The following is a 144,179-nucleotide window of genomic DNA, read 5'->3' on the forward strand; positions in this document are numbered from 1 at the left end:
GTGTGTGGGGTGTGTGTCGTGTGTGTGTCGTGTGGTGTGTGTCGCGTGTGTGTCGTGTGTGGTGTGTGTCTGTCGTGTGTGTGGGGTGTGTGTCGTGTGTGGCGTGTGTGTGTGGTGTGTGTGTCGCGTGTGTGTCGTGTGTGGTGTGTGTGTCGCGTGTGTGGTGTGTGTGTGGCTTGTGTGTGCGTGGCGTGTGTTGCGCGTGTGTGGATGCACGGGACGAGCAGGTGAAAAGAACATTGAAAGAGTGGCAGGGATGTAGGCAGGAGGAGATGGAGTGAGACACCGAGAGAGAGAGAGGGTTTGGCTGGAAGAGGCATCGATCAAGTGGAACTCGGCAGTGCGTGCGTGTGCATCGCGGTGGGGTAATGCCGCGAGACGAGCAGGAGGCGGTGACGAGAGGCAGGGAGGGAGGGAGGCACAGAGAGAAAGAGAGAGAGAGGGGGAGGCAGGGCAAGGCGAGGGGGGGAGAGGGTGGGGGGTGTTGGTTGATCGGAGGGCGCAGTTGGCAAAGACTCTCAGTGCGCGCGGCGAGAGCGAGAAAGCCAAAAAAACAATCGGCAGATCACCTCCCCAGCGCCGGCCGCATTGGCCGTGTTGTTGTTGTTGTTGCTGCTGCACGACCTGTAGGTACAGCCTCCATCATGAGCGAGGCGAGCCGGAGGGAGTGAAGGCACGGGGAGGGAGAGACGAGGGAGTCTGTCCTGGCGTGGCGATGAAGTCGTAACGAGAGCGAGAGAGGCGGCGGCGCAGCCGGGCCACCTTGTGGATTGCGCCGACGCGAACCCGCTCCTGAGAGGGTGAGACTTTACTGCCGGTCACCACCACCACGTGCACCACCATGTCCACCACCTCCACCTCCTTCTCCACCACCACTACCACCACGTGCACCACCACGTGCACCACCACGTCCACCACCACGTGCACCACCACGTCCACCACCACGTCCACCACCTTCTCCACCACCACCACCACCACCACAACCACGTGCACCACCATGTCTACCACCATGTCCACCACCACCACGTGCACCACCATGTCCACCACCATGTCCACCACCATTTTCACCACCATGTCCACCACCACCACGTGCACCACCATGTCCACCACCTCCTCCACCATCACGTCCACCAAAGACAAAGATTTCCCCCGTGTAGCCTGAACAGACTGTAGGTGCAAGTGCTGTTAGCGAGGATCTATGAAGGCCGGCACTGTGGCACACGAGGGGGTGGGTGGCCAGCACCACGTCCGGCCACCTTTGTCTCCCCAGTGGCGATGTTTACACACCGCACCAGGTACTCATTTGAGGCTGAGTCGACCCAGGGGAGGCCCATGACCGGTTCCAATAATCGTAACCGGTGTTGGCCTTGAGCGGGAATCGAACTCGAGTCGCCGGGTTCGTAGCGCAGCGCTCTAACCGCTAAACTACCGCTCCCCTGTCATCATCATCATCACGTCCACCACCAGCACCACTCCATCTCCCCACCATCACGTCCACTACCACCATTACCACCAACAACACCACCACCACCTCTTCCTCCTCCACCATCACGTCCACCACTACCATTACCACCACCACCTCCTCCTCCACCATCACATCCACCACCACCAACAACACCACCACTACCTCCTCCGCCATCACGTCCACCACCACCAGCACCACCACCACGTCCACCACCAACAACACCACCACCACCACCTCCTCCTCCACTATCACGTCCACCAACACCACCACCACGTCTACCACCAACAACACCACCACCTCCTCCACTATCACGTCCACCACCACCACCACCTCCTCCACTATCACGTCCACCACCACCACGCGTCACCCGCGCGTCGCGTGCCGGGCGGGTTCCCCGTGCCCGTCTCGTGGACCGGGTCGTCCTCCGCCCAGCGGCGGCGGTGTGGCGCGAGGCATCGCGAACCGAGAACAAACTTCAGCTTAGCTCCCCGCCGCCTCCTCCTACATAAAGCGATGAGCATCGGATTAATAGAACATGTATAGGGGATTGATCCGAATATATTCTCAAGCAAAACAAACTAATGATTATCGCGAATAGCCAGTTAGAATCTCTCATCTCACTCCATCTCGGTCTCTCGTACACCTACAGTACGGTATCTCTGATCGCAACTCGTAACATATCTTACCTCTCGTCGACGTATCTCCTCTCATCTCTAGAGCTCTATCTCGTGTCCGCATCTCTTCTGCCATCTCACTGGGAGTTTATAAACTGAAAGGGGGGGGGCGGTGGGGGGCATGCCCCCCCCCCCAGTGGGCCAACATCGCCACCAGATTCACCACTGCCGTCTCATCCAGGGGTTGGTGGACCACGTAGAGATTTTCCAGGCTGCGAGGTGGCCGCGAGATTGCAGCACGGCAAGTGGGTCCGTGAGCGCCGTGGGGGTGTTCACGGTCAAAGCGCCATGCCGGCAGGACCCTCCTGAACAGGGAGTCTTGAGACTCAGTGGCGCGTGCTCGTGGCTAATTTATTACTTTGAGTATTATCCGAGTCATGGCACTGGCGTGTCAGAGGTGTAAAGTTCACAATAAACTTCGCGTACAGTCGTTTATCCACGTTTTGGTGTCGTTGGAATCGCCTGACATTCATTCGGATGTGAATGACAACGTCGCATCTCGCGACTTGCTGGGGGTGGGGGGGACACGCGGCTGCGTGGACATCGTGAGCGCATCCACACAGCGACGCCTGGCGTAGTACATGTAGCTGTGTGACGTAGTAGCTGTGTCACGTGGTACATGTAGCTGTGTGACGTAGTAGCTGTGTCACGTAGTACATGTAGCTGTGTGACGTAGTAGCTGTGTGACGTGGTACATGTAACACGTGCTCCATGTAGTTGGAGGTATTGCGAGTGAGTCCGTCACGTGGTCGTGATGCACCGGGTGGCTCAGTGACTCTCACAGTAACCAGCAGCGCCCTGCTAAGTAAATAACTTGGGGCGACATCGACACTCGCGCGCGCACACGTGCTCAGTCGAGGCTGAGTCGACCTAGGGGATGGCCCAGGATCGGTTCAGATCATCGTCGCTGTTTGTTGGCTGTGAACGGGATTCGAACTGTGCTCACCCGGGGTTCGTAGTGCACCACCTGTTGGAGGAACGGTGGTCGCCCATCCTGGCACGATCCAGGCTCAACCCCTGCTTAGCTCAGGTGGTACTTTCTACCCACCTAATGTCGCTCGCCAGGTGTAACAGGTAAACGCCGTGCCAGGTGTCACGAGGACATTGCGTGACCCGGGGGAGGGGCTCTTCGTTGCAAGGCCCTCAGGCCACTGGTGGAGGCCGGCGGCCTTTAGGGCGGCCCCTGAAATGCGGCCCCCCCGACCACACACAAGTGGTGAAAACGCAACCCCGTCGTCGTCATCGTCGTCATCGTCGTCGTCATCGTCGTCGTCGTCATCGTGCTGCCGTCACAAACCCCCAATAGTTTCAGACGGTGCGGCAGCCCTCACCACACCGATGACGTCTTATCGGGGAAAGTGGCCCCCCACCCCCCCGCCCCCCTGAAAATGAGTGATTAACTCTGGCGTGAGTCGTCATAGCTGTACCTGACAATGAGCAGCAACATGCCGATGATGATAATGTGGTGGCGCTGGTGGTGTTAAAGACCGTGCTGCTGCATCGGCGCTTTCCGCGGGCTACAGCGCGACACGCCGGCTATACCGCGACACGCCGGCTACAGCGCGACACGCCGGCTATACCGCGACACGCCGGCTACAGCGCGACACGCCGGCTATACCGCGACACGCCGGCTACAGCGCGACACGCCGGCTATACCGCGACACGCCGGCTACAGCGCGACACGCCGGCTATACCGCGACACGCCGGCTACAGCGCGACACGCCGGCTATACTGCGACACGCCGGCTACAGCGCGACACGCCGGCTATACCGCGACACGCCGGCTATACCGCGACACGCCGGCTATACCGCGACACGCCGGCTACAGCGCGACACGCCGGCTATACCGCGACACGCCGGCTATACCGCGACACGCCGGCTATACCGCGACACGCCGGCTACAGCGCGACACGCCGGCTACAGCGCGACACGCCGGCTACAGCGCGACACGCCGGCTACAACTCGTGCAAGCGCAAGCGTGGGCCAGGGTGGAACGGCAGCGGGACAGCGCGTGTGCAAAGAAGCACGGAGAGGCGAGAGACAAGAGCGAGGAGCACGCGGATTGTAGAGCGCACGCAAGTTAGAGACGACGTCCTCCTCCACGTTGATCTTCATCATCCAGCAGCGGATAGGCCACGGTGATGAGTGCGTCACGCAGGTCCGTTGGGGCTAACGACTGCACGGGGCAGCGCGTCGGTAATGAAACGCACGTGCATATTACGGAGTGATGAACAGCGTTGTCAAGAGCGGGGGGGGGGGCTGTGTGTGCTGCGTGATTCCCGAGGCAAGCGGGGGGCGCTCACGGAGCAGATGTTGAGTGTTTGTGCGAGCGGATTCCACGCGGCGGGCGGAGTCTGTTCAGCATTACAGATCGCCATCGTCTGGAATGAGATCGCGTTCTTAGGCGGCCCACGCTCATTCCTGAAGACGAGCCGCTCTGTCGTAACCACCCCCCACCAATCAATCTCCTTGCCTCTCTCTCCTCTTCCCCTCTCTTAGCTCATTTACACACGTAACGAAGACAAAGCCCCCCCGTGTAGCCTCTAACAGGCCGTTGTTGGGGCAAGTGCTGTGCGCGAGTAGCACCTATGAAGTGCGACACACGAGGGGGTGGGTGGCCAGCACCACGCCCGGCCGCCTTTGTCTCCCAAGCGGCGATGTTTTGCCACCACCACCTCCACCACCGGCTCTGTCCAGCCAGCAATGGACATTGTCTCATCAGCAGGATGATTGGGTAGAGCCACAGTGAAGTTGATCGGCAGGTCGCGTGTGGTGGGGGAAAGTGTGGGTACTCACACCTCTTCCGAGACGACTGGCGAGTGTGGAAGAGTAGGCCAAATACCTTCTTGAGGCACTCTCTCCGTCTAGTGGTGGCCCTTCTGTCACCAGTGGCGTGAGCAGGCAATTGCAGGGCTGCGCCTTGATCTTTTATATACAGAGCGCACATTTGAAGGAACACGGCTGATGTTTAATCGTTAGCATTAGACTACACTTAAGTACGCCTGTATATTTGGAGTTTGCGTCTCTCTCTCCTCTGGGGTTTTCCTCCACATTTAGAATCAACATCACGCCCTTAGAGTGTTTGGCTGCTAAACATTTCCGGATGGTGATAAACCACTTCGTTGAGCTATCATTTGTCAACAGTTGTGGCCAGGTCGCTTCTGAAAAAGAGCTGTAAAGTTCAGTGGGCCTTGCCCGGTAAAATAAAAACACAATAGTTTCGTTTATAACTGATGCAGTTGCAGGTCTCGCTCGACTTACGAGAAAAAAATGTTGCGACGTTTTACAAGGTGGCTGCAAGACGGAAATGTCTTGAGATCATAAAAACGTTTTTTTTCATCACGAGGTCCTTAAACGGATGTGCGGCAAAGCCGGCGTGGGGCCGGCGTGGGGCGTGGGTCCACAACAGCCTGGCGGGAGGGGGGGGGGCTATTGGGGGGACGACAACGACGTTGGGACGACGTTGCCGTCGATCATGAAATCTACCGCCGTGAATTGAATTCCTGCGGGGTGATTGTTGTGCCGCAAAGCCACGAGATCGATTTTCGAGAATCTTACAGCAGAACACCTCCCACACTCCCATTCAGGGTCAGATGTAGAGGCATTTGTGCACACCATGGGGTCAACATAAAAAGATGACTCACGCGTAACCACAATTCAGTAATCTGGACAAGCCGCGGTGGTGGCGATGGTAGTTGGCACAGTCGGGGGCACAGCTGATGCATCTACCAGTCATCTCAGTCAGCCGACCCACGGCACCTGCTGGGTCTGTCCCGTGACCTCGTGCACCTAGCCTGGTACAGTATGGGGGTACAGCTGGTGCATCTACCAGTCATCTCAGTCAGCCGACCCACGGCACCTGGGGTCTGTGCCGTGACCTGTGTCAGCGAGCCTTCGGCACTACACGTGACGGTCTCAAAGTGCACCTGGCCTGGCACAGCCGCTGTGGTGACGTCACCGTCACTTGGCGGCGAATGGCGGTTGTTGGTATCGGTGGTGGCCGCCTGTGGAGGCAGTAGCGAGGATTGGTGGATCACCGCACACACAGATGTTGTTGCCTAATCTCCATCTGTCCCTTCTGTATGGGGGCACGCGTGCGTTTATGCGGGCGCTCTGATTTCCTCCCACACGTATGATCATAATAATAATAAGCAATCGCTCTTTGGTTGAAAACATCTTAATGCACAGAGGACCCTCAGAGCTTGGGAAATGTTTGATAGAACCGGGGCCACCACCTGGCTACTGCCTTCCAACGTTGCGCTTGGCTCAGCGAGTGCGTGATGCAGTTTGCATGGACGACGGCACTGAACACGACGCTCAAACGCCGAACGAAAACAACTTGAGATTAAAATGCAGACATCGGCGCATCTTGGTAGCGCGTGCGAATAACTCGGAAGGCACGAAACGCGACGAGTCCCGGGCGCAGTTTGGCTTCTCAGTCCGGTGAGGGATTCTCGCCAACTCCGCACGTCTTCCGCACGGCGCGTAGCTTCTGTGTAGGACAGTGTGCTGCTGTCCGCACTCCGCTAGCGAGCGGCGATCTCAAGTTCCCCTCTGCTCTGTCTCCTCCAGATGCACTGCCCTGGGAGGCGCGGTGTAAGTGATACACGGCGACGGTGACGCGAGTCCTGGGACGCTGCGAGGCGCGAGTCACGTGTCAGGCCGAGGGAGGTGCCGCATTGACGCAAAAGGGTCAGTGCGCGCTGGGCTCGCAATCCAGCTGGGTCGCCGGCTCGATTCCCCTTCTCACCCCACCCCCCACCTCGGTCCACCCAGTGAGGGGTGATGAGCTGAGTCAACCCCACCCGCGACCAGGGTGTGAACTTGCAAACTTCTGATTGCGAGCCGCGCGCTCTCCCTTTGACAGGCGTCCCAGGGACAGCCTAAGAATACCGACCACCGCGTGTGTGTTTTCTCTCCTGCCGTGCCAGGGAGTCCCGAGGGAGGGCTGCCGCGCCGTCCAAGCAGGAGAGAGAGAGGGAGGAGGGCCAGGAGGTGGCCGTGCTGGGGAGTTCTCTGACCGCTACCGCACCATGACCGGCTCGTGACCGAAACCTTGGCCTAGCTCTCCGCCGTGTAGACATCAAACATGGAGCACAGCAACGACGTGGACCTGTCGCAGCTCCACATCTCCCCCAAGTGGAACTCCCCCCACGGCCGCCACCGCTCGCAGTCCCTGCTCTCCTCCTCCGCCGGCGCCTGCGGCGGCAGCGTCGTGAGCAGCAGCAGCGGCAGCGAGTCGCCCACGTCGCCCGGCACCCCCGTGGAGACGGACCCCGCCGGCGCCGCGCCCCTCGCGCGCTCCCCCTCGCGCGCGACCCCCCGACCGCCGGCCTCGGGCTGCTCCCCGCTCGCCGGTGCCGCGCCGGCGCTCAACGGCGCCTCCGCCGCGCGGCCGACCTCCGGCCTGCGTGGCGGCCCTCTCGAGTTCGACGTCGACTCGGTGGTGCTCAGCACCGACAGCGCCGCGGCGCGAAAGCTGGGCACCGCGCAGGTCATCCCCAAGGGGCTGGCGGTCGGGAAGGCCGCCGGGGCCAACGCGTCGGCGCGCCGGGGCCTGAGCCACCACCGGAGCCTGCAGGCGGTCGACCGGCGCCAGCGCCGGACGCGCAGCCTCCTCTTCTTGGAAGCGGCGCCGGCGTCGGACGACGAGGGCGCCGCCTCGGCGGGAGACGCCGGAGCGGCGCCGGTGGACGAGCCGGGCTGGTGCCGCCCGGACGACGGCGGTGCTGTCGGCGTTGGCGACGTCGGGGGCCTTCAGCGGGGCCTTCGCTCCACGTCGTACCGCCGCGCCGTCTCGTCGGCCTCCGCGGGCGGGAAGGCCTCGGCCGAGGGCAAGGCCGGGTGGCTCAAGCCGCTGGGAGAAGACGCGGGCCGCTCGCCCGACAAGGTGAGGCCGCGTGCATGCGTGTGTGTGTGTGCATGTGTGCGTGTGTGTGCGTGCCTGTGTGCGTGTGTGTGCGTTTGTGTGTGTGTGCGTGTGCCTGTGTGTGTGTGTGTGTGCGTGCGTGTGCGTGCGCGTGCGTGGTCGACGCACTCAACTCGTGTTGACGCCTCGGTCAACCAGACTCGGTGTCGTCTCATCCCATACTCCGTGTTCAATCTCAACCACACTGCAAGTCACAACACGACAACAACAACCGCCCTTCACCACTAAGTGGCGGTCACGTCACCACGGCGCCTGTGCCAGGCTAGGTGCACTTTGAGGCCACGTGAAGTGTCGAAGGCCCGCTGGTCGGAGGCCACCAGACAGACCCAGGTGCCACAGGTCGACTGAGATGACTGGCAGATGCACCACCTGTGCCCCCTAATGTGCCAACTTGCTGTGTTTTAGCCACCCGGCTCTCTGATCGTTGTTGTGAGCATCGCTCCTCTGCTGTCTATTGTTGCTGGAGGGCGACTGCCTCCAACTGCCCAGCAGCGTCCTTCACGAGCCTCCTCCACAGAGGCCGATCTTGACACCGCTGGTACCAGTCATCAGCAAGTCCACTCAGCTCCAAATCCTCCTGTACCACATCATTCCATCTCTTCTCTAGCCCGTGCCTTACCTGTTTAGCCCCCTCTATCCGACCAAACAAAGGCTGCTTGGGCATGCGGTGGCTGGGCACGCGGTCACAATAACACACTCACTCGCTCAGCCGCTCACCGCACTGCAGGTCACAACAACACCACTCACTCTCCAACTCACTCACCCACAGCACTTTCTGGATCACCTCCCATCGTCTCTTTTCCCCGAAGCTCTTCACGACACCAACCTTTCTCAATTCAGGAAACTGTGTTCGACTCCCCATCTAGTACGGTGACAGCGCCGATTGCCGCAGTCGAATCTCGCTCAACAGAATTGGCGGCTCCCTTAACTGCTCAGGCTCTCCAGCTTGTGTTGCAAAAAAACAAAAAAATAAAGTTACAATTCTACAGATTCAGGCAGTGCCAGCCGAACATTGACAGCCGCAGGTTACAAATTCACAAACCCGACAATATCAATCGCGACCAGAAAATCAGGTCCACTCGCACCGCCCCCGCTGTGCCTCGCGACCACCGCGGCATGCTGGGGCGGTGAACTCCGATTAAGACCTCCAGCTCCGGCTGGGGCGGCACGGCGTTCCAGACGGCCGTTTGCCAAAGCCCGGTGGGGAAACTCGCCCCGCGTGCCCATCAACCCCGTGCCGTCGGGGCCCGGGCCACGATGTCCGACGTTTCGCGCGTCGCGTGCTGGGGGCTTCTTCGGGAACTGACCCGGAGAGAGCTCTCCGCCGTGCGTGAGAGGGAACGAGAGGGTGAGGGTACGAGAGGGTGAGGGAACGAGAGGGTACGAGGACTTGCCCCGCACCTCTGTCATAGCCAGCGGCAGAGAGGACTACACCGTGGCCTACGCTCGGCCGGCTCGCGTGTCGTGGCGGGGTCAACTGTGGGTATCTCCCACACGTCCCGACACGCCTCGCCACCGTGGAAGAGTCTGGCCAAAATACCCTCCGTAGAGGGGTTCTCTCTAGGGGCCGCCGTTCTGCAGCGGGTGGTCACGAGCAGGCAATTGCAGTGCTGCGACTTTACCTTCCTGCCCAGCGGCTTGACTCCCCTTGTCCCACCGACAGCGCCTGAGCATTGTTATCGGGTGTCGCAATCGCAGGGAACGGTGTTAGGGGGTGGGTAGGGGGTGGGTAGGGGTGGGTAGGGGGTGGGTAGGGGGGGGGGTTGGTAGGGGATGGGTAGGGGGTGGGTAAGGGGGGGTTAGGGAGTGGGTAGGGGGTGGGTAGGGGGTGGGTAGGGGGGGTTTAAGGTAAAGGAGCCACAAGACAAAGCGAGCCGCCGCGTGCCCCAAACAGCACGTGATGCCGCATGAGTGGGAACAAACCCACGCGTCATCGTCGCCGCCGCCATCAACATCGTCATCATCGTCGTCGTCGACATGATCCACACCCCGCCCGTCAGTCGATGGCAAAAACGAAACTCACGGTTACGTACGAACACAAACTAATGATTTGCGTGGTCTTCATGCAGCAGTGGATTGATGATGGCTGCTGCCACTGACAGTGTTATTCATGAAGGATCTTTCGTTTTTCCCCATCCACCCCCCACCGACTGCCAGAAAACTGCAGGCCACGTGCCAGCGGCAGAATATTTCTTTAATAGATCTGAGGAATCCGATGAGCTATCAAGCTCTTTTGCCACGGGTGTCCAGTGCAAGCTGAGCGCTCGAGATTGGCTCAGAATAACTGCAGCGGCCAAAGTGAAGCTCAAACGTCCACGAGTCCATGAAGCTCACACGCACACACGCAGACGTTGCCACCCACTCCGCCGAGGTGCATCACCCAGAGCAACGCGCCTGGCGCAGCGAAGAGAAGCCAACGCCTCAGGGCCCCCGTAGCTCAAGGGGCCCTGGGGATCACAGTAGATATGCAAACTTCGTGCCAAGTTGTCAACGTGTTTTGCTCGGGCTGCTCAACGCGACGCTTTTGTTGACAAACCACACCGATGTCGCCAGTGTGACGTGGCCGATCGATTTGATTGGCTGTCGTCGCCATCATAAAATAGTAGCCGCAATTTAGGGGCTATTTTTGTTGTGAGATCGCTTAAATATAAACGTGTCGCTGAAATCCGCCAACACCCGACACAGCCAATTAAGTAAGGGTTGTCACGTGAACAGAACGGGCCGATTCGTTACTGGCACAGCACACCGGTTGTGTGTTGGAGAGTGAACTCACAACATTTACAATTCGAGTAGCGTGTGGCATGTGTATCGCAGTAAATCTGAAATATTCAATCGACAATAATGTCCCGCTCATGATTATTAATGAGGTGGGTTTTCCACGTGGAGCGACGTCACCCGCGCATGAGTATTAATGATATAGCGTTACGGAGTTAGCGTGACATCAGGGTTCTGGCTTTTTATGTATAAATAATATTACATATTAATAATATATCGGTTGTGAAAGCCTACGTGTTAGATAAAACACTACTCGACCATCTCACCCAAACAACAACAACAAAATTGTAAGTGTTGTGGATTTGCTCTCCGACACACAATAACCGGTGTGCTGTACTAGCATCGAATTGGCAAGTTTTGTTCACGTGACAAACCTTACTAATTGGCCGTGTCGGGTGGTGGGGGGGGGTATAACGACACGTTTATATGTACGCGATCTAACCCAAAAAAACCCTCTACTATGGATGATATTGGTCGCGAAAGCCTCGTACCGCATCTTAAACCGACTAAATCCCCCGAGACGAATCGTGGACATTTGGTCGGGGGTTTAAGCCGCCGGCGTCAATGTCGAAAAATTAATGTTCGCGATTTACTTTTGCAGGCAAGCGACTCAAAGAAACCTTTGCTGAAGAAGTCACACACGTTTGAGGAGAGTAAGTAGCCGCGGAACGGTCGCCCAGCTCCGGCGCTGGTGCACGGACGGGAGAATCACGGCTGCCTCTCCATCTTGACGCTCAGAACACACCGATTCGCCGCGCACTTGGCAGCGCACACACCGACTGTCACACGCGACGAACGCGCCGTTAGCCCCGCCCCCTGGCCCTGCTTGGCCCCGCTCCACGTTCGGACGTCTTCCGACAAAGCCGGTGTATCGCGTTTCGGTGTTCCGGCTCGGCACTGGCACATTACCCGGTGGGAAAAACCCAGCCGTGCCGCGCCGGCCTCGCGCCCGCTCGGCCCGTAGCGCCGGCCGATAAAGAGTCTCCGACCCTCTTCCTCCCCCGACTCCCCCCCCCCGCCCGGCGCAGGCGCGGACACGGTGCTGTACCAGCAGTTCCGCGAGCGAGGGCTCGACGGTGGGGCCGCGGATGAGGACGGCGCCCCCCCCCCGGAGTCCCCCGAGCGGGGGGGGGGGCCCGTCGCCGATGGCGGGGGGCTCGTCCTGCCCGCTGCCGGCCTCTGACGCCGTTGACTCGGACCCCAGCATCGTGCCCACGTACAGAGCCCAGCGGGTGATGTGGAGTCAGCTGCCCGAGGTCAGGGACTCGGGCGTCCTGGAGAGGCTCTCCTCGGAGGAAAGGAAGAGGCAGGAGGTAAACCAGCAGACCTGAGGCTCCATGTATTGCGATGTACGCACACACAAAGACAAAGATCCCCCGTATAGCCTTAACAGACTGTAGGGGCAAGTGCTGTTAGCGAGCAACTATGAAGGCCAAACGGTACACGAGCGGGTGGGTAGCCAACACCACGCCCGACCGCCTTTGTCTCCCCATTGGCGATGTTTACACACCGCACCAGGTCCTCATTTGAGGCTGAGTCGACCTAGGGGAGGCCTAGGACTGGTTCAGATAATCGTCACTGGTGTTGGCCATGAGCAGGGAATCGGTCTCGGGTCGCCCGGGTTTTGTAGCGCAGCCATAGGCCTCGGCAAGGTAAGGTAATTTACCCTTTTTACCGGGTAAAAGGGTAAAGGTAAAGGTGTCGATATGCCAAGGGGTAAGGTAAAGGGTAGGGTAAAGGTAGCGCGAAGTATTACCCGGTAAACACGGTACCTTGTTTACCGCTAAAAACTCCGTGGCGTAGTTTGTGGCCTCCATTAAATAAGTAATATTTAAACAAACTTTTTTTTACACACGCTTTTATGAAATGTATTAGTAATTGCAGAACTCCACGACTCCAGGAAGTGGCCCCGAAGCTTGCCATAACGTAAGGGGCCGTGGCCAATTACAGCAAATGTCAGTTGAGCGTGGACAATTAGGCTCAAGCTGAAACATAACATATAAAAAAGAATGTGATTTTTTAATGACAGAATATAGTATTGTCATCAGTATGACATAAGTATACCAAGTTTGCTGTCGATACTACATTGGGAAGTGGGTTACAATTGAGTTACAAGATTTGAGGATACGATACGACAACGAGAACAAGCGTGTAATTTGGAGTCATCGAGAGTATTCTATATGAATAAAGCGCTCTACCTAGCATTTAACGTTATAAACCTTTTTCATGTGTAGTACCCCAGTAATTACCCTATAATCGGGTAATTTGTATGGGGTAAGGGTAAAAGGTAGGGTAAAGGTAGGCTCGTTGCTTTTGACCTGTTACCTTACCTTGCTAAAGGGTAAAAGGTAGGGTAGAGTGATTGTATTGTGGTAAGGCAAAAGGTAGGGTGAAGGTAGGCTCGTTGTTTTTACCTTTTACCTTACCTTGCCGAGGCCTACGCAGCGAAGCGCTAACCACTGCGCTACGCCACCGCTCTCTCTGCACAAAAACACGCGCGCACACACGCGCGTGTGTGCGCGCGTGTGTGCGCGCACACACGCGCGCACACACACGTGGTGCTAGGGTGGAGCATTACGGTGAGGGTCGGGATTAGTTCCATTGGTGAGGGGTTTGTTTCGGGTTGAACCGGTCCTGGGCCTCCTCTTCGGTCGACTCAGCTTTCAAATGAGCAGCTGGTGTGGTGTGTAGTAAACATTGGCGGCACGGGGGAGACAAAGGCGGCCGGGCGTGAGCCACTCCACGCTCTCGTGTGCCGTGACGGCCTTCATTAGTGCTACTCCCTTGCGGTACTTAAAAAAAACTATTTTAACTATTTTTTGTATTTTACCAGGTAAGGCCCACTGAGCTATAAAGCTGAAAGTTCTTTTACAGAAGCGACCTGGCCCCAAATGATAGGTCAACGAAGTGGCTTATCACGTAGTAATGTATAGCAGTAGCCAAATACTCTGAACGCATTTTTATTCTAAATGTGGAGGGAAAAATTCAGAGGATTACCCAGAGAAAAATCCACGCGGCCATGGGGAGATACCCACACTCCAAATATACAGCAGGCGTCGGGGTCGGGATCGAACCGACGACCTCCTGCATACCAGGCGGTGTGTTGAGGCTACACGGGGGATGTTTGTCTCTGTGTGCACGCGTGGGCACGCGGCAGGCGATGTTCGAGATCATCACGTCAGAGCACTCGTACCTGCACAGCCTGGAAGTGCTGATCCGCGTGTTCCTGGAGTCGGCCGACCTCCGCATCACCATGAGCAAGACGGAGCAGCACCACCTCTTCTCTAACATCACCGACGTGCGCGACGCCAGCCGCCGGTACGCCACTGCCACTACCGCCACCACCGCCACAACCGCCACAACCGCCACCACCGCCACCTCTGGTCACGCTGGACGCATCGCGAGGCCGCGTTTTGTGCAGAACCGCATCTCCGGCGAGCGATTGCCGGCTCCCACGCACCCAGCCACACACGCACTTACCCACACATGCACGCATCTACCCATGCACGTACCTACCCATGCACCCATGCATGCACTCACCCACGCACCCATCCACGCACGCACGCACGCACCCACCCACGCACCCACCCACCCACTCACGCACCTACCCACGCACGCACCCACCCACCCATGCATGCACCCACCCACGCACCCATCCACGCACCCATCCACGCACGCATGCACTCACGCACCCACCCACCCACTCACTCACGCACCCACCCATGCAGGCTCCCAGCCACGCAGGCACCCACCCATGTACTCTTGCTTCCCCGGCGCACAATCCAGGAGGGCAAAGTTCTCCGTGGGGGCCTCGTGTGGACACGGCCACCTGCCAGCGGTGACAATGGCCCCTTTGTCGCGCACCGGTGCCGTTTCGTAAAACCGGCGCCGTTGATATTGAAAAGAGCGAAGCAAAGTTGCCCAAATATTTATTTTATTTTAAACGCAGCTGCTTGAGTGCAGGCCCCAAAAGCCGAACGTGGCGGGCGGCCGTCAACAAATAGCACTGGGCAAGGTTATTGCAGTGAGGGCTTGGGGTGAGAGAGACGGCGGCGATGATGATGATGGCAGGAGGGAATTCCAAACTGAAGCGGTGCCAGGAAGGAAGTGATTTGACCTTCAGTGCGGTGAGTGGGTGAGTGTCGTGACCTGCAGTCTGGTGAGGGATGTGGGGAGGAGAGAGCAGCAGCTGGATTAAGGAGAGGGGGTGGAGGGCTTGAGAAGTGAAGCTCCTGTAGCCCCTCCGCCGGTGTGATGGTGCCGGAGTTTGGGATTGGCCGCGCCACTCCAGCTGGTGACGATGCGCCCTGGGCTCGAGTCGGGACGCGGTTGGGCGGTTCTTGAGCGTGTCAGGTGGCCCCGTGAGGTTCTTGAGCGTGTCAGGTGGCCCCGTGAGGTTCTTGAGCGTGTCACATGACCCCGTAAGGTTCTTGAGCGTGTCACGTGGCCCTGTCAGGTTCTTGAGCGTGTCAGGTGGCCCCGTGAGGTTCTTGAGCGTGTCAGGTGGCCCCGTGAGGTTCTTGAGCGTGTCACGTGGCTCCGTCAGGTTCTTCACGGACCTGGAGGCGAGGCACCAGGAGAACGTGCTCGTCCACAGCGTGAGCGACATCGTCGAGCGGCACGCCAAGAGGTTCGACGCCTACGTCAAGTACTGCACCAACGAGGTGTACCAGCAGCGCACGCTCGCCAGCCTGCTGTGAGTGTGGTTGCCCGCAAATCACGCTCACACATGCAGACAAAGATCCCCCGCGTAGCCTCGAGCAGACTGTCGGGCAAAGTGCTCGGAGCGTGCAACTGTTATGGCCTGGGACGGCACACCTACCAGGGAGTGGCGTGGCCAGAACCGTGCCCGGCCGCCTTTGTCTTCCCAGTGCTGATGTTTGCACACTCCGCACCGGGTGATCGTTTAAGGCTGAGTAGACCCAAGGGCGAGGCCCAGGACCGGTTCAGATATTCCTTACTGATGTTGGCCGTGAGCGGGGAATCGGGATTTTTCAGGTGAAATATCACACTTTTATCTTTGAAAAAAAGTTTTGCTGGCTGAAGGGAGGGAGGGACTGATGGACGTGCAAGGCTGCTCGTTTGACTTACACGCCGTACTGGGTGGAGGCCCAGTGGTGACGCTCGCATGCTTCACAGCAAGGGGGCCCTGGGTTCGATTCCCTACTTGGGTGTCTTTCGGTGTGGAGTTTGTGTATTCTCTCCCCAGTTCTGGGTTTCCTCCGGGGTTTTCCCGTTTCCTCCCATAGATAAAAAACATGAACCCCATAACACACACCCTCCCGATAGACGAGTCTTGAGACTCAGCGAGACTTCCCTGGGTAAACAAGCATGGCAATAACAACAACAAGCATGGCAATAACAACAACAACCATGGTATTAACAACAGCAACAACAACAAGCATGGTAATAACAACAAATAGGCCACTGTACATCTGTGAACAAGAGCTGCATAGCTCATCGGATTGCTGCAGCATAAATACATATTCTGATTCTGAAACGGGTGTGGCGGTGGCTGCGCACAGGGCCAAGAACACGACCTTCAAGGAGACCCTGGGCAGGCTGGAGGCCCAGCCGGACTGCGGAGGCCTCAGCATGACCTCCTTCCTCATCCTGCCCATGCAGCGCGTCACGAGGCTGCCTCTCATCATGGACGTGAGTTCTCCCTCGACCCGGCTCGCTTCGTGTGTTTGAAAGACTTTCAGTAAACTAAGCGGTTCGTAAATTAATTTTGGGTGAGCTCACGGAATGATCCGGCCAATTTTTATTTTCTTTTGCGGTGAAGCCCTCCACCACCCGACTCAGTCACGAAAAACAAATTAAACAAATCAAGCGTACGACCAACCCGAAAACAGATCATGAGTCCTAATGATAATTTGCAGCGAAGGCCCACTACGTGTTGAAGCGAACGTCAAACAAACGTCAAGGGCTAACCAGGGCGGCTAGCGGTGCCACCTGCTGTCGCCTGTCGTCCATGCTGGTGCGGGTCTTGCTGCCCGTGTCTCAGAGGGATAGTGCCGGCTTGGGAAGGCCTTGACGCAGCAGTGGATAGATCGTGGCTGCTCTCCACGTAGGCCGCGTGTTGCCCGTGTTCAGGGCCACGGTGTTGCTGACGGCCGCGTGGGCATCTCCGTGCTGTGTACACACAGAACACACTCCAAGAGGGGGCTCGGCCCCCCCAGCCCCCCCCGACCCCCCCTCCCCGACCCCCCCTCCCCGCCAGCCACTCAAGGTGGAAAGTTTATGATATTTACAACTTAGTAATGCAGTAAACGTTCTTGGAAATACAGTACCATGTGGTATCTGGCGAGCGTGGTGGTGAGCGTGGTGGGGAGTGCTGTGGTGAGCGTGGTGGTGAGCGTGGTGGGGAGTGCTGTGGTGAGCGTGGTGGTGAGCGTGCGACTCTCGCCATAAAGTGACCTGGTGTATGAACAGACTCACCTCTGCCATGTAAGAGTCGAATTTACACCACCGGCGAAGGGTTGGATCACCCTGCGTAATGTCCTTCGTCGGGTTCCGAAAAAAGTGGCTTTTGCTAAACTTATTTCACGTCGTGTCGAAATTGGGCCTTCGTCTTGATTTTATTTTTTACGTGGACAATAATAATAACCTCTATTTTATGAAGCGCCTTTTGTATCGAAATATCTGAAAGCGCTGTACGCAAAAACATTTATTTGTTTACTCCACTCACAGGTATAGATACAATCTTAGCGAAATAGGAAGCTGATAATAACAATATCAATGACTACCACACGCGACATAAAATTGAGAATAAACGGTGATCCAATCAGACAACAGGAAAAAGGCAATGCATGAACATTAGTTTTCAAATCTTAAGCAAAGGAATGGCTTCGCCCCCGCGGTCTCCCTCCATGATCCGTCAATCAAACACATCACTGCAGATGCCGGTGTATGGCGGCCAAGAGCAGTTGAAGCGAACGTTGTCGCAAGAGCTCACACGTTTGGCGCAATGCTCCTTCGCTTACCGTGCGTGACGAATTAATAAAAAAATGTCTGGACAAACGGAGGAGTTTTAACGCGTTAAGCCGAAACCCACGGCCTCTACCGCGGGCCGGTGATCGAGCCGCCTCACCCGGAACCGCGAGGATCACCGCCCCTGTCGCTCGTCCCTTTGCAGACGATTTGCCAGAAGACCAACAAGTTCTCCATCGAGAGCGAGCGGGTCAAGCGGGCACTCAAGGCCGTGAGCAAGGTCAGTCCGGGGCCCGCCCTCCCACCCTTAACCGATGGCGAGATGTTAACTGCATCGCCTGGTGTGCAGGAGGTCGTGGATTCGATCCCGACCCCGACGCCTGCTGCTGTATATTTGAGGTTGCGTGTCTCTCTCCTCGTGGTCGCGTGGATCTTTTTCCGGGTCCTCCGGTTTTTCTCTCCATGTTTAGAATGAACATCACCACGCATTTAGAGTATTTGGCAGCTATAAATTTCCACACAATGAGCCACTTCGTTGAGCTATCATCTGTGGCGAGGTCGCTTCTGAAAAAGAGCTCTACAGCTCAGTGGGCCTTACGTGGTAAAATAAAATAGTTTAGTTTATAGTTTTTAGTTTAGTAACTAGGGACGAACCTCTTTACTGGGCCAATATTAGACTGGACCTGGGCAATTCCTAGGCCGGCAGATCTAGGGTTCGCAGTGGCCATGGAAACCGGCCTTTGGTGAGCACACGCGGTGCAGTGAATGACTCCGCTGTTACATTCCAGAGCATTTACAAAGTGTGGGATGTTTTTGCACACGACACCCGCACCTTGCTTGTGTTTGTGTGAAGGCAAGTGTCGTGGCTAGCGCACTGTGCTTCGAACCCAGCAAACCGAGTTCGATTCCCGCTCACGGCTAACATCAATGACGATTATCTTCAACCGGCCCTGGGCCTCCCCGAGGTCGACTCAGTCTCAAATGAGTACCCGGCACGATGTGTGAACATCATCACGGTGGGGAGGCTACTTAGATGTATACTGCACCCAACACAGCCTAGGGGACCCCCTGGTGGCAGTTGCCCCAGCGATGAACTCTGCCTACAACGCTGACCTGAGAACAAGCGAGGTGAATAGCAACGGAGCGATGCGACCCGGCGGGCATGGGCGGGGCTCTCCTTAGGGGCACGGCGAACGAATCGGGGCGACTGCCCCGGGCCCCGCGCTTTGGGGGATGGCTGCGTTTCAACGTCACGGTGTCAGATGATGTCAGCTACTTCCTTTGTAGATTGAAGGGGTCAGGTGGCGGTGGCCCACACCGTGAGGTTTGGGAGTTTGCAAGGCCCTGAGTATTGGTGGCGGTCAAGCGGTGAGGGGAAGGGATTGACTGTAACTAGACGTTGACAACACCTGCGGCCCCTCCCTACCCCGTCCAACTTAATTCGTGTAGACTGCACCTGGCACGTAACAAATGTCTCGGGTCGCAGTTTGCTGCTTCTTGCGTTCAGGTTGTTGTTCTTCCCGCGCACCTCCGATTAGCACGGTTGGTGACGTGCAGTGCGAGAGAAGTGGAACACGCATCAACATATACATTACATACAATCTGTCCCTGGTGATGCCGGCTGAAAGAGGAGAGGTAAGGTAGCAGCCACCACTCGGCGTGGGTCCAGAGTGCCACTGGTGTCAGGTGGAAGGTAAACTCATTCAGCTCTTTACAGCCACTGTCCTTGCGGATTTCAATGGCTATTCACAATCGCAAGGGCAAACAAAGACAAAGGACCCCTGTATAGCCTGAACAGACTGCTGGGGCAAGTGCGGTTAGCGAGTAGCACAGATGAAGGCACGGCACACGAGGGGGGTGGGTGGCCAGCTCCACGCCCGGCCGCCTTTGTCTCCCCATTGGCGATGTTTACATACCGCGCCGGATAATCGTTTTGAGGCTGAGTCGACCCTGGGAGAGGCCTAAGACCGGTTCAGATAATCGTCGCTGGTGTTGGCCGTGAGCGGGAATAGAACTTGGCCCGCCGGGTTCGTAGCGCAGCGTCGCGCTAACTGCTACACTACGCATACACACACAGGTACACACACACAGGTACACACACACACAGGTACACACACACACAGGTACACACACACACACAGGTACACACACACAGGTACACACACACAGGTACACACACACAGGTACACACACACAGGTACACACACACACACACAGGTACACACACACAGGTACACACGCACAGGTACACACACACACAGGTACACACAGGTACACACACACAGGTACACACACACAGGTACACACACACAGGTACACACACACACAGGTACATGATTCACAACAACAGGATATTTGTCCAGTGGGTTAGACAAAGTAAACACGTTCTCAACATTCTCGATTCCTCTTTGACTGTTTCGTATCATCCCATAGCCAAACCACCCACTCACTCACCTACTCATTTGCTAACTCACCTACTCACTCATCCACTCACCTACTCACTCACCTACTTACTCACCCACTCACCTATTCACTCACCCAATAACCTGCTCACTCACTGACTCACCTGCTTACTCAACCACTCACCTACTCACTCACCCACTCACCTACTCACTCACCTACCCACTCACCGACTCACCAACTCACCCACCCACTCACCCACTCACCGACTCACTCACCCACTCACCTACTCACTCACCCACTCATCCACTCACTCACCCACTCACCTACTCACTCACCCACTCACCTACTCACTCACCCGCTCACCACACTGCAGGTCACAACGCGTTTGCTGCTGTTTTGCCCCTCGCACCGCTCCGCTTTAGACTTCCCAACAACAATCTTGCTCCATTCAAGGTCTCCATTGACGCTTCTCTATGACACCTATTCAGCGGTGCTCTTCTTGCTGGCCGCTTGGTGTATTTGGGGCCTTTGCACAGCAACCGTGAGTTTAAATAAAATGAAAAATATTGTCTGGCATCAGATGTTTACTGTGGTAATGCGCTTTACGATAATAATATTAATACTGTAATAATACAACCTTTGTATTGTGCTGCTAATGTAACGAAGCGACTTGGGGGCACGTTTTTGTTTTGTTTAGCCCTAGGGAACCCTCCCGTGGCAGCTGCCCCTGTGCAGCACGGGACAATTGCAGCACCACCGCTGGACCGCTGGCCTGCTCGTTGGCCAGTAGGGGGGCAGCTGGGTAATATTTTTATTGTTTTAATTTGACCAGGTAAGGCCCACTGAGCTACTTAGCTCTCTTTCAGAAGCGACGTGGCCATCACAAAAGACAGCTCAACGAAGCGGCTTATCATCATCACGTGGACATTTATAGCAGTAGCCAAATACTCCAAACGTGTGCTGTTGATTTCTAAATGTGGAGGGTAAAACCGGAGGACCCGGAGAAAAATCCACGCGACCGGGGGAGAAAGAGACACAAATATACAGCAGGCGTCAGGGTCGGGATGGAATCCACGACCTCCTAGCGACGTGGTTAATCTCACCCCCCCTCTCCCCCCACTGTGCGTGTTGCAGCTCGTCAAGGAGTGTAACGACGGCGCCAGGAAGATGGAGAGGACGGAGGAGATGTTTACTCTCCAGAAGCAGCTCGAGTTCCGAATCAAGGTGAGGGCCCCCCCCTGCCCCCCGCCGTGACCCCGCCGTGACCCCTGCCATGACCCCGCCGTGACCCCGCCGTGACCTCGCCGTGACCCCTGCCGTGACCCCGCCGTGACCCCGCCATGACCCCTGCCGTGACCCCCGCCGTGACCCCGCCGCGACCCCTGCCGTGACCCCGCCGTGACCCCCGCCGTGACCCTCGCCGTGACCCCGGGCCCACACCCAAAACAAAAGACCTCCCCCCACCGTTGATTCCTCCCACTTTCTACTCCGGCATCCACGGTCCTCATCCGCACGTCGCCGCTGGCCGGAGCGCTCCGATTCAAAATGATTCTCCCCGCCTGCTGCCCCCCCCCCCCATGTCAATTTTAAGTCGCAATTTTGAGTTGGGTAACTTCGCACGTGAAGGGTTCACAGGTGACGTCATTACATCTATTCCCTCTATTTAAAGAATGAAACAGGAGGATTTCTCCGCAAATCTGGCTGTCGCCTGATGATGCCGTTGTAATTACTGGCAAAACGTCACGATACTTACTAATAGGTTATTTTTACGCGATCTAACCAAAAAAAAATCCTCTATTATGGATAATATTGGTCACGAAAGCCTGCCACGTGTTCAACTGCTTGGCAACTCTTTACGGCACGTACCCATCGCAACGTTTACGATTCCGCAATCTCTCAACGGATGGCACGTGAGGGCCCACTGCTACGCGCCGCAAAGTAATTGTGTCATTTAATTTAACATCACCGGAGGGTTAAAAATAAAAATAAAATCTGGCCAAGCTCGTTTCCATTTGTGTTGTTAAATGTCAAGGGACGCCATCCACTGGCGTGGCAGTTGCATGACGTCGCCTCCTGTCCACCCAGTGCCATGTAAATATTGTCCGTGTGGCAGCAGTGACGCGGTGTCCAGGAGCTCGATGGCAATGTCGAGGTCTGCTGCCGCTGGCCATGCGCGGGATTGCTCCAGCAGAGAGAGACAGGGAGAGACACAGAGAGAGACAGGGAGAGAGAGACAGGGAGAGAGAGACAGAGAGACAGGGAGAGAGACACAGGGAGAGAGAGACAGGGAGAGAGAGAGACAGGGAGAGAGAGACAGGGAGAGAGAGACAGAGAGACAGGGAGAGAGACACAGGGAGAGATAGGGAGAGAGATACAGGGAGAGAGACACAGGGAGAGAGAGACAGGGAGAGAGAGACAGAGATGCAGGGAGAGAGACACAGGGAGATACAGGGAGAGAGACACAGGGAGAGAGAGACAGGGAGAGAGAGACAGAGAGACAGGGAGAGAGACACAGGGAGAGATAGGGAGAGAGAGACAGGGAGAGAGATAGACAGGAAAAAGTTCCCGCAGCGCTTCCACTCATCCGATCACGGCGGTCTGCCACCGCGTCCCCAATCGCACCCCTGCGGCTCGCGCCGATCGTACTCCATCGACGAGGGAGATGCGTGACGACGTCACGTTGTTGATGTCACACCACCCGGTGTCTTGTGTGTGTATTGAACTTCTTTCGCACCGTACACAGCCAACCGTGTTAAAGCGGAGTTCTCTGAGGAGGAGGAGGAATGCTAAAGCCAGGAGGTGCGATGCTTGGCGATGATGATGATGAAAGATGATGGCGACGATGCTGATTGACGGGTGGCGTTGTCAGCGAGGTGTCGCCCTGGAGTTGACAAACCAGCCGGACGGCTCATCGCTCGGTCGCTGGCTCATGGGCGCGTCTCGGATATTGATGTCAGCACGACGGAGAGTGGCAGCGGGCTAGGGTGTCGCTGACTCGTGCGTTACGCAAGCCGGCGGAGAGCTCCAGTGTTGGAGAGGGAAGGGGTGGGTGTTAATGATAATTATCGTGACACCACGGCAGCTGCTGCTGTTGTTGTTAGCCGGGGCAGTGGTGGCACGGCTGTGACCCAGCGCTGCTGCGGAGGCAGCGGTTGGTGGATCGCCGCACAGATTGCGTGAAACTGCCTCTTGCCATGGGCCGTCGAGAAGGTGCCGTGTATCCCGTTGGTTCGCCAGGAGAAGGCGGTACGGCAGGCGGACTCAACGCCGTCTGTTTGGGGACTAGCCCCGAGGGGACGGCGAATCGAGGCGACTGCCCCGGGCCCCGCGATGTGGAGGGGGGGGCGGGGGCCACGCTTCCACGTCACCGCGTCACATGTGGGACTTGCGGTTTCGTTTGAAGGCGTTGGGGGCGGGGCCACACAGTGCGAACTTGAGAACTGTTTTTAGCACGGTTGGCAACGTACGGTGCGAAAGAAGTTCAACGTACATAGACTTTTCCCTGGGCCCCGCATCCCTCTACGGACGGCCCTGTCTCTGGGTTCACCTTCCACGGCCATCTCTTGGCGGCGATGTTCTGTTGACACATCGGGGGGGGGGGGGGGGGGTTCCATTGGGATGGAGATTTCTCCCCGTGATGACTTCTCACCCCGGATTCCGCACACCCAGCGATGGGCAAAACGGTGGCGCGCACCTGCGGGGCGGAGGTTACGCGATGCCTCCTCATCCAAAACGGCACCTCGCAAATCCCCGCCGGCGATTAGTGCGACAATGATGCAACGAACGCACAATGGCACCCTGCCCCCCCCCCCAGGGCCGGATTTACACTCGAGCCTGCCCCTGGGGGCCACCAGAGCAGAAGACCACAAACCGACACCCCCCCTCCCCATCCTCCCTCCCTCCCTGCGAGGGATTAAAATCTTGTGCTGCTTCTTCTTCGTACGGCTGATGCCGAGTGACGGCTACAATCTGACGCGGCAGGGACTGACGGCCGACGTTTTGAATGATGAAATGCTGCTTGTAACGAATGGGTCACGGTGTTACAGCGCGAGGAGGAATTGTCATCATTACGATTCACGATTATCATTATTTTTACATAAATAAACAAAATCCATTCCTTCCCCCCCCCCCCCCCGCATCTCCACCCTCCGCCCCCCCCCCCCCCCACAGCCGTTCCCGCTGGTGTCGGCGTCGCGCTGGCTGGTGAAGCGCGGAGAGCTCACGTCGCTCGGAGGGGACGGGGGGCTGTTCACGCGTCGCAAGCACAGCCTCACGCTGCTGCTCTTCAACGACGTCCTCATCGTGACGCGCAAGCGCGGGTCGGTCCTCGCGCAGCACACAAAGCTCCCCCGCGTAGCCTTCGCCGCGCCGCTGGGGCAAGTGCCGGTGGCGAGTGGCCAGCGCCACGACCCGGCCGCTTTTATCTCCCCGGTGCTGCTGTTTTACACGTCGCACCACGGACTCATTGTTAAGGCCGAGTCGACCTAGGGCAGGGGCGGGGAACCTTTTTTCTGCCAAGGTCCATTTGGATATTTATAACATCAATCGCGGGTCAGACAAAATTATCAACTTAACAATTAGCCCGTTATATTTGGTCAAACATTTAATCAACTCACCTCTAATATGATGGCTGGAACTGCTTCTCTCTGGCGAGGCGTGTGATGTGAGCTGGTATCGATGATGCTGCTGCTACTCGCAACAGCTTTTCCAGGTTTGCTCCTAGAGATTTATTGAATTTCGAGTCCCGCCTGCGGTTGCCTTGGCAGGGCCACACCAAATGATTTTGCGGGCCTCGTACGGCCCGCGGGCCGGACGTTTCCCACCCCTGACCTAGGGGGTGGGGTAGGATTGGTGCAAATATATTCGCTGCTGTTATCGTTCGCGAGCGGGAATCTAACTCGTATCGCTGGGTTCGTAGCGTGGTGCGTCAACCACTGCACCACCGCTCCCCGCGCGCTCGCGCCATTGTGCACCACGTGGGGCTTCAACCAGGGGACGGGCACCACCCAACAACACCCACGGGAGCGTGGAGAACCTCTGACCTGTGACCCGATGATTGATGGATGATGATGAAGACGATGGTGACGATGATGACGATGCCGCTGCTGGTGGCGGCGATGGACGTTGCCGCAAGCGCTTAGGGTGGTGGTGCAGGTGCTAGAGGCAGCGGTGACCGATGAGGGTGATGACTGCGACGGCGACGCTGCTGGTTGCCGTGCCGATGCAACACGATGGCGGCGCTGCGCCTGATCGCGGTCCTGGTGGCCGTGGTGGCGGAGGTGGTGGACGAGGGTCGATGCCGCCGCCGCTGCCGCTCACGCGCAGCCTGACCCCCCGTCCCCTCACCCCTGACCCCCCGTCCCCTCACCCCTGACCCCCTGTCGGCAGAGAAGAGGCGTACCTGGTCACGGACTACGGCCTGGGCCAGCACCTCGTGGTGGACAGCGACGACGACGACCAGCCGGCTGCTCAGCAGCAGCAGCCGCAGGCCTCCGCACCGGGGGCCGCGGGGGAGAGCCCCTCCCCTTTGGGGGGGGGCCCCCCCGCCACCTCGAACCCCCGCAGCAGCCTGATGCTGCTGCCGCGGCAGGGATCGCTCGCCAACTTCTTCCAGGTGGCGATCGCGAGGAACCACGCGGGCGAGCGCGTCGAGCTCAACCTCCTGGCCGACTCGCCGTGAGTGACGCTCCCCCAGGGGCAAACCGGCTGTTCCACAACCAGTGGGGGGCGGGGGCAGAGACGGAGGGGGGGGGGGCCGCAAGAGGCCGCGGCGCGGCGACCGTGCAGAAGGAATTGCGGGACGCGCTGCGTGCCGTTGAAACGAATGGCTTACGGACACCACCATGCCCCCCACCACTTAGAAAAGTGGTGGGGGGCATGGGAGGCAGGTGGGTGGAGGGGTACGGGGGTGGGTATGGGGATCAGTGGTCTTATTGGGGGGGGGGGGCTGCCTTCATTCCAGTCAGGCCAGAACGGTCCGGAGATCGCCGTTTCGGGAATGATTTTGGTATCCCCGCACATCCATCTCACCTTTCTCACCGGTGCGCCGAGAGTTGTGGTTATGTTGTCGGAGATTCGTTCGTAAGGTGGTGAGCAGGCTTCTCTTGCTGCTGAAGAACGATATTGGTCTGGGGAGCCGACGATCGGCCGATGGGGACTGAGACTCTTTCAGTTTATTTGTGGAGACGCAGAACGGAGGTCTGCATACACAGCGCGTGCCGACCAGCAGGGCGGCTCAGCGGTGGAGTTAGCGGCTCGCGATCGGAAGGTCGCGAGTTCAACTCCTGGTTGGGCATGGGGTTGACACAACCCATCATCATCATCCCTCTGGGGGTCGATAACGGGAGTACCACTCCGTGTGGAAGTCAACAGCGGGTCCTCTATGGATAAACTCGCCCTCCCGGCATAGGAACGTGGAATTTCCGCCGCTGGCGCAGGAGACACCGTTAGCCTCGGTGGCTCTTTTTGAGCGGCTGGAAACCGCCTTGGCTTGAGAGCGGCGCGAGTGGAAAACCACGAAGCCGTTGCTCGCCTCTCCTCCGGGCCGTAACCTCAGCCTCACCCCTGCCTCCCCTCCCCCTTCTCTGCCTCTGGAATGCCGGGCATGCCGAGGGGAAAAGCCACTCATCATCCCACGACTCCGTTGCCCAAGATGGGATTTAAAAAAAAATTGTTTTATATAAACTCTCTCTTGGGATGGCATGGCCGAGCTGCGTGTGCAGCTGCGGGGGGGAAGGAAAAAAAGGGAAAAAAATGTAATTCCTGTTTAGATTTCAGTTCCCTCGTTGGCAAAGGTTGTGTGCCGGGTTCCTCATCGCCTGCCGCTGTGCGGACTGCCCGATAACACAAGCAGCGCATTTTATGAGAAAGTCGACAGTGGTTGCCTTATGGAAGAGACTTTCCTCCGCTGGCTCTTCAGGGCTGGCGATAGATGATGTGCGGCGGGGCGTTTTCTGAGCAAGTCAACAGCGGTAACGTTATGGATGGACTCGCTCCGGCCATATGAATGTGGAATTTCCACCACTGGCTCTGCAGGACTGTAGATGGGAGATGATGTGCGGTGGGGCGTTTTCTGAGCAAGTCAACAGCGGTTACGTTATTGATGGACTCGCTCCGGCCATAGGAATGTGGAATTTCCACCGCTGGCTCTGCAGGACTGTAGATGGGAGATGATGTGCGGTGGGGCGTTTTCTGAGCAAGTCAACAACGGTTACGTTATGGATGGACTCGCTCCGGCCATAGGAATGTGGAATTTCCACCGCTGGCTCTGCAGGACAGAAGATGGGAGATGAGCGCTGGTGGTTCATCTGAGCGGCAAGAAGTACATGTTGACGTTGTGTAAAGGTGTTTATTTGAGTGTTGTTTCCAAAAAAAAAAGCCGAAGCGGTAACAGCGGGTACAAGTACAGTGCTTGCACTCCTGCCGCCCACGCTTGGCAATTGAAGACGTTCCGCAGAAACCCCGCGACACCGGCGCAAGTTTCCAGGCCCCGGTGGTGTGGGAGGCATTTCCACTTGCACCCGGGTCGCCGGGTTGTTGCCACGAGTTCATGAACTCGCCGGTGACGAGGAAGTCCGGATTGAGCGTATGAACTGCTTGCAAGCGTAAAGGCCCGGTTTCCATGTCGGCCTGGTATTCGTGAAGGCCCGGTCTCCATGGCGACACGGTCTCCGTGATGGCCCGGTTTCCATGGCGACCCGGTTTCCATGTTGGCCCGGTTTTCGTGAAGGCCCGTTCTTCATGGCGACCCCATCTCCCTTATAACCCCTGGTTCTGTGCTTTGCTGTTTTTTGTTGTTCGAAACACATAAAAATATACATATATACAGTGAATGTGTCAAATAACAAACCAATATATATTAACCATAGACACACGGCGTTTGCTTTCGCAATCACTTGTCAGGAGCGAGCGGGCACGCTGGGTCTCGGCGCTGCGACGATGGAAGAGAGAGAACGAGGACAGCGAACACTCCGAGTCAGCCGAGCGAAAAGGTGACTCACGCACGCGTGGCCGTGATGGCACCACCGGTGGATGTATTTTATGTACGTATACGCGCGTAATTTTCAACAACAAACAAACAACAACAGGTGGCCGAGGGCAGGCCCAAAGGCCCTAAATATTAAGCACTCGGCAAAAAACGTCACTGTTGTAAAAGACAAGAGTCTAACCCTTGTCTTGAATCGAGCAAGGTTGTCATTGTTAAGAGCCTGGGGGAAAAAAGATGGCGATGATGACGACTACGATGGGAGGGGATTCCCCAGTGGAGCAGTGCAATCCCCACTTGCAATCCGCAGGTGACCGGTTCGATTCCATCTCCCGGAGGCACGGCAGGAGAATCAGTGGCGCAAGTTTCTTGAATTCCATCCCCCCCCCGCCCCCACATCTGTCCCCCCCAGTAGTGTGAATGGGATCACCACGGTTGATCGGCAGGTCACGTGTGTTAGGGTCAAGTGTGGGTACGCCGATCTCCTCCACGAGTGTGTGTGTGGAATATATTGACGTACGTGGTCGATTCATGAGTGATTGGTTCTGCCCGCAGTGGTGAGACCGAGCGATGAGCGATCACCGGGCCGAGTCATGACATCCAGCCGAGGCCCTCGTTACCCACACGTTACTGAATTGGATTATTTAAAAAAAAAACCCACGTGCAACGTCGCCACCCTCCTAGCAGCCCAGAGCTGCACGCGAAACATTCGTGGAGGCCCGTGAACTTCTTTCGCACCGTACGTAGCCAATCGTGCTAATCGGAGGTGCGACGACGGCGCCGATGCCGGAGCGTGCCGAGGAGTTACCGGCCGTGCCACGATGGTCGCTCCGTGTCTGTGTCTCCTCTCGCCAGACCTCACTCAGGTGGAGATGATCCGCACCTACATGGCCGTGCAGCCGGACGAGCTGTCGCTGCAGATGGCCGACGTCGTCCTCGTCTACAAGAAGACGGCCGACGGTGCGTAGCCTCGCCTCGCTCGCCGCAACGGCCGCGGTGGAGCCGCACACGTCCACCGCAAGGCTCGAGCGGCCACGGCGGCTGGCCGCCGAGTTCGTGGCCCTGCAAGCCGGGCCCACGGGCCGGCCATGACCTGATGCTTCATTTCACACGGCCCGTGGCCGGCCACACACTTCCGCCTTCCGCTTCGTGTCGGCCCGCAACACGATATTTATCTCGGCAACAACACCGCTTCTAATTCAGTGCCCTCAGCGACTCCTGTCACTGCGAGGGTCTTCATCATTCATAAAAAACTAAAATGTAACATTGGGGAAGTGTCTTCATCCCCCGCTCCCGCCACCACCATCCACTCCGTCCACCCAGCAGTACAAATGCGTTCGTAGATTGGCAGGTGGCGTGTGGTGGGGTAAAGTGTGGGGACTCCCACCTCTGCCAAGACATCTGGTCGGCCCGGAATAATCGCTCTAAAGCGCTGCCTCTAGTGGAGGCCCTTCTGCCATCAGGGGCGCGAGTTGGCAGTTGCAGGGCTGCGCCTTCACCTTGCTTGTGTTTTACCTCGAGGCCGAAGGTCCGTTTCCTTCGCTTGGCTGACGCTTTAATCGGGCAACGACGACCGCGATCTGCGACGCTGCGCATTCAGCCGGAAAAAAGCGCGCGTAGTTGTTACAACTAAAGTCTGCTTGTGACACGCTAACGGGGAGAGGGGGGGGTGTTAACACGCAACGTGGGGAAATTGTCTGTGCAGAGTCGGGGTGAGTGAGGTCGGTGTGACGATGCAAAGCCAACAAGCCATCACGTGCCGACAGGGGGAGACTTTGAACCTTTGCACAGTGCACTTGAGTTTGGTGTAAACAGAATCCGGTGTCGTCGTAAACCGGCACTTCACACCCACACGTCCATCACGATTCATTCACAACATTCATTTACCCAGGAAAGCCTCGCCGAGTCTCAAGTCCATCTGAAAGGAGGGTGGCTGCTAAACTAATTCACAATTCTCTGACAGTTTGTAAGTACGGTATATATTTCGCTTTGTTTATAACCTTTCTAATGGTATGTTCAGTTTGAGTTTTCATGTGATGATGGCCCTTTGAGTGGCAGATTTGTGCCAGAAAGTCGCACGAATAAAATCGGTTCGATCTGGATGTCACGTGAAAGTGACATCACAAGCAATGTCGTTTCCTATGGCGCATTCTACTCCAATTCAATCTGAAACACCAAACAATTCAAATCTTCCAAAATGTTGCTTCTTGGACATGAGCCTTTTTTTAAGCCAGGAAAATATCCAGAGTTTGTGGCCTGTGATGTGCGTGTGCATGTGTGCGACTCATGCAAATGAGTAACTGGTGCGGTGTGTAAACATCACCTCTCGGGGAGACAAAGGCGGCCGGGTGTAGTGCTGTCCACGAAACCCCCTCGTGTACCGTACCGGCTTTCAAAGGTTACACGGGGGGGCGGATCTTTGTGCGTGTGTGTGTGCGCTGCAGGCTGGTACGAAGGCGAGCGTTTGCGTGATGGAGAGAGGGGATGGTTCCCGGCGGCCTGCGCTCAGGAGATCACGTGCCACGCGGCCATCCAGAGGAACATGCAGCGCATGGGCCGCCTGCTGGGCCTGGAGACCAACGTCTAAAAGCCGTTGCCAGCAACCGCACGCGCAACCACACGCAATCACACGCAACCACACGCAACCACACGCAACCACACGCAACCACACGCAACCACACGCAATCACACGCAACCACACGCAATCACACGCAACCAAACGCAACCACACGCAACCACACGCAATCACACGCAACCACACACAATCACACGCAACCGCGCGCGCATGGGCACACATTGGCCAAGGCGCTCTCCGGATTATAACAAGACGCTCCCAGAGAGTAAGACACATCTACTAGCGCACAAAGCGAGGGAAACCCATACAGAATGGAGATTGTGCACAGACGGGCGTTCTTCATCGCAAGGCCCCATGGGCCACTGTCGGCCCCTGGTGGCATTTAGTGCGGCCTCCGGCAATACACGAATGGTGAAGACACAACCCCATCACCATCGTCATCGCCGTGGTGCTGCTGTCAGAAACCCCCCAATGGTTTCAAATGGTGTGGCGGCCCTCACACCGACGATGTCTTATCGGCAAAAGTGCTCCACCACCCCCCCTCCCCCCCCATGAAAATCAGTGCTGGATAGCAACAACACCCACCCAGCGACTGTAAACAACACTCGGCAGGACCCTTCTGACAGCGAGTCCCAAGACTCGGTGAGGCTTTCCTGGGTAAACGAACAGAATAGTCATAGCATAGGCAAGAGGACGAAACGCACGCCTGCCGGATGATAAGATGCATCATCCCCACGCTGTAAGAATACAGGGGGCGGGTGGTGGGAGGGGCGAAGAGTTGCGTCTTATGATCCGGAGAATGCCGCAACCAACTTAATCAACAATCGCAAACCAAAAATGCAAATGCGCACACGCCAAGCAACATGCACTCGAGCGGACAGCGACAGGGCGACGTGAACAGAGAAAAAAAAAAGCCAAAGTGGACGTTGACAATACAGAGTGCTTCAAAAAAATGTTAACGCTTATATGGGACTGTCGTTTTTAATGGAACAAGAACGGATAATACACTGTGACGTGATAACAAATGTGTGTCAATAGCTGCAAAAAGTCGCCATCGTTGTCAACGCACGCCTGGAATCTTCTCCAGGTGCTCTCCAGAGCCCAGAGGGCACATTTCTTGTGGTGTTATTGCAAATTCTCAGCAGTGTTAAAAACATGTTTTTGAAGCACCCTGTTAATAATCTATGAAATAAAAAAAATTCACAAATAGCACTTGAAAGGAGGGTATAGCGATGCAAGGTGGTCGTGCGAGAGACATTTGCTTTTGATACGAAACGCGCCGACGGCCAACCGGGCACCACCCCCACGAAGGCGCCTTCGACCTCCAGGGATGGAGAGGGCCTGTAGGTGCGGCAGGGTCAATTGGGTCACGGCGGATGCGTGGCGGTCGGATGCGCGACGTTGCCCGGAACCTACTGCCTGCATTCTGGGACCTACCCAGCGTGCCGTTCGTCGCTGCCGTAGTTCAACGCTCGTGCTCCGAGGTCCCATACCTCTCCTCCCTCCCTCCCGCTCGTTTGTTTGCAACGCGATGCAATTTACAGGGAAACGGCCTTTTGCAACAAACAAAAAAGTGCTCTTTTAATATGTCCGTGACGGGAGTCGTCGGGGAAGCGTTTCGAGTTCGAATTTTTAAGACGGCCGCACGGCGCCCAAAATCAATTGTACATTCATATAATGTATATTTTAATAAATGTCACATGTATACCCACTCCGCGACATTATTTTGCTACAGCTAAGGCCAAAAACGTCAAGCGGCCAGTAGCAAAAGGCAGAATTCGAGAGTCTGACACGCTTCTCGAAAAAGAGTGAGGTCGTTGCGAGGGCTTGAGGGAACAGACGAGGGTATCCCAAAGCAGAGCAGTGCGAGGAGATAATTGTAGTGAGCTGCAATGTGATGGGTGAGTGGGTGGGTTAGTGAATTGTTGTGAGCTGCAGTGTGATGGGTGAGTGGAGCGGGTGGGTCCATTGTTGTGACCTGCAATGTGATTGGTGAGTGGGTGGGTCAGTTGTGACCTGCAGTGTGATGGGTGGAGCGGGTGGGTCAGTGAATTGTTGAGAGCTGCAGTGTGATGGGTGAGTGAGCGGGTGGGTCAGTTGTTGTGACCTGCAGTGTGGTGGGTGGAGTGGGTGGGTCAGTGAATTGTTGCGAGCTGCAGTGTGGAGAGTGGATGAGCGAGTGCATAAACGGGTGCGTCTTTTCGTGGCCTGCAGTGTGGTGGTGGTGGCTGCACAGTGCGGATGAGACGGAGCAGTCGGTGTTTGGTCGGAAGAGTCCTCAATCAGGGTGGAGGAATCAATAAATGAAGTTCACGGGAACAGTGACCACGCCAGTAGCAATAGAAGAGTGATGAGGCGACGCCTGACCGCCAGTCCAGTGCACTCCTGTTCCTGAATTAAGATTACAGTTTGCAAACAACGGGTGTTCATTTTATTACGTCGGTACAACAAAATAAACTGCCACGCCAGATATGCATTAAACACTGGTCTGAAAGCAAGTTTATTTATAACAATATACAAAGCCTTGCTTTGAGTTTACAATTCAAAGCTTGTAATGCAACACGGTTTATCGGGATTCTGCACGACTGCAGAGGTGTGAACGTGGGCTCGGTGCCAACGCCTCGTCAACCTGTTTCAGCTCTATTCTTCCTCTCACCGATACTCCCTCTTTCCCACTGCGTGGCCGGGCCAAGCCGGGCCAATGGCGAGCCAGCCCCGCGTGGACCAGGTTGTTTTTCCCACCGCACAAGCCGCGCCGCCGCCGCCAAACGCGACGAACGAGGTGAGACGCAGCATGTGAGGACGCAGCGACGCGTTCCAGCTGCGCGCTCTCAACGCGCCCCATGAGCTCCACCCCGGGGCTCTGCTCGGCACGCGAGCCACATTCAGATGCGAGGCCGGCAGCGCGTCACGGTTTGGTTTCCGGCTCGGCACGGGTAAACCGGCCAGTGGAGGAAAAAAACCGGCCCCTCGTATTGCGATGGCACCGAGCTGGGGCGGCTCGGATGTGGCGAGTGGAAAAATTGGGTGATCGTTAGAACTGCGCCAGGTGACGCTTACAGTGTACTTCAACAGAGCAGTGTGGGTGTGTCTGTAACTTTAACCCTTGCATTGAACACAAACAGCCAACAAGTAAACGTACAGAACAGCAGATATCTCTACTCGAGATTATCAGTAGAAGTGTGAAGGCGCGCATTAGTTGTGTCGCTAATTAAGGCAACACACTGCGGAGTGGTCATGGGGATACGTGGCTGATCTCTGGGAGTCGCCGTAATTGGAGCAAAATCTGGGGGCCAGAGTACAAGAGGTCACACGCATTACTTACAAGGTCACACTCACGACAGACACACCGCACACCGTGCTGATCTCAAGGAGCATAAACCATCACACGGAACTACGGTCACCTTGCAGCGGCTTTTTGCTAACCGTCCAACATAAACGGCCACCGCATCGCGCGCTTCCAGGTGCGCTTCTGCAGTCTGGAACGCACTTGCTTCCGAAAGTAGGAAGACACTGGAGCTACGCACTTTTACATCAAAATTTAAAACTTATTTCTTTAGAACTTCTTTGTGCGTTTCGTTTCTGTTGTCCTTCCCCCGCACCTCTGATGAGTACGGTTAGCTACGTCCGGTGAGAAAGAAGATAAACAAACATACATGGAAATGCTCTTAAGATTTGTTGTATATGCGGCAGGCTACGATTGTAGTACGATCATGAATTTGGTAGGAGAAAGTAGATCGTCGTGAAATCGTAACTCTCATTCGCGTAACAGCCGTTGCTAGGCAAAGCATCATCACTTCCACTGCACCAGCCAATCGCCTGGCACAAAGACAAGAACCTATTGACGTTGATGACATTAGTGACGTTAGTAATGTCAATGTTTTCCATTAACGTTATCCATTTTTGGTTACGATCCACTGTAGAATGCTCCTGGCCACTCGTAAGACTTCTTGTAACTTTTACGATCGCCCATTATCGCAATGTTCATTTAATGTTTTTTTAAAATCGCATACCGAACTTATAACATCGCTACGATATCGGGAACACATTTAGTACTCTGGCCCCTGGCTTGGGGCTGTCAGGTTTCATGCAGAGGTTACGCTCGGGGCAGGGTGGGGCTGTGTTTATTTGCTGGGTTGTGCGGTGGCGCTGCTGCCCGACGGTGTGAGGGTGCGTGGGTGGGACAGCGAGATGAGCGAGGCGAGCGAGGCGAGCGGGGTGAGCGGGGTGAGCGGGCGGGCTAGTAGGCGCGATGGGACGGGCCCCCGAACCCTCCCCCGCCCCCGAACCCTCCTCCACCCCCGCCCCCACCCCCACCCCCGCCCTCCTCCGTGGTGATGAGGTCGATGATGGCCTTGAGGAGCGCTGATTCGGACGATTCGCGCTGCCACTCCACAGGGCTCGGCCGCGTGATCTTCTGCTCCAGCAGCGAGTCGAGCTGTTTTCTCAAGTCCTGTTGTGGGGGGGGGGTTATTACAGCGAACCATTGATTATAATAATCAAGTAATAATAATGAAAACCTGATTCGTTATTGAGTTTCAGGCTAGGCCATGGAACGATCTGGCCAACTTTTTTGTAAGACGTTCCACCATGCCACACCCCTCTCCCCACCACCCCGACATAGCCGAAGAAATTAAATTGTCACGCATACAAGCATTAAGCACACCAATTATTATGACTGTTCTTTCAGCTCACCGGTAAGATGACGAACGACGTTTTACAACAGAAATTTGGCCATATTGCTTCGTGGCCTAACCCAAAAAAATCAAACGTGAATTGTCATATTAGCTGCGAGAAACCTACGTGTTAAGTTACAATAATAAACTCAAAGTCCTATGTCAGTCCACTGCCGGATGAAGGCCTCCCGACGGCCAAGTCGGTCACGGGGTGGTAGTCTGACCATGCTGTGGGCCGGCGTAGCGGTGGGGGACCAGGTCCGGTCGATCGCCGCTGCGTCACGGGCTAAGGTTCGGCTAAACCGCGGCAGGCCCGGGGAGGCGAGCCGTGGACCCGCCGAGACAGAAGGGGGCGGCAGCTACGGGAGAGGCGTTCTCTCACCTTGACGAGGGAGGCGATGCGGAAGGGCGAGCGGAACACGATCCACTCATCCACCGAGATGGTGTCTTGGTCCTGGTCGCGCTGCATGCTGATCTCTCCGCCGAAGAAGAGCAGCGAGTAAGGCGACACCTCCGTGCAGTCGTACAAGAAGATCTGTCAATCCCGCAAGTTCATCCATCCATTCATTTGTATTAAACTTCGGCTCCTGCTAAACACCGGGAACTGTTGACAGCGCCTTCCGTAGAGGGGTGTGGGGCCCGGGGCAAATCCCACACCGTGTGGGCGCCCTGACGAAATTCAAACTAAACCGGGAGTATCACAACTGACACCGTGACATCAAAAAGCGGACCCCCCCATCCCAAAGCACGGGGCCCGGGGCAGTCGCCCAGATTCGCCACTCCCTCGGGACGGCTCTGCCTGTTGAACATCGGCTCCTGTGCTGGAGGGATACTGCCACGGTGTCATGGTTAACACGCTGGTATTGCCATACAGAGATCGCCAGTTCTATTAGATTTCCTCGCGCAGCAGTTAAAACAACGCCCCCAGTTTTATCTTAAATATCCCACTACCTCTGTCCACGCAGCGGTGTGAATCGGTGCGCCACAATCAGCCGATCGGCAAGTCGCACGCGTGGTGAATTAAAATTTGCGTGCTCCAACCAGTCCATCTCTTCTCAGGAGGCCAATCAAATATAACCGGACAGCCCTTCCTACTAAAATCAATAAAATCTCTCAATCTTAATGTATGTTGAACTTCTTTCGCACCGTACGTAACCAACAATGCTAATCGTAGGTGTGGGGGAAGGACAAAAAAACTAAACACACAAAGCCCGAACGAAGACGGTGAAGACCCCCGGGTGGGCATAGTGAACTCGGCCGACTCACGTTAGTGGTCTTGAGCTTGAGGTGGTAGACGAGCCACTGGTGCCGGAAGTCCGACTCCTCGGCATTCACCGACTTGGGGTGGATGGAGACCTTGCCGTCGGGCTTCGTGTACACCTTCACCCTGGCCGGGACACGCGCAGCAAACGCCTCCTTCACCTCGCCGCCAATTACAGACAATCCCGCCCCCCCGCCCCCTGCCACCGGCACATCCACCACGCCGGGCCGGCCCCAGGCCCTCGGGGGACAGGTGGCTTTCCACTTCCTGCGAAAAATGCTTTGAGGTTTGACCAGTGGTGTGCGGAGCGCATGTCGGGAGTCGCCCGTCTAGACGACATCCGATCGCAGCGCCTGGCAAAGCGACACCTACCCTCTCCTCTTCTTACTGAAGCTGGGCCGGATCTTGGCCACCTTAGGGTAAAGGCCCGCGCAGATGACCGCCTTCACCAGCTTCTCGTTGCCTGCGCACAACGACCGAGACAGACGCCGCGTCCCGCACCCTTCCATTAGCACAGTTGGCGACATACGGTGCAAAAAAATAGAGTTCAACATACATACTACACGAAACACTACACACACTACGCTATACACTACACTACTATACACTGCACCACTATATGAAATTGAAAACTAGTTTGTTGTCCTTCCCCTGCACCTCTGATTTGCACGGTTGGCTACGTACGGTGCGAAAAAAGTTCAACGTACATACGTACGTACAGACATACGTACGTGCGTCCCCTGCAGGGCCTTTGAGAGCGGTCGCCCCTTTTGCACGATGCGCAATCGAGTGACGCACGACAAACAGGGCCAGGTGGTATTGGCCGATTATCCTTAACAGGACGATCGTCCAAATACGCTAGACCATGCCTCTGACAAGTTATTTTTGCACGGTCCACCGGTTGAGTGACGATCCAATTTGTGAACAGAAAGGCAGAAGCAAATTTCCAAAATGTCAAAATAAGATTTCCGCAAATATTAGCTCTTACTTATTTGCAGGAAGTGTAACTCAGCACCTGCTTCCTTGTGCCTCTGTACAGTTGTAGAATATATATAGAAAACAGAACAACTAAATACAATATCAATTATTAAAAAATAAACTCTATTTTATTTTACAAGGTAAGGTCTACTGAGCCATGTAGCTCTTGTTCAGAAGCGACCTGGCCACAAATGATAGCTCAACGAAGTGGCTTATCATCATGTAGAAATGTATAGCAGCCAAATAACTCTTAATCCACACGACCACGGGGAAAACGTGCAAACTCGGGGTCGGGACCAAACGCATGACCTCCTGTATACCAGGCGAGGTAGTTAACATCTTGCCACCCACGGCGCCAACGCGCGGTGACCGTGACGGTTGCCCGGGTTGGGGGGGGGGGTGGCGGTGGTACCCGAGTGCAGGTTGGCCTTGGGGTCGCGGGGATTGCTGTTGTCCACAAAGCCGGCCGCCTGTAGGTGCTCCGCAAACTGGTCCTTCATGTTGTGCAACATCTGCAAGGGGAGAGACGCACGCGCACCAGAGCCAACGTCGCCACCGTTCCCCAACACACACAGCCCCAACCCCCCCCCCACTCCGTCATAACACCACAAACACGAAGAAAGGTAAAGGCGCAGCCCTGTCTGCTCATGCCACTGATTGCGGAAGGGGCCTAACCCAACTTGCGGGAGTTCTGGCGAGGCTGTTCTTCTTTCTTTTGTATGGCTGATGTAGATGCAGAGGACAACAACTTCAAAACTGCATCAGGAGCAAGCCAGTGTATCGCTGTAATGAGAGCCTTTTTATAAACGGTATTTATTTGGGCAACTTTTCCACACTGGAAGAAGCAGAAGAACCCACACTTTACTTCAACACTGAGTTTACATGATCAGGCATCATCACAGCAAGTTGTTATTTTCATGCTTAAAGTCACTATGACCAAAATGGAAACTTTAGACGATTGTATTGCACACACTTGTGTGGTGTCAAGAGTTATACAAATCTGACCACACACACACGTGTAACAAACGGCATTCGCCAATAAGCGGTGGTAACGTCACCACGGTGCCTGTGCCAGGCTAAGTGCACTTTAAGGCCACGTGAAGTGTCGAATGGCTGCTGGCAGGAGGTCACAGGACAGACCGAGGTGCCATGGGTTGACTGACTGAGATGACTTGCCAATGCACCACCTGTGCCCCCTAATGTGCCAAATTGCTGTGTTTTAGCTGCCTGGCTCTCCGCTCGTTGTTGTGAGCATCGCTCCTCTGTCCTCCGTTGTTGCTGGATAGCGACTGCCTCCAACTGCCCAGTAGCAGCGTCCTTCACGAGCCTCCTCCACAGACCCAGGATGGATTGTAGGCAGGCCACCCAAAATGTTTTTAACCGGCGAAGATGTTCTATTAGGGGGGTCCATGTTTCGCAAGCGTAGAGAAGGGAGGGAATGACCGTGGCCGAGAAGACCTGAAGCTTCGTGCGGAGCGACAGACCAAGTAGCTTCCACACAGCGTTACGCAACCGATGAAAAGATAATGCCGCTTGACTGATTCGGAGTGAGACCTCTGCTGTCAAACCGGAGCCGGTCATGAGCACACTGCCAAGGTATGGGAAACTCTCCACTCTCTCCACAACTGCCCCATCACCAATTGGGAATTGTGGGGAGTGGAGTGTATGATGGTACAAAATACCCAGGCAGGTGCTTAGTTTTGGTGGGGGTGATGGTAAGGTCCCACCCCTCTTAGTGGCACACTCCAGGTTCAGCAGCAGCGCTTCCAACTCCTCCACTGAGTGAGCAGAAATTACCAGATCATCGGCATACATAACATGGTTAACCAATAGGGAGCCATCACTTGACTGCACCTGGGCATCGATCAGCCTCCCATTGTATTTGTACCAGACGGAGATTCCTCCGGTACAGCCATACAAGGGGCTTCATGAACCACGTGGTGTAAAAAGATGTTAAATAATGTGGTAACCAGCGGACATCCCTGTTGCACCCCAAGGTGAACAGGGAATGGCTCTGACTCCCGGCCACATAGTTTTACCCAGGCCCGCTCACCATCATGAAGGTCCTTTATGATTGTGAGCATAGTCAGGGACTCCGAGAGCACGAAGAACAACCCAGACCCTAGGCCTATTGAGGTATAATAGCCCTTAACCAGGTCAATAAAGCAGAGATGTAGGTCCTGTCAGAATTCCCTACACCTCTACTGTAGCAGATGGACAGAAAATATGGCATCTGTGCAGGACCGCACTGGCCTGAAACCACATTCGGTCTCCAAGCCTCTCCTCTGTGTGCCTGGCAAGGCGATGTTGAATAATCCTTGCAGGACCTTTCCCAGTACACTGAGGAGGGAGATGCCCCTGTAGTTGTTACAGTCTGTGCGGTCCCCCTTTTTAAAGAGGGGGACCACCAGGGCATCCTTCCAATCCTGCAGAACCTGTCCAGTGGTCCAGGGGGAAAAAAATGGGCGTCTTGTAAACCGGAAAATAGGGTATATTTAAAATAGAAAAAATGTGACAGAACCAGTCGGTCGATATGAAATTTTCATCGTGCGCGGTGCAGGGAAGAAATATGTGACGAGATGTCGAACGAATTCCAGCGCAATTGTGTTCTTAGCATTCGGCAGAACTGCCCGAGGCCGGGCGGGCTCAGCTACCAGGCCCGCCCTTCCAACGACGCGTGACACAGAGCTGCGGAACGAGACTCCGGAGCAGCGAGCAACGATGTGGCGCTGTCACGCTACAAGTGGGATAAAAATAGTTATGACATCCTCCGCGCCACTTGAGCACAATGTCCCACAGTGACGCCATGCGCGTAAAAAAAAAACTGGAATTTACTTGAGGACTTGTTTTGGGCGGGACAGGAAACAGTGTGGAGCAGGAGGCAACAAGGGCATTGGTTCAGTATTGACTTGGGCTTCCCGTCTCCACACGGGGCACTTAAGTCCTGAAGATTACCCGATGCTTGCAGTAAGTAATTATATCTCTGGGAGAATATGACAATATGAAGCACTCCATCGCGCCTAAAGTTTTCCACTTTCTATGCAGTGCAACAGCAGTGAAGCGCCCAGTTCACATTTTTCAGAAGGGGAACACTGTTTTGTGTACGGACTGTTGGGGCACGTGCTGTTTGCGAGCATCTATTAAAACAAGCGTGGCACCCGCGTACCAGGCATGGCAAGCACCACGCCCAGCCCTCCGTTTCTTCCCAGTGCCGACGTTAACACACAAACGCACCAGGTACCCACTCAAGTTGACCTGAGGGGAGGCCCAGGACAAGTCCAGATAGCCATTGCCAGAAATCGAACTCAGGTCGCTGGAGTTATACCGTGGCGCACAATCCGTTGCGCTACCTCTCCGCCATTTACATAGTACGCACATACTCTCACACGTACAAACGCACCGGGGCGCGCACGTTCTGACTGACACGGAAGTGACAACGGCTCGGCATCCACCAACAACCACTACTGACCTGCAGTGTGTTCTGGGAGAGGAAGTACTCCCAGCAGAAGTCGTTGACCGACCGGCCGTGACCCCGCCGTCCCTGCTCCCAGCGCTGCGTGGCCAAGAAAGGAACACGGCACCTCACTCGACAGCCACTCACCTGGAACACGCTGGCCAACTCACGGGGGACTTCGATTCAGTCACCCGGCGTGGATGCTCAACAGCGGAGCAGGTTTCTAATAATCCCTCCCCTAAGCCAGCTGTATAAATGGGAACATCACAGTCAACCGGAAGGTCCCGTGTGGTGGTGTAAAATGTGGGCACTTCCAACATGTGCAACGTGTCTGGCCAGTGTGAAAGAGTAGGCCAAATACCCTCTAGAGTGGGCTCTCTAGAGCGTTACTCTAAAAGGGACTCTTTAAGAGCTCATCTAGTGGAGGTGCGATCTAGCAATTGCAGGGCTGCACCTTTATTTACCTTTTACAAGGGCGCCTTGGTGGCGAGATGTTATGTCCCTCGCCTGGTATGCAGGAGGTCGTGGGTTCGATCCTGACCATGACGCCTGCTGCTGTATATTTGGAGTTTGCGTGCTCTCCCCGTAGCCAAGTGGATGTTTCTCCAGGTCCTTCAATTTTTCCCTCCACATTTAGAAAAATGCATTTAGAGTATTCGGCTGCTATAAATGTCCACATGATAAACCACTAATTGGGCCGTAATTTGTGGTCAGATCACTTCTAAAAAAAGGGCTTATATAGCTCAGCGGGTCTTACCTGGTAAAATAAAAAAATATGTTTTATAGTATTTGTTTGACAATAGTGCAACGGGGCGACCTGTAAAAGCTGCAGATCCCCGGTGGTTAAAATGCTGGAGGTTAGAAGCTGGCAGTGGAAGCGAGAGAAACGAAAACAGGAAGCTGTGGCGATCCGTGCCCACACAGCCGGCTCGTGATCTCTCATGTGCGGGGAAACTCACCTGCAGGGCGTACACAATGGTCAAGTGGTCGCTCTTGCAGTTTTGGGAGAGCTCCCGCCGTTTGGCGTCCGCAAGCTTCTCCTTTCCCTGGAATCGCACGGGGGAGATGCACGGGAGAGACACACGGGGAGACACATGGGAGAGACGTACAGGAGAGATGTATGGGTGAGTCACAGAGGAGAGACGCACGGGGTCACGGTAACTCCTGTAAAAGTTGATCCAATAGACATGAAATGTCTGCACAAAGCTGTTGCTACTGGGGACTTACCCTGTATAAAAACGGACAAATTGATAAAAGCGTTGCCTAAAACATGGATAGAAAATCGAGCGCTAAATAAATGTCTTTTCGGCAAAGGCGCCGACGTCATACGCCACGAACGCGCCGCCCTGTGACGCCGTTACGTGCGACGTCATCTCACGACAGGACACACAAACTACCTGACGCCATCTGATCGTGCGGCTCGGAAGATAACATTTTATCACTAATTAAATGCTTTTGAGGACAAACACTCGTGTGATACTGTGACACAACCCATGAACGAATGCATGATTTTTCTTCCTTTTTGCTGTTGTTGTTTTCACCACCTACCAAAGGGATGACAAACGGATCCTTGAATCCGAGGCAGGCGGCGATGCCCAGCACCGGGTCCAGGCAGCTGAACATGGCCCCAAAGAGGATGAGCTTCCCGATGTGCGGCTCCACGGGCAGCCGCGCCAGGTGGAATCCCAGCGCGGTGAGCTCTTCCGCGCGGCTCAACGCATTCTGCCGAGCACAATCAGACGTCACAAGACCCGACGTTTGTTCTACTTCACGCCGGGCGGGCGGTGGTGGCGGTGACTACGCGCGCCTGCGGTCCAGCGCTGTGAACGGCGGCAGCGAGGGTTGGCGGACCGAGAAATGAATATCATACAGCTCCCTTCCCGTGGGCGTCGAGGAGGAGCCATATCTTGGCTCGCTCGGAGGCTGTAAAGCAAATGCGGACAGACTCCAACCGGTCCACCTGCATTCACCCAAATCCCTTTTTTGATTAAATGATTGACATTCGGGCGATGCGATTGTCCGGTGGCGTGGACGGGGCAACTCACCAGGCCGATGAGGTTGGTGATGGCCAGCAGCACGGCTTGCTCTGAAGGGGGTTGCATCGTCCGTTTCATGAAATCCTCGATCCTACCCAGCTTCAAAATCTAATGGGCACAGCAATGCAAAGCGATCAAAGTTTCTTAAATCCATTCCCCCCATTCGCTCCCACACACCAACCGCCCACCTCTGTCCGCATCGCAGTACCGATTGGTACATCACAGTCCATCAACAGGCCGCCTGTGGTGGAGTAAGGCGTGGGTAATGCTAACTTATTTATCCATGTGCTATGAAGACGTGCCATTGCCCAAAAGGTCACCTTTTATGGCCACAAATATGTTGCTCATTTATTTGTATATACAGTAAAACCTTGGATCGCGAGCATAATTAATTCCGGAAACGTGTTTATAATCCAAAGCACTCGTATATCAAAGCGAATTTCCCCATAAGAATTAATGGAAACTCAGATGATTCGTTCCACAACTCAAAAATATTCATGTAAAAATTATTCATACAAAAAACGTTTTATATTTTAATTATTTAATTTCAATTTCAAGTAATGAAATGTATTAATTAAATTTAATCGTGGCTGGTGTGAGGGAGATGAGAGAGAGGAGAGGAGGGTTAGTGTGTAGGACGACTTTCACTGTCACTAACGGAATCACTGCCATCTGTTGGTTCACTGGAATCTTTTTCTTTTTGTGCGACTTTAACAAGGAACCTATCCAATGAAACTTGCTTTTGCCTCCTTTTGAGGATTTCGCGGAAATGTCACAACACTATAGTAAACAGTGTACGCTCGCACGGATGTTGACTATACGAGTGAGGCACGCCGACTGAGACCGAGCATGGGAGACGATTACCCACAATCCCGCAGCGAGAGAGAGAAGAACCATCGGCTCAGTTGTGATCACGTGACGCTCGGCAGACAAAGCGAATACGTACTACTCGTATTGCAAGACCTCGCTCGTTCATCAAGTTAAAATTTATTTAAAATTTTTGCTCGTCTTGCAAAACACTTGCAGACCAAGTTACTCGCAATCCAAGGTTTTACTGTATATACATACATACATACGTGCTTGTGCAGCAATGCCAAAGCAGCATCGCCTCTCTTAGCTGGCGTGTGTGACTGCACGTGACTGCACGTGCGGCGCCTTGGTAGATTCATCCTCTGACCTTAATCTGCAAGCAGAGTTCCTCCAGTGGCGTGCGGAGCATCTCGGGCAGCTGATAGTCGGACAGCATATTAGCTCGCAGCCCATTGTACAAGTGATAGCAGAATCCGGCTTGAACTCTGCACGCGCACACACACAGACATTTAATTCAACGCCCCCCCCACCTTGGGTACTGTGCCGGCTTTACCGGGTTATCACCGACAGCGCTCTTTTGAGGCTACCCAGGGTGTCTTTGGGATTCATCATTGATTTTTGGATTAGGCCACGCAATGCTCTGGACAAAAATGCCGTAATGAAACCCTCCGCAGTGTGACCTACGTGTTAAGGGATCTTAGTGTTTGTGTGCGCGTGTGTGTGTACATGGGGAGCAGTAGTGTAACAGGTTTGTGCGCTACAAACCCGGTGTACCGAGTTAGATTCCCGCTCATGGCCCACATCAGTGACAATTATCTGAATCGGTCCTGGGCCTCCCCTAGGTTGACTCAGCCTCAAATGAGTACCTGGTGCTGTGTGTAAACATAGCCACTGGGAAGGCAAAGGTGGCCGTACGTGGTGCCGGCCACCCACCCACCCACTCCCTCGTGGTTCATAGGTGCTCGCGAACGGCACTTGCCCCAACAGTCTGTTAAGGCTACATGGGGGATCTTTGTCTTTGTATTGTGTGTGTGTGCACGCGTACCGGCCGGCACGTCCCCGCCTCTGCTTGGAGTTGGCCAGGCTCACCCACTCGGGCTTCATGGTGGAGATGTTGTTGTCGACGTCAAAGTGCGTCTCCTTGATCTTGCCGCAGTCGATGACGTGCACCACATCGTCGATCGTGATGCTGCGGTGCGAGGGGGCGCGCGGCACGATGGAAGGAGCGGTGTTTAGTGGAAGGCGACTTTACAAATTAATGTCAATTAATATTATTTAAGGGCAACGGCAACCCTGACGTAAAACAAACGCTTGTAGATATATATATATGTACACGTCTAGTGGGGTTGAGTTTCAGATTGAGACGGCTTTGGGATATTGGATTCTTTGAGACGTCGTTGGATTATTTTTGAATCGTAAAAAAAGGGGAGCTGTTTGCAACTCAAATGAGAAATCATGCGGTGAACATCTCCTACCTAGATCCCCGAGCCCGTGGTTACAGTCGGAACACAACACACAACCCACTCTTCCCCCTTTCACGACACGCACGCGCGCACACACGCGCACCTGGTCTCCGCGATGTTCGTGGCGATGACAATCTTGCGCACGCCAGGCGGAGGCCTCTCAAACACCTGTCGCAGGCGTCGCCAGCAAGCGAACAACACCAACAACACGCCACACGTGAGCAAAGTGCCATCCTGCAACATCGCGGGGTACGCTCAGCGGCTACTACAAAGTGGCGCGCACCGATCTCGTCAGTGAGGCTAGGCTATGTGAGCGGGAGAGCGAACGGGCCAGAGGAAGAGAGAGGCGGTACCTTCGTTTGGCTGATTGTAGGCATGAGAGAGTGCAGAGGGATGATGATGAAATGTTCTGTAAAAATGCACGTTTCACGTCGGTTAGTTGGTGAGTTCTACACGTACAGTTGCTCGCTAAAGTAAAGCAAGCTCAACGCGTTTTCAAAACCAAACGAAGGCATGCGCACGGTCGATAATGAAAAGCATCAACTGTGAAGCGCTGTTGAAAAAGCTACGTGCGTTTGCACTTCGGAAGCACTGTTACAATTTAGAAAATTTAACCAAACAAATCTAACATCTCTCATCTCGTACGCACGTACCGACGATCAACCACACTTGCTATTCAATAATGCGTCATCCTCTAGGTGGGGATGTGGTTCAAGAAACGATGCCTTTTTTTAGTTATTCCCGAAGATAATTTTTTTTTTATTACGGCAACACCAGCAATCCAACATTGCACATCTGACTCGCTTGGGACTGAGGTATGCAAACATGTAGATTAATAATACATGTGTCAGTATTCTGATGCTTATCATTCCTATGTACAACCCATCTGTCGCTCATCACTACAATAAGGGTTCGAGTGTTTAAACTGCATGAGGAGATACACATACACACAGGCCACGGCAGAGGGCGCCCCATGCCTATCATTGCCGTCACGAGGAAACTCAGAATCATTATTTAGGCTGCAGGAGGAATCCGATGAGCTATAACGCTCTTTCTCACAGATCTCCAGTAGGGGCGGGGCAGAAAGTTACAACTCGCATTTGATAATAACAGTGCGGCATTAAAAAGTTTACAATAGGTGACATTGCGAGCAATAGCTCTTCTTCAGAGCACACAGGAGAGGTCAGAGAGGGAGCGTGGCCTCTCCACGTGCTGTAAAGGATGAGCTTCAAATGTCTGGAGTGATGCGTGCTGATTGCACAGTACCTGCACTAAACATCTGGTCTGCGGTGAGAGTTGTGTGCAGCTTGCTGATGTCAGCCCAGCCAGGCAGAAACACCAGGATGGCTCCGTCCTATCACACGGCACACGGTCCGCATGTAAACATGTTGTACGGTGCATTACACGCACCGTACAGCAGCAGCTGCCATTCGCCACTGAGTGACGGTGACATCACCACGGCGCTTTGCCATTGGTGTTACACGGCGACGACACGGCATGCCGGCATCGACCGCGGTGGACCGTGAGCCTGCGCAGGACGCACTGCTCCGAAGGATGGCAGCAGGTGGGTAGAGATCGATGATGGAATGGCAGCCAAAGGGCGGAACAGCCAAGAGGATGACCTCTGCGGGGATGCAGGGACGAGGCCGGCGCATGTGCAGGAGAGACACCGATTGCGGGATCACGAGGCCATGTGGGGAGAGCTGTCATCCAGCAGTGGACAGAACAGAGCTGCTGTTGATGACCTCATGCCAAATGAAAGGGATACAAATTATCATGCGTGGATAAACACATTAATGCTTGAAAACATCTGAATATATAGAGGACAGCAGAACTCGGGCAACTGCTGGTGCCAGTTTACAGCCTGGCTGGATATTCAGCAACACGGACGTTACGATTATCGTGGAGCTTACATCGTAGTATCGCCACACCGCTGCTACCCGAGTCCACCCGTTAAAGACAAAAACGACCTCTCCGCAGGGGCAGGTCACTGTGCGCCCCCATCAAGCGATGACCTTATCGTAAATTGCACATGTCCCTAATGATGCTGCCCTTTGCAGATATCCGCGTAAAAAAATAATAAAATCAATTAGCCGTGAAAATCCGTCGCATATGGCCATTTGTGTCTCACATCAATGGGGCCTCGCTCGGGGTGGGGGGGGTAGGGACCAAAACAATCACTGGGGGAGGCTTATTTTAATTGGCAGTCCCGTGAGATGTACCGCTCACATGTTGCCATGCCAACGGGGTCAGGGGTCGCAAGGTTCAGTTCGTTTGCGAGGAGGCTCTTATTAGCAACGCGGTTATGTGCCGAGCGGTGATGCGCTGAGCGGCGAATGGCCGAGCGACGCTGAGCTGAGTGGCGTGCGATGCGCGGTGATTTGCTGCGAGGTGATTGGCTGAGCAGTGATGCGCTAAGCGGTGGTGAGCTGAGCGGTGATTGGCTTAGCGGTGAAGTGCTGAGCGGTGATTGGCTGAGCGGCGATGCGTTGAGCGGTGAAGTGCTGAGCGGTGATTGGCTCAGCGGGGATGCGCTGAGTGGCGATTGGCTGAGCGGCCAGGCGCTGAGTGGTGAAGCGTTAAGTGGCAATTGGCTGAGTGGGGATGCGCTGAGCGGTGAAGCGCTGAACGGCGATTGGCTGAGTGGGGATGCGCTGAGCGGTGAAGCGCTGAACGGTGATTGGTGGAGCGGTGATGCGCTGAGCGGTGATTGGCGGAGCGGTGATACGCTTCTGACTGAATTGCTGCCCAGGAAGCTCACGTCCGAACCCCCACGACCATCGCATTTCCGAACCGACCAGGAATCGCTTTCATAGCTCATTCGCCTCAATTAATTCTCATTCAACCCACGCACGTCGCCTTCATCAGAACCAACGAACATCACCTCCCCGCTCCCTCTCCACCGTTCTAGACGGGGACAAAGCTAATCGATTAACCCTGGGCGGGAGGGTGGGGGTGCTAATTGAAATGAGATAATTTTCAATGAAGGGTGAGGATGAGGTGGGGGGTAGGCGGGCGCCGCTCCGGCCTTGCCTCCGCGTGCAGCACGACGTGGCGGATGAGCGCCGCGATGAGGTCCGCGTCGATGAGCTCATCATCGATCATCTCCAGGGCTTGGACGGTGCTCATGGAATACCTGCCAAGAGGTGGCCACATGTACATTGTCACCATTGTTGTTGCGCTTTATTTTTTAACACTTAACGCACTCGACGTATTTATTATATTTAGACTCGCTTCTCTATGTTGCACTCCTAACGTCTTTGTGCCCATCACTACTCGAGCGTGCCAGGATGCTCGTGCTGTGACGTTGCACTACTTGAGCATGCTGGCACAAGACAGAAGAAAGTGGAAACCAATTACAAAATGTTCAGTGGACACGCGGATGTTGTGAGTTTAACATGGAGGCTTTTGCGACCAATATCATCCATAATATAGTTTTTTTTTTGGGTTAGATCGCGTAACTATAAATGGGTCGTTAAACCCGCCACCACCCCACACAGCCAATTAGTAAGGTCACTTAAACAGAACGTGGCCAATTCGTCACTAGTACGGCACACCGGTTGCGTTGGAGAGCAAATCCACAAAATGCACTTTGAGTGCGTTTCGCCAATAATGACCACTAGCATCATCAGGAGGACAGTCAGATTTGTGAGTGTGTGCAGCATCGCGCCCCCTCTCGCCGCCCCCCCACCCTTCCCGCTGGAGACGCACTTCCCGTGCAGCGAGTCGAGGTATTCGGGCCAGCGCTGCTCATACTCCTGCTGCATCTCCTGCTCGGCCTGCCGCCGCTGCCGCCCGTGCATGAACAGGTTCCGGCGTGACCTCTGCTGCGGTCGCTGCAGTGGGCAGTACCTGCACACACAAAGACAAATGTTCCCCCCCCCGTATAGCCTTTAGCGGACTGTTGGGGCAAGTGCTGTTAGCGAGCGGCACCTACGAAGGCCGGCACGGCACACGAGGGGGTGGGTGGCGAACACCACGCCCGGCCGCCTTTGTCCCTCCAGTGGCGATGTTTACACAACGCACAGGCTACTCAAACCCATTCCCGCCACCATTCACCACGAAGTGATGGTGACGTCACCACGGCGCCTGTTGCAGGTACTCACACACGCACACGGCAACACACGATGCATCCGAGTGAGCTACCGGTCTCTCCAAAATGCCTATTTCGCACATTTGGTGATGTACATTTTTATATGCACTGCCAAAAAAAATATTCATTTTATGATATTGAAAAGTTCTACAAGCCAGCATATACCCATTTAACTCTCAAAATTTACCACACTGACACTATCAGTTAACTAAATCTGAGAGCCCGGTTTGAACCCCAGAACTTACAAGTAGCCAGGCCGGTGCTTCGCACAGCATTATCTGGAGCGACAGAGCCACCTCTAAAATACTGTGACTTCCTGGTGACCTCTGCACTTTGACACCCACTTTCTCCCGCTGATTGCTGGCAAGCAGACACAACGAGGTGTCAAAAACGAGACGCGGATTCGAGTTAAAATATCAACCATGTGCCTTACCTCCCAAAGGTTACTGAAAAATGTCGACCTCATTAGTATCAGAAGCGGAATATTCGTGTAGCCTAAACAACGCTCCTGAGTGTAGCCCGTAGTCACCACCATCCAGTAAGCACACCTAACACTCGAACTTTATATCAGCTGCTAAGGTCCACTGAGTTCAGCAGCTCTTGTACAAGGATGGCCACAGCCGAAGACTGGCAAGTGGTGGCAGTTACAGGACAATTGCCGGGTGTGAATGTGCAAACCAATACATACGATAAGGTCGCACTCATTATAAGGTCGGACTCATTACACACAGAGTGCTTGCCACAAGTGAACCACAATACCTTGCAGCTCTCTCGTCAAGGAGCATACCAAATCACGCGGACTCCGGGCATCCTCGCAGCGGCTTTTGGCTGCTGGCCATCGAACAAAGACGGTCACCGCATCACACGCTTTCAGGTGCGCTTTTGCGGCCGTCTGGAACGCCCTTCGTTCCGATATTAGGAAGCCACTGGAGCTACGACACTTTTAAATCTCGATTGAAAACTCATTTGCTGAGAAATGCTTTTTGTGTTAGTTTGTTGTCCTTCCCCGCACCTCTAATGAACACGGTTGACTACGTACCGTGCAAAAGAAGTTCAACAAACGTACACATACATAATCTGCACACAATCTTTCCTATGACCAACTGGGCTAATGCCTTACTAAACAAGAGAAACATCGGACGCGCAGAAACGTTTAATTAGCGAGATAAAGCCGCCTTCCGGACCACACGACGAGATGACCGCACGCGTAACGACGGCCTGTCACCGCTGTTCGTTTTGTTATCTTGCCACGTCTTAGGCAACCACGGTTTTTATATAACGTGTAAGTTCCCAAAGAGCAACACGCCACTTGGAAATGCATGTTGCATTATCATTACAAGGATTATCGTGACCTCATGTCATCGACACAGGTAAGACAGAGATAATGCGTGAATGCTTTCTGCTCATACGTAAAGTGTTAAAAGTGGTTTACAACGTTAAAAATAGATAAGCAGAGGCTCTGGGGCCCCTATTGTCCAAAGCACGTGCATTCAGACCATGATTATTTAAAAAACTCCACGAATGGCACGGATACCTGGTCATTTCGAGCACATCTTCCAAAAGGTACTCCTGCACTGGGAAAGTGAACCCGGGTATGTGGATGATGGGACAGCCACCTGAAAAACAAAGTTAACAACAACCAACTATCAGTGCTATAACAAAAACGATCTCCAGTAGAGCCTGAACAGACTTTTGGGGTAAGTGCTGTTAGCGAGCATCCCACGAAGGCCGGCACGGCACACGAAGGGGGTGGGTGGCCCAGCACCACGGCCGGCAGCCTTTGTCTCCCCAGTGGCGATGTTTACACACCGCACCAGGTACTCATTTGAGGCTGAGTAGACTTAGGAAAGGCCCAGGACCGGTTTACATAATCGTCACTGGTGTTGGCCGTGAGGGGGAGTTGAACTCGGGTTGCCAAGTTCGTAGCGCAGTGCGCTAACACGCTGCACCCACCACTATACCACCGAAAATATAAAGTTAACAACCAAGTATTGAGTGCCGTACCACAACCGTTAAAATAACACAACATTAAAATACACCCCGGGTGCAGGACGGCAACGACAGCTCACCAAAGTATCGGGAAAACATCTGCGCGTTGAGCGTAGCGCTCATGACGATGACGCTGAGGTCGGGCCGGTGGGGCAGGACGTCGCGCACGATGGTGAGCAGGAAGTCGGACTGCAGGCTCCGCTCGTGCACCTCGTCCAGCACCAGGTGGCTCGTGCCGCGGAGCAGCCTGCGCACGGCGACACTCGGCCTCGTCACGACGACCCACGGCCGCGCCGTCGCGCTCGCCGGTCAGGACTTCTGGAGGGCGACGTGGCCGAGGCGGTCTGCGCGTTTTCCCGATTGTTTCAAATGAAATTTTAAACAGAGTTCTTCCCCAATCAAGCAGTTTTTAAACGTTGTGGCTTGGCTCTCCAACACATCGGTGTGCTGTACTAGTGACGAATTGCCACGTTTTGTTTACGTGACAAACCTTACTAGTTGGCTGTGTCAGGTGGTGGTGGGTTTAACGACACATTTTTATTTACGCGCTCTAAGCAAAAAAAAACTGCATTATGGATAAATATAAGAAGTTTAACATATATACAAGAAATTCAACATACGTACAATATCGTTTGTGGGCTGTCTAAGAGTGGTGGGCGCTCACGTGGCTGTGGGTTGTGTGCAAAGAAGTCGCAAGTTGTATCCAGCACATGGGCCCATAGGTTCCTCAGGCCTGGTCGAGAGTGGTGTTGCTGTCGTCGTATTTTTGAGAGTACGTTACAGCAGGAGTGCAAATGAAGCCGACTTCAAACAGGCAATCAGTCATTAATAAGCAGAAGTGAGTAAAAGGCTGTTAACTCTGCCTGGTAACCAAGTAGGGGTAGTCTATTCAAAGTTAAACATACACAAAGCATTGACTTAAAGCTTTTGTGACTGCAGGAATTCCTATTCTATTTGGTCTTTCGGTAAAGGATGACGATTGCTTGTGTTGCGATCGAAACGTCGTAGATTTTTGTTCATTTTTTTTGCTCTACGCGAGTTTACCGAAAGACCAAAAGAATATACACAAAGCACATCGCATAGGTGACTCACTGGGGCTGAAGTATAGGTGGATGTGTGAAAACGTGAGAAATGTGAATATCTATGGAAAATTACAGTTATACCTCCGAGCACAAAACACTGTGCTAGGAGCGATTGATTAATTGGTCACGGCAGATATTCGACGGTCGGGAAACGCGACGTTGCACCGCACGTACACAAGAAAAAGTCGTCATGCGTTTGGGCCCAAAAAAATCGACACGCAGCGAAGGTGAGAGAAGACATCCGAGACGTTACCGGTCTGTCTGCAGCCACTGCAACACGATCCCTGTTGTGGCGTAAAGGACCGAACCTTGCTTCCTAGGAAACCGGCTGGAAGAGATTACATGAAAAAACAAAACGTACAACAATAAGGGGACGGCGCTTTTGTTAAGAGCATATTGTTGATTCGCGAGCCGTCATCCCATTCTCACGGAAATAGTCGCTTAGTTTTAGGTGGGCACGCACACCTAAGTCACTATTCCCCTACATGCTCAATCCGATGCCTTTGGTATGATACACAATCGCTGTACTTGTCTTTTTCACCAATCCTGTGTTTATATTTTTTCGTGTAAAAATGTACACGTTGTTCATCAGCTTCCCAGAGTGGTTTGTGGTGGTGGGGTCGATAGCCCAAAGCACCCTGAATCCGGCGCGTGACCCGAATTCCGATTCCTGGTCACCGGTTAACACCAGTGGTCAGCAATATTCCGTTATGCTGGGCCCACCGCCCTTCACCAAACTGCATTGATCGGCAGTATGGTCAAACAACCCCAGTGATTGAAAAGGCATGGGAAGGGATTCAACCAGCAGTGGACTGATTAAGGGCTGTACCGAATCCGCTCTGAAGAGCTCATATTACAAACTTTAGCACAATACACCGTTTATATTAAACTAAACTATTTTTTTTATTTTACCAGGTAAGGCCCACTGAGCTATACAGCTCTTAATCAGAAGCGACCTGGCCACCAATGATAGCTCACCGAATCGACTTGTCACGTGGAAATCTATAGCAGCCAAATAGACTGAACGTATATGTTGACTCTAAATGTGGAAGGAAAAAACCAGAGGACCCGGAGAAAAATCCACGCGACCACGGGGAGAACATGCAAACTCCAAATATATCAGCGTCAGGGTTGGGATCGAACCCACGACCTCTTGCATACCAAGCGAGGTAGTTAACATCTCACCACCGCGGCACCCCAGTATATTATATGTACTTAAATGCGGGAGTGGAGTGAGGGAGCGGTGATTAGTGCAATGCATTGTGAAACCGGTGATCTGAATTCGATTCTGGGCCACAGCTAACATCAGTGGCAATCCCCCTTTCACCAACTCTGACCAGTGTGGTGAAGTATGGTGAAAAAACACCCCCCAACACCACGTCGCATGGAGGCATTAATGCAGCGCTGGATTGATTATAATTTAATATGCTTAAATGCAAACCAATTACCAATCATTATGGAAAAAAAAGTACAAATTCATTGTCATCCAAATATAGATTATTTTTAAAAGTATTTCAATTACAATTACTATCCGCTGTGAACCTTGCAAGAGAGGCAAGTTGCAAGCCACACTGAGGCCCTGCCAATGATTGGGGGTGAGTCTTCTAATAGCGGAGATCTCATATAATGACTGCAGACCCATCAAGGGCATTTAATAATTGATAGAGCAATTCACATTGATGTGGGTTCAGAAAGCTTCTATTACTGAATATGCCAGGGCAATCATTAGAACTGAACCCAGTCGGCCGCCTCCAGCTGTTCCTACGTCTTTGCTCGACCAATTAATAAAAACTTGAAGAATACATGCATTGCATGAATTACAGATTGCAAAGTTGCAAAGATTAAATTTCTTATGGCAGGATTATGTTAAGAGAACTGCAGTTGAAGAAGATTAACGTAACCTCTATTTGTATTGCAAAGCACAAACATGAGAAGAAATAAATTGTGAAATGCAATTCCAACATTATGTGGAACCGATATCGCGCATTGTGAAACTTGACACTGAATCGAGAAAAATAATTTCCCGGCAAAGGCGAAAGCACGCACGGGTTCAGAACATCTATCATTCATTCATTTATCAAGCACAGTGAGCGAAGGAGCTTTGCACCAAAAGTGGGACCTCTCGCGACAGGATTCGCATAAACTGCTCTTGCTGCCATACACCGGCGTCTCGAGAGATTTGTTTCATACACGGATCACGGAGGGGGCGTGAAATGCGAGACATGGCCAGATTTTTTTAGAAGGTAAATCATCGAAACACAAATCAAGCACGGGCACGTAAGCACAACTACTTTGTCTCATCAAATCTATAAATCTATTAACATGATAAAAATAAAATTTGTACGACTGAGAACCAAAGGGGTGCAAGGCTGCAGTAAAGGTTAAGAACCACTGCTTTAGAGGGTCACGGTCCGCTTCAAATGTTAACCGCGCCAAACTGATGGGCGCAATCTCTCCCCTCGAAGCGGAGCTCTCGATCGCAGGGAGTGCGGTCGTTAATCGCACACGACGCACACTTTTGATTTACGGAGCCTCGCCAACGCTTAGCGCAGGAGGACACTTGCAAATTGGCTTCGGGCTGGGCTCGAGTTGCAAGGCAGCGTGAAGAGGGGCGGTCACCTCTGTAATCTGATTTGGTAGCCCGTGCTGTTCCCATTGCCACAGCTCTCCGCTCGCTCCACCGCCACCCGCTCCGCCACCTGCAAGCAGAGACCGAAAAACACGCACGTCTCGATTCGCTCTCTCCAAAAAGACAAAGGCACCCCGCGCAGCCTCAACAGACTGCTGGGGCAAGTGCCGTTAGCAAGCAGTGCCTGTGAACACGAGGGGGTGGGTGGTCAGCACCACACCTGGCTGGACGGCACGCTCTCTCCACTCTCGCCCTGACAGTCGCACTCACCAGGCAGCCACTCCTCACCAGAAACCCACCACTCACCTATCGCTCACTCTCACTACTCACCTGTCGCTCACTCTCATCACTCACTCACCGGCGCTCACTAATTTTAATACCGATTACTGAAGTACGCATGCAGCAAGAATCACTTCTAAAGGCACTTAACAGTTAAAGACGCAACCTAAAACAGGGGATAAAGACCACGTTTCGTGCTCAGAAGTGTTTACTTAACGATAATAAAGTTAAATTTCGATTTAAATCTTTCGTGACTGCAGGGATTCATCTTCTTGGTTCTTTCGGTAAAGTCACGTAGAAGGGAAGTAATAAAATAATAAAACATAATAAAATAATTCTCACGACGTTTCGGCCACAACGCAAGCAGCCGTTTTCAGGTGAAAACCAGGTCTGTCGAGGCGACAGCGTCTGAATGAAACAGCACCATGCTTGGAGCATATATTTAAGCTGGGTAGGAAGGGGGGGGGGGGCGCCTTGACAAAATAATTTGCATATCAAGAGGAATTTAGCCTATTTATGGGAGATGCTGCTAATTCTGCATAATGCACGGGCATAAGTAGTACTAATCACATACCTGCATTTCCAATAAATATGCTAAATTCCTCTTGATATGCAAATTATTTTGTCAAGGCGCCCTTTCCCCCCCCTTCCTACCCAGCTTAAATATATGCTCCAAGCATGGTGCTGTTTCATTCAGACGCTGTCGCCTCGACAGACCTGGTTTCCACCTGAAGACGGCTGCTTGCGTTGTGGCCGAAACGTCGTGAGAATTATTTTATTATGTTTTATTATTTTATTACTTCCCTTCTACGTGACTTTACCGAAAGAACCAAGAAGATGATAATAAAGTTACATCCGAACCCGCATGACGACATGGCGCCGCAAGGGTCGCGACGCGCTTTTAATAAATAAATGTTTTGGTCCATTGGGCGGCCTATTGGCTTTAAAGCTGGCAGTATCCGTTTAAAAAGCCTGACTGTGGAGGAGACCCAGCAATTTATGTAATATTGTGATTGGACTGCCAATAAAAGATGGTGACACAACAGCATTCGTTTAACGTGGCCAACTCTGCTGATGAGAGTGAGAAGGTCGAAACCGCTCCATAGTTTATTGGTTTAAACAAACACTGCTGAATAATATGGTTTTGGAAGCCAATAGCCCGATGGGCTAAAACCATATTTGCTTCAATTTGTGGCAATACAAAACAAAAACTTCTGCTTTTCCACGCCTTTACCCACAACTCTTCAGTTCCCCGCATCTCCGATAAGTACGGTTGGCTACGTACACTGCAAACAAAGTTAAACATACATATGGAAACAATGCATCATGCGTTTGTATACAACTATACTTTTTTAATGCCGAGCAAGGACGCTCGCAGTTTAGACGGCGCGGGACTTTTGTCATTACGAATTAATCTGCACTTCCTTTTTGTCCCCGCTGGCCGGGACCGCCAACGATCAGCCGCCGCCACTCACCGAGATGGCGCTGATGCGGCGCGGCTGCGTGCACACCACCCTGCACGCCGAGCCCTTGCCGCGCTCGATCTGGTCGTCGAGGATGAACTGGGGAACCTGCGTCGTCTTGCCGCAGCCCGTCTCCCCGCTGATGACCACCACGCGGTGATTGTTGATCAACGTCAGCAGGTCCTGCGTTGCGATTTCGACGGGGCACAGGTTTTTTTTTTTTTACAATTTTAAACGGCCGTTTCTGCGTTCGTACAGCACTCGCTGTATGAGGCTCACTAAGCGACAAAGCTCTTTTTCAGAAGTGACCTGGCGATGACAAGTGATAGCTCAACGAAATGGCTTGTCAAGTGGAAATTTATAGCAGCCAAATACTCAAACTCATGTTTCTAAATGTGGAGGGAAAAACCAGAAAAAAATTCACACCACCACAAGGAGAACATACAAACTCCAAATATACAAGCATCTCGCCTTACATCACATCTCATCTCAAACATTTAAAGGGCACCCCCCCAGCGGCAGCTGTCCCTGTGCGGCACAGGGCGACTCAGGAACGGCCTGCAAGTGGGCATTAGTTCTGTTGGCAGGGGGCGACGATTACTTTTGCGTAATCCCAGTTGAGTAATTTGCAGGTACTGCAATTGTTATTAGCTTTTGGGGGTTAATTTTAAATGTTGTATAGGGTGGAGATGGCTGGATGGCTCAGAGGTCAGAGTGCTGTACAAGCCATTGCATTGAGGATGACCAGTACGGGGACAGTGCTAAGATCAGCTCATGTGCAGGAATGAAATGGATTGTACCATCGTCCGCACCTCCGCTTAGCATGGTTAGCGATGTACGGTGCGAAAGAAGCTCAACATGCGTACATTCAGCACTGTCAAAGAATGGTGACAGGTCCAGGGAGGCCTTCATCCAGCAGTGGATGGACAATGAAAGATGATAATATATATATATAAAGTTGTCAAAGCCTCTTTGACATACGATTTTATATATTCATGGGATTATTGGTATCTATCGACAGTTTTAAATTACGTTCACAATGTTTCACTCGGTACACTTACCCGTTTCATTCTATAAGCAGGCAACTTCTCTCGGAACTCCTGTAAATGAGTCGAAAATGTAAATTACAACCTTTTGGAATAAGGACAGGTGACATACAATGCCATGCTTAATAAATGTATGCATTCGAATATGACTGTTCCTTCCGTGTCCATCATCACAGACCAATTAGAAAGCTCCCTAGTGTTGATGCATCATCACCGAGTATAAGTTGCATTTGGTGATTGATTGGTGAGTGGTGAGTGATAAATGACTGTCAAATGAATGGAGAGTGTAGAGTGTTAGGTGAGGGGTGGGTGTCTGGTGAGTGTGACTGTCAGCTGACTATAAGACAAGTGAAGTGTGTGAGTGTCTGTCGAGGGGTACATTTCTGTGACAAACAAATTGGCAAATCTGACCTGCATCTTTACAAATTCCCGGTTGCCTTCCCGATTCTTGTGCAACTCCTGCCGCAATCTTTCATCGAGTTCGTGATCGCGCTCCAACGGTTGCCCAACCATCTCGTCCACCTCCTCGATTTCATTGGGCGGAGGGACCTGTCCTCTATCACCCTCCTCCTCCCCATCTGAGTGGTCCCACCAGTCGGGGGGCTCCACCTTGGCGAGCGGCTTAAAACTGGCATCACCGCTGAAAGCAAAGTCGGTGGGAGTGGTGACAGAACAGGAGATTTTTTCAGTGGCAGAGAATGTGTTGTTGAAACCACAATTTGTTTAGAAACAAGGCAGAACATCATACATATCCATGGATTGTGTAAAAATGTTCCAACTTCTGAACAAAAACATTATACTTGTGAACCGGTGGAACATCCACGCCAGGCCAGCACAGCAGCCATCACAGTACGGGTGACATTGTCACCGGTTATTCGCCGCACGGAGTCTGAACCAAACCATGATAGGCCGGCCTCAAGACATCCGAATCTGGCCCAGGGCCCAGCAGGGCCGGGGCTAAACACGCATTAATTGCATGTCACGTCAGTCGCAGAACACTGTGAGGAAACGTCACTTCACCATCTACACGAACTAAACTATGAACTATTTTTATTTTACCAGTTAAGGCCTACTGAACTATTTAGCTCTTTTTCAGAAGTGATCTGGCTACAAATAATAGCTCAATGAAATGGCTTATCATGTGCAAGTTTATTGCAGCCAAATACTCTAAACACATGTTGATTCTAAATGTGGAGGGAAAAGCCGGAGGACCTGGATAAATAATCCACACTCCAAATATACAGGCATCAGGGTCGGGATCGAACCGACGACCTCCTGTATACCAGGTGAGGTAGTTAACATCTCGCCACCGTGGCACACACATCCGGCATCATTGTCAGTGACTCTGCTCAGCTTCTGAAGTGAAAAAACAACTCTAGTGCCTGCTGAGACGTGCCGGGCTGGCTCGGAATGGGCCCGGCAGCAGCTTGGCCGTACAGTGGAAAAAAGAGGCATCAGTGCCATAGCATGCAAATGTGATGTCTGTTGTGACTGCACCACTTGTGGTAAACGTACTCCATTGGCTGCACCCTCCAGCTGGTGCCAGGAGTCTGGGCGGCATCCAGATCTCTGCAAGCCTCCTCCCTGTCCTCCTTCTTGACGGCATGTAGCAGCTGAGTGATGTGCTGCTCCCGGGCTCCGTCCATCTCCACCACAGCGCGCTGAGAGAGCAAAGTGAATCGCATCGTGGCACCGTGATAACGCACAAAGGTGGGCTGCTCACAAATATCATGCAGGCACAAGTCCCATCAGGCCTTGCGTGCACTTCACATGACGACCACATTGCAGGCACAAAGCTGCACTTATAAAACCATTGACGACAACTATTGTTGGAGTGCTCTAACACGGCAAGCCACTACTTCCAGATGAGAAACATTTATTTGTACGGTTCAATCTCGGGTACCCGACCGACACATATCCGCCCTGATCAATTAATCGCCTAGTGGCAGTTCTGGGATAATGGTATTTGTCACGTCTACAATGTCCCAAGGCGTACACTAAGAAAACGACTGCCTGGGGCTGCGCCAGTGCTACTAATGCTCATCTCATCATTGATGACCATGGCTCCACAGCAAAGATCTGTGACACGGACAATCATTTGTCACTTTTGTTCGAGTTAAGAAGCCATTACAAGTCGCCGTCCATTTAGTACCACCCTTAATCGAAATAGACACTTAACTCATTCTTAATAACTGGAATCATGTCTGCATTAACCATAATACGTGTGGTCAGAATGAAAACAAAAAACATACTCTGATAATATCTGCATTGTCCATGAAACTGATTGGTTCACACCATAGATAGCTTTCTTTTGAGCGTCTCAAACGGTGCTAGACCAGAGGACGCCAAACGGCGTACAGCAAAAAGACAATGCACTATCAGAGCAATGTTCACATATATCGATCTAATAACATATCCGCCTCCCCCTCAGACCCCAGAAAGGTATGGTATGCGACGTTGTACTGTATCCCATAATCTCGCAGGGTGAACGAGGAGTAGTAGACATATCACCACCACCATTACAACCAAAGATCCCCCCCCCCCCCGTAACATCACCACTGGGAAAACAAAGGTGGCCGGGCGTGGTGTTGGCCACCCACCCACCCACCCCCTTGCGTGTGCCATGCCGCCCATCATAGGTGCTCGCTAACAGCACTTGCTCCTCGGGTCCATTACGACCGTCAGTCACCACAAGCACAAGGCCATCAGCGACGACAGCACTCACGTCTCGCCGGTCGCGCGCCCTGCCCTTGCCGACGGACTTGCGGGAGTACCAGAGGCCGATATCTCGGCCCTTGAGGTGGCTGGGATGGCGACCTCTGCCTCCCAGCGGCGGCCCGAAGCCTCCACCACCACCACCACCGCCGCCTCCTCCTCCTCCTCCAGCCTCGTCCATGCTCGCAAAATCCGGGCCATCGTAGCAGCGGGCCCGAGCCCTGCCCCGAGCGAAGCGGCCTCCACGAGTCGCCATCGACAAGCCAACCCCGTCGACTCTATCCCCGACACAGGCGACGTTCACAGACCCGTGGTCGTAAATTAACTACAGCCTCGATTGACAAGGGATGAACGTGCTACTTACTCGCTTCGCTTGGATATTAAAACAGACGAATATATCAAAGCAGCCGTGTATTGTATTGTACTTGTCAATCCACTGTTCCATGAACGTGCTCCCGAAGCCAATGCAATGCCGCTTATAACGGGTTGTGTGTTTGACTATACTTCACCACGCCGGTCAATGCGGTGTTGGTGATGTAACATTTTTTTGGCGTGGGGGAGGAGGTGGAGTAATTTTCTTCCAATTAACGTTGCCAATTATCAGCTTCAACACCCACCAAGGGGGTGAATGGCGTCTTGAAATATCGTGGGCAGAGAAACCGCCACCCGTTTGATAACAAAGCAAAACACTAAATAGACACGCAGACACCTTAATAAAAACTAAAATTACACAAAAGATGCCTCGCGCCGAGATTTAAATAGTATACAGCTCGCAAGCTCGCTCCCTCGCGCGCGCGCGGCTCGAGTTCCCACTTGTTTTTGATCCCCGCACGGACTCGACCTAGCCGGGCTGAGAGGCGCCCCGTCCGGCAGGGGGCTGCTAGCACCACGCGGTACGCACTCCCCGGCGCTAGGCCGCTCGTTGTTTCGGGCGGCTTTTACAAATTTTTTAATTGAACAGAAATGTACAACCCCGTACGGGATCTATTAAATAAGCGAAATAATCCGCGTAGTTTGTTGGAACTAATAATAATGATATATTTGTTTTACATTTGGTTGAAATCGGTTAAAGTTCCAAAGCGGTAAACAAGGCGTCTTGACGTACGGGTCGTGAGGGCGGCACCCACAATGCACGGCGCGCGCTGACAACCGACCACGTGGTGTCTGGAGTTGCGAAGAGCTTTAGAGATTTGTGGATTTCGGATATTTGGAATCCCAGAGATACGTTTCATCGTTACCCGTGGCCCGATTATCTGGGTCGCAGATCATTAAAATAAACAAATGCAATTGTATTAAATCACTGGTCTATGTTGGGTTAAATAATCAAAACACAAATTCAAGTTTTTCTCTCTTAATAAGACCGTGGCCTTAAAAGGAAACAAGTTACGTACAACAAGCGGCGTGTTCTATCTGCTATATGCATCTCCGTGTGCTAGAAGGGTCATTGTCCGAAACGTTGCCCTTCTTCTCAAGATAGATTTCCCGAAACGCCCCCCTTTGAAGGACCATTACCCGAAACTACGGCAATTATATCGTGTTTTTGTCTTTGAGTTGTTTTTATTTGACCGTGCATAAGCCAGGGTGTTTTATTTACCCTAAAACCTAGGAAATCCAGGCACGGATAATGAATTAACAAACAAATGGAGTCCTACAAAAATGTATAATCTTAAATTGGGCAATATTAGCCCAACACAAGCAAAGTATTCATTACTGGACCGGTTTCGACATTCAGAATTATGATAATGCATACAATACAGTACCTGTACTGTAGTATGTTGTGTACTGTACCATATTACGGACCACATTGACATGTAGTACTGTAGTTTTACAGCGCACCACGAGGTGGCAGGAGCGACACACGTGCGTGAGATTGCGATCTATTAATCGTGCATATGACACATTCCTGCGGAGGGAGCTGGTAGGAACGTCGGGTTGCTCGGTCAATGGCCAGGGTCAACGGCGGCGTGGTGTATTCCGCAAATATGGCCGACTGTGAGGGCGGGCACAAGCAGGCGTGAGTAGGTTAAACGTTGAGTTTTATAAGGGCACCACGGGGTGACCAGCCCCTCCCCACCCAGCCCCACCCCTCCCACCCCCCACCCAGGCCCACCCTCCCTCCCCACCCAGCCCCTCCCCACCCTCCCCACCCAGCCCCTCCTCACCCTCCCCACCCAGCCCCTCCCCACCCTCCCCTCCCCACCCAGCTCCACCAAGCCCCTCCCCACCCTCCCCTCCCCACCCAGCCCCTCCCTCCCCACCCAGCCCCTCCCTGCACGACGGACGCAATAATCCCCTGTGGGCTGGTGTAACCAGGAGGTTCTTACCAGTATTATCGGACGATTGGCACGGCTGACTATGTACGTTGCGAAAGACGTTCAACATACATAAATACATATAATACAAGTCTCAGTTTGGTGTAAGGCCCACGGCATTTCTGTGAGAGCAAATATCTGTGCAATTTATTGTGAAATAAACTCTGCGTCGCCCAGAGGCCAAGTGACATTGTTCAAGCGGTTTTGTTGCAAAGGTTCGCGGTTCGAACACAGCAGCTGCCCCGGTCAATGCTGCGGGTGTATTTACCGATCGCGCGAGCCGTCGGCCTCGCAGGGGACGGTCAAGGTTCCCGCGTAGCTATTCGAAAGACGACCGAGCCATGTGTGCCGGCGTCACGCTCCAAACTTGTCAACATTTGAAGATAACTAATTGCGTGAAGCTACACAGGAACATCACCGCCGCCCCCTCCTACTGGCAGACCGTACACGGGTATCCTTTGATGCCAAGCCAACCCACGTCACATTGGACACTTTTTGCCACATATTTGGGCGATCTTGCAATTGCTAATGGCGAAATGAGTTGCTTGCTCTTGATCACATTGGCATAGCCCTAATGAATCCATTAGGATGAAAGAAAATCTGTATATCCGAAAACTTCCTAAGAATACGCTGGCATCGCTAAGATTCTGGGTATGAATCCACGCAGCTTGCCTATATGATTTACCCGGGTTACCAAATGCAGAGAGTTGATGGTTTCAGCGTGATCACCAATGACTACCCAAAAATATACCTCGTCACAATAAGGCTTGTTTTCCACTTAATTTGGCTAAATTCCAGCTCTGTGAACCAAAAAGTAAAATATGTTTTTACATTACCCGATGAACATTACTCTAATTTGGCGGAGCCGGCGGGAAGGTGCTGCCCACTACTGTGAGGAAGGAATCTCCGAGGCAGCTCTGTGATATCTTCTTCCGCGGGCCGTTCTCCAACACGATTACACGATGGGTTGCCTACGCTGCTCTGCGAGAGCTCTTAATGCAATCGGGAAACCTGGTGGGAGGGAAAGACTAAAACAAGTACCCCAATGGTAACAACGTTCTAAAGAAAGAAAGAAAAAAACATCGAAATCTGATCCTGATAAAGTGTACAATAGGTGTACTGGGCCTTGAATGAATCCATATGCGGCAATCTGTTCTTCATTTGTACGGGATTTATTGCTTCCTTTGAACTCGCAATGCTGTCTTGGGTTTTTGTTGTAAAACTCAACCCTAGCAGTGGGAGTTGTGTCAATGGACGAATAAGTCTGGCACGCATTGCGTTTACAGCTGACTTGGTTTCCCGAGATGTGTGTGTGTGTGTTTTTATATACGTATGTAATTTAAGTGTTTTTATTCGTCATTTTAGTCGAGGGTGACTGTGTTAACTAGCTCGCCTGGTATACAGGAGGTCGTGGGTTCGATCCTGATCCTGACCCTGACGTCTGCTGTATATTGAGAGTTTGCGTTGTCTCTCTCCCCGTGGTTGCGTGGATTTTTCTCGGGATCCTCCGGTTTTCCCCTCCACATTAGAATCAACATCACGCGTTCAAAGTATTTGGCTGCTATAAACTTCCACATGATAAGCCACTTCGTTGAGCTATCGTTTGCGGCCAGGTCGCTTCTGAAAAAGAGATATCAAGCTCAGGGGACCTTACCTGGTAAAATAAAAAATAGTTAATAGTTTTATTTTAGACTGTGAGTGTGACTAAACTCATCATCAGGTGTGACTATGACTGGGACTGCAGTACCAGAGACCAGGATGCGTGACTGACCGTGACGTTAAACCCGCCACCATCCGACACAGCCGATTAGAAAGGTTTGTCACGTAAACAAAACGTGCCAATTCGTTACTAGTACAGCACACCCGATGTGTGTTGGAGAGTAAACCCACTACAACATTTACAATTTGAGGTACGGCTTTTTGATGGTAATTACAACTAGTTTCATCAGGCGACAGCCAGATTTGTGGAGAAATCATCCTGTTTCGTTCTTAAACAGAGGGACACGTGATGTGGTCACCTTGACTCACAGGTGACGACATCACATGTATAGCAGCGCTACTCGAGTTACCAGAGACAGCAGGGCACAGAGGGATACCTCGCATTCTAATTGGCTTTACAGTGAATATTCATAAAAATACAGTATTGACTAAGTTTAATGCTTTGTATCAACACTTGGCAAAATACCAAAGTTCGTATGACCATGAGGAATTCATAACAACATTTATATTTTTATATATTTAGAAAAAACACAGCTCAGCGTATAATTTACAAGCTTCACCATTTTTGTTTTTATAGATACTCTGTAAATATTGGCAATAAAGCCCAAGTAAACATCTTCTAGACGCCAACACAAAGCAGATATAATTGAATTATGCAGTGTTTAGATTACAATCACTAACCCGGAGTATGGGAATTGCAGAGATTGCGACAGATGTTGTCATGCTTGTATTGGCAGAGCAAAGTGATGCTGATGCTCATGTTGCAGCAGAGCGGCGTATCCGCTGTCTATGCCGCAAGCGCGGCCTAACATTGTCTATTATCTGTGGGAGGCAGTCAACAGATCAACAACGTCTTCGAACCATGTCTTATTGGTACCTACGAGGGTGGCAAATGCTAACAATGCTTTTCTGAACGCATGTTATGTCCAGATCACATCTATTTATGATAGCAAGGATTTCTTGGTAGCTTTAATTAATTATGCTGTTATTGGCTGCCCCGGTAAATATGAAATGTTGGTTGAACGTTGGGTCAACATTCGCCCAACGGTTCCAACCACGTTGGCATGTTTACTGGGGTTGAGTGAGAATTTGGTTTTTGATGAAAAAAAAAACTAAAATGAAATTAAGCATCTACGGAATATCAGAATACAGATTGAAGCGTGTCTTTATAACAGGCAGCATTTACGCTTGGCTTTCTCCTGATGGTGGACATTGCCCATGGGGAATACTGGAAGCATTTGCCATGTCAAGTGGTACCGCCCAGGCCCCTGGGCACACGGGCTAAGTAGTAAGTACATTCACTAAACTGCAATGCTTATTATTATTATTGCCATATCTCCCGGCACGGCAGTCACAACAATGGTGAAACTTTCTGAACCCCCGCCCGCCCCTCACCTGCTGCCTCTGTGCAGCCATAAATCGACACGTGGACACCACAGGCAGTGGAGCAAGAGGGGTGGAGTTGTGGGGCAGTGAAGGAGCGAACATGTGCTCTGAGACCCAGACCATCCGTGGTTCCCGGGACACGGCCAATCCTCAAGGCCCTGAAAGGCTTAGTAGCTCCATTCTATCTCGGAGATGGGCTGACACCGTTTGTACCTGTCCGGCAACTTCGATCCATCGAATCGTGGTACCATGGACAGGTCTGTGTTCGATACGCGGTAGAGCATTTAGTCTAGTTTGTGGAACTCCTTGCCCCAATGCGTTAGGGACGAGGTCTTTAAGGCTCGTCTGTAAAACACATTTAATTTCTCTTGTGCATCCGTCCTGCGTCAGGGGTTGTTTTCCTCCCAGTTTTAATGTTCAAGGGTTTTGTGTTGTCGCTTATTATTTGGATTGCGTTGTAAAGCGCTGCGAGGCCTTGCGTGAATGTCGCGTTGTAAATCGGAGTTTCACTTGAACTGAACCCTCTTCCACCCCACCTCAACCCTCCACCAACCCGCAGTGACCAGCGCGGTGAAGTATGGCCAAACATTCAAACAACCGTACGTGACTGACGGACACGTCACGTGTAGGACATTCATCCAGAAGTTGATTGGCCAAGGCCTGCACATTTTTTAAAAATACAGTTTATATATGTTTTTGAAATTCGGTCTATCGTCACTGAATTATGAGAGGGCACGTGGCTTTGAAAGCGAGGGCGAGAGGGTGTCACGTGTAGACTATGACGCACCCAGCCACGTGGCCGCCGCACGAGGCAACATCTGTGCTAGCTCAGTGCTGCGCTGAAACTTCTTACACCTTTGTCTAATCGCAAACACAAGCAGACCTCCGTCCCGCGTCTGCACACACAAACAAAAGATGTTTCAGTCCAAACACATTTCAGACCATCCGCCTGTTGGTTTCCTTCCGCACAGATATTATCCAGCAGCATCTGTTTAAGCGAGCAAAGGCTGCTGGAATAGTTTCGACTTTCTGGGCCTCATCAGCCGAGTCAGGCTTCTTTAATACCCGCTGTTCTGTTTCCAGATGATATTGGCAAGAGCACTCCATATAAATCTTGGGGCCTTGTTCAACATAACATGCAATCTTGTGGGCGAGCTCATGATATATTGTTGCGGGGCATTGTGAGTAATCGATACATAATTAGACCTCCATTTCTGCATTTCCGCACAAAATATATTTTAGACCAAATGTGTTCCAGTACATCGGCCTCTTGGCTTTCCACACCAAACATTTATCCACATGTTGCCGTGGTGTGATGGTTATCGCGCTGGACTTTGCCGATTCGATCTCCCAACGCGGCGGTTGATACGATGGTGCCATTTTTTTAAAATCGCTTCTGTCCACGCAGCAGTACAAACAGGTACCACCCCAGTAAGTGGATAGGTAGGTCACGTCCGGTGGGGTAAAGTGTGGGTACTCCAGCAGGCGGTACGACAAAAAAAAACGTGGATTCCACCTGTTCCGCTGGTGTGGGATAGAGTGTTTCCCCCTCGCACGCGTTGGTTTTCTCCGGATGCTCCGGTTTAATCCCACATGAAGGCACTCACTATTTGGCCGATAACACCGTAGTACAGTGTTGTTCGCTCATTTTTCACAGGGGGCCACTTTCGCCGATAAGACATCGTCCGTGTGAGGGCCGCCACATCGCCTGCAGCGGGATGTTTTCACCATTTGTGTATTGTCGGAGGCCGTACTAAAGGCCACCAGGGGCCGCGAGTGGCCCACGGGCCTTGCAATGAAAAACACTGCCTTAAAATATATGTAGAGGAGCGCAGAGCTTGGACAATTGTTGGGCGGCGGTTCACCACTGCATGGCTGATTGTTTAGCTTCTTTCACCACACGAATCTGTGGTCCTTCCTCGCGCCTCTGGGTCGTCCTCTCTCTCTCGCTCGCTCGCTCTTTCTCCGAGAGCGACCACTGCGCTACGGCGGCGCAGCGTTACAACTCGAATGCGTTGTTATTATTGTTATAAACAATATTATTCACGACCGTTTGCATAAGCGAAGCAAGCTGCTGCCCGAGTATATATCGCGAGCGCACAACGCCCTGTTGCTCCCGTCTTGTGGGGGGCGGATGAATGAATGGGTTTGAACAACGCGGCCGCGAGTGGCCATGTGCTGCTCTCCCACGGCCGCGGTGCCAGTGATTTGTCTCCGTGTAGCTCTCGCGCCCTGCGGCCGTTCTTTTCTTCTCTCTCTTCCCTTGAATGTCTGGGGGCCCTGGCCCCGTCAGAGGAGACTTGGGAGTCCGTTGTTTGCTCTGCCACCCTCCGCGATGTCGAGCCGGCAAAGGCGAAGTCTCGGCTTTAAGGGTCAAGAGTGGCTCTTGCCTTCGCTAATAAGACGCTCACAATGGCGAGATATATGTAAGTCCGCCTTGAACACTCGCCTCTGTAAACTGGCCTTCACCCCTTCGTGCTGGCCGTTTAGCCCGCAGGTTCTCTTCATTCCCTGATCTACGGATGAAATGCGGCACTTTACAAATGTAAACTATTATTATTCTAAACGCGGGCGAATCAAGGCGTCTATCTCCCTTTGCTCGTGGTTTCTGAACTTAATTTGGATCCAATTCCAGCTCTGACAACTTGCTTTAATTGTCTCCGTCGGGTGTTGGAGGGTTATCGTTGTTAACGCGTCATACATTACACCTACATGACTTGGCCCAAAGGAAACCAGCTATGTTTCTGAGAATCAAACGGACACGGGCGTCGAACGCAGAGCGCGTGGGAAAGGGCTGCCCTCCGCTGTGCTGCTGTGTCGACCGCAGGACAGAAGGGAACTCAGACGTAACTCTGTGATGTCCACTTCCGCGGGTTCCGCTCTCCAACGCGAAGGAAGCGTTGCGCCGCTCTGCTCGAGTCTCTCCGAATGGATCCGAATGCAGTTGATCGCATTGGGAATATCATTTAGGGCAAAAGACAAAGCGAAAATCTTATTTCTCGAGTCGAGCGTGGGTGGTGCTGCTCTTGATTGGCAGTCGAGAGCGCACATGCCCAATAAGGCATCCTACCCCATTCGTTAACGGAGACTTAAATACGGGAGCCACATGAGTGCGATTGTGGCCATGCAACTCACACTATTGACCGCATAGTAAACCCATAGAGACACACAGAGATTCAGAGACACAGAGATACATGGGGACCCATAGAGACACACAGACACACAGAGACACGTGGAGACCCATAGAGACACACGGACACACAGAGACACGTGGAGACCCATAGAGACACACAGACACATAGAGACACGTGGAGACCCATAGAGACACACAGACACACAGAGACACGTGGAGACCCATAGAGACACACAGACACACAGAGACACGTGGAGACCCATAGAGACACACAGACACATTGAGACACGTGGAGACCCATAGAGACACAGACACACAGAGACACGTGGAGACCCATAGAGACACACAGACACACAGAGACACGTGGAGACCCATAGAGACACACAGACACATTGAGACACGTGGAGACCCATAGAGACACAGACACACAGAAACACGTGGAGACCCATAGAGACACACAGACACATTGAGACACGTGGAGACCCATAGAGACACAGACACACAGAGACACGTGGAGACCCATAGAGACACACAGACACACAGAGACACGTGGAGACCCATAGAGACACAGACACACAGAGACACGTGGAGACCCATAGAGACACACAGACACACAGAGACACGTGGAGACCCATAGAGACACACAGACACATAGAGACACGTGTAGACCCATAGAGACACACAGACACATTGAGACACGTTACAGACAAACCACAGTAGAGCGACTGCGGCCATACAACCCACACTACGGACCGCGCAGTGAACCCACAATGTGGTCTACGCTCCTTCAACGCAGGAGGAGGAGGAAGAGCGACACGACACGAACTCTCTCTGTGCTCAAGCCCTCTCGTCTTGGCCAGCAGCAGCAGCAGATCTCGAAATTGGCATCGATCTCCTGAAACATCACATTGCTGGACATCTTTAAAAAAGTGCTTCATAGCTCCTCGGAATCCTCCAGTCTAAATAAATATTCTGATTCTGCTGCCCAGCATAAGCAAGAATAGAATACCTCTTGTCTATATCTCTTCTGTCGTCTCACCAAGAGTTTATAAATGAAAGGGTGGATGGGAGGAGGCGGTGGTGGGGGCAAAAGGGGTGGGGAGCGGTAGTGTAGCGGTCAGCGCGCTGCGCTACGAACCTGGTGACCCGAGTTCGATTCTCGATCACGGCCAACACCTGTGACGATTATCTGAACCGGTCCTGGGTCTCCCATAGCTCGGTGTGTAAACATCGCCACCGGGGAGACAAAGGCGGTCGGGCGTGGTACTGGCAATCCACCCCCCTCGTGTACCGTGCCGGCCTTCATTAGGTGCTACTCGCTAACAGCACTTGCGCCAACAGCCTGTTAAGGTATATTCTTAGTTCTTTCGGTGAAGTCACGTAGAAGGGAAATAATAAAATAATATAAATATAAAACTATAAAATGTTTTATTGTATTATATTTATAGTATTTTATTTTATAATTTAAATATAAAACAATAACACATTTTTTTAAATATTGAGAGTATATTTTTTTTATTATTTCCCTTCTACGTGACTTTACCGAAAGAACCAAGAATATGAATCCCTGCAGCCACGAAAGCTTTAAATCAAAAGCCTGTTAAGGCTATAGGGGGGATCTTTGTCTTTGGGGATAGGGGGTGGGGGGATGTGCGGGCTGTGCGGGGTGGGGGGCAAATCATTTCCGCTTCGCGCCCCCACGGGCCCGGCTCCCCGCTGCTGCTTGCGACGGTAACAAGACACACGTGCTCCTGGAGCCGCCTTCAACAACCCCCCCCCCCCCCCCCAGAACAAACGCGAAGGTAAAGTCTTACGTAGAATGGAAATAATAAAATAATAAAAATAAAACAAAATAAAATAATTCTCACGACGTTTCGGCCACAACGCAAGCAGCCGTCCTCAGGTGGAGAGCAGGTCGGTCGACAGACCTGTTCTCTGTCGACAGACCTGCTCTCCACCTGAGGACGGCTGCTTGCGTTGTGGCCGAAACGTCGTGAAAATTATTTTATTATGTTTTATTTTTATTATTTTATTACTTCCCTTCTACGTGACTTTAGCGAAAGAACCAAGAAGATGAATCCCTGCAGTCACGAAAGAAGCTTTTCATCGAAATTGAAACGCGAAGGTGTTTAGCGACCGTCCGGCGGCATGTACCCCGCGCGGTTGTCGCTGCTGTGATGTGCGGGATACGAGCGAGACAAGCGTGAGGCCGCGACGAAGGGTCTTTGTGTGCGGGTGATTGCGTTGTGTTATGTGTCGTGCCAACTCGAACCGTGATTCCACCCTGAGAGGTGACTCTATCGCGTGACTCTATGGAGCATCGTTTCACCGGGCAGGTTCAGAATCTTGATTTAAGCTGCTGGAGGAATCAGATGAGCTGTGAAGCTCTTGTGTTCACAGATCGCCAGTGGGGGTTCGTCAGCACGGTTCACTGAACTGAAAACGCGGCTGCGTAACCCAATAACTCAATCGAATTCATTCCAGATTCACTGCCAGCAGTTTGACAGGGTTTGGTGTCTCTTTACCCGGCTCAACTCAAGAAGCTGGCTCGACTCGCATTCGCTGTTGTCCATTACAACTGTAATAGTGCTGCTTGTTGCTGGCCGCTTCACGCTTTGGGTCTGTGGGCCCTCTGCTCAGCAACCGTGGGAGGGGGGGGGGCTGTCACACACGGGGCTGTGGTGATTGTTAACTCTGGGGCCCTGGCACTAACGTTATCCGGGAATCGCGTTTCCCGTCGGCCCAAACCACATCGTCTCTGCCGTCCGTCTTGAGCCAGATTGAATCTCGCGCCAGTGCTGGGTGTCTGGCAGATACCAGGCGAAGTCAATAACACCCTTAAATCAAGACCAACATTCCTGCACAGTGGAATATAAAAAAGGTAGTGATTAAAATATATAATGGATTTTAAAAAAATACGTTGCAAACGTAGAATTGAGGTTTATTTGCAGCGGGAGTGTGATTTAGAATGCACAGTGCATTCGGCGGGAGGACGCGGTGTGTAGCACAAATATCCAAATTGGATCCATCTGTTGGTACGCGGCGTTCGCTCCACGTGATGATGTTGTGACTTTGAAACGTCTCGTGCCTCCACGTCGCGTTTCACGAGTCGCGAGTGTCCCGTCTACAGCCCCGCAGCCAGCGGTGGGAATTCGACATTCCTATGGCGGAGAGGTGAGTCAATCCACGGGACAATCTGGTGCTCACTTTATCGACCGCCGAAGAGGGCGCGATTGTGGGTTGAGTCAACCCGACGCACCGGACTTGGAGTTGAACTTCGCCGCCCTCCGCTTTGCAGGCGACTCGCACTGCCGTCCAGACGATCAGCAAAGCACGGCCGTGTGCCACATTCTCTCCGACATGAGACTCTCAGGAGAGTAAGACCCCCCACCGACCCCCCTAACTTGTGCTCGGTGTCAATAAAGCGACACAAGGACAAAGATCCCCCATAGAGCCTTCGCAGACTCATGCGGCTGTTAGCGAGTAGCACCTATGCAGGCCGGCACGGTACACGAGGGGGTGGGTGGGCAGCACCACGCCCGGCCGCCTTTGTCTCATCAGTGGCGATGTTTACACACCGCACCTGATACTCATTTCAGGCTGAGTCGACCTAGGAGAGGCCCCGGACCGGTTCAGATATTCGTCACTGGTGTTGGTGGCCGTGAGCGGGAATCGAACTCGGCTGTCTGGGTTCGTAGCGTGGCGGGCTACATGCTGCACTACCGCTCCCCCACAACTTTTGATTTACAACACACGGGCTCATGCAGCGCATCGTTAACCCCGGAGACGACGCTGGGTGAGGCACTGCCACTCGAGTTGAGAGCCAGGTGGCTCAGCGGTAGAGCAAGCGGCTCGCTCTCAGCGGAAGTTCAAATCATCATCATCATCCCTTTGGGGTCGATAACACGAGCACCACTTTGTGTGTGTGTGGGGGGGGGGGGGTTCAACACCGCTCATCCTACGGATAGAATCGCCACCCGCCATAGGAATGTGGAGAGTACAGCGGGTTGACAATGCGCCGACTGCGCGAGGTCCTGTCGCGAGCTGCCGCTCTGGGCCTCCTTGCCGCGAGTGGAACTAATCTCGGGCCGCGATCGCAGCGGTGCCGTTATATATATATAACACACCTTATATATTATATAAGAAATATAAACATGTGTCTGAAGCCGCACGTCAGGCGAGTTTTGCCCATGTTGGGCCGACGACAAGTTTGGGCGACGGCGCTTCGCTCGTTGCATTGGCGATTCCACTCAATTCTACTTCGCATTTACATAGCGCCATTTCCCGGGCGCTTTGAGACGCAAGCCGACGGCGTTCAGTGAGGAAGGCGATGGCATGGACGGAGGGAGCCGGGCTGGGAGTGGAGCCTGATGCTGCAGGGGTAGTAGGCAAGGCAGAATCAGGTGGGATGCGATGGTGAGTGAGGGCGTCTCATGGGCGCGGCGTGGACGAGAGGCAAGTGGGGGGGGGGGGCGACGTGCGTGAAGACGACCGCAGACAGTTGAACGTGGCCGATATCTGGCCAGGGACTATCAGAGCGAGGAGGAGGAGGACGCGTTCTGCCCGCAGATTGGACTTAACAGGCGACTGATGCAGAGCAAGAGAGGGCGGTGGTGGGGGGGGGGAGACCGAGAAGAACGCCATGCGGAGTCAACATAATAATGATGAATGTTTCCGCAGCCAAGTGGTCGAGCCCAGGGGGTGCTGGAGGCTTGGTGCCTTCGCGGACGGCGGCCAGAGCCGAGTTGTGTTTTGACAATTAGCGCCACAGGAAAGAAAATAAGGTACAAAACAACACAGTTATTCGCAATAATGTGGAAAAGCAATCTCTTTAGGAGACGCAAACCCGAGACAGCGCGGCCTCAAGGTATCATCAACAACAACTTGCAGCCGGTGAAGAGAATTGAGAAATGTAACATCACCACCATCACCACCACCATCATCAGTCGTGATCAACCCACTGCTGGATGACCCCCCCCCCTGCCGTCGCCGTAGATCCTGCGAGGTAACGAACGAGCCGGCGACTGCCCTCGTTGTGGCCGAAGTCATCGCTCCATCTCCCCGGGCGGCGGTCGTGGCCGTCGGAGTCGCTCCCTTCCCTCCTGGAGCCTCCCGGGGGGGGGGGGGGGCATCGTCCGTCCGTTGTCGCCCCGACACCCCCCTCGCTCTTCTTCGTTCGCGAGGTCGTTGCAGATTTGCGTCGCCGTAAACCCGCGTGGTGACCCATGAGTCCGCGCCTTCGGTTCCGCGTCGCGTCCCGGAGCGCGCAAGCGACTCGAGCTTCCTGGGAAAGGCTCATTGGGAATCTCCTTCAATCTTCTTGGTTTTTTCGATAAAGTCACGTAGAAGGTAAATAATAAAATAATAAAAATAAAACATTCTTAAATAATTCTCACGACGTTTCGGCCGCAATGCAAGCAGCCGTCCTCAGGTGAAGAACAGGTCTGTCGGAAAGACAGCGTCCGACAGACCTGTTCTTCACCTGAGGACGGCTGCTTGCGTTGTGGCCGAAACGTCGTGAGAATTATTTTATTATGTTTTATTTTTATTATTGTATTACTTCCCTTCTACGTGACTTTTACCGAAAGAACCAAGAAGATGAATCCCTGCAGTCACGAAAGCTTTAAATCGAAATTTGGTTTGGCCATGTTTGTTTGTTGTAGTACAGAGTTAGACTGATGGCCTTAATCTAAGTTGTCTTGTGGTTGTTGTTGGTTGTTTGACTTGCATCCCACTGGGATTTTTGCACACAGCGTTGGCGTACGGTGATTTTGTTCTGCAATGTTTTGCTGTCTTTTCTTGGATTTTCTCTTTGCACTCAGTCACATATTCACTTTAAGATGTTTTTTGTTCATGTTTTTTTGTTGCGGTTGCACCCGATTCAAGAGCCGAATGGCTCACAGGGCTATACCTAATAAATGAACTTGAAACTTGAACTTGCGTTGTTTCGCGGCGGCGCAATCAGCGACATTCATCCTCGAGCCACGAATCGCCCCCCCCTCCTCCCCACCTTGACTCCGCCATGGACTTCCTGTGGGCACGTGGCTACGTTGCTGCTCATCGTCGAGTTAAAACAAACAACGAAAACTCAACGCGTTCATCAGAAATAACACCGCCGCCATAAAAGACGACGTCTTGTAACAATAATATTAATCACAACAGCAGGTTGACGTTTTGGTTCATAGCACTGCTTCAGAGCACATTTGGAGAGAAGCCAGTAAGTTCGAGTGGATGAGCGTTAGAACTGGCCTCGATTTTACGGGCTGTGAACAAGGACCGCTGCCCGAAACGTCGCCTACTATATAGTTTCCTTTCAAGGCTACGCACACACGCACAGCGTTAGTTTGTTTTGGCTGCTGCCCATCGAACAAAGACGGTGGGCACCGCATCGCGCGGCGCTTTCAGATGCGCTCCTGCGGCCGTCTGGAACGCTCTTCCTTACGATGTCAGGAAGCTACTGGAGTTCTGCACTTTTAAATAATCATCATCATCATCATCTAGATTGACAAACTCGTTTCTTTAGAACTGATTTTTGTGCTTCGTTTATTTGTCCTTTCGCCGCACCTTCGATTAGTACGGTTGGCTACGTACGGTGCAAAATAAGTTCAAAGGTTGTTGTTTGTTGTGAACTGTGCTTTGTGCACCACTGCCAAGGCATCATTATCATAATAACCAAAAGTTGAATCTTCAAAAACGAAATGAAAACTAAGCTATACATTTAGTTTTACCAGATAAGGCCCACTTGAGCTGTTTAGCTCTCTCTCTCAGAAGCGACTTGGCTATCGCACATGAGAGCTCGATGTTAGTGGCTTATCATTCATTAGTTCAACGCCACTAGCCTGCGCAGTCTGCCAAGTTGTTCCCTTGAAGGTTAATTTGAACGTTGATGAAGACCAAAGACATTGGCGCACTCAATCTGAACATACACGAAACGCGCTGGCAAAGATCATAATACAACAAACCACACTCCGCCAAATATGTTTCATCAGGCCGGCGTTGAATAATATTGTTGAAACCGTGTTCATATCATTTAATGGGGCGTAATGTTTTACAACAATAGCAACGTTATGAGAAACCACTCGCGAGATGCTGTGGGAATCGTCACCGGTGAAATGTGAATGTTGTTGTAAAGTTCTTCGGCAGTGATGGGCCCTGATGGCCTCCAGGGCGGCCTCTGGCGAGCCCGGCACCCCCCCCACCTCCCCTCACCCCCCCCCCCGCCAAAACACAAATGGTGAACACACAACCCCATCATCATCATCACCATCATTATCATCGTCATCGTGCTGTTGCTGTCACACAAAAAAAAACCCCTATGGTTTCAAATGGCGGCCCTCGTCACACCGATGATGTCTTATCGGTGATAGCGCCATCCCCCAGCCAAGGCCCCGTGTGAGTGAGGAACACGTGGCCTCTGCTGGAGGCCCCGTGGAGGAGACGGGCGCTGCTCGGACCCTCAGTCGGAGCTGGACTGGAACTCGCCCCGGGGTCGTCACGGGCACCACGCGGAGATGGGGCCGTGTTATCGGTTCGTGGCATCGAGTTGGGGGGTTGGGGTTGTTGTTTTTTTAAACATGTATTTATTGAATCTTGATTTTGAGCTTTCGTTACTGCAGGAATCTATACTCTTTGGTTCTTTCGGTAAAGTCACGTAGATATAAGTTTATTTTATTTTATACCTACGTGACTTTACCGAAAAAAACTAAAGAGTGTGTATTTATTAAGTTACGTAACTTCCCGGCCGAGGCAAGTGAGGAGGAAGGCGGTGTCTCATCGCGGTCACCCCCGAGCCGACGGGGGTGATGATGATGGTGATGATGATGATGATCATGATGGTGATGCTGGTGATGGTGATGATGGTGGTGATGATGATGATGGTGATGATGATGATGATCATGATGGTGATGCTGGTGATGGTGATGATGGTGGTGATGATGATGATGGTGATGATGATGGTGATGATGATGATGATGGTGATGATGATGATGATGATGGTGATGATGATGATGGTGATGATGATGGTGATGATGGTGATGATGATGATGATGGTGATAATGGTGATGATGGTGATGATGATGATGATGGTGATGATGGTGATGATGATGATGGTGATGATGATGGTGATGATGGTGATGATGATGGTGATGATGGTGATGATGATGGTAATGATGATGATGGTGATGATGATGATGATGGTGCACGAAACGGGGAACAGAGAACGAAACAAAAACGAATTACAATAAAATGATGGAAAAGCAATCGTACATTTTTGTTTGTTTGTTAGTTTGTTTTTTCTTGATTTGAAGCTTTCGTGACTGCAGGAATCCATACTCTTTGGTTCTTTCGGTAAAGTCACGTAAGTAAAAACAATCACGACGTTTCGATCGCAACACAAGCGATCGTCCTCATTCCCTTGGCCAACATATTTAACGTCTTGTTGTAGCAGGTCTCTCGCTGTGTTTTTCCTGGTTCAGCAGTTCCACTGCTAGATGAATTTTTCCGCCTGAGGACGATCGCTTGTGTTACGATCGAAACGTTGTGAAATTTTTATTTTTTTTCTACATATGTGACTTTACCGAAAGAACCAAAGAGTATAGTTTGTTGGTGTTATTCCAGTTGTTGTGTGGTGGTTGACCCCATGTACACTGCACATGGGGTCAACCACCACAGCTCGTCGACAGATCGAGCGGCAGGTCCGCGTCTGGTGGGTGCGGGTGGGGTGAAGTGTGCGCACCTCCCGACTCTTCCAAGACGTGTGACCAGCGAAGTCAATCACATTGCTTCGTGGGAGGTAGCTGCGGCTTTGGGAGACATTCATCCATGAGTTGCTGCTGCTGCTGCTGAGGCTGCGGCTGTCCATAATGATGATTTATTTGCACAATTTACGTTGACCGCACTTCCAAACGACACGGCTGAGATTCGGCATTGCACGGCTCTCGTTTTATTTGGATTGCCCCTCCGTAGAAAAACTAAAATATATTAATATATATAACCCCATCACGCGCCCCTCTGAGAATGCATTTCAATGGCAGCGTAAATGTGATATACGTGGTCGGATGCGGGGCCGTTTTCTCGCCAGAATACAAAAAAGACATCCTCGCAACGTAAAGCAGATGTGTTGGGGCCCCTCTAGCTAACGAGGCAAACCTTCGTCGGCGTCAGCGAGAAGCAAACCCCGTTGATTGACTCCAGCGCCTCCACGAAGCAGCCGCGCACGCAAGCGGCGGACAACGCGTGGACAAGAGCCGGGCAGAGAGAGAGGAGGGGGGGGGGGAGGTGGAGAGGGGGGGTGGAGGGAAGCGGAGGGGGGTGGAGAGGGGGGGGGTGGATGGAGGTGGAGAGGGGGGGGGGTGGAGAGGGAGGAGGGAGGGAGGTGGAGAGGGGGGGGTGGAGGGAAGTGGAGTGGGAGGATGGCGAGAGAGAGAGAGGGAGGATGGAGGGAAGAAGTGGAGAGAGAAGGAGGGAGAGTGAAAGAGACGCGCCATGCTGACGCTCCGCGCCCTCTGCCGACAATCCGGGTGACATCTTAGCCCAAGCGGAGCATTCCCATTGCCGTCATGGCCGTTGGGCAGGTGGTTGGTGCCAGCAGGCCAGGTAGCGGCTGCTCCTTCTCACGGCTTCACGGATGCCATCGGCTCTTCTTGAAAGCCTCCGCGGCAAAGGCGCAGCCCTGCAGTTGCTTGCTCGCGTCACTGCTGCCAAAAGGGGCCTCCACGGGATGTGAACTTCACACTGGCCAGACGTCTTGGGAAGGTGCTGGAGTGTCCACACGGTGCCCCTCCATGCACGAGCTGCCAAAGCAACGAGCTGTGACGCTTCGTTGTATACTGCCGGGCGGACAGAGGCAGCGGTTGTGGTGATTTAAGAAAATTTGCTCAATTTTGTTTTCTCAAACCGCCTGTTTCTCTCTCTAAAATCTACCAGGCGCTCGAAGGTCCATTCGCTCTTTCTCTCCCTCGGTCGCTTCGGGGTGGATTTCCACACAACTCTCTCTAAAATGTACCAGTCTTGTTGGGTCTTTCATTGACATGCTAATGTATCTGCTCCAACAGCTGCCCCAGCAGACCCACCTCTCTCTCTGCCCAACCTCTCCCCCTCTCTCTCTATTTAAGGCCTCGACACAGAGGCATTGGGTCTCTGTGTGTCTATGTTGTGTGTCTTTCTCTGTGTGTCTCTGTGTTGTCTCTGTGTGTCTCTGTGTTGTCTCTCTCTGCTTGTGTGTCTGTCTGTGTGTCTCCGTGTCTGTGTTTTGTCTCTCTCTCAAATTTAGTTCTACCTGATGACGGTTGCTTGTGTTGCAATCGAAACGTCGCACTCTATTATTTAATTTATTTTCTTTCTACGTGACTTTACCGAAAGAACCAAAGAGTAATTCCTGCAGTCACCAAAGCTTCAAATCAAGTTTGCAACCCGTTGTTTCAAAACGCCGCGCCGGTGACATCTGCGTGGCGTGTCCAGCGAGTGCCGGAGGGGAGCGTCCTTCACTCGTTCTCTGGGGGGGGGGGGGGAGGCCACTTTCGCCAAGAAGAAGAAGTCATCGGTGTGAGGGCCGCCACACCAGAGAGCGGAGATTGTGGTCACCACTCAGCACAGAACCGTGGGGTTCATCAGAATGAGAATCTGTATTTATCCTGGGGGAGGAATCCGATGAGCTATGAAGCTCTTTACTCACAGATGTCCAGTAGGGGTAGATGGTCATGAAGTTACAAAAACGAGCAATACAACAACACGGTAGGAGTACAAAGTAGAGCCAAAGTAAGAAAGTCACTAAATATTAATGAAAAATACATTTAGTATAAATTGCACGAGTACATACATTCCTGACGATTTGTCAACAAAACAACAACAGTCCCCGACCACACCAACACAACAAAACACAGTCCCTCAATAAAGTGTCACGTTAATATTGAACTATCAATACACGGGGAAGGATCAAAATTACATTTTCCAAACGTGGTTGCATCCAACACTCATCTTATGTATAACGACCACTCACTGGCATCATTCACAAACACGGAAAAGGCATCATCATCGTCATCATCGTCATCATCGTCATCATCATCATCGTTATCATCATCGTCATCATCATCATCATCGTCATCAACATCGTCATCGTCATCATCATCATCATCGTCATCATCATCGTGGTCATCACAGGAGCAATGATTCACCACTCCGCTACTGCTCCTGATGACGCAATCATCTCGCTCATCAACCACCTCGATATAAGATCACTGCTGTCGCTCTACATCAACATCATCAGCCAAAGTCGTCGACTCAAGATGAAGGATTTCGTCGCCACAGTAATGAGTCCCTATTTAGTTGTGGGTTAGGCCACGCTGTAGGTTCTATTCCCAAAAATGTGTCAATAACGCTCCGCCACCCGACAAGTTTGGCACGAACGTAGATCGTTTCTTAGTAAACGTAACAATATTAACGGGTGGGTGTAGGGTCAATGGTTTTAATATAAAAAAAACTACTACCACGTGGCCTGACCCATGAACAAACATGTTTCCGCGAGTATGAGCTTGTGCATAGTTTTAATAATGCAGTCTCAAAACTATCCGCATATTTGGTACGTGTGTGTGTGTGTTTTTTTGTAGCGTACCAGTTAGCGCGCTACGCTACGAACCCGGCGACCCGAGTTTGAATCCCGCTCGCCACCAATAACAGTGGCGAATACTTTAACCACTCGGTCGACTCAGCCTCAAATGAGTACCTGGTGTGTAAAAAATTCATCATCATTGGAAAGACAAAGGCGGTCCGGCGTGGTGTTGCCCCCCCATCTCCTCGTGTGCTGTGCCGTCCTTCATAGGCGCCAACTCGCTAACAGCACTTGCCCCAAGAGTCTGTTACAGGCTATATGGGGGATCTTTTTCTTTGTAGTAGTTGGCGCGTTGCGCTCCGAACCTGACGACCCAACTTCATCCATTCTCGCTCACGACCGTCAACAACGGTGGCGAATGTAATAAGTCGGTGCCGATCCGCCCCCTTAGGTCGACTCAGCCAGAAATAGTACATTTGTGCGGTATGCAAACATCAGCACTGGGGAAACAAAGTCGGCCGGCCGGCCGTAGTGCTGACCACCCACCCGCTCGTCTGTCGTACCGGCCTTAATAGGTGCTCGCTAACAGCTCTTGCCCCAACGGTCTGTTCATACCATACGGGGGGATCTTTATCTTTTGTGCCCGTGGAAGTGGTGGTGAAGTGGTTCGCGCACGGCGCTGCGAACTACTGCGGTTAGAGTCGTTTCGCTGTTCCATTAGAAACCAGGGAACCAAAAACCGGTGTAATCCTGGTGAGCGGTGTGCCGCGCATTGAGAAGACGTGGAGATCATCAACCGTATAAGGCTGAAGGTGCTACACCGAGAGACACGCAGGGAAGGTCGAGTCCGGGGCAGAGTTGTGGGGACGCGATCGAGTTCGTGCTGACGGACAGCGGCGTGACATGACTCAAAGGAGATGTCTCAACAGCGCAATCCCACCGTGGACATCGCGACTGACGCTCGCAACCTGCTCCATCCGGCCCGAGAGAGGGCTCGCATTTTCCATACTGCGGCCCGGTAAACACTGAACGTCGGTGCAACGTTCAGTGTTTACCGGGAGGGCGGCGCGGGCTTACTTCTTGCACCTGGCTCATAATTCATTCCCCTTGGGGGGGGGGGGGGTGATCTAAGCGTTACATCTACGCGTTAAATCTCGCGACCCTATTTACGCGAATGACAACATCATTATTGTTCTTGTTGTTACCGAGGCTGAAGCATATGAAAGCGCTCTGGCTTGAAACATCTGCACGCGATCACCTCCGCCGCCGCCGCCGCTGTTGTTTCATTTATCTCGCTGGGCCACGCTGAGCTGCTCGTCCGCTCGGAGGTCTCCTCCACTCGGTCGCTGGGTTCGTCCTCGCTTCGTCTCGGCCCTGGCGCCCTCATGCGCTTCTCCCTTCGCCCTCTGCGCTTTCTATCATTCTGTTAATCAATTTTGTTGTTGCTGTTGTGTTTTTTTTGGGGTTCCCTCCCCGCACACACAACGGGGTTTTCACGAACACTCGTTCCGCGCATTGGAGCCGGTGAGTCTCTGGACGAATCACGTTCTTGTTGTACCTTTCAGCGGAGTCAAAAGGGACGTAAGAGAATGAGACGGGAATGCAAATTCTTCTTTTTTGCTCACCGAGGCCCCACGCGGCTTTGTAACTTTGCGTGCCAGAGCGATCGATCTTTTTATAGCGCAGAGTCCCATGAGCTCACTGCGCTTAACAGAAACCAAGCGCCTTCTCAAATAAGTCCTGGGACGTGAAAAAACACTCACCCACCACTCCTCCCCCACCACAACACCAAATGTATTTATCCTGGCAGCCCGTGAAGACTTTTTTTTGACAATCCAAAAAAGAAGTGTGCGCACAGTTTACACTGCCCGTGTTTGGGTCGCCAAGTGGCCGCGGCGCGCTGCGATTCTTCACGCACCGACCGAGGGACACCGCGCGGGCCCCTCGCTACACGAAGCATCCACGCACGGACACAGCGAGCGGCTGAGCAAATGTTGCTGCAAAGCAAACCCCGAGGTCTCCTATCGGCGCTCAAAGGAGGTTGGGGATGGGGGTTCGGGGGTCAGGGCGGGGGTGCCAGAATTGCTGCCGCTAAATGACGGCCCCCAGCGCCAGCGTCAATTCTCTCTCGGCCCCATCGCCTGCCGTCCCGACGCGCGGCCCTCCAATCTATTCGCTGCTGCTGCTGGAAGATGCGGACACTCTGCACTTCCTTCGTGTTTTTTTGGTATTGTTTATTGTTGACTTAAGGCTTTCGTGACTGCAGGAATTCATGTTCTTTGGGTCTTTCGGTAAAGTCACGGAGATAGGTTCAAAGAAAATAACAAAAAACTACGACGTTTCGATCACAACACAAGCCTTGAGCAACTGTCATTCCAGCTCGATTTGAATGTCAACGCCGTCTTTGCAAATCACCACCGTCACCTGCTCGTGGCGCGGTCGTTTCCGTGTGTGGGAGGGAATCAACAAACACAACAACAACAAACACAGCAACAACAAACACGACAACAACAACAAAAACTTGCGCCATGGCTTTGCCTCTTTGTCTTTCGCGTGTCCTGCCTGCGTCGATGCTGCCTCCCACGTCGCGAAGCAGCGAATATCATAAACATCCACCCACAGCAGATTTAAACCAATCCCCCCACAAACACCCGAACGACAACACAGCCGTGCGAAGGCGTCTCTCTCTCTATTTCACTCTCTCTATTTAGCCCTCTCTCTCTCTCTCCTTGTGCTCAACGATAATTGCCCGAAGCCCCGGGGACAAGCCACGCGTCCGTCTCAAAGCTCTTGAAGGACAGGGACGTATTATCTGCCGGCACGCACGCACGGCACGCACACACGGCACGCACACACGGCACGCACACACGGCACACACGGCACGCACGCACGCACGGCACGCACACACGGCACGCACGCACGGCACACACGGCACGCACGCACGCACGGCACGCACACACGGCACGCACGCACGCCACGCACGCACGGCACGCACGCCACGCGCTGGGTTGCTGCTGTCGCTGTCTCTGAGCTGTTATCTCGGGGGCTGTCGTGGTGTTTTTTTGTCGTCCACGGCTGCTCTACGCGATGGCTGACACACACACACAAATCAAAGCCCACCCCCCCCCCCCCCAAGAAAAATAACATCAAAGGCTCCCCCCATCAGAGTAACGCAGGGACGGGTTGCCCGCGAGAACGGCAGCTGGCTCTCAGGTTTACGCAAAAGAACCGCGCCGGGACACTGTGGTTACGTCAAAGCGCCCGTCGCTGGTCGCCCCCCCCCCCAGCTCCGCCTCTCGTGTCCGATGTCCCCGTGTTGATGTTGGCGTCGTCGTCTTATAAGGGCCGCGTCTGCGCGACCCCCAGATGTAAATGGGGGTCATTTTCACCGCCACAGTAAACCAACGCCACATGTCAGTCCCAGGGCCCGATGAGCTATGGGGGCTTTGACGGCGGGGGGCTTGTCGTGAGTGGAAATCCGGAAATCAACGGGAGCAGGGAACACGGCCAAAACTCCCGGGAGAGGAAGGGCAGTCTAGAGAGGTGACACGTGGTCTCCACAGACTGAATATGGCTCCAGCGCCTCTGATTGTCTAATGAACAAAGGCCACGCGTTGTTCCAAAGCTGGGCGGCTGCAGTGGCAACATCGCGATCACCCCGGGAACAGAGCCTTGACCTCGGAGTGCTTAGAAGAAGGCGATCTGCAGATCTCAGAGACTCCTATAGGTGTATTGTGTTTTATATTTATACGTTTGCTGCTGCTGCTGTAGATCATTGTACAGCTATACCGCAGCACTGCGATAGATCATATACTGGAGTGGTATTTGGTAATTATAGCCACGGCATGGTTCTGTGCATTACCGACAGTTACAAATATCGACAAACATCGCCTACAAGATATATTTTCCATCTAGGGCCACAGCGTTAGGAGCGAATGTGCTGAGTTTTCGTTATTGGCAAGATCACCTTGCCTAAACAATGGGGGCCATAAATGATCAAAAAGCAACATTGTTTTGAAACTTAAAACACGATGGGCTGGTTTAAAAACGTAATTTTTTATAATTGGTTGAAAACATCTTAACAGATATATAGCTAGAGGACGACAGAGCGTGGGCAGTGGTTGGTAGCGCCGGCTCCTCACCGCCCTGACTCCCAGCTCGTTGTGTGCGGTCCCTCTGCGATTGTGCGAGAATGTGAACACGTGGACAACTGGCACGTCACTGTCCATAGCAGAGGTCTATAAATGTCTATAAATGGGAAGTTAAACCCGCCACCACCCGACACAGCCAATTCGTAAGGTTCGTCATGGGAATGAAACGTGCCAATTCGTCACTAGTTCAGCACGGCAGTGTGTTCGGGAGTAAACCCGCAACATTTACAATTCGAGAACGACGTTTCGCCGGTAATTACAACCAGCCTCATCAGGCGACAGCCAGAGTTGTGGGTTTACTCTCCAACACACCGGTTAGTGCTGTACTAACTGTTTTGTTTACGTGACAACCCTTCCTGATTGGCCGTGTCGGGTGGTGGCGGGTTTAACGACGCATTTATATTGATGCGAGCTAACCCAAAAACCCTCCATTTTCGATCATATTGTTCGCGAAAGCCTGCGTGTAAAACTGACAGTTTATTATTATGATAAGTGTATAATTCCGATTTCCGGTGCGGAAATTATTCTTCCCGTGCTAAAATCATCCCCGGTGGAGTTTTCGTCATTGACCAAATCCGCCGTGAGCCGAGCTGAAGTGCGATCGGGAAGACGGCTGGGCGGGCGGGCGGGCGCGCTGCTGTGCTGAATGGGAAGGGCGAGGGAAGATGACCTCTGGCGAGAACATTCCCTGAACCACTTCGGTCTGCTCTCGCGGGGGGGGGGGGGGGGGTCGCTCCCGCATGGCTGCGAAGGAGCCCTCATCCAGCAGATGTCTCCAAACAACTCGGTGATGAGAGCGCGTCGTCCGCACGACACCACGTACCCTCCGAATTCAGTGGGGTGGTGGTGGGGGTGTGGGGGAAAAGGCGTCTCATACTCCAGAGAATACGGTGATGCGGAATGCCAAACTGATGGTCAGAATCAGCATCTTAATCTAGACTGGAGGAATCCGATGAGCGATGACGCGCCTTTTTGACAAATGTCGAGTAGCAGCGGGGTCAGAAAGTTACAACAACAACAAGAGACGATACAAAAAACACACACACACCGATAGGAGTGCAACACCGAGAAAAGATGATGTCATAGACCACCAACACGTCTCATAGAAATAGAGTGGACTTGTGAGAATCTATACCCCACTATAGGTGGGTACACGCACGGTACCGGGGATTTATGAAAAAGAAGACGGGGCATGGGGGGCATGGGGGGTACGGGGAGGGGGGCACGGGGGGGGGGCACGGAGGGGGGGGGGGTACGGGGGGGCATGGTGGGAATGGGGGGGGGGGCACGGGGAGGGTTTCTGCCTCAGCAGCTGCCACTGTTTGTTTTTGCTCTGCATTGGGTGAAAAAGAAGCGAGTCTGTTTAGAGAGTCCACTTTGAAATCGTGACACGAGGCGTAAATCCAGCACGTGGAGCTAAATAAGACTTGGGGGGGGGTAGGGCAGTGGGGAGATTTTGTAAAGGACATCTTGCAGGGATGGCTTCGCTTTGAGGGACACTGAGTCTGTCTGTGTGGTTCACTGCGACCACACGAGGGCTGTGGGTTGGATGGCTCCGCCACCCGGGTAGAGGACTGTCTGGGTCTCTCGTCTGTCGATCGGCGATGGTGTTGATTGTATTCCCACCGTGGGGGTCCCTGGACTTCACCCGGTGGTCGCGGTGCGGCCGCTCGCTCCACGCACGTGGCTCTCTCTGTCCTTCCCCACTCCCCTTCTCCTCCCACCGTTCGTTCGATCGTGCGCACGCGCCAAACGTTTGCAGAGTTTTAGATTTTTGAAAAGCTTGAAAAAGGATCGAAGACGCGGCACGGTCTACCTACATCTCATCACCCCAACCGTTCCCGCTCACTCACCTACTCACCCACCCACCCACTCACTCACTCACTTACTCACTCACCCACTTACTCACCTACTCACCCACTGACTCACCCACTGACTCACTTACCTACTCACTCATTCACCCACTCACTCACTCACCCACTTACTCACTCACCTATTGATTCACTCACCTACTCACTCACCTACTCACTCACTCACTCACCCACTCACTCACCCACTCACTCACCCATTGACTCACTTACCCACTCACTCACCCACTGACTCGCTCACCCACCCACTCACTCACCCATTGACTCACTTAGCTACTCACTCACCCACTCACTCACCCACTTACTCACTCACCCATTGATTCACTCACCTACTCACTCACCTACTCACCTACTCACCCACTCACTCACCCACCCACTCACTCACCCACTCACTCCTCTCCTCCTAGAGGCCAACTCCATCGCTTCAACTCTTACATCGGTGCCTCGAGAAAACATTTGTTAAGAATTCCAGCGGCAATGTATTTATTCATTCTCCCCCCCCCCCTCCTGCCACTTCTCCGCTGGAGTTCTCCCGAGGGTCCGGTGTCTGGTTCCTACTCAGGAGGTTGTCGGTGCTCTTTCCAGACTCAATTTATTTTGTGGCCGCAGCTTCCTCCCCCCGCCCGCCCCGCCCCCCCGTTGTGTAATACTGCGGTGGTTATCGAATCGCTATGGCGTAGAGATTGCAACGGGAGAGCCGGGCTCGAGTGACGCCGCAGAGCGGTTCGCTGGGCCGCCAGGACGATGGACTCGCAACCAGGAGGGACACCGGTTCGATTCCACCTCCGGGCGCGGCAGTTGACACGATAGGCGCAGGGCTTTTCTTGAATTCTACAACGCCGCCTCTGCCCTCCACTCAGCAGCGACGTTCATCGCAGCTGATCGCTCGAGGCCATGGCGTGTGGTGGGGTCAAGTGTGGTGGGGTCAAGTGTGGTAGGGTCAAGTGTGGTGGGGTCAAGTGTGGTAGGGTCGAGTGTGGTGGGGTCAAGTGTGGTGGGGTCAAGTGTGGTGGGGTCAAGTGTGGTAGGGTCGAGTGTGGTGGGGTCAAGTGTGGTGGGGTCGAGTGTGGTGGGGTCAAGTGTGGTGGGGTCAAGTGTGGTGTGGTCAAGTGTGGTAGGGTCGAGTGTGGTAGGGTCGAGTGTTGTGGGGTCAAGTGTGGTGGAGTCAAGTGTGGTGGGGTAGAGTGTGGTGGGGTCAAGTGTGGTGGGATCAAGTGTGGTGGGGTCAAGTGTGGATGCTGTCACCACTCCCAGGTCGCCGGGGCAGCGTGAGAGAAGATCACGCGCCTCGTGCAAGTCGCAGTGACACGGGAGAGCCCCGTCATGGGCCTCCCACGAAGCTTCTGGGACCGCAACCCTCGGAGCGCATCCACTGCACCAACCATGGCACCAGTTGGTGGGGACACTTGTTGATGCTGACGATGCTGATGATGCTGATGATGAAGCTGATGATGCTGATGATGCTGATGATGATGCTTATGATGCTGATGTTGATGATGCTGATCTTGATGCTGATGTTGATGCTGATGTTGATGCTGATGCCGATGCTGATGATGCTGATGTTGATGCTGATGTTGATGCTGATGCCGATGCTGATGATGCTGATGTTGATGCTGATGCCGATGCTGATGATGCTAATGTTGATGTTGATGCTGATGATACTGATGTTGATGCTGCTGCTGCACAAATCGGGAATGTAAAACCCTGCAGCAGTGCGCGTGGGCTGTGGTCACCACCCAGAAGAGACCCGTGGAGCACAGACCGACTCAATGTTCACGAGTCACGAACGCGACGCAGCAGCAGCAGGAGGCATCATCACAGCGGCGGTGATTCACCGCTCCGCTACTGCTGACGCGATCATCTCGGCTCGCCCACCACCTCGATGTGACATCACGGCTGTAGCAGGTGCAGCTCTACCTCGGCCACACGAAAACCTCGAGCCGGCTTCGATTTGAACCTTCCTCTAGCGGAGGCCTCGTCCCACCAGGATCAGCAGCAGCATCAGCATCAGCAGCAGCATCAGCAGCAGCAGCATCATCAGCAGCAGCAGCAGTAGCAGCAGCATCAGCAGCAGCAGCATCAGCAGCAGCAGCATCAGCATCAGCAGCATCAGCAGCAGCAGTAGTAGCAGCAGCATCAGCAGTAGTAGCAGCAGCAGCAGCAGTAGTAGCAGCAGCAGCAGTAGCAGCAGCAGCAGTAGTACAGCAGCAGCAGCAGCATCAGCAGCAGCAGCATCAGCAGCAGTAGCATCAGCAGCAGCAGCATCAGCAGCAGCAGCAGCAGCGTGAGGCGAGCGATTGCAGGGCTGCGCCTTTATCCACACGGCCCCTTCACGCCGGTTTGTTTTCCTCCCCACTCGTCAAAAAAACCGAGGCCCGAACAAAGTCGCCGCAGATCCGGAGGTGAAAAAGTCGTAACGAGAAGCAAATGAGACGGGCAGACGAAGCGAAGCTTTTCCGTTTTGCTTTAAGAACGCGTCCACGGCACGGCACGGTAGAGCACACGACGCAGCGATCGACACGGTACATGAACAGTCCACACAACAGGCACTTGAGGTAAAGCATATACTGCCTATATATATTGATAATGTGTGCGCGCGTGTGTGTGTGTGTGTGTTATATGCATACAATACAACGTCGCTATTACAAACCGCCGGGGGGAGGGGTGGGAGTGTGGGGGGAACTCAGGAATATCGACGGACATGTGAAACGATTTAGACGCCTGTAGGTCACATGGCAGTCGTCACACCGCCCGCACAAACACTCGCCTGACGCTGGACGCAACTCGCGTTCAGCCCCCGTTCGTTAGCACCGGGATGACGGAATTTGGGGTCGCGGACAAAGTTCCCCGCGCGTAGCCTCAGCAGAGCGCTGCGTAGGTAGCGCCTAAGAAGGTCGCCACGGTGGCAAGCGAGGGGGGGGCGGTGGCCAGGGCTACGGCCGCCTTTGTCGCGCCAGTGCTGGCGATGTTTAACCACACACCGCTACACCAGCTACTCACTTAAGGCCGAGTCGATCCTAAGGCAGAACCAGGAGCGATTCAGATCATCGTCTCGCTGGTGTCGGTGACCGTGAGCGGGACGCGAACTGGGGTGGCCGGGTTCGTAGTGGAGCCCTCGAACCACTCGGGCAGCGTTCTGCACTCATTTTCAGAGGGCGGAGGCCACTTTGGGCGATGATACATCATCAGCGTGGGGGCAGAAACACATTTGGGACCATTGGGGGCTTGTGACAGCAGCACGATGACGATGATGATGGGGTTGTGTGTTCACTATTTGTGTTTTGTCGGGGGGAGGGGGGGTGGGCGCACCTAATGCCTCGCGGCTCCCCAGTGGCCCACGAGGGCGTCGCGATGCAGATCGCTGCGCCGGACGAGCGCTGCCCACACAATTGGGAGCAAAGCAGCAGCGACATCGCCTCCTGCTGCCAATACCGCGACCGGGAGCCTCCTGGGAGAAGAATCTTGAGACTCAGTGAGGCTTTCCTCGGGAAACGGCGAATAATGGCGAAAGAACGAGAGTCAGATGCAATGCGACGAATGTGTGCGAGATTCAGAATGTAGTTCATCGCGAAAGGGTCCGCTACGTGAACATCGAATGTCAATCTGTTCATGTGTCGCGCTTTCAGATGCGCTTCTGCGGCCGTCTGGAACGCTCTTCCTTCCGATATCAGGAAGCCACTGCGCACTTTTAAATCATCATCATGTAGATTGACAAACTCATTTCTTTTGAACTCCTTTTTGCGTCTAGGTGGTTTGTCCTTATCCCCCGCACCTCCGATTATTGCGGTTGGCCACGTACGCTGCGAAAGCAGTTCAACGTCCACACGTGAAGTGACCGTTACACCGCGCACACACTTACTTCTCTGGGGGTGGGCGGTTAATTGGTCAGGGTGGTCGGATATGCGACGTTGTGCCGTACACAGTAGCAGTATGCATGAGGGCAGGGGGGTTGGGGCGTGTGAACTTAAACGGAGCTGATCTTTGGAATGGCAACATTCTGGGCGTGCGGCCGTAGAGCGCGCGTGTAACGACGGCCGTGCGAGTGACCGCACCGATTGCGGAACATTCCACGCGACCATCGGTGAGTGGAGCTGCGAATCGGATTGCATCTACTCGCAGCGCGGTGGCCCAGTGGTATAACGTCCGTGCCTCACAGCGATAAGGGCCTGGGTTTGACTCCCGACTCGGACCACAATTGATGTGTGTGTGGAGTCTGTGTTCTCTCCCACTGTTCTGCAACGGGATTTCCTCCGGCTTCTCCAGTTTCCTCCCATAGCAAAACAAACAACAACAACAAACAACAACAACAACAACAACAACACCCCGTATGCATTGTAACTGTTATTAGCCCAAACGTTCCAATGTTGAAAATTGACCTGAAAATTGGTCACTTGTGATTTAGACAAAGCAGCAGCAGCAGCTCCCTCTGCTGCAAACCTAACCTGGCAGGGCCCTCTCGATAGAGAGTCTTGAGATTCGGCGAGACAGGCTTTCCGTGGTCAACAACCGTGATGATGATGATGATCATAATCATAATACAAATATATATTCGCTGCCTTTTCATCAGAGTTCCCGCGATATTATACTGGGGGATTTATTTATATAGCTATAGATTAACATTCTTTTTGTACATTTTCTTCAATATTTGTACTGTATGCTTTTCAAATATATTATGATTATTATTAAAGAACATTTTCAGATATAAAATACGCAGGCGTACATTATTAAACGTGGATATTTAAGACGGCAAAATGACACGCACACACACAAAGACAAAGATCCCCCGTATAGCCTTACCGACTCTAGGAGCAAGTGCTGTTTGCGAATAACACCAAGGGATGTGCGTGGCCAGCAACCACGCCCGGCCGCCTTTGTCTTCCCAGTGACGTTGTTTATTACACACGGCACCAGGTACTCATTTGAGGCTGAGTCTACCTGGTGGAGGCCCAGCACAGGTTCACATTCTGGTGTTGGCCGTGAGCGGGAATCGAACTCGCCCCGCCGGGTTCGTAGCGCAGCGCGTCAATTCACAAATGCGACCTATCGAGTCTTTGCATCTGCTGCGATTCTCGCCTCTTGGCCAATGGGGCAATGCCAGAGCCCGCTGCTCACACGAGCACTGATGCACTGGGTGCTCATTTCCAGTCTACGGCCATGCAGAGCCGATGGGGGAAATTCCACATTCCTCTGGTGGGATGGGAGGCGGGCGATTCGATCCAAATGACAACCACTGTTGACTTCCCTTTTACAAAGTGCTGCTCACATAATATCGTCCCCGGAGGGATGGATGATGGACTCCCCCCCCCCACTCCCCCACCCCACTCTCCCCCATCTTGTCTTTGTGACCACATTCGTTTAACTTTGTTGACAACTCTGGGCACGAGTCGACAAGCTCTCGGTGCGTCATCCTCCCAAATCTCCGGACCGTTTGTGTTGTTGTTTTACTATCGGGAGGAGAGGGTCACAGAGTGCGTGGCCGCCGCGGTCACGCCGAGGGACAGAGTCATTAGCCGAGCCGCTACTTGTTTAGTGCCAAACACAACTTGTTTTGAAAGCTAACGAAGGTAACCACAGCGACGTCGACGCCACACGTGGGGGCAGGGAGCGCCCTAAATCATCATCATCGTCATCCAAGAGGGGCCCACTTGCGTAAAGGTCGCGTAGTAAAAACATCGTGTTTGGTCGCAACAATTCTTTGTTACGTTTTTAAAAATAGTTTTTATGCTTCGATGTTTCATTCGGTCCGGCCGTCTGCGTTCGTGAAACACTAAAACAAGCAAATAAATCCCGAATTCAACTGGAAACTTCCACTACATCGTCAATCCAGCAGTGGATTGATAATCGATCTGTCTCCCTCCTTGCACCCCTCTACTGGAATCAACGTCACCTGCACATTGAGCAGCATATCCCATAGACTTAGCACTACACCATAGACTCAAGACTGCCCAGAGACTCAACACTGCCCATCGACTCAACACAACCCATAGACTCAACACAACCCATAGACTCAACACTGCCCATAGACTCAACACAACCCATAGACTCAACACAACCCATAGACTCAACACAACCCATAGACTCAACACAACCCATCGACTCAACACAACCCATAGACTCAACACAACCCATAGACTCAACGCTGCACCATCAACTCTCTTAAAGCCACCTCCATCGTCCATTCCCTTCCTATTATCTCCCGATCGCCCCTCCACTCCTTCCCGTCCCTCCCCTATCGCCCTTTTCGTGACCCCCACGTGTCCTCTGTCACGGTCACTCATTCCTCGGCCTTCGAACGCCCCATTGCCATCTAAGTCACTCGACCGTAGTGACCACTGTTGCTCGCTCATCAGAGAGCGCCTTGAGTTAAGGTGCTCTATACAATCAGACGAAACCCTCCCAAAACGAACCCTCTCACGTGTCTCACGGCGGTGGCGCAACAATCTACCTGGCACCCACGCTCGCGACAGCTGATTTCGCCGCTCCATCTCCCCGGCGGGGGTCCTCTGTCTCGGACGCGACCCCCTCCTTTGACTGCCACTCCTGTCCACTCTTGACCATCATCTCCATCCTTGCCAGCCCACAGCGTGCCCTGCCCAGCCCCAAGCGCTCCTCTCTAGGATATCGAAATCCTCGTTTTTATTTAAGCACTGGGGGAACGCACCTTCGCGAAGCACACAAAGGATGCCCCGAAAGTTATTCCTCTTATATTTTTCAATATATATTTGAATCTCAGTGGAACAGATACAGAACAGATATTCGCTTGCACCAGTGTGGAACTAGGCCTATTAGGATAAAGTTGTGTGTGAGTTAGATCAAGTTGCGTAGTAACGACATTATCAGTGGCGTAGTAACATTATCAGTGGCATAGTAACTACATTATCAGTGGCGTAGTGACTACATTATCAATGGTGCAGTAACTACATTATCAGTGGCGTAGTAACGACATCATCAGCTCAGAGGGTACGGAAGTCGATCAGGCGGGGCCCCAATATTCGATTTGTCTCGCACGGTCTCACCCAGGCGATTCTAGATCGAGGCTCCTCTTGCCTGATCGCATCATCGTTACGCTCACGGTCTCCAACATTTAACGCTGTAGGGGCGCTGCGTCTTCTCAAAACGCAGCCAACTACAGCCCTGCTTGTTCCAGCTGGTTACACTGTGATGAAGACAACAGCATCGACACAAACACGCGATGCGCAATTTGCGGAAGCCAAACGCTACCGCTCTAGTTAAATTAAAATTAAAACGTGGAAAAGTTAATGAAAGCATTTTCACAGAAAAATTAATTCAAACCGCATTTTAAATGAGTGTTGTTGTTCTTTGACACTGTTGTTGGAAACAAATCCCATGGTGGTTGTGAAGGGGGCTTCAACTCGTAGCTTTGGCTACCAGGGGAGACAGGGGCAAAGCACCCCCTGCCCCCACGCTCCTTACGCCACTGGTTAGATCGCGTAGATGTGTCGTACATCCTTCTCCACCCGACACAGACAATTAGTACAGTGTGTCACGTGATCAGAACGTGCCAATTAGTGACTACTTGAGCACCACCGGTTGTGTGTTAGAGAACAAAACTCGCAACATGTACAATTTGAGCGATGACAACAACCAGCATCATCAGGCAATCATCGCCAGGCAATTGCCCGATTGGCCTTGTCGGGTGCGGGTGGGCGTACGACACACTTACATTGACGCCATTACTAACCCACAACAACAAAAACGTTACAGTAAATAACGAGGCTGACGAAAGCCCACGTATTCAATTTGGGCCCACCATTATCACGCGATCATCTGCGAACAGGGTCGTATGACGTTTTAAAATGGTTGCCCACACGGGCCATCCGATTGGTCACAAAGCTGAACGATTGGACGTGTAAAGGGTGCCAGGCCATGACCTGACCATGAGGTGAATCGGGCAGTGGGCGTATGGTCCACCCCAGCTCGATAACAAACAAAAAATACTAATAAAAAAATACCAGATAGGGCCCACTATGCTCTAGTTATTTTTCAGAAGCGAACTGGCTATCACGAATGATAGCTCAACGAAGTGGCTTATCGCGTGGAAATTTGTTATCAGCCAAATACTCGAAGCGCACGTTGTTTATAAATGTGGAGGGAAAAACCGGAGGACCCGGAGAAAAATCTACACGACCACGGGGAGAGAGAGACGCAAACTCCAAATATACAACAGGCGTCAGGGTCAGGAACGAACCCACGACCTCCTGTATACCAGGCGACGTAGTTAACATCTTTCCACCGTGGCTCCTCTGCAGAAGGCCTCCAATGTTCTCAGACTCCCGTGTGGTCTGGCAATCTCCTACTGGGAGGAGAGCTTCTGCAACCTCACCAAACGAACGTTCACAATATTCGTTACGTGCCCACGAATGTCTAAATTGCTCGCCCAATGTGAATGTGTGGATGTGCGTGCGTGGGGAGCGGTGGGTGCCGTGGTGATCGCGCCGTACTACGGATTCCCGCTGGCGAGTCAACACCGGTGACGAATATCTGAACCGTCTCCTGGGCCTCCCCTAGGTCGACTAAGCCTTAAATGAGTACCTGGTGCAGGTGTATAAACACCAGCATTGGGGAGACAAAGGCGGCCGGGCGTGGTGGTAGCTGCCCCAGCCCTGGTGTGCCATGTCGGCCTTAATAGGTGCTCGCTAACAGCCCCAATAGTCTGTTGAAGGCTATACGGCGGTTGGGGGGGGTGGTCTATGTTGTGCGTGTCATATATATTACAGGTCTAAATAAAATTGTTATATAAACTGTACATCTAACGCATATACTATATATAGATTAAATATATATGTGTCTATCACAATATCGCACTCCCGTGCGGGTTACTGCTACGAGTGTATTGACACTGATGGTGGCTCCAGTCGGTGTGGTTCCCCGGCACTCTAAACCCTCGCTGCACGAGGCTCGCCACGCCGACCCGGCAGCTCGCTCGGCACGCTTCGCCATCACGAGTCCAAGTGCTCGCCTACGTATTCGGCACTTTCTTCTCTCAAGCTTTTTGCCACGTACTTCTCCGGGAATCTTCACCTTTTTGCCACTCACGACTGCGGGCCTGTCTGACTAGTGCCAAGTCACCTTGTTGGTCCTCAGGACTTTATCCTGGTCTGAGTGGCCGCCAAATCCCGCGCCTGGGCTACGCATGGCACGTTTGAGGCCCACTCTGCAGCGCACACCGACAGCCTGCTGCCAGGCTTGTGGGCACGATGGGCTATCTGTCAGTCAGCCAGCCAGCCGGGTTAACAATGCACCGTCGGCATTCTCGCCGCCTGAGTTGCTCGGGTTGCAGACAGTTCTGCGCCATTGAGCGTTCTCATGCGCTCGTAAAAAGCCGAACCTGGCGGGTTTCGGCTCGCGCGTGGCAGAAGTCCACTGGGGAATAAAACATTGAGCACGCATAACATCGATGAAATGGAAAGGTTATCAAGTTATCTACCTAGGCAGGCAGGCCGCAGCCTCGTTGCACCATGTTTTAGCTACAAAATCGAGTGAAAAAATTACGGCAACACGATTTAGGATATTTCGCTCCTTCAGAAAAGCTCAGCCAGGAGTCTGGTTGCGTTAACAGTCATTACCCCAGGTCCCCCGCGCTCTCGGGCCTGTGGACCTTCGTGCGGCAACCCAGTTTTTAAAACCGAATGCGGGAAAGTTCTGCTTACGGGGTGGGGGGCAGGCAGAGCCTGAGCCGCAGGCCCTGAGCCGTCGTAATGTGACGAGAGGCAAAATAAAACGCACCAGGCCGACACTCGTACACGAACACTACAGCCGGCACACAAACACCACCCGGAGGTGCTGTTCATTTTCAAGCAAAGCAGTTCAGTTTGCGAGGCCTACAGCGCAGGCTTTGGCAGTTTTACGAGCGTAATAGCCAAGCAATACCTAAATACTGTTTGAGGGTTGTCCATCTTTTACCGAGCCTTCCCACCTTGCCTTTTGCCTGTAAGGCGAAGTTGCAATCTGTGAATGCAGCACACGAGGCCTGTAACTTTCCTAAACTGCAGGAAAATCTCGGTGCCGTGTAGGGTCCATTATGTGTATTCCTCGTTCTCCGCTGCAGGTCTTCCGAGCGTTCCGTTTTGTAGTCTCCCTCCGTGGGTTTGTGCCTCACCAAACTCTGCACTTCGTTCTTGGGCTCATGAAATCGTTGGCTTTGCACTGAAACGCCTCCGCAAATTCCTCGAAATTCTGCAGGACGCCGGTGACCCTAAAAAAACACACACACACGCGCACGCGTGCACACACATGCAGCGATATCGCCAGTGTTTGAATACCGCCTCATCGTCATGATCCATGGGCAGATAGCCCCGTAGGTGTCCACTGTACATTTCGTCATTTGTTTCCACTCTCCTCTGTCTTGTAGTGACAATATGGCTCAAGTAGTGGCCACATCTTTCTGGCACCAATATCTCACGTCGTCGTCAAGCCATTCTCTGTTAGGCTTTCTTCTCGTTTCAGTTCCTTCCATTTTTCCGAACAACAACAACAACAACACACTTCAAATGTTCCTGCTGTTGTCCATCCTCCAGGCATGTCCAAGTAGTGCTAGTTTCCGTCTCACCACTGCCTGCATCATCAGGTTGTCTTCTTCTATGTGCGTAGCGATTCTAAATGATCAAGGCGCAGCCCGGCAATTGCCCGCTCGCACCAACTCTTCTACGCTGTTCAGACATCTTCGAAGAGGTGGGAGTAGCCACACTCTACTCCATCACACCTGACCTGCCGACCGGCTGACTTGCGGAGTACCCGTTTATACGGCTGGGTGGACAGGGGCGGCGGAATTCAGGATTCTTGGGCTAGGCTGCGTAATGGACGTGGCAAGATTATCCGTCGCTATCCCCTCTACAAACACCGACAATGCGTTTGGCTATGCAGGATGGTGGAGGGCCTTACCACGTAATACATTTGTCCAGATCATAGCGTCGCCTAACCAAACACCTCGATTACAATTTATGGAAATAAAACAAGCATTACTTAGTCTTATTTTTTCATACTTTGATATTGGGGAAAAAGGTCCCGTGATATAGCTGCTCGCCGAGCTCTACATGCTCTGATACATGCATTGTCTTTGTCTTGTTTGCCTTTTGGCATGTTCTGGTCTGACTCTGGTGAGACGAGGCCATGAAGACGGCTGTCTCTGGTGGAGCCCAATCAGTTTCAAAGGCAACGCGTTTATAGTATTTATAGTATCAGAGCCACGTGTTTGTTAGCATGTTCACCACAAGTACGTGCGGTTAATGCAGACTGGATTCCTTGCAAAGGGTACCTATTTGGTGTTTGAACATCTTAACACCTGTTGCATTGCCAGAAAGGACCAAAACCTATTCTTATTTTTCATACACCTGCCCACTGCAGAGATTACAAAGTGCGTGCCACCCCGTGCCCCTCCCCTGGGCCCCACTCCCCCATCACGGCCACCTACCCCACCGTGTGCCCCACACCCGCTACGTGCCCCCTTCATCTGGCACCTGGGTGACGATGGGGAACGTCGTCGGCGGCGGCGACGATGATGATGAGCGCGCTTGGCTACGTACGGTGCGAAAGAAGTTCGCTGTACAGTACATGCGTACAGTACGAACCTGAACTGTCCGGGGCTGTGGGAGTCGGCCTTGATGGAGATGCTGGCCGACTCTGGTCGGTACGTGCCACACCACACCTGAGGACATCGCCCAAGGCCGACAATGCCAAGCGGCCGGCAACAAACAGCACCGTCATCAATATTGCGGCAACGCATTGTTACTATAATCATCATTATATATATTTTTTACTTTTTTCATGCAGTTGCTGAGTGCAGGCCCAACGACACAGAACGCCAAGCGGCTGGCGACTATCCGCGCTGTTGTTAAAGTTGCTAAGAGACGGGTCCAGCCGAGGACGTTTCTTGAATCGTGCATGGCGATTCTCGTCAAGGTGGATGAGGCTACCTGGGCAAAGTTGAGGAAGAAGAGCTGCTTGTGGTTTAAGTTGAGGCCCGGGAGTGTGGGTTCCTCCTTCTCATCCGCCGCGATCTTCTTGAACGCCTGGAAACGAGAAAACCAATTACCCGGCGGTGGCGACGGCAGCGCGCAACGAGCAAAAGTGTGCGGCGTTTGTGGGTTTTTCACACATCCCATCAGCCACACGGTCTCTCCGGGAGGGCATCGTTTCAGCGGCGGCGGTTTTGTGGCAACCCCTGACGTCGGTGCCTGGAGCCAGGGGGGGGGGAATAGACGAGCGCTCCTCCTCCTTGGAGGGAGGCCGCCACTATGGCAGAGTGCGGTTACCGGGGGGGGTCACTCGCCTGGTACGCCTGCCGAATACCGCCGTTGTCGGCGATGTTCTCTCCCAGCGTGTTGACGCCGCTAAGCTGAGAGATGCAGGAGGAGGGAGGACGACACAGCGGCGTCACACAAGGGGCTACGCTGCCCTGATCCTCTTCGCTCACACGCTCGTCGCTCATCGTCGCAGTGCAGAGAAAAACTTGCCACCGACTCGCTCACTCACCCGTTCAACCACCCACTCATCCACTCACTCACTCGACCACCCACTCACCCCCCCACTCACCACCCACCTACTCACTCACTCAACCACCCACTCACTCACTCAACCACCCATTCACTCTCCCACCCACCTACTCCCTCACTCACTCAACCACCCACTCGCTCACTCACCTATTCAACCACCCACTCACTCACCCACCAACTCACTCACTCACCCACCCACTCACTCACCCACCCAGTCACTCACTCACTCACCCACTCACCCACCCACTCACTCACCCACCCACTCACTCACTCACCCACCCACTCACTCACCCACCCAGTCACTCACTCACTCACTCACCCACTCAGCGCACTGGTTGAGAGGGGGGTGCAGTGCGGCGTCACAAGCCGACATTGTCGACATTGTCGTCATAATTGTTTTATTTATTTGATGATTGTCTTCATAAATTCACCCGAGAGCCACTTACGTTCTGCCGCCCGGCTATGTCCCAGGTGAAGTTGCCATACTGATGGACCATGCACCGGGAGAGATTCTTGAAGCTCACGGCCGACGAGTTGGACCACCAGTTGTTGAGGTTCCCGTCCTTGTCGTAATTGCGTCCTGCCAGAAACGAGACGGGCGTCGCTATGTTCCGCGTAGCGCCCGTCGGCACGTGGCACGTGGCGCGTGGCCAGCGCCGCCCTCGTTCGTCGCGAGCCAAACCACGAATCGACGCCGCCGTTCTCTCGTTGTTTGGGAACTCGCGCGGACGTCGGGGAGAAGCTACCAATTGCACCCTGGCTCGCCAGGAGGAGGCGGTACACGTGTGTGTGTTGTGTGTGTGTGTACGTTGAACTTATTTCGCACTGTACGTAGCGAACCATGCTAATCGAAGGTGCGAGGGGAAGGACAACAAACTATGGGTCTCTGCGTGAGTCTATGGGTCTCTGAGTGAGTCTATGGGTCTCTGTGTGAGTCTATGGGTCTATGTGTGAGTCGATGGGTCTCTGTGTAAGTCTATGGGTCTCTGTGTGAGTCTATGGGTCTCTGACTGAGTCTATGGGTCTCTGTGTAAGTCCATGGGTCTCTGTGTGATGAGTCTCTGGGTCTCTGTGTGATGAGTCTATGGGTCTCTGTGTGAGTCTATGTATTATGCCGAAATTCTTTCGCACCGTACGTAGCCAACCGCGCTAATTGGAGGTGCAGGGGAAGGATAAACATACGGAACACAAAGAGCAGGCACGGCAAAGTGCTGGCTAATAGATCAGCTGTCCCTTCTGTATGGGACAGAGCATTGCTCTCCCCTTACACGCTCCGGTTTCGCCGCTCGTATTTATGTAAACGCTCACTAATTGGCTGAAAACATTCACACGCAGAGGAACGCAGAGCTTGGCCAATTGTTGGCAGCGCCCGCTCGCCGCCCTGGCCGCCTTCCATCTCGCCCGAGCTCCCACGGCGATCGCGAGAGACGCACTTGTCGTGCGAACGCACCGACGGGCCGCGATTGTAACGGAAAATAGAAAAACGCAACGGCCGCCGTGGGTTTCGTCGCCGCACCGTTGTCGTCGAAGCCGTGCGTGATCTCGTGCCCGATCACCATGCCGATGCCGCCGTAGTTCAGCGACCGCGGCTGCCCCTTGGAAAAAAAGGGCGGCTGCAGAATTCCAGCCGGGAACACTGTGGGTGGGAGGGGCGACGTGGAACGCGGTTAGAGTCCGCTTGCTGGCGCGAGTCCAGGGCACGGCCACTCGGCGGGAGCCGGGAGAACGTCCCGCTCATGAAGAACAGTTACGAAACTCAACGTTCGCGATGCTCGACTTAAACTATACGAAACATTTTTATTTCACAAGGTGTGGTTCACTGGCTTATCACGTTGAAATGCATAGCAGCCAAATACTCTAAGCGCAAGTTGATTCTAAATGTGGAGGGAGAAACCGGAGGACCCGGAGAAAAATCCACGTGACCACGGGAAGAGAGAGACACGCACACTCCAAACAGCAGCAGGGTTGGGATGGAACCCACAAGTTCCTATCATGATTTTAAGCTTGATTTGAAGCTTTCGTGACTGCAGGGATCCATACTCTTTGGTTCTTCCGTAAAGTCACGTAGGTAGAAAATTAATAGATCACGACGTTTCGATCGCAACACAAGCAACCGTCATCAGGTGAGACAAGCCCCTGTATACCAGGCGAGGTAGTTAACATCTCCTAGCCACCACGCAGCTACCCCAACGCGACACGCGCGTCCTGGAGGCAACCCACCGATTTTGTTGCGGCTCGGTGTGTAGAAGGCGTTGATCTCCGCAGCTCCCCCCACCCATCTGTCAAGAACATCTCAACGTCAAACGCATGCACGCACGCACCTACACACACACGCGCTCTCATACATACGCACGCACCTACACGCACACATGCATGCACCTATACGCACACACCTACACACACACACCTACACACACACACCTACATACACACACCTACACACACACACCTACACGCACACACCTACACGCACACACCTACACACACACACCTACATACACACACCTACACACACACACCTACACGCACACACCTACACGCACACACCTACACACACACACCTACACACACACACCTACACGCACACACCTACACACACACACCTACACGCACACACCTACACGCACACACCTACACACACACACCTACACGCACACACCTACACACACGGGCCTGCACGCACGCACCTACACGCACACACCTACACACACACACCTACACGCACACACCTACACACACACACCTACACGCACACACCTACACACACGGGCCTGCACGCACACACCTACACGCACACACCTACACGCACACACCTACACGCACACACCTACACACACACACCGACACACACACACCTACACGCACACACCTACACACACACACCTACACACACACACCTACACGCACACACCTACACGCACACACCTACACACACACACCTACACACACACACCTACACGCACACACCTACACACACACACCTACACGCACACACCTACACGCACACACCTACACACACACACCTACACGCACACACCTACACACACGGGCCTGCACGCACACACCTACACGCACACACCTACACGCACACACCTACACGCACACACCTACACACACACACCGACACACACACACCTACACGCACACACCTACACGCACACACCTACACACACACACCTACACACACACACCTACACGCACACACCTACACACACACACCTACACGCACACACCTACACGCACACACCTACACACACACACCTACACGCACACACCTACACACACACACCTACACGCACACACCTACACGCACACACCTACACACACACACCTACACACACACACCTACACGCACACACCTACACACACACACCTACACGCACACACCTACACGCACACACCTACACACACACACCTACACGCACACACCTACACACACGGGCCTGCACGCACGCACCTACACGCACGCCCCTACACGTGCGCTCTCGCTACGGTTGATAAACCCGGTTCAATGGCACGCCGCCTAGACCTGGATTCGAACCTAGAAGCTCAGCGGTGCTGGTTCAATAATAAATCACGGTTCAGTAATGAATCACGGTTCAATAATAAATCACGGTTCAGTAATGAATCACGGTTCAATAAAGAATCACGGTTCAATAAAGAATCACGGTTCAATAAAGAATCACGGTTCAATAAAGAATCACGTGTGCGCTTTGGCCCTCGTGTTTGGTCATCGAATTGACACCGCACTTTCTCTTCGCAGTTTACGGTCACTGGGCATCGTCTGCGTGTTGTTTGACGTTCCCTTGGCGCTGTTTTGATGTTGTTTCTGCACGTCGCATAGAGATAGTCCTTGGTGTTAAACACGACACACACACACTTCTACAAATTACTATTATTGTTGTGTTGTCATCGCTGTGCTCTTTCAAAATCATCAACGTCAAAGACAAAGATCCCCCGTGTAGCCTTAACAGACTGATGGGGCAAGTGCTGTCAACGAGCACCTACGAAAGGCCGGCACGGCACACGAGGGAGTGGGTGGCCAACACCACGCCCGACCGCCTTTGTCTCCCCAGTGGCGATGTTTACACACCGCACCGGGTGCTCATTTGAGACCGAGTCAACCTAGCGGAGGCCCACGACCGATTCAGACAATCGTCACTGGTGGTGTTGGCCGTGAGCGGGAATCGAACTCGGGGCCGCCGGGTTCGCAGCGGCAGCGTGGCGCTCGCCGCTGCCCTGGCGCGGTCACTCGACTGCCCGTGGCCCACTCTGGGGGCGGGGGGGGGTGCGGGGGGGGGGGCTGGCTCACGCGTCCTTGTTGACCGGCTCGCGCAGCTTCTGCAGGCTCTTCTGCACGCCGTCGTGGATGTTCTCCAGCGTGTTCTCAAAGTACGACGCCTCGCCGAAGTTCAGCTGCGAAGGGGCGACAGAGACGCATCGCTCGAACGGCGCGACGTTGGCCTACGGCTCACGCCCCACGTGACGAAGTTGGCCCCAAACTGTTGCTCTCTCTCTGTCTCTCTCTCTGTCTCTCTCTCTCTCTGTCTCTCTCTAAAAGCCCCTCTCTGTACCAGCGTGGACGGCACCCTCGTGTTCACCTTCTGAAGCGCTCGCTCGTCACCGTGGCGTGCGCGATGACCACCACAACCACCACGTGACTTTTCTTTCGTGTTGTGTGCGGTACTTTTAGCGCCACAGCGCGTGGATTTGTAGCGTTTGTTTTCATTTGTTTGCTGGTGACTTTGTGTATTTCATATCGAAATCGCCTCCAGTGCTTTTGCTGCTGACGGCAATAAAAGTTGTTTAAAAGTAAAAAAATATCTCTGTCTCTGCTCCCTCTTTGTCTCTCTCTGTTCTGTCCCTGCTCTCTCTTTGTCGTGTGCATGTCGCACTTCTTTCGCGCCGTACATAGCCAACCATGCTAATTGTAGGGGGGGGGGGGCATTGCAGCCGCCCCTCAGTAGAAACAAACGTACACGTCTCCCGTAGCCAAACGCTGCGGTGACCTCCAGTGGAGGTTGGCACACTGCACGTTGCCATCGGCCGTGTGGCTCAGCCTAATCTCGCCAAGGGGTAACAGACTTGTGCATTTCCTGCGGTGCCAGGGAGGATCTGCCCCACCGGTACTTACCCTGCCAGCGGCTCAAACCAACATGACATACTGAGATAGTCCCAGTACTTACGCTGTTCCGCCTTTTGGGGGACATCTTCAGGAGACTGGGGGTGCCCTTCTACAACAGCAGCTTCGTATATGGGGTGGTGCCTTACCTGGCTAACAAGCGCCATGACCTCGCCAACTTCGCCTGTGCTTAGGCGAAGTTGGCGGTGTACAGAACGAGGAAAAAGATGCTGGAGGGTGACACTGACGGCTGCGGTCAGGGGAGGCAGGGGAGGCAGAGCCTCATCTGTTATACTCCAATGAAAATAGCTGTTACGAAAAGTAAAAAAAAAGAATAATAAAATAAAAATTAAGATTTTTCCACTGATCTGTGTTATAAATGCCATTTCTGTACGATTCCAATCATTTTTATAGTCAAAATCGACAAATTTGCGGAGCACCGCTGCAAATGGAGGAAGAGGCGAGAGGTGAGGCAGCGACGAGCTCAGCCTCCCCTCTGATTGCGCAACCCCTCAGTAACTGGATGGAGCGTGGGCAATAAGCGCGTGCCTGTTACTATCTCAGTGTGTCACCAATGTAATGTTTGTAGACCCCTTCATTTCTTGTCCTCGCCTTCCATACTCCAGATAACTTATTTCACGTATGTGTATTAAAATATTTAGGCTCGCTGGTTTCGTCATGAAACTGCAATGAAAAAGCACCAGGGGAGGCAGCTATCACATCTGCCTCACTTACGTTCTTGTACTCTTCGTCCAACTTGGGGTCGTCGTCATCCAGGATGTAATCCGGGTAGCCAATCATCTCCTTGATGCTTTCCGCCTGTAAATAAAATAAAAGTGTTACTTTTAAAGTGTGTTTTTTTTTTCAAAAGGACGCGTACACGTACAGACCTTTTTTTGTCAATCCACTGCTGGATGAGAGGCCGCGCCACGCCGTGGAGCGGTTGTTTGACCATACTTCACCATGCTGGTCAGTGCAGGCCGGCGAAGGGGGGGGGGGGGTAGGCGAAGGGGGAGTAGAAGTTCCGAGTTTTATTTTCTCCAGAATCTTAATTTGGACTGGAGGAATCCGATGAGCTATGAAGCCCTGAACCAGGTGAGAACACAACGAGTATGTTGTATGTGCGTACGGTGAACTTATTTCGCACCGTACGTAGTCCACCGTGCTCACCGCAGGTGCTCGCTATTGTCCACCCTTCGCCGACGCTTGAGAGAACGTCTCTGGGGGGCACGTACCTGCAACTGCCCCCCCCCGCACCCCTCACGAAGCTGCTGGCTCCAGCGAGCTAGAGGGGGGCTCTCTCTCCGAGGGGGGGGGGGGCGGAGTATTTTGGTCGACTCTAGCCCACCACTGGGCAGTCGTCTCGGAAGAGGCCTCCCGCCTCTTGGTGGGAGTATCCCACATTTGACCCCGCCGCACGCGACGGAGCTGCCGATCCATCGACGAACTGCGGTTGAAACCATTTATTGTATTCTGCTGGGTGGATATAGGAGGAGGATGGGGGGCGGTTAAGAAATTGGCTCCATTGGCTCGTGTAAGAAGAAGGAGGAGGAAGGAGGGAGGGAGGGAGGGAGGGAGGAGGAGCCGGGCTACCTTCTCCTGCGCCTTGACCTTGGTGGAGCCGTCCATCCACTCCATCTCGTCCAGCTTCTCGATGAACACCTGCCTTATCCTGCCGATGATCTCGTCCACCTGCGCGTGAAGACATGGGCCAACACGATGTCACGAAACGTTTGGGCAACTGTGCCCTGCGCCCGCATGCGTGCGGCGTCACCACGACTGCCATCGGCAGTCGTGGTAAATCCACTGCTGGATGAAGGCCGCCTCCGATCCGTCGACCATTCCGCTGATGTGGCAGTGGCAGTCTCTCGGAGCGGTTTTGATTGGGCGGGGGGCGGGGGAGGGGCGGGCGATTTAACTAACCAGGCAACTGCATGCATCGTTTCAAAATTATTCAAAGACCGAGGAGGAGGCGGAGGGGGGGGGTCTCTAAAAGCGCCATGGGCTTGCACGGTGGTAATGGTGCATGAATTTGCGAGCGGGAGTAAGTTGCATAACACAAGCTCAAGCGAAAACAATCGTGGGCTTCCAATCTACGCCATCGCGAACGTGAAGTCACTGCCAGAATTATTTTGTAGCTTTTAAGCAGCTGGCCAGAGGCGCGCATGCCACACCAGCGTCCTCCTTCGCGGCCTGGTTTGTGGATTTACCAGGTAAGGCCTCCTGAGCTGCTACACAGCTGCTTTTCAGAAGTGACCTGGCCACAAATGATAGCTCAACGAATTGGCTCATCACCATGTTGACATTTATAGCAGCGAAATACTCTGAACGCGTGGTGATGTTGATTCTAAATGTGGAGGGAAAAACCGGAGGACCCGAAGAAAAATATACGCGACCACGGGGAGAGAGACACGCAAAATCCACATATACAGCAGCAGGCGTCAGGGTCGGGATCGAACCCACGACCTCCTGCATACCAGGCGAGGCAGTTAACATTTCCTAGCCACCGCGGCGCCCCAATGTAATATGCAAACCACCCACAAACTTTTCATTGGTGTCAACAAAGTTCTACAAAAGTGGTAACGCATACACAAAAAAGCAAAGATCCCCCATATATTCTTCGGGTCTTTCAGTAAAATCACGTAGATAGGTTGAAAGGAAATAACAAAATAACAAAAAACTACGACGTTTCGATTGGGACACAAGCGGTCGTCCTTTTACTGATGACGACTGCTTGTGTTGCGATCGAAACGTCGTAGTTTTTTGTTATTTTCTATGAACCTATCTACGTGACTTTACAGAAAGACTCAAATAATATGAATTCCTGTAGTCACGAAAGTTTTAAGTCAAAATCCCCCATATAGCCTAACCAGACTGTTGGAGCAAGTGCTGGCTCACGACCGCGCTCACAGACAGAACGCGCGCTCTCTCTCTCTCCCCCCCAGCCGCCCCTGCAAGTGACGCTTCATTTTCATCTTCTCGGCGAACCAACGCATCAAGAAACTCGCGACACGCGCGCCCTTCGAAACGTCGGGACACCACCGAACAACGCGCGCTACGATCGGGGGAGGGCGGGTGGCGGGGTGTGTGTGTGGGGTGTGTGTGTGGGGTGTGTGTGGGTTGTGTGTGGGGTGTATGTGTGGTTGGCACAGTAGGGGGCACAGGTGGTGCATCAGCCAGTCATCTCAGTCATATCAGTCAGTCGACCCGTGGCACCTGGGTCTGCCCCGTGACCTCCTGCCAGCGGGCGTTCGACACTTCACGTGGCCTCAAGGTGCACATGGCCTGGCACAAGCGTCGTGGTGACGTCACCGCCACTTAGTGGCGAATGGCGGTTGTTGCTGTGTGTGTGTAGGGTGTGTGTGTCGGGTGTGTGTGGGGTGTGTGTGTGGGGTGTGTGTGGTGTGTGTGTGTGGTGTGTGTGGGGTGTATGTGTGGGGTGTGTGTGGGGTGTGTGTGGTGTGTGTGTGTGGGGTGTGTGTGGGGTGTGTGTGTGGTGTGTGTGTGTGGGGTGTGTGGTGTGTGTGTGTGGGGTGTGTGTGGGGTGTGTGTGTGAGGTGTGTGTGTGGGGTGTGTGTGTGGTGTGTGTGTGTGGGGGGTGTATGTGTGGGGGCTGTGTGTGAGCGACGCTCACAACAACGAGTGGAGCGCCGGGTGGCTAAAGCACAGCAAGTTGGCACAGTAGGGGGCACAGGTGGTGCATCAGTCAGTCATCTCGGTCATCTCGGTCAGTCGACCCGTGGCACCTGGGTCTGCCCCGTGACCTCCTGCCAGCGGGCGTTCGACACTTCACGTGGCCTCAGGGTGCACATGGCCTGGCACAAGCGTCGTGGTGACGTCACCGCCACTTAGTGGCGAATGGCGGTTGTTGTTGTTGTTGTGTGTGGGGTGTGTGTGTGTGGGGTGTGTGTGTGGGGTGTGTGTGGGGTGTGTGTGGGGTGTGTGTGTGGTGTGTGGGGTGTGAGGTGTGTGTGTGTGGGGTGTGTGTGGGGTGTATGTGTGGGGGTGTGTGTGTGTGGGGTGTGTGTGTGGGGTGTGTGTGGTTGTTACCCCCCCCCCTACCCACCATCTGCTTGCTCTCGCCGGCGAACACCTGGCGCACGTAGAGCGACCCCACGGCGTTCTCCATGTTCGAGTTGACGCCTCCCACGCACTCGCGCCACCGCGCGTCCTCCGACGTGGTGCCGAGCAGCGCCTGCAACGCCACGAGTCACGGACTCTCGGCTTGCGGGGAGGGGCTGCTGGTGGGGGTTGTTTTGTTTTTCCACCGCGTGAACCGAGCCGTGCCGAGGCCACGCCTGGGCCCACCGGGGCCATTGGGAAGTGAAATTCTCAACCACTGGGCCTCAGGGCTGTCATCAGAAGCAGATTCTTTAATTATACTGGAGCAGGAGGAAATCCGATGAGCTATGAAGCTCTTTTTGAGTCACAGATGTCCAGTAGGGGCGGGTCAGCAGGTTACAACAACCAACGATACAACAACAAAAACTATGAGAGTGCAAAGTAGTGAAAAGGTAAACAAGTCACTAAACATAAATAATTACAAATAAATTACATAACTAATCAGAAGATGAGCGCCAATGCCCCAGTGCTCGTTGGGAGCAGGAAATGATCGTCGTTGGTCAATAACACTCCTCATCATCATCAGCATCATCATCAGCATCATCAGCATCATCATCATCAGCATCATCATCAGCATCATCATCAGCATCATCATCAGCATCATCATCAGCATCATCAGCATCATCATCATCAGCATCATCATCAGCATCATCATCAGCATCATCATCATCAGCATCATCATCAGCATCAGCATCGCCGCCGCCACGATCCATGGGCAGATAGCCCCTAGGCGTTGACTGCCCTGTCCGTCTTTTGTTTCCACTTTCGTCTCTGACTCGTGCCAGGACGCCCGAGTCAGTGGCGCGTCTCCCTGGCCGTCGATCTCATGCGAGTCGCCACCCTCTCGTGAGGCCTCCCCTCTCTGTCCGGTCCCCTTAGGGGCCGTCCATAAATGACGTCACGCGATTTTGGACAATTTTTGACCCCCCCCCATTCGTCACACGGCGTCACAAAAAGTCAGACCCCCCCCCTCAAATATGACGTCACAAAGCTCTCCCCCCCCCAACAAAAATATAAAACATGCTTCAAATCGCTTTAAACTATTGTCATTGTAGTGCGTATTTAATGTGGTGCTGCACTCTGATGTTGTAGGAGAAAACATGTATTAAAAAGTCGATTTAATTAAGTAGAACGTGTTGTCTATATTTATTTAAAGTTGCGCATTTTGATGTGACGTCACATTTCTCAACCCCCCCCCCCTCGTCACACATCGTCACACATCGTCACAAATGTCTGACCCCCCTCCTCCCTAGGTGCGTGACGTCATTTATGGACGGCCCCTTATTTACCACCCCCACGAAGAGGCAATGCCGGGAGGAGGAGTGTGGCACTCGCGCGCGCTACCTTCTTGAAGCTGGAGTGAACCTCCTTGTACCGTTGGCTCAGCGTGAACACGATCTCCTTCACCAGCCTCCACGCAATGTAGTTCTGCAGGACTCTGCACGCGAGGATAAAGACAAAGGTCCCCCGTGTAGCCTGCGCCAGACCATTCGGGACAAGCGCTGCTCGGGTACACAGATGCAGGCTGGCTTGGAGCGCGGTTTCCACCTGTCCCGGTTTTCCCAGGACCGTCCTCGTGTAGAAGAGGCACCTGCTATCCTAGGACATCTCCTCTAGGAGTTGTGGTGCAGGGTGACAGCAGCTGTGGTGCAGGGTGACAGGAGCTGTGGTGCAGGGTGACAGGAGCTGTAGTGCAGGGTGACAGGAGTTGTAGTGCAGGGTGACAGGAGCTGTAGTGCAGGGTGACAGGAGCTGTAGTGCAGGGCTACAGGAGCTGTAGTGCAGGGTGACAGGACTTGTAGTGCAGGGTGACAGGAGCTGTAGTGCAGGGTGACAGGAGCTGTGGTGCAGGGTGACAGGAGCTGTGGTGCAGGGTGACAGGGGCTGTGGTGCAGGGTGACAGGAGCTGTGGTGCAGGGTGACAGGAGCTGTAGTGCAGGGTGACAGGAGCTGTAGTGCAGGGCTACAGGAGCTGTAGTGCAGGGTGACAGGAGTTGTAGTGCAGGGTGACAGGAGCTGTAGTGCAGGGTGACAGGAGCTGTGGTGCAGGGTGACAGGAGCTGTGGTGCAGGGTGACAGGGGCTGTGGTGCAGGGTGACAGGAGCTGTGGTGCAGGGTGACAGGAGCTGTGGTGCAGGGTGACAGGAGCTGTGGTGCAGGGTGACAGGAGCTGTGGTGCAGGGTGACAGGAGCTGTGGTGCAGGGTGACAGGGGCTGTGGTGCAGGGTGACAGGAGCTGTGGTGCAGGGTGACAGGAGCTGTGGTGCAGGGTGACAGGAGCTGTGGTGCAGGGTGACAGGGGCTGTGGTGCAGGGTGACAGGAGCTGTGGTGGAGGGTGACAGGGGCTGTGGTGCAGGGTGACAGGAGCTGTGGTGCAGGGTGACAGGGGCTGTGGTGGCGCAGGCTACGGGCGATCTTGGCGCTGACACTGAGCACGTCGCGGCCAGCGCCCCGCTCACACGAACAGCGGTACCACCACCACCACCACCAGCACCACCAGCAACAGCACCACCATCAACAGCACCACCAGCACCACCAGCACCAGCACCACCACCAACAGCACCACCAGCACCACCAGCACCACCACCACCACCAGCACCACCAGCACCACCACCACCACTAGCACCACCACCACCACCAGCACCACCAGCACCACCACCAGCACCACCAGCACCACCAGCACCACCACCAGCACCACCACCACCACTAGCACCACCACCACCACCAGCACCACCATCACCAGCACCACCACCAGCACCACCAGCACCACCAGCACCACCACCAGAACCACCAGCACCACCAGCACCACCAGCACCACCACCAGCACCACCACCAGCACCACCACCAGCACCACCAGCACCACCACCAGCACCACCAGCACCACCAGCACCACCACCAGCACCACCACCACCACTAGCACCACCACCACCAGCACCACCACCACCAGCACCACCACCAGCACCACCAGCACCACCACCAGAACCACCACCACCACCAGCACCACCACCACCAGCACCACCACCAGCACCACCACCAGCACCACCAGCACCACCACCAGCACCACCACCACCACTAGCACCACCACCACCACCACCAGCACCACCACCACCAGCACCACCACCAGCACCACCACCACCAGCACCACTACCACCAGCACCACCACCAGCACCACCACCACCAGCACCACCACCAGAACCACCACCACCACCAGCACCACCACCACCAGCACCACCACCAGCACCACCACCACCAGCACCACCACCACCAGCACCACCACCTCCAGCAGCAGTAGCAGCAGCAGCACCACCACCAGCACCACCACCAGCACCACCACCACCAGCACCACCACCACCACCAGCACCATCAGCACCACCACCGACTGCCACGTACCTCGCTGGGTACTTGCCGAGGACGGCGGGCAGCTTGGCGAGGTATTCGGGCGCGTAGACCACGACGCTCTCCTCGCTCGGCACCGTCACGTTCACGCTCGCCAGCACGGAGCGCACGAACCGCGTCCACTCGAAGCCCTGGCGGCGAGCGGGCGGGCGGGTGGGTGGCATCACATCGGCGTTACTGTCATACCACCGTAGCCGCACGCTCGCCACCACCACCGCCGCCAACAACACCATTGTGACAATCATAGCACGGGCATCAACAGTGACACCACCGCCATCACCGAATCGCCATAGCAATCCTACCACCAGCATCAACACCATCACCTCCACCACTGCCATCACCACAACAATCCTACCACCAGCATCAACACCATCACGTCCACCATTGCCAACACCACAACAATCATACCACCAGCATCAACACCATCACCTCCACCACTGCCATCACCACAACAATCATACTACCAACATCAACACCATCACCACCACTGCCAACACCTTAACAGTCATCCCACCAGCATCAACACCATCACCTTCACCACTACCAACACCACAAAAATAATCCTACCAGCATCATCACCTCCACCACTGCCATCGCCTTATCACTGTAAACAATAATATAATCACAGGGCCAAGACATGAGCAATGGACCAAAACGTGAGGAGACCAGAAACGAACAGCACTGTCAAAGTTGTAACACGTGACAGTGTGTAACACGTCACAGTGTGTAACACGTGACAGTGTGTGACACGTGACAGCGTGTGACACGTCACACTGTGTGACACGTGACAGTGTGTAACACGTCACAGTGTGTAACACGTCACAGTGTGTAACACGTCACAGTGTGTGACACGTGACAGCGTGTGACACGTGACAGCGTGTGACAAGTCACAGTGTGTAACACGTCACAGTGTGTAACACGTCACAGTGTGTAACACGTGACAGTGTGTGACACGTGACAGCGTGTGACACGTCACAGTGTGTGACACGTGACAGTGTGTAACACGTCACAGTGTGTAACACGTGACAGCATGTAACACGTCACAGTGTGTGACACGTTTGTTGATTTGCGCAAGCTTATTAGGGAATTCCAAAGTGGAGCGCAGAAGAGTTGTGACCTGCAGTGTGGTGAGCGGCTGAGTGCGTTGTTGTGACCTGCAGTGTGGTGGGTGGTGGTGGTTGAACACACAGAGTATGGGATGTCTGGCTGACCGAGTTACTCAACGTTGGTGGAGGAATCAACGAGTGAAGTTCAGGGGAACAGTGACCATGGTGTTAGCGACAGAAGATTGACAAGGGGGCGACTGAGAGGGGTTGTACCCAGCTGCTGAGGGCGGTTGCGGCCCTGGTGGAAGGCGTGGAAATGGAGGCCTCCCCTCTACAATTTCCCCCCTCTTTGCGGAGAGTTCTGATGGGTGGTAAACGTGGTGTGCAGGGTGGAGGAGGAGGTAGTGATGGGTGTGACACGTGGTGTGCAGGGTGGAGCAGGTAGTGATGGGTGGGTCACGTGGTGTGCAGGGTGGAAGAGGAGGTAGTGATGGGTGGGACACGTGGTGTGCAGGGTGGCGGAGGAGGTAGTGATGGGTGGGACACGTGATGCGCAAGGTGACAGAAGAGGGCAGGTCACCGAAACAGTATTGGAGTGGCGCCCAGAATTCACCGGCCAAGGGGAAGAGAAGACCTAAAGCCACGTGGTGGTGGTGGCGGTGGTGGTGATGAGACTGTGAGAGTGGGACAACCTCAGGAGGTCGAGTGTCAACTCTACAACAACCACGGGATCTGTGAGGAAGGGAGGAAGGAAGCGACGGCGAGGCGTGGTGGCACCGACGGTATCTCGATGACCTCTTGTCACGCCTCCCGAACTCGGCCGCGCGCGGTGTGAACCCATTGTGTGTCACTTTGCGAGTCGTGAGAACACCCAGAGTGGGGTGGGGTGGACGGGCTTCTTTTTTGTTCTTCTGTTGATTTACTTTTCCACTTCTTGTCCAAACGGGAGAACGTCTCTTGCTCTCCTTTTGTTTGAACAAAAAAATGTGGGGGCGGGCGGGGGGTGATAAACATTTCTCAATCTGCACGTTTCCGAGCCTTTGTCGCCCACGTTGCAGTGAGGGGGGCACGGGGGGCGGTGGCCGTGCCGATCGAGGCCACGCGAGGTGGGCCCCGCACTGCGCCCGCGGGAGGAGGGGGGGGGCGAGCCGCTGAATGTCGTTCATCACGCGGCATCGCCCCGTGCGAACGGCAGCGTGGAGGTGTTTTTTGCGTTGTTTGTTTAATTTCACGTCAATCGAACGGGGGACAAATTGTTTTAACGACCGACCCCGTCCTGGGAAGTCCGCGCGTTGTTTTTTGTTTGCTTTCTGCCGTTCTCGAATATCTCTCGCCTCCTTCTTGTTGTTCGGTCAAAGACAAAGATCGCCCGTGTAGCCCTAACAGCCTGTTGGGGCAAGTGCTGTTTGCGAGTAGTTGCAGCTTTATGGAGGCCGGCACGACACACGGCAGGGGGGAGGGGGGTAGTGTAGCTAGCACCACTCCCGGCCACCTTTGTCTCCCCAAGTGGCGATGTTCACTGCATCGAAACAACGTCAGGGGAGGCCTGGGACCGGTTCAGATAATGGTCACCACTGCACCGCCCACTACGCGTGGGTCAGACCCGCGTTCACCACACGTTCACCACACGTTCACCACACATTCACCACACGTTCACCACACGTTCACCACACATTCACCACACATTCACCACACGTTCACCACACGTTCACCACACATTCACCACACGTTCACCATACGTTCACCACACGTTCATTGCTTGATCACCACACGTTCGCCACACGTTCACCACACGTTCACCGCCCGTTCATCGCGCACGACGCAGTGCGGTGAACGCGGTGCCCACCCCCCCCTAGCCGGCCACGGCTATAGGGGCCGCGAGGGAGTGCGGCGGTGGTTGGCGTGGCGTCTCACAGGGAGCTTGAACTTGTCCTCGAGCTCGCTCAGGGCCATCTTGTTGTACATCTTGGTGATGTCCTGCCGCTCCTCGGTGGGCGTCGTGATCTGGGGGCGGGGGGGGGGGAGAGTTGTCGAGTGGCATTTGTAAAACTCTAATCAACATTTAAACTCGCACTCAACACAGTCGTCAACAACACCGCGGCCTTGCGAGACAAATGTTTGACCGGTGACGTTTAGGGCGATGGACCTTCTTCATGGCACATCGACATGTTTCGCAAGGAAACGGCTTGCAAATGACGCGACGCTTCGTTGGCCCGTCGAGTCGCATCGACCGCCGCGACTCTCGGGGTTCAGCTCGCCACGAGCTTCTCTCCTCTCGGCCGCATCCATCAGTCGCCGTTCGCCAGCACGGCGTTTGTGCCAGGCTAGGTGCACTCCGATGCCACGTGAAGTGTCAGGCAGGAGGTCACGGGACACACCCAGGTGCCATGGGTTGATCGAGATGACTGGCAGGTGCGTGACTTGTGCTCCCCACTGTGCCAACTCGCTGCATTTTATCCGCCCGGCGCTGCACTCATTGTTGTGAGCATCGTCCCTCTACTCTCCGCTGTTGTTAAAGGGCGACTGCCTCCAACTGCACGAGGACAGCGTCCTTCACGAGCTTTGTAAACCCACCAAGGGTATTGAACACGTTCACCAGCGAAACGTCGTACTCGAATTGTAAATGTTTGTGGGTGTACTCTCCAACATACTGAACTCGTAACTAATTGGCACGGTTTGTTTACGTGACAACCCTTACACCATTGGCTGTGTCGGGTGGTGGCGGGTTTAACGACACATTTATATTCACGCGATCTCACCCAACAACGTGGACTGGTGACCCCGCACGTGCTGGAGGAAGCTGCAAAGTGTCTCTGTGGCTGTGTGGGCTGACATTTATTTATCATGAAATAGTTAGTAAATGTCGATGGTGTTTTGACTGTGGGAAGTCGCATGCAGTAGCATTCGCTAAAAAAAACTCCCAAAAACCTTTATGATATAAAACACTATATTTTATTTTACCAGCTAGGGCCCACTGAGCTACGTCGCTCTATCTTCTTAGTTATTTCGGTAAAGTCATGTAGAATGGAAATAATAAAATAATAAAAATAAAACATAATAAAATAATTCTCACGACGTTTCGGCCACAACACAAGCAGCCGTCCTCAGGTGGAGAACAGGTCTGTCGAGAAGACAGCGTCTTACGTCGCTCTATTTCAGAAGCCACCCGGCTATCACAACAGAGCTCAACGAAGTGGCTTATCACCATGTGGAAATTTATAGCAGCCAAATACTCCACGGATAAAATCGTTCGTGAAAGCCTACGTGTTAAACTGATTTGAAATGTATATAAAAACAAATTTAAACGATAATAATAATGTAATAACGAGATAAAGGCGCAGCCCTGAAACTGCCGGCCTTGAGTGGTGCTTACGTTGGCGAGCGCCACCTCCAGCTCCAGGACCGTGGCCATCTCCTCACGCACGGCCTCCTCGCTCCTCGGCCGCTTGCGGTCGCTCCTCAGCATCGTGGCCATGGAGACCATGAACTGCAGGTAGGCCTCGCGGGCCTAGCAAGAGGTGAGCAGTCAGTCGTCAGTGCGCCTCCAACTCCTCCTCGCCTCGACATTCCTCAGAACCCCCCCCCCCCCCCCATCGAAGACACGTTCGTGTGAGAAACATCGACCACATCGGAACAACATTAACAGAATTGGGCTATGAATGTATTCTGCAGGAGGAATCCGATCGACTACAGAGCTCTTTGTTGCAGATGTCAAGCAGGCGCACGGTTCAGAACGTTACAACAAACAATGCGGACACACGATCGGAGTGCAAAGTCTAGGAAAATTAATCAAATCACTTTACACAACGTAACTACTCTTTGTTTTATCTCACCAGTTAAAGCCCACCGGGGTATTAACTTATTTTTCAAAGGCGACCAGGCCACAACTGATAGCTCAACAAACTTGATGATTACGATTGGACAATTAAAGACACAAGGCCACAGGAGTGCGACTGTGGCCATGCAACCCAAGTTGTGCACCGCATGGTAAATCCAGAGACACGCAGAGATGCATGGAGACCCATAGGGACACAGAGATACATGGAGACCCATAGGGACACAGAGATACATGGAGACCCATAGGGACACATAGAGACCCATACAGATACATAGTGACACAGAGATGCATGGAGACCCATAGGGACACATAGAGATGCATGGAGACCCATAGGGACACAGAGATACATGGAGACCCATAGTGACTCATCGAGATGCATGGAGACCCATAGGGACACATAGAGACCCATACAGATACATAGTGACACAGAGATGCATGGAGACCCATAGGGACTCATCGAGATGCATGGAGACCCATAGGGACACATAGAGATGCATGGAGACCCATAGGGACACAGAGATGCATGGAGACCCATAGGGACACATCGAAATACATGGAGACCCATAGGGACACATAGAGACCCATACAGATACATAGTGACACAGAGATGCATGGAGACCCATAGGGACTCATCGAGATGCATGGAGACCCATAGGGACACATAGAGATGCATGGAGACCCATAGGGACACAGAGATACATGGAGACCCATAGTGACTCATCGAGATGCATGGAGACCCATAGGGACACAGAGATACATGGAGACCCATAGGGACTCATCGAGATGCATGGAGACCCATAGGGACACATAGAGATACATGGAGACCCATAGTGACTCATCGAGATGCATGGAGATCCATAATGACACAGAGATACATGGAGACCCATAGGGACACATAGAGACCCATAGAGATACATAGTGACACAGAGATGCATGGAGACCCATAGGGACTCATCGAGATACATGGAGACCCATAGGGACACATTAAAGACACGCCACGGAAGTGTGGTTGTAGGCATGCAACTCAAACTATGGATCTCGCAGTGAACCCACTGTGGCAGTCTGCGCTCGTTCAACGGAGGAGAGGAACAGCGACACGACACAAACTCGCTCTCCAAAAGCCACAATTGCTTAGCAATCCACTCACGACTGCTTATTCGAGAGATACGGTACTCTGCTGCCCTCATTTCCAGTATTAAGTTGCAGTGCTGTTTTTTTGTTTACCTGCCATGACATGGACCAGAAAACATGGGCCACTGGCACAAAAAACGAAAAAAGCAAATACCTGGGAGCGATCCACGCGTGGAGTTGACCCCGCGATGTAGAAAGAGGAACACGCGGACTCGAGAACACACGCGGTGTTCATGACATCGTTCCCAAACTAAACAAAACTATTCTTTTTATCTTACCAGGTAAGGCCCACTGAGCTACGTAGCTCAGTGCAGAAGCGACCTGGCCATCACAGATGATAGCTCAACGAAGTGGCTCATCATCATCATCATCACAGATGATAGCTACACGAAGTGGCTCATCATCATCATCATCATCACAGATGATAGCTCAACGAAGTGGCTCATCATCATCATCATCATCACAGATGATAGCTCAACGAAGTGGATCATCATCATCATCATCACAGATGATAGCTCAACGAAGTGGCTCATCATCATCATCATCATCACAGATGATAGCTCAACGAAGTGGCTCATCATCATCATCATCATCACAGATGATAGCTACACGAAGTGGCTCATCATCATCATCATCACAGATGATAGCTCAACGAAGTGGCTCATCATCATCATCACAGATGATAGCTCAACGAAGTGGATCATCATCATCATCATCATCATCATCACAGATGATAGCTCAACGAAGTGGATCATCATCATCATCATCACAGATGATAGCTCAACGAAGTGGCTCATCATCATCATCATCATCATCATCACAGATGATAGCTCAACGAAGTGGCTCATCATCATCATCATCATCACAGATGATAGCTACACGAAGTGGCTCATCATCATCATCATCACAGATGATAGCTCAACGAAGTGGCTCATCATCATCATCATCACAGATGATAGCTCAACGAAGTGGCTCATCATCATCATCATCATCATCACAGATGATAGCTCAACGAAGTGGCTCATCATCATCATCATCACAGATGATAGCTCAACGAAGTGGCTCATCATCATCATCATCACAGATGATAGCTCAACGAAGTGGCTCATCATCATCATCATCACAGATGATAGCTCAACGAAGTGGCTCATCATCATCATCATCATCACAGATGATAGCTAAACGAAGTGGCTCATCATCATCATCATCACAGATGATAGCTAAACGAAGTGGCTCATCATCATCATCACGTGGAAATGTATCGCAGCCAAATACTGGAAACGCGTGATGTTGATTCTAAATGTGGAGGGAAAAACCGGAGGACCCGGAGAAAAAAATCAACGCGACCATGGGGAGAGAGACACGCAGACTCTAAATACAGCAGGCGTCGGGGGCCGGGATAGAACCCACGACCTCCTGTATACTAGGCGAGGTATAAGAAGAGATTTTACCCGTGCTGGCAATAAAACAGTTGTGGTAAGATGTTAAAACACCAAACTGAAACCATTTCCAATGAACCATGTCTGCATTAACCACAATACTTGTGGTGAACATGCACACACAAAGCATGCTCTGGTGGTATATGATGATGCATTGTCTCTGAAGCTGATTGGTCCACACCACAGACAGCGAGTCTTCGTGGTTCGTGCAGTGGATAGACCACGGCTCGCAGCCCGTTATAGATTTTATTTCTTTCTTTTAAGGCAGTTTTGTTGACGAGTGTTGATTTGTCTTCTTGTTGAAACTTCATAGCGGTGAGGATGGCAGATTTGGGGAGGGGAGGAGGAGGGGGGGGGGGCATTTGTCACCGACATTTCTAACTGTTGCTCGCCAGGGTCACATCTGCTTGCAGTTTGTGAGAGTTCAGCACTGAGCGCTTCATTCTATTTCTGCTCCTCGCTCCGTCGTCTCGGCCATCGCACACAGACACACACACACACAGACACACACACACACAGACTCACACACACAGACACACACACAGACTCACACACACACAGACTCACACACACACACACATACAGACTCACACACACACACAGACACACACAGACACACACACAGACTCACACACACACACAGACTCACACACACAGACACATACAGACTCACTCACACACACAGACTCACACACACAGACTCACACACACAGACACATACAGACTCACACACACACACACAGACTCAGACAGACTCATACACACACATACTCACACACACAGACAGACTCACAGACACGGACACACACGGACTCACACACACACAGACTCACACATATTGACTCACAGCAACAACCGCCATTCGCCACTAAGTGGCGGTGACGTCACCACGACGCTTGTGCCAGGCCATGTGCACCTTGAGGCCACGTGAAGTGTCGAACGCCCGCTGGCAGGAGGTCACGGGGCAAACCCAGGTGCCACAGGTCAACTGACTGAGATGACCGAGATGACTGGCTGATGCAACACCTGTGCCCCCTACTGTGCCAACTTGCTGTGCTTTAGCCACCCGACGCTCCGCTCGTTGTTGTGAGCGTCGCTCCTCCCCCCTCCGCTGTTGGAGGGCGACTGCCCCCAACTGCCCAGTAGCGTCCTTCACGAGCCTCCTCCACAGAGGCCGGTCTTGACACCGCTGGTACCAGTCATCGGCAAGTCCACTCAGCTCCACATCATCCTGTACTAAATCACTCCATCTCTTCTCTAGCCCGTGCCGCGTCCGTTTAGCCCCCTCGATCCGGCCGAACAAAAGCTGTTTATTCTAGATTTGAAAAGTTGTTTAGGCATGCGGTGGCTGGGCATGCGGGCTCCATGACCCAGCCAATGCAGCCTTGCCTGCCGGAGGAGCTCACCGATGGGACTTTGTCCAGATCTTTCAATGATATGTGAGCTCCTCACACAATCCAGCCTGGATCGTAGGCAGGCCAGCCTAAATGTTTCTAACCGGCGAAGATGTTCAATTAGGGGGGTCCACATTTCGCACGCATAGAAAAGGGAGGGAAAAACCGTGGCCGAGAAGACAATAAGCTTTGTGTGGAGCGACAGACCAGGTAGCTTCCACACAGCGTTACGCAACCGATTAAAATATAATGCCGCTCGACTGATTCGGAATGAGACCTCTGCTGTCAAACCAGAGCCGGTTATGAGCACACTGCCCAGGTATGGGAAACGCTCCGCTCTCTACACAACTGCCCTATCACCAATTGGGAGTTGTGGGGTGGAGTGTCCAATGGTACAAAATACCCAGGCAGGTGCTTAGTTTTGGTGGGGCTGATGGTAAGTCCCCACCTCTTAGTGGCAAGCTCCAGGTTCAGCAGCAGCACCTCCAACTCCTCCTCTGAGTGAGCAGAAATTACCAGACCATCGGCATACATAACATGGTTGAGCAATAGGGAGCCATCTCTTGACCACACCCGGGCATTGATCAGCCTCCCATTGTATCTGTACCAGATGGAAAATCCTCCGGTACAGCTATTGAAGGATTCACGAACTACGTGGTCGAAAAAGATTTTAAATAATGTCGTAGCCAGAGGACATCCCTGTCGCACCCCAAAGTGAACAGGGAATGGCTCTGACTCCCGGCCACATAGTTTAACACGGGCCAGCTCACCATCATGAAAGTCCTTAATGATCGTGAGCAGCGGGTCAGGGACTCCGAAAGCACGAAGAACAACTCATAGCCCAGGCCTACTGATGGTATCATAGGCCTTGATCAGGTCAATAAAGCAGAGATATAGGTCTTGGTGGAATTCCCTACACCTTTGCTGTAGCAGATGAACAGAAAATATGGCATCTGTGCAGAACCGCCCTTTCCTGAAACCACATTGAGGCTCCGCAAGCCTCTCCTCAGCGTGCCTGGTAAGGCGATGTTGATAGATCCTTGCCATGACCTTTCCCAGCACACTGAGGAGTGAGATGCCCCTGTAGTTGTTACAGTCTGTGCGGTCCCCCTTCTTAAAGAGGGGAACCACCAGGGCATGCCTACAATCCTACAGAACCCGTCCAGTGGTCCAGACTGTTGTTATGATGTCATGTAGGGCAGTCTGTGCACAAACGCCACCCTCCCTCAGCATTTCGCTTGAGGGATCATCTCTGCCCGGTGCCTTTACTGGTCTCAGACTCTGGATCGCCTTCAGTACTACCTCAACAGATGGCACCTCAGTCAGCCACTCACAGGGGGTGACTTCTTCCAATATTTGAGGCACCGCAGCCTCAACAGTGTCATCCCTACTTTGTCCCACGATGGTTTCCAGGCTGAGGAATTTCCCCTCCCCCAGGACCTCACATACATTCTGAGATGCACACACAAGCAGAGATGCACACACACGCACACACGGATAGACACACACACGGAGAGACACATACACATAGATAGCCACACACACACGGATAGCCACACACACACACGGATAGACACAAACACACCGATAGACACAAACACACGGATAGATACACACAGGATAAACACACACACGGATAGCCACACACACGGACAGATACACACACACGGGGGATGAGATGCAAGCTTCCCCCTCCCTCCCTGCCGTCAAGAGGCGACGCCAACGCGTTTGAAGTCGGTATAAAAATAACGCGGAGCCATCGCTCTGCTGCTCGTCCTCCTTGAGGCTCAAACGAGCACCGCCCGCTGGGACGCGCCGCTCGGAGGCGGATCTGGAAACTTCCCTGGACACGGGGAGGGGGGGGAGATAGTGGTCCTGAAATTTCAGGGGTACATTTTGTAGTTGTTAATATGGCCCCACATTGTGCTTATAACGCTCTGAAAAAAAATACTTCTTAGCTCAATGGGATTTACTCGGGGAATAAACTTCTCATAAACTTCCGATGTATTTTGTTTAAAGTTTTGCTGGCTGGCTGGCTGCCTGGCTGACGCGCGGCGGTGATGTCGCCGCGCACGCCTGCGAGATGACGTCATCCGCGACCCACAGCGTCGAGCCGGCTGCGTGCAGCGTGACGTCACGCCTCCACACCCCCCACCCGGCCGTGTATCTCGAGCAAACGCGCGTGCAGTGCTCATTAAAAGTAACAAAGACAACGATGCCCCGTGTAGCCTTAGCAGACCGTTGGGGCAAGTGCTGTTAGCGAGTAGCACCCTATGAAGGCCGGCACCACACACGAGGGGGTGGATGATCAGTACTCGACCCGGCCACCTTTATTGCCCCGGTGGCGATGCTTTCACACACCGCACCAGCTACTCATTTGAGGCTGAGTCAACCTAGGGGAGGCCCAGGACCAGCTCAGATAACCGTGACTGGTGTTGGCCGTGAGCGGGAATCGAATTCGGGTGGCCAGGTTCGCGCTAACGTCTACACTACGGCCTCCCACATTAAAGGTCACCCACCCCCCTACACATGAATCGCCTCGCTTGCTCGGCTCAATGTCGATACCAGGGCAAGGCTCGGGATGTCATCGCCACCCCCGACAACCGTGGCGCCTGCGCCATGGAACAGCGCGCGGCGAGGTGGCAACGGAGTTGGGATTCGCCGTCTCGTCAGTGACCGCGGGTTGCTGAGCGCACGGGCGCTCGGAGACGTTCACGACGTCCGCTTGGATCGTAGCGACGGTGTCGGTCCTGTTTAAGGTAGGACGCGTAAACACGTGGCAAGCGGTGGGGGGTGGGGGCTTGACGTCTCCCACCCAAATCGGCCGCTTCGTCGGAGGAACATCGACCGGGCGACGCAGCACCGCGCCTCCGTCACGAGTGGGGAGCGCAGGGGGGCATCGCAGACGCGAGCCGCAGGCGCGTGAGTGCGTGGCCACGCAAGCCAAACGCCGGAGCAGATGTTCAAACAAAACACACGGAGGCACAGAGAGATACCATAGAGACCCACACAGGTACAGAGAGACACACTTAGATACATTGAGACACACTTCGATACATTGAGACCCACACAGATACACTGAGACCCACTTTGAAACATTGAGACACACTTAGAAATATTGAGACACACTTAGATACATAGAGACCCACGTAGCTACATAGAGACACACTTAGATACATTGAGATACACTTAGATACATTGAGACTCACTTATATACATAGAGACCCACGTAGCTACATAGAGACCCACTTAGAAACATTGAGACACACTTCGATACATTGAAATACAAAGGGACTCATAGAAACGTTTTAAAGACGAGCCAAGAGTAGTAGCCAGGCAACCCACACTACGGACCGCGCAGTAAACCCGCTGTGGTCTACGGCTCCTGCAATGCAGGAGGAGGAAGAGCGACACGACACCAACTCTCTCCCTGCTGAAGCCCTCTCGTCGTGGCAGCAGCAGCAGACATTAGCTTCAACATCACTGCTGCTGCTGCTGCTACCATCACGCGCGAGAGTAGAAGATCACAGCGCAAGCCCAACAGCCCAACTCTCCAAGAAGCCAGCGACTGTCAGCGCGATTGGATTTAGACTCGGGGTGTATTTGTTCACAGCCTTGAGTTAAGAGTCGAATTCTAAATCCACCCGGGTGTGGATGACTGTCATGGGCTCGAACTGAAGTCACCCCTCCTCCCTTCACTCCAAGCCGCCGTGTCGATCACAGAGACAAGGAGCGATGGTGTCAGGTCGCGGTGAGCGGTGCAAACGTCACCGCTCACCAATAGCCACTCGCCCAACCGCTTAGCGGCAATCCGTGAGTCGTAGTGGGGGGTGGGGCGGCTTGACGCGGCCTTCATCCAGCAGTGGATTGACCACGGCTGATGATGATGACGATGGTGACGAACTAAATAGATTTTAAATACTTCTTGAATTTTTTTTTACCAACGACTAGGTCCCGCTGTTGCAGGACCCTCATGAGAAAGAGCCCAAAGACTCAGTGAAACATTTCTGTATCAATGTAAACACAACTGTTATAACATTATTACCATCAAAGTAATGTAATCATGAAACGTGTGTGTGCGTGTTCTCTCCGATCACTGAGTCACATCCCCAACACGAGCCGCATTTGCCACGAGCAGTCGCGTAACGAGCATAGTGGGGGGCAGGGGGGGGCAGGCGGGGGGGGCAGGGGGGGGCAGGCAGGGGGGGTGCCCCCCACCCCCCGTCTCCCCTGGTGGCCAAAGCTACGAGTTGGGACCCCTTCACAACCACCATGGGATTTGTTTCCAGCAACAGGGTCAAAGAACAATAACACTCATTAAACATGCCGTTTGAATTAATGTTTGCGTGGAAATGCTTTAATTTACGTTTCCACGTTTTTTTTATGTTAATTTAACTAGAGCGGTAACATTTGGCTTCCGCAAATTGCGCATCGCGTGTTTGTGTCGATGCTGTTGTTCTCATCAAAGTGTAACCAGCTGGAACAAGCAGGGCTGTAGTTGGCTGCGTTTTGCAAAGACGCAGCGCCCCTACAGCGTTAAATGTTGGAGACCGTGAGCGTAACGATGATGCGATCAGGTAAGAGGAGCCTCGATCTAGAATCGCCTGGGTGAGACCGTGCGAGACAAATCGAATATTGGGGCCCCACCTGACCTATTGCCGTACCCCCTGAGCTGATGATGTCGTGACTACACCACTAATAATGTAGTTACTACACCACTGATAATGTAGTTACTACGCCACTGATAATGTAGTTACTACACCACTGATAATGTAGTTACTACACCACTGATAATGTAGTTACTACACCACTGAAAATGTAGTTACTACACCACTGATAATGCAGTTACTACACCACTGATAATGTAGTTACTACACAACTGATAATGTAGTTACTACACCACTGATAATGTAGTCACTCCACCACTGATAATGTAGTTACTACACCACTGATAATGTAGTTACTACGCCACTGATAATGTAGTTACTACACCACTGATAATGTAGTTACTACACCACTGATAATGTAGTCACTCCACCACTGATAATGTAGTCACTACACCACTGATAATGTAGTTACTACGCCACTGATAATGTAGTTACTACGCCACTGATAATGTAGTCACTCCACCACTGATAATGTAGTCACTACACCACTGATAATGTAGTTACTACGCCACTGATAATGTAGTTACTACGCCACTGATAATGTAGTCACTACGCCACTGATAATGTAGTTACTACACCACTGATAATGTAGTTACTACACCACTGATAATGTAGTCACTACGCCACTGATAATGTAGTTACTACACCACTGATAATGTAGTCACTACGCCACTGATAATGTAGTCACTACGCCACTGATAATGTAGTTACTACACCACTGATAATGTAGTCACTACGCCACTGATAATGTAGTTACTACACCACTGATAATGTAGTCACACCACTGATAATGTAGTCACTACACCACTGATAATGTAGTTACTACACCACTGATAATGTAGTCACTACGCCACTGATAATGTAGTTACTACACCACTGATAATGTAGTTACTACACCACTGATAATGTAGTCACTACGCCACTGATAATGTAGTCACTACGCCACTGATAATGTAGTCACTACACCACTGGCCACGAGTCGTAAGTGAATTCTGTCCATTCTCCTCACCGTTCTGTAATTGCCGTCACCGTAGTAATAATCCTTGGAGGGGAGGCCAAGCATTGGCTGATCGACCTGGGCAGAGGAACACAGGCGGAGGATAAGCCACACACACAACGTGGACTCGTGCAGTCGGAGATATCAGTCGGAGGGACCCGAGTGGACGAGTGTGCGCACTAAGGGCGGTGTCTGCTCGACACGCACAACCACCACAACAAATGCAAAGATCCCCCGTGTAGCCTTAACAGACTGTTGGGGCAAGTGCTGTTAGCGATTTGCACCCATGAAGGCCGGAACGGCACACGAGGAGTTGGGTGGCCAGCACCACGCTCGGCCGCCCTTGTCTCCCCAGTCGCGATGTTTGCACATCGCACCAGGTACTCATTTAAGGCTGAGTCGACCTAGGAGAGGCCCAGGACAGATTTAGATCATCGTCACCGGTGTTGGCCGTGGGCGGGAATCGAACTCGAGTGGCCGGGTTCGTAGCGCAGCGTGGCGCTAACCCGCCGCTCCACCGCTCCCTCCCCACCACCACCACCACCACAGTCCTAACCTCTGCATCCCCACAAGACTGTGAGATCACAGAGCGATGTTTGTCTTTGGGGGTCATCCTTAAACACGCCTCGCTTGGGAAAACACGGCCCGGGGCCTTTGCTGTGTAACTCCGCTGACACGGCGACCGAGCGTGACCAGCCGCCAGTCCTGCCGAGATCTCCGACGAGGCTTGCGACGCGAGGTGGTTACAGAAGATGATGCAACTTGAACGAGTTGGTACGGTTACCCCCCCCCCACTCCTTGGGGGGGGGCGGGGGGGGGGGCTCAGTGACCCCCAATCGCACCGAAGGGCGGTCACGAAACGGGACCAATTTTTGTCGATGCCGCAGAATTTTTGCCTTCGCAATGTTCCACGTGGGTACATTGTGTATATACACACACACGTGTATACACACATGTATGTAGCTATACACACACACGTGTATACACACATGTATGTAGATATACACACACACGTGTATGTATACACACATGTATGTAGATATACACACACACGTGTATACACACATGTATGTAGATATACACACACACGTGTATGTATACACACATGTATGTAGATATACACACACACATGTATGTTTACACACACATGTATGTATACACACACACGTATGTAGATATATGTTGAACTTCTTTACTTTATTTAACCGGGAGACGATATATATAGCATCGATTCATGGAACATTGCCTCTTTGTACATTTTATATTTGTATATAGAAAACGACGTTACAATCAGCTATTGATGCACGGCTTCGTATTGACAGCCCCATGCACGCCCCGTGTTGAACCACGCGCGCCTCCCTCCACGCTGCTGCACAGAGATGCAGCGCACGTGTATCACGATCGTGCGTTGTTCGACGTTTCGGCTAAGGCGCGTGCTGCTTCGCTTCACTTCCTGAACGAGGCTCCCAGCACGTGGGTAGCCGAAACGTCGGACGTCGTGCTGGCGAGAGCGAGAGAGAGCGAGCGAGCGGGTGGTGGTGGTGTGCGCTCACGTGGATGACGTGCTTGTTGGAGTCCTCGTCGTCAGGCCCCACGTACATGTCCACGATGACCCTCTTCCAGAAGACGGCGTTCAGCTTGGCGAGGACGTTGTCCAGCCGCCAGTCGTCCCCTGCGGGGCCAGACGCGACCACGACGACAGCCCGAAGCTCGCCGACAATCGCGCAGCGCAAAGTTTGTTGGTAAAAAACTAATAATGTCATTCGCGTCGGATCATCGTCACGAGGGTTACCACCTCGCCACAACACCCACCCACCCAGCCAGCCCCTGTGAGAGACAGAGCCTCGATAGATGTGGCTGGTTTTCTTTTTTTCTTCTGGAGGCGGATTCCCCCACGAGCAACGCAACTTCACACAAAAGTTTCGTTCGTGTCGGATCGGTCTCTACGAGAGTTGCCGTGAGCCCCACGTCACACACGCACGCACGCGCACGCACGCACAGGTCATTCATTTAAGTTTTGACCAGAGTGTCCGCTTTTCTCTGGGGCGAGTCTCTAATAGCAACATAACTTTACACTAAAGTCTCATCCATAATGGCTCATCGTTACGAGAGTTACCGTGACGTCCTTCTCCGCCCTCCTCTGTTATGAACAGGGCCAATGCTGCGTGATTAACGCGTTCGACCCGAGAGGGCTAGAAATCATTTTTAAAAAACCGAAAGCAGCCGGAGTAAACACCCAGCAAACAATCGAGAGATTTGCCGCAGCACCGCGTGCGTGCCAAGGCAGCCCACCCGCCCCTGCCGGGCAACTGCAGACGAGGGCTTCATCATCGCCCCGTCGGGTTGCTCCTCCGGTGGCGACAACGGCGATTCTGAGATCTCCGTGAGAGATGTCGCTCGGAGCACGCGGTCTGGTGGGGGGCTCGAGTCTGGGGGGGGGGGGGCTGGAGTCTAAAGGGGGAGCTGGAATCTAGAAGGGGGGGGCTGGAGTCTGCGGGGAGGGGGGGGGGGATATAGAGGGGGGGCTGGAGTCTGGAGGGGGGGGGCTGAACTGGAGTCTGGAGGGGGGGGGCTGGAATATAGAGGGGGGCTGGAGTCTGGGGGGTGGGGCTGAGGGGGGGGCTGGAGTCTCGGGGGCGTCTGGAGTCTGGGCGGGGGGTGGAGTCTTGGGGGGGGGGGGCGGGGTCTAGAGGGGCCCTCTGCCCCGAGTGTACCGTGAGTCGTGGTCCAGTTGTCGTTGGTCACGGGCCAGTCGCCGATCCCGTCCAGGAGATTCAGCAGCGGCTCCGAATCCCTCTCCTCTATGGCAGCTGGGTGTGGAAACAAAGACATGAAGCACGCCACGTCACGCATACGCAGGCCATCGGTGAATGCCGCACACGAAGGTGCCGGAGGACTCACGTCCGCTGCGTAACAACTCCCTCCCACGATTGCTTTTTTTTTTCATCGCCATCGTCATCATCATTGTCAGACACGGTCAAGCAATCCACTGCTGGGTGAAGGGCCACTCACTCCAAGCCGCAGCCGCTGCGGCCGCCGCCGCCACCACCTCTCGCACCGAATTCGTGGCTCCATTTCCTCTCTGGGCGTCCCCTCTCTGACCCGTTCCATTCCTTACCTGCCGCTGCGATATTATTCTTGGCCGGCGGCCATTGCCATCAGCATCATGATCATCATCAGCACCATGATCATCATCAGCACCGTCATCAAATATACGTTTTTGCGCGGGACGTCAATTCGCAGTTGCTGACCACGGAGGCTCAATACGCACAGCAGCCAGCGACAAGCGACCACGGGGAGAGAGAGACACGCAAACCCCAAATATACAGCAGCAGGTATCGTCAGGGTCGGGATCCAACCCACGACCTCCTGTATACCAGGCGAGGGAGTTAACATCTCCTAGCCACGGTGGCGCTTGCCGGCACCGTAATATATACAGCAGCAAAACGAGCGTTTACTTTTTAGCAGTCGCTTGCTTACTCCAAGCGCCGCGGCGCAATCACGGCAAGACGCAGGGGGCAGAATTTCTGACGAGAGACGAGGAGGGGAGGACCTGGGGCGGTGCCAACGCGATGTAGACAAAGACACGAATCGCTGCGTCGGCGCCCGGCCAGCTCCCGTCCCCGTGACACCAGCGGGGCCCTTTCTCACGGCCACGTTCTAACACCACCGGCCGCCGCTGTCGTGCAATGCCGACCGGTGTCGTCACCACTCAAAGGCGGCTCTACCCGCGTGCACCGGGCAGCAGGGAGGTTTCTCCGATTTGTTTCTGGCTATAGACGAGCCTTGAGCCCGTCCAAGGACGGGTGTATTGCGGTAAATGTGAAACTTGCAAGCGAAAGGCCAAGCGCGACGTGATGTTCATTGCATCCATTCGTGTGCAATCGGTAAGGGCGCGGTGACACAGACGTATTTCATTTGGAGGTTATAATCCCTTGTTCATCATGACGTCCTTTTTACGTCGATGTCTCAACAGCGTTACGGAGACCACGTGATGACGTGAGGGTTCTGCCTTTGTAGTGAGGGTTCTAAGTTGACGCCGAGGAGGGGGGAGGAGGCGCCTCGCCACCCCATGTGGAGTGACGTCAGCCGCTAATTATTGTGAATGGGGGGCTGTTCGATGTGGAGTGACGTCATCTGCTCATGATCATTAATGGCGGGGGGGGGGGGTGCTACATGTGGAGGACGTCACCTGTTCATGATTATTAATGAGGGGGGCTGGTCGACTTGGAGTGACGTCACGCGCGGTACACACAAACATTATTGGCTCATATTCTAGATTTGAAGCTTTCGTGACTGCAAGGATTCATACTCTTAGTTCTTTCGGTAAAATTAATAAAAAATAAAATAAATTTAATAAAACTTATTTTATTTTATTTTTTATTAATTTTAATTTTATTTTTTTACCTACGTGACTTTACCGAAAGAACTAAGAGTATGGCTCATTATAGTAGTACATTGTTTATTAGACCAGGTAAGGACCATTGGAGCTGTTCACCCGTTGGTGTTCACCCGTTGTTGCTGTTCACCCGTGCTTGGCTATTTGCTTTAGCAGGCCACCCAGTTAAACTAAAACCCATTAACAAAACAACTTGTTTTTTTTACCAGGTAAGGGCCCCCCCACTGAACGGCGACGTAGCTCTTTCTCAGCAGCGAGCTGCCCACCACAAACGAGAGCTCAACGAAGTGGCTTCACACGTGGACATTGACAGCAGGCAATTCTCTCCGACGTAAATCTGTATTCCGATTCTGATTCGTCCTGAACTTTGCGGCGTTGGAGAGGAAACATTGCCGCGTGCGCGTGCGCGCGTCTATTGGATCGTGTCCACGCGCTGCGCGCGGATGCGTAGGCACGAATTCTGGCGTAAATATTCCGATGTCTGGAAGCAGTCGTTAGAGGCCATTATTGTCCGATAAACATCATTAAACTTCCCGAAGAGCCTTCCAAAGCATCGTAAAAGAATTATGGTATTTATTTTTCATTCTGGCAGCTTCGAGGAAAGTGCCTGCACAATACGAACCCCGGCAGACGTATTTCCGTGCGCGAGGATATGTCGAACGATGGCATCATCATCACGCGAGGAAGAACAGGCGTGCGCACGCATGGATTATTGTCTCGCCCTTTCCAAACACGCGTTTCGGCTGCACAGGATTGACGGGTATTTGGCGATGATGACGTCAAGTTGCCGAGTCGCAAGGTTAGATGACGCCATAGTCTGCGCGTGTGACGTCATCGCCTTGGCTGAAGATCCCTTCGCATAATCGCTGGAGGAGTTTTTTTTCGTCCAAGTTTTTTAGAAACCCTGAAGTTAATTTGTCCGGTACTCTCTCATGGGGTAAACGTCTAATAGCAACACAACTTAAACCGAAATGTCATTCAAATGTCATCATCTTGACGAGAGTTATCATGAGCCCCATGTTGCAGAGAGCATGGACAGACGGATGGACGAACAGGTGGATGGAGAGACGGACAGAGCTGATGTCACAATCTCAGCTCAAGTTGGACTCTGTCAAACGGTCAACCTTGAGTCTCTAAACCACTTACATTCGTTGATGCAGGATCTGTACAGCCGTTTGGCTTTCCTGATGGCTTCACGGTTGCCCGTGTCTGGCCTTTCGAGGACATCTGAAAACAGAACAACACAAGCGTGGGTCAAATCATAACTCCGCAACGAGCATTCCATAGCAAGCGTTCTTTTGCGAGCGTTTCGTAACGAGCGTTCCGTAGAGAGTGTTCCATAGCGAGTGTTCCACAGCGAACGTTTCGTAACGAGCGTTCCCTAGCGAGTGTTTCGTAGCGAGCGTTACACAGCGAGCAATCCACAGTCAGAGTTCGATTGTGAGCCGGGTGAAGGGTGGTACAAACCAGTGCTCAATTTCAGCCGAGTCTGTCCGAGCCGGCGAACCAGATAATAATGATAACGATGATAGTGTACCCGGCACACCACGTCCAGTATATGTCCACGGTTACAAAGAGCGGCGAACGGGCCCCGTGACGGCACGCGCCTCGCGGCCCCGGGGCTGCTCAGCGGAGAGTGAGCGGCTCACAATCGTGAAGCTCAGAGAGTTCAACTCCCGGTTGGGAAGCTAACTCAGCCCGTCATCCCTCCGGGGTCGATACAATGAGCGACACTCAGCAGCAGGGAAAGCCAAGAGCGGTTGTTCTCTGGATCGACTCAGGAACAGAATCTGTATTTGCCTGGAGGAGGAATCCCATGAGCTATGATGCTCTATTTTTCACAGATGGCAGGTCAGCGAGTTACGTGATGCAACGGGAATGTGGAATTTCCACCACTGGGCTACAAGGGCTGTCACCGGATGACAAGCTACCAAATAATCCTCCTCGTTTGCTCGCTTGCGCCGGAGGGCGCCACTGTGGTGAGATGTCAACTACCTCGCCTGGTATACAGGAGATCGTGGGTTCGATCCCGACCCTGACGCCTGCTGTATGTTTGGAGTTTGCAGTGTCTCTCTCCCCGTGGTCTCGTGCAATTTTCCCCGCGTCCTCTGGGTTTCCATCCGTATTTGCAATCAACACGCGTTCAAAGTATGTGGCTGCTATACATTCCCACACGATGACAAGCCACTTCGTTGAGATATCATTTGTGACGGCCAAGTCGCTTCTGAAAAATAACTATTCAGCTCAGTGGGCGTTACCTGGTAAGATACAAAAAATATAAGTTTAGTTTTAAAGGTCGCTACGATGTATTGAGATCACGGCCCGGTTCGACTATTTGACCTTTGAGCACGACCTCCATGTCGTCCCGCAGCATGTCGAAGGTGCTGTAGTAGGAGCTGCGCTCGGGGATCACGTGCTTCTTGAGCCAGCCGCCGCACGCGAAGCCGTAGAAGTCCTGGCACGGGTCCACGGTGGAGTCCATGCCGTCCAGGATGCGCGCCGCTGAACTCCCCCCACGCGACACGGGCGAGTGAGGGAGTGGACGAGCGATGGAGCAAGCGAGCGAGAGATAGGGCGAGTGATAGATCAGGCGGGCGAGTGAGCGATGGGGTGGGCGAGTGAGGGAGTGGGCGAGCGAGGGAGCAGGTGAGTAAGGGAGTGGACGAGCGAGCGAGAGATAGGGCGAGTGATGGAGCAGACGGGCGAGTGAGCGATAGAGCGGGCGAGTGAGGGAGTGAGATTAAGAAACTGACAAAAAAACAACGAAACTGGGATAGTTCACGTCCCGGGAAGACTTTGAGATTTCCCAGGACAGCAGCTGACTCCACAACAACAGCAGAGTCCCGGGAGAACCAGGAGAGGTGGCAACCCCACTGATATTCCAGCACCTCAACGCTCCGTCTCGTGGCGTGACATTGACGGGGTCATCAGGAGACGATTCTGGTGGTGGCCTTGCTGCGCGTGGCCTTGTCAGGAAGCCAGTGGAGCTTGTGCACTTTTAAATCATCATCAAGATTGAAAACTCATTTGTCTAGAACTGTTTTGTTGTCCTACCCTCGCACCTCCGATTAGCACGTTTGGTTATACGTACGGTGCGAAAGAAGTTCAACGTGCGTACAAATCCAACGCTGTTTGCGAGGCTCCCTTCTCGCGGGTATCGAGGAGGTGCAATGCCCGGGCTCTACCAGGAGATTGCCATCAAGCAAAGTGTGGACTGATCTCCTGTCCCCTCTGTACGGGATAGAGTGTTGTCCCCTCGCATTTGTGGGTTTCTCCGGGTGCTCCGGTTTCCTCCGGACATGCATAGTGATAGTAAACACCACTCATCACTGATCGGCTGAAAACGTCTTACAAATATCAACCCAATGTAGCAGCAGCAGCAGCAGCAGGACCATGCTGAAAAAAGAGTCATATTACTCAGCGTGGCTGCACGAATTGGCTGAAAGCAACTTGATATATAGAGAACTCCAGATGAAGTGTTGGTAGTGCAGGCTCACCGCCTGGTTGCAGCCTTCCAGCTAGGTCTGCGGTTCCTACTCAGCGAATGTGAGATACGATTTCCATTAACGACGACACTATATAAAATTAATAATTCTATTGCGGGAGAAATAAAACGTGTTTTTTTTATTTTCTATTCTAATTTGGTTTCCGTTTCGGAAACCTGGACCTTGCATCGTCGGGTCAAAATCCCCGCGATATCTGATTCTCTCCATTAGCGGTACAGTCTATAATGTACTGCAGTATATACGCTACTGTCGTCGGTGTCTGCATCACCGGCCCATGCTGCCCGCGCGCCGACAAGGCGGTCAGCGGTCGTGCGAGAGGGGGAGGCGACGCGGGGAGGGAAGGTTTTGTACGGCGGAAGCGATGGAGCGGCGGTGGCGGCGGTGGTGGCGGTTACTCACAGGCCGCGATGCACTCGGGAGTGATGCACACATTCCAAGACGCCCTCTTCTCTGTGGGGGAAAACATTCACCAGGTCACTAGGTCAGCAGGTCACCAGGTCACAGGTCACCAAGTCACCAGGTCACAGGTCACCAGGTCACTAAGTCAACAGGTCACCAGGTCACCGGGTCACAAGGTCACCACATCACCAGGTCAACAGGTCACCGGGTCACCAGGTCACCAAGTCACGAGGTGAACAGGTCACCGGGTCACCAAGTCACTAGGTCGCCAGGTCACCACATCACCAGGTCACCAAGTCACCAGGTCACCAGGTCACCAGGTCACCAGGTCACAGGTCACAGGTCACCAGGTCACCAAGTCACCAGGTCACCAGGGTGCCAGGTCACCAGGTCATATGTCATCAGGTCACCAAGTCACCAGGTCACCAGGTCACCAGGGTGCCAGGTCACCAGGTCACAGGTCACCAGGTCACCAGGGTGCCAGGTCACCAGGTCACCAAGTCACCAGGTCACCAGGTCACAGATCACCGGGTCACCAGGTCACGAGGTCACCAGGTCACCAGGTCACCAAGTCACCAGGTCACAGGTCACCAAGTCACCAGGGCACCAGGTCAAACACAGTGAGTGACTGACTCTGGCACACGGCTGCCTGCCAGTCCGCGTGCCCCCCTCCCTGTTACCGTCAACGCAACTCCCTCTGGCATCTTCACACTGAAACACTCCTCCACTCGAGCGCACTCATTCCAGCACACTCCTTCACAATGAAACGCTTCTTTCACACCATCGATCGCGGCAACACTCCCATCGTTCCCAACAACACTCAATCCCACCGCGACACTCCATCACTCGCGCGAACAGGTGCACTTCTTCACTTCCGCGGCAAACACTCCCATTACTGTCACAACAAACACTCTCTATCCTCACTGTCACGACAAACACTCCCATCACTGTCGCGACAAACGCTCCCCCATCCTCACTGTCACGACAAAAACACTCCCCCGTCCTCATTGTCACGACAAACACTCCCCAATCCTCACTGTCACGACAAAAACACTCCGCCATCCTGGCTATCGCGACAAACACTCCCCCGTCGTCATCGCGCACCTCGCTCGGCCACGTAGAGCACGGCGAGCACGACCACGGCGCACGTGAGGGCGCACAGCAGGAGGGCCGCGCCGAGTCGCAGCGGCGCCGACAGCCGCTGGCGCCGCGGCTTGGTCTGCTTCTCCACGATGTCCATTTGGCTTTCCGACTTCGCCATGACACGCGATCTGGGACCACGCGGACACAACGCTCTTTCAATTTCACATGGCGGCGGCGGCGGGGGGGGGGGGTACACTCGCCACGGTGGCTAGGAGATGTTGACTCCCTCGCCTGTATCACACGAGAGAAAGAATACAGCAATTCAATATAAACACACTGCAGCCTCTTGGCTGAAACAATTCACCGAAACATTTAGGAGCGGTTGGTTGCGGGCTCCCAAACACGTGCACTCAGCACGGGGCAGCGGGGGGGGGGTCGGGGCTGAGCGCTCCGTGCAACAGCCCAGGGACGATGGGTGCCGCGGTGGCGATGAGATGTTAACTCCTTCGCCGGGTGTGCAGGAGGTCGTGGGTTCGATCCAGACCCTGACGCCTGCTGTTGTATATTTGGAGTTTGCATCTCTCTCTCATCATCATCACGGTGGCTAGGAGATATTAACTACCTCGCCTGGTGCGCAGAAGGTCGTGGGTTCGATCCAGACCCTGACGCCTGCTGTTGTATATTTGGAGTTTGCGTCTCTCTCTCTTTCATCATTATTACGGTGGCTAGGAGATGTTAACTACCTCGCCTGGTGTGCAGGAGGTCGTGGGTTCGATCCAGACCCTGACGCCTGCTGCTGTATATTTGGAGTTTGCGTGTCGCTCTGGATTTTCTCCGGGTCATCCGGTTTTCCCCCCTCCACATTTACAATCAACATGACGAGTTAAGAGTCATTTTGGCTGCTATACAAATGTCCACACGATGAGCCAACTTCGTTGAGCTATCATTTGTGATAGCGAGGTGGCTTCTAAAAAAGCGACATGGCAGCTCAGTGGGCCTTACCTGCTGCTAAAATAAAATTTTAAAGTAATTTAGTTTCACGGGAGAAATGGAATCGGCAGCATATGCGGAACCGGCCCCACGTGCTCGGTAACTCGGAAACGGTTTCGCGTCGTGAGACCACGTGGGGATGGGCGATTGTCTGGGGAGGCCTTCATCCAGTAGTGGATAGATCATGGCTGATGATGATGATGATGATAATGATTCAATGCGTATATCTGGAGCGTAATTCTGAATTCGATTTTGAAGCAAATCTTTGTGAAGCGTGGTGAGAGAGCTCGAGGGATCAGGATGAGGGAGTCTCGGCAGAGACACTGACCCGAGACGCCGCGACGACACGAGCACAGCGCGTACGGCGATCCAGCAAGTCGGAGCCGAAACAACGACACGTTCGAGAAGAACAAAACACACGCCTGGGATACAGACACACGCCTGGGATACACACACCCGCCTGGGATACAAACACGCGCTCGGAGGGACGAGAGAGAGAGGGAACAGAAAAGACACCAAGGACACAAAAGTCCAAGTCTCAAGTTGGTTTCTTGTGACCGGCTCTGAACACAGGGACCAGGATGCAGTCTCATCTGCAAGAGTGTCCTGGGGGCATCATGAGTCTGCTGCCGATCGATGCCTGCTGCTGCTGCTCTGCGTGTGCGTGGCGTGATCCCACAATTGGCCGCCCTTGCGCATGACGCCAGGGGATCTTGATCGCCCCCTGTGAGTTCATCAGACGGCGCGTAGGAGCTCTCGTCGTAGTGGTAGGTTTGTGGTTAATACACATCGCGGTATTAAACAGGGCGGCCGCTAGATCTGAACCACGAACTTCTGCAACAACAACAACGACAAGCGGAGCGTCACCAGCCCAAGGATCAACAGCAGAGCGACACAACCTGGCCTCGAATCCAGCCGGGTGTGCTCAGGTCGCCGGCAATGGCAAATAAATCCACACCCGACACGTCACGCGCAGTATATCTATCTCTCTCGATCTCTCGCTCGATCTCTCTCTCGATCTCTCTCGATCTCTCTGTCTCGCAGCTGTGGCGACGAGCAGCCACGCGCCTCCTGCGTGCCCCAGTTCACCAGCCCACCCGGTGGATGTGCAGCGAGAACCCCCCTCCCTAAGCCCTGGTCGCAACCGAAGCGAGGGCGACAACGGCGGCGAACCCCGCGCGCGCCACGGCGGCAGGGCGCCCGGGGGGCAGCTGGACGCGCCACGTGGACAACGTCAATTATCACAGGGAGCAGGAGGCGTCTTTTAAACAACAGCAAACACAGCTCCCACGGAAGCCAGGTGCGAGCCGCACGGGAATTCGAGTGGCAGACGTGCGCTTCCAGGGCGCGTCGTGCCAAAGGGCATGTCCGTATAACTTGATTTCTCCCAAACAGCACCTTGCTGTTTTATCCGGGAGTAGGCCGCGCCGAGTTGTTCAAGCGGAGTCCCCTTCCTGCCACATCGTGTGTGCCCTTTTTCATTGTCTGCGATGTTTTCAGATAATTAGTATTTGTGTTCGCGTGGTGCGGTAACCACAGCCTGCTCGCTCGCTCTCCCTCCCTCTCTGTGCGCTGCGCTGTTTGGTCCTGCCGCGGGCTGCCCACACGACGCCCGACGTTCCGTGCCGCGTGCTTGAGAGCGCGTTCGGTTCCCGACACGCGGCACCAACACGCGCAGTCTCAATCCACTGCTGGATGAGGGCCTCCTCGTGTGGGCGTTATCTCACACACTTCACCACGCTGGGTGAGTGACACACTTCACAACGCTGGTTGGTCAGTGCAGGTTTGTGAAGGTGTGGACGCATGGCTGTCTTGCAGGTTTTTAATTACAATGATTTATACTCGCACTGTATTGTAGTAATTTGGTGAACAACCACTTATAAACTCATTCTTGACCACTCATCACACGGGTCGATATGCATTGTGATAACATACCCACTCTACACCTCCTTCCCCACACGTCTCTGACCATTCACATTCACTACATAGCCATTGTTCACGTCCCATCAGCTCCGCGGCCTTCCCTTGTGCGTGTGATTGTTGTACGTGCAGCAGCAGTGGCTCGTTTAGCAACGAGCATCACTGTGGGCCAGTTCACACTATCGGAGTCGCAGTCATGCCTGCCTCTTGTACGGACGTACAATGTCGTTCTCTTATTTTCTCCGCAAAGCATCCTCGATGGCACCTGGCGCCAAAACACAACGACGAACCGGCGCCCCGCTCGTTGTCGCCGCTGATTGCGCATTCCACGTGCAGAGCGAGCTCTCGCACGGCCAGGCAAGTCACGTGGCGACTTCCACGTGGGGTTCAAACTCCGCGTGCTCGCTGCCTACGGAGGTAGCGAGCACGCGGACACGGCCACCGCGTCCGTCTGACACGTGCCGTCAGCCTCTGTCGGTCCATCCACTGCTGGATGGGAGGGAACTCCTGACGTCATTCGTCGAGGTTTTTTGTGTGACCATACTTCACCACGCCGGTGGAGGCAGGCAGGCGTGGGTGGCGCAGGGCCGACTGGTCAAGATTTCACTCGCCATCGGTGACAGCCGTGGCAGGGAATCGAACTTAGGCTGCTGGGTCCATAGCGCGGTGCGCTAACCACCGTTCGCCCGACACGCACTTATACATACAATCACGGGTGCTGAACCCAACACGTCAGGCGGTCAGTAACAAACGGCACCTTTGAATTGTTTATGAATACGTACGCTTACAACGCAGTCAGTACACCATTCAGGCTCGGCGCACATTTATCCTTTAACGTGAACAGTATACTGCATGATCAATATGACAATTATGTAGATTTTCACAACCATTCGTTGAACTTTTTTTAAATCACGATACACTTGCACGTACACCAGCGTCAGCTCGCACGCACTCGCCGATACAGATGGACGTATGGATGGGACACTTGGTCGATGACGCTGCCGATTGTGTATCCTACAACGAAGGCTTATTGGCCGCGAAGTGATTGCCGTGGGCAGGAAGAAAATCCAAACAAACCGAGAGAAGTGCTGCAGCACAGACAGGCGCTGCGAGAGAGAGAGAGAGGGAGGGAGGGGAAGTCGGCGTAGAGGACACACACACTCACACTCGAGCGAGCGAGCGTGCTCTCTGATATCAGTTGAACACGTATTGGGGCTTTAGCGACCGATAGTGTTCACAATAAAGGTGTTTGGGTTAGATGGCGTAAGTATAAATGTTGTGTCGTAACCCTCCACCACTCGACACGGACAATTAGGGAGGGATTTGTCACGTAGACAAAACGCCGATCAGTTTACTACTTCAACCCACCGGTGTGTTGGAGAGTAAATCCACAACATTTACTATTTGAGTAGTACGTACGACGTTTCGCTGGTGATAACATCCAGCATCATCGGACGATTTGCCAGAATATCGTCCGAACTAAAAACGAAAATGCTCGCGGGTGAGGAGGCAGGAGCCCGTGAAGGGCTGGACGGCCACCTCGGGACAACCATCACGACCACCACGACCACCATGACCACCACCACAACCACCACCACCACCACTACCACGACTACCACGACCACCACAACCACCACGACCACCACAACCACCACCACCACCACCACTACCACGACCACCACGACCACCACAACCACCACAACCACGACTACCACAACCATCACGACCACTACGACCACCACTACCACCACGACCACCACAACCACCACGACCACCATAACCACCACGACCACCACAACCACCACGACCACCACGACCACCACAACCACCACGACGACCACGACCACCACAGGGAGACGGGGCGATGGTGACATCGGCTCCGGTGCAGATCGCCTGCGGTTGGGCGGATCGCTCATCTACGTGGCGGGATCTGCGAGCGGCGGTGGCGGCTCGCAGAGGCCTTCGTCCAGCAGTGGATGGAGCATAGCTACTGCTGCTGTTGATGCTGATGATGGAGTGTCTAGTCGCTCACGAGATGATGATGGAGTGTCTAGTCGCTCACGAGATGATGATGGAGTGTCTAGTCGCTCACGAGATGATGATGGAGTGTCTAGTCGCTCACGAGATGATGATGGAGTGTCTAGTCGCTCACGAGATGATGATGATGATGGTGACAGCGAGCAGCACTTACCAGAACATGTTGCTGGATTCTCTGATGTCCCGTGACATCATCGCAGGCGGGGGCTTGGTCCGTCAAGCGAATGAGGCCGTCGTTCCGACTGAAGGTCAGCAACTTCGCTTGAAATTCACTACCGAGCCTTTGGTCCTAAATTATAATTATAATAATACTTATTTAATGTAATTTAATAATTGTTATAATTATTATAAAAAAGACTAAAGCAGCCAACGCTTCTATAATTTCATGAAATATCCTCCAAAAATGATAAAAATCTTCAGAATAAGCAATCGGCGAAATAAACGATTAGAACAGTTCACCTATATGTAAATATATTATTGGAGTGGTAAAAAAACCAAAATATATAACCGGTTGTTAATGAACGCAAAGCGGCGGGGAACAATTTGCCGAGTGGGATTTGCGAGCGGAGCAATCGGTCGCAGGGAGCGCGGGGCCTGGATAGGAGCCGTGGGTGCCTCTCCGCGTCTCGGCAGCGAAATGTGAAGAACACCGCCGGCTCGCCTCGCCTCCCCTCCCCTCCCTCCACGTATACCCCCACCCAACGGGCACTCCTCCTCCCTTGGCCTCCCATCATCATCATACCAATCATCATCACCACCACCATACTCCCTTCCTCCCTCCCCTTCCTCCCTCCCCTCCTTCCCTCCCTCCACCGGGACAATGCTCTTCCTCCCATGGCGGTCTCCCATCACCACCACCACCACCACGCCATAATCATCATAGCAATCATCATCACCATCACCACCACCACCATAGTCCCTCACTCCCTCCGTCCATGTTCCCGCCTCAAGCTCTCACCACCAACAACACGATCATCGTAATCACCATCATAATCATCATCATTGTCACCTTACCAATCATCAACAACAACCGCCGTTCGCTACGATGTGGCGGTGACGTCACCACGCCGCCTGTGTGCCAGGCTAGGTGCACTGCTGCTGCTGTTTGTTTTATTGCAAGAATTACAATTGAAAGTGCAGGGGCCTTTGGCTTAAGTGAATGCAAGTTGAGAAAGTAAAGTTTTGATTGCGTGACAATTCAGCGCCGTGGAGGCAGCGGGGGTTGGTGGATCACGCACGCGTTTGGGAATCTCTCGTCACGTGGGTACCGACGAGGAGCCGCACTGCCCAGGAAGAGTCAGCGCAAAAAATGTGGAGCTCCGCCTGTTGCATGTGCACGAGGCGGAGTGTCGCCTTCTTCACACGCGCGGATTCTCCCGGGGCCCTCCCGTTTCCTCCCCACGTGCAAGCGCTCATTCACCGGCCGATAACATCCTCATGTATGGAGGACCGCAGAGCGCAGGCAATTGGTGGTGGGGCTGGGTCACCCCCCCCCGCCTGGCTGCTGCCTTCCAGCTCGTTGTCTCACGTCTGGGATTCCTCGAGCGATGGAAGGTTCACGAACGACGCCGCTGCTCTCTTTCAAAATACAGTCCAGTACATCTAAAACTAAAAACATCATCACCATCGTTGTTGTTGTTGTTGATTATTGTTTTGTGCGTAGTCCGTGTCTCGATCTGGGGGGGAGGGGGGTGGTTGTTTTTGCTGCAGGAATGCGTTGTACGGTCGTCATGAGCCGGTGAACAAACAAATACATGAACAGCATGAATCAACAAATAAATGAACAACATGGATAAACAAATAAATAAACAGCTCGCCCAACGATGGTGGCATCTGCACGGGAGGATCTTGCGTCGCGTCGCAGAACGTCAGCAACACACAAACAAACCCATCCACTCGCGTGTGCCAGGCACGGTGCTGCTGTTGTTGTTGTTGCTGCTGTTGTTGTTGCTGCTGTTGTTGTTGCTGTTGTTGTTGTTACTGTTGTTGTTGCTGTTGTTACTGCTGCTGTTGTTGTTGCTGCTGCTGCTGTTGTTGCTGCTGCTGTTGTTGCTGTTGTTGTTGTTTGACGAGATCGGGGGCATTCCAAGGCGGTGCATTTCTCCGTCAACGTTCGAGTCGGCGAGAATGCTCGCCACGACGGAAGGATAAAACAAAACGGAAACTCACGAAGGCTCCCTTAACCGAGCGGACTGCCAGTCGGGTAGCGTTGTGAAACTTCCACACGCGTGGCTGCTGCTGCTGCATCTGCTGCTGCTACTGCTGCAACTGCTGCAGCAGCGCTAATTTGAAGGCCATTACCGGAGCGCGGGCGCCGCGTGGCGAATGTGAGAGGTCACGAAGCTCGCGGTGCGCTGGGGGCTTTCAAGTCGCCGGGCTGATTGAGCGATTTGGCAGCTCACGATGCGACCTCCGGTCACTCGGAAAGCGACTGGAGGGGCGGGGGGTTTCAACGAAATTTCCAGCAAAAAAATAAACCGACTTTGTTGATTTATTTACAATTGCCCCAAAAGTGAAATAATGATAATGAGAGTCATGGTGAGCACGGAGATCTGCGGGGGCCAGGCAAGACACCTGCAGGCCACTGCAAGGCGCGGGTGATGTGTAACACGCGTCAGTAACACGTGTCAGTACGCCTTCCTCCTTGATAGCGGGGGAAGAGACCAGCGTGGTGAAGTATGGTCAAACAGGCCCCCCAGGTGACCAACACGGCGGGGGAGACCCTCACCCAGCAGTGGACTGCACAGGGCCATTCACAAGAGGCCCTCTTTCGAGGGGCGGATTTTTTTTATTGGAATCCGGTAAAAGCAAAAAAAAATCCTCAATATTTCACGAGCCGCAATGCACTGTGGGCGTCACGAAACGGCATTCCTTAAAGAGCCACAGGTTTGGCGACCCCGGCGATGCGTACACGACAACTGTTCGCTCGCCCAGGGGCTCTCAGCAGACTCTTTTGTATTTGTGTTTTTCCAATCAATAAAATGCAGGCCTTGCTCAGTCACCCCACTCGCTCATCTCGTACAAACAAAAACACACGAGAGAAAGAGAGAGAGCGAGGACGAGGGAGAGAGAGATAGCCGCGGAGAGAAAGGTGGACAGAGAATTATTTAACAGCAGCCCGCTGTGGTGAGTAAAGAGTTCTTATTAAGTTCAAAGTCACACTCAGACTGCCCCGTTCCTCCTCTGTGCTCGCTTTGCTGCTGCTGCTGCGGTGATGATGATGATGAAAGCGCTGCTCGGAGCGCAGCTTGGCTGGACACCTAACGAATGGATCCCGCCGTGAATATTTTTTCGCGATAAATAAATAAGTTCAGTATCCGGAGCCAACCCCCCCCTTGCCCCCCCCACCCATTTT

The 144,179-nt window shown here is 53.2% G+C and overlaps 3 protein-coding genes and 1 long non-coding RNA gene across 7 annotated transcripts in view; 2 read left to right on the forward strand and 2 right to left on the reverse strand.

Moving 5' to 3' along the window:
• Positions 1-484: 484 nt before the first annotated feature.
• On the forward strand, positions 485-33,185 carry LOC144942801 (rho guanine nucleotide exchange factor 26-like). The gene is given in 15 exon segments (XM_078869747.1): positions 485-800; positions 7,070-8,028; positions 11,444-11,495; positions 11,871-11,968; positions 11,970-12,155; positions 14,000-14,160; positions 15,389-15,538; positions 16,368-16,497; positions 17,981-18,055; positions 21,313-21,402; positions 24,349-24,497; positions 25,567-25,854; positions 28,081-28,169; positions 29,018-29,122; positions 30,607-33,185. Coding segments are annotated over 14 exon segments (2,517 nt in total). The 5' UTR covers positions 485-800; positions 7,070-7,227; the 3' UTR covers positions 30,750-33,185.
• A 1,539-nt stretch (positions 33,186-34,724) lies between these two features.
• DHX36 (DEAH-box helicase 36) lies at positions 34,725-61,850 on the reverse strand. 4 transcript variants are annotated; one of them, XM_078869746.1, is made up of 26 exons: positions 61,817-61,850; positions 60,722-60,989; positions 59,512-59,657; positions 58,408-58,636; positions 58,012-58,050; positions 56,963-57,133; positions 55,199-55,278; positions 52,833-52,907; positions 51,578-51,744; positions 51,043-51,124; positions 49,127-49,267; positions 48,449-48,551; positions 46,682-46,769; positions 45,769-45,824; positions 45,519-45,583; positions 44,998-45,141; positions 44,320-44,437; positions 43,152-43,250; positions 42,655-42,828; positions 42,066-42,152; positions 41,122-41,205; positions 38,065-38,164; positions 37,047-37,137; positions 36,680-36,800; positions 35,796-35,948; positions 34,725-35,190 (listed from the first exon to the last, which is right to left on the reverse strand). In XM_078869746.1, the coding sequence occupies exons 2-26, from the start codon at positions 60,965-60,967 to the stop codon at positions 34,978-34,980; spliced, it is 3,072 nt and encodes a 1,023-aa protein (XP_078725872.1). In that variant the 5' UTR covers positions 60,968-60,989; positions 61,817-61,850; the 3' UTR covers positions 34,725-34,977. The 4 variants fall into 4 exon arrangements, 3 of the variants coding, with proteins under 3 accessions (XP_078725872.1, XP_078725869.1, XP_078725870.1); XM_078869743.1 differs by having other exon boundaries at positions 61,762-61,830; XM_078869744.1 differs by lacking the exon at positions 61,817-61,850 and adding an exon at positions 61,525-61,749.
• Positions 61,851-90,112: 28,262 nt separating this feature from the next.
• LOC144942809 (membrane metallo-endopeptidase-like 1) lies at positions 90,113-141,521 on the reverse strand. Its single transcript, XM_078869783.1, has 23 exons — positions 140,979-141,521; positions 135,899-136,065; positions 134,795-134,845; positions 133,230-133,391; positions 132,036-132,116; positions 129,205-129,300; positions 128,044-128,162; positions 126,503-126,568; positions 116,398-116,532; positions 114,939-115,028; positions 111,973-112,109; positions 109,926-110,019; positions 108,526-108,654; positions 106,053-106,151; positions 105,195-105,278; positions 103,650-103,753; positions 101,558-101,616; positions 100,854-100,973; positions 99,784-99,917; positions 99,115-99,180; positions 98,759-98,854; positions 98,414-98,490; positions 90,113-97,041 (listed from the first exon to the last, which is right to left on the reverse strand). Exons 2-23 carry the CDS (start codon positions 136,053-136,055, stop codon positions 96,942-96,944), a joined length of 2,256 nt encoding a protein of 751 aa, XP_078725909.1. The 5' UTR covers positions 136,056-136,065; positions 140,979-141,521; the 3' UTR covers positions 90,113-96,941.
• Positions 138,008-144,179, forward strand: part of LOC144942817 (uncharacterized) — a 7,390-nt gene continuing 1,218 nt past the window's right edge. Inside the window, exons 1-2 of the long non-coding RNA XR_013639415.1 lie at positions 138,008-138,167; positions 138,546-138,611. This is a non-coding gene — a long non-coding RNA (uncharacterized LOC144942817). The remainder of the gene's footprint in view (positions 138,168-138,545; positions 138,612-144,179) is intronic.

The sequence above is a fragment of the Lampetra fluviatilis genome, chromosome 28 (assembly GCF_964198595.1).
Source record: "Lampetra fluviatilis chromosome 28, kcLamFluv1.1, whole genome shotgun sequence".
Taxonomy (NCBI): Eukaryota; Metazoa; Chordata; class Hyperoartia; order Petromyzontiformes; family Petromyzontidae; genus Lampetra; species Lampetra fluviatilis.

Bases quoted from the DNA above. Each gene is read 5' to 3' on its own strand.
- DHX36 (XM_078869746.1), bottom strand. From the start codon at position 60,967: ATGGCGACTCGTGGAGGCCGCTTCGCTCGGGGCAGGGCTCGGGCCCGC. The intron at 38,165-41,121 runs GTCAGTAGTGGT...CTCCCCTTGCAG, and splicing joins TCTCCCAGAACACACTGCAG to ATGTTGCACAACATGAAGGA. The intron at 36,801-37,046 runs GTAGGTGTCGCT...TGTCCCGGCCAG, and splicing joins TTCAGTAAGAAGAGGAGAGG to GGTGAAGGTGTACACGAAGC.
- LOC144942809 (XM_078869783.1), bottom strand. From the start codon at position 136,055: ATGGCGAAGTCGGAAAGCCAAATGGACATCGTGGAGAAGCAGACCAAG. The intron at 128,163-129,204 runs GTACACTCGGGG...CTGGCCCCGCAG, and splicing joins CAACTGGACCACGACTCACG to GGGACGACTGGCGGCTGGAC. The intron at 108,655-109,925 runs GTAGCGCGCGCG...GTGGCGTTGCAG, and splicing joins TTCACTCCAGCTTCAAGAAG to GCGCTGCTCGGCACCACGTC.